Source organism: Phaseolus vulgaris, chromosome 1, assembly GCF_000499845.2.
Source record: "Phaseolus vulgaris cultivar G19833 chromosome 1, P. vulgaris v2.0, whole genome shotgun sequence".
Taxonomy (NCBI): Eukaryota; Viridiplantae; Streptophyta; class Magnoliopsida; order Fabales; family Fabaceae; genus Phaseolus; species Phaseolus vulgaris.
The window spans coordinates 47,048,344-47,191,365 of record NC_023759.2 but is presented as its reverse complement, the minus strand read 5'-3'; the positions used below and the strand labels follow the sequence as shown (position 1 = coordinate 47,191,365).

At 31.2% G+C, this 143,022-nt stretch overlaps 15 protein-coding genes and 2 non-coding genes across 26 annotated transcripts; 8 read left to right on the top strand and 9 right to left on the bottom strand.

Annotated features, from left to right (window-relative positions):
* Positions 1-8,105: 8,105 nt before the first annotated feature.
* LOC137814814 (uncharacterized) lies at positions 8,106-9,110 on the bottom strand. 2 transcript variants are annotated; one of them, XM_068617732.1, is made up of 3 exons: positions 8,952-9,110; positions 8,738-8,812; positions 8,106-8,436 (listed from the first exon to the last, which is right to left on the bottom strand). In XM_068617732.1, exons 1-3 carry the CDS (start codon positions 9,075-9,077, stop codon positions 8,275-8,277), a joined length of 363 nt encoding a protein of 120 aa, XP_068473833.1. In that variant the 5' UTR covers positions 9,078-9,110; the 3' UTR covers positions 8,106-8,274. The 2 variants fall into 2 exon arrangements, with proteins under 2 accessions (XP_068473833.1, XP_068473832.1); XM_068617731.1 differs by having other exon boundaries at positions 8,738-8,824; positions 8,952-9,084.
* Positions 9,111-9,241: 131 nt separating this feature from the next.
* LOC137814812 (nitrogen regulatory protein P-II homolog) lies at positions 9,242-12,597 on the top strand. The gene is made up of 8 exons (XM_068617725.1): positions 9,242-9,495; positions 9,576-9,621; positions 9,756-9,783; positions 10,310-10,397; positions 10,831-10,898; positions 11,523-11,592; positions 12,249-12,284; positions 12,366-12,597. The coding sequence occupies exons 1-8, from the start codon at positions 9,309-9,311 to the stop codon at positions 12,428-12,430; spliced, it is 588 nt and encodes a 195-aa protein (XP_068473826.1). The 5' UTR covers positions 9,242-9,308; the 3' UTR covers positions 12,431-12,597.
* Positions 12,598-13,205: 608 nt separating this feature from the next.
* Positions 13,206-15,318, top strand: LOC137814813 (ADP-ribosylation factor-like). Of its 4 annotated transcripts, none has more exons than XM_068617729.1 (7): positions 13,206-13,355; positions 13,579-13,737; positions 13,906-13,976; positions 14,518-14,637; positions 14,752-14,870; positions 14,958-15,039; positions 15,131-15,318. In XM_068617729.1, the coding sequence occupies exons 2-7, from the start codon at positions 13,590-13,592 to the stop codon at positions 15,134-15,136; spliced, it is 546 nt and encodes a 181-aa protein (XP_068473830.1). In that variant the 5' UTR covers positions 13,206-13,355; positions 13,579-13,589; the 3' UTR covers positions 15,137-15,318. The 4 variants fall into 4 exon arrangements, with proteins under 4 accessions (XP_068473830.1, XP_068473828.1, XP_068473831.1 ...); XM_068617730.1 differs by having other exon boundaries at positions 13,237-13,460; XM_068617727.1 differs by lacking the exon at positions 15,131-15,318 and having other exon boundaries at positions 13,216-13,355; positions 14,958-15,054.
* A 7,367-nt stretch (positions 15,319-22,685) lies between these two features.
* On the bottom strand, positions 22,686-24,447 carry LOC137814810 (galactinol synthase 1). 3 transcript variants are annotated; one of them, XM_068617723.1, is made up of 4 exons: positions 24,026-24,447; positions 23,483-23,938; positions 23,100-23,330; positions 22,686-22,949 (listed from the first exon to the last, which is right to left on the bottom strand). In XM_068617723.1, exons 1-3 carry the CDS (start codon positions 24,356-24,358, stop codon positions 23,100-23,102), a joined length of 1,020 nt encoding a protein of 339 aa, XP_068473824.1. In that variant the 5' UTR covers positions 24,359-24,447; the 3' UTR covers positions 22,686-22,949. The 3 variants fall into 3 exon arrangements, with proteins under 3 accessions (XP_068473824.1, XP_068473825.1, XP_068473823.1); XM_068617724.1 differs by having other exon boundaries at positions 23,142-23,330; XM_068617722.1 differs by having other exon boundaries at positions 22,856-23,330.
* A 13,774-nt stretch (positions 24,448-38,221) lies between these two features.
* LOC137816098 (uncharacterized) lies at positions 38,222-39,247 on the bottom strand. The gene has a single exon (XM_068619192.1). It carries the CDS (start codon positions 39,245-39,247, stop codon positions 38,222-38,224), a length of 1,026 nt encoding a protein of 341 aa, XP_068475293.1.
* Positions 39,248-43,774: 4,527 nt separating this feature from the next.
* LOC137816245 (transcription factor MYB2-like) lies at positions 43,775-45,347 on the top strand. The gene is made up of 3 exons (XM_068619320.1): positions 43,775-44,089; positions 44,221-44,350; positions 44,491-45,347. The coding sequence occupies exons 1-3, from the start codon at positions 43,933-43,935 to the stop codon at positions 45,005-45,007; spliced, it is 804 nt and encodes a 267-aa protein (XP_068475421.1). The 5' UTR covers positions 43,775-43,932; the 3' UTR covers positions 45,008-45,347.
* A 25,049-nt stretch (positions 45,348-70,396) lies between these two features.
* On the top strand, positions 70,397-70,506 carry LOC137816754 (small nucleolar RNA Z107/R87). The gene has a single exon (XR_011081868.1). It is a non-coding gene; the product is annotated as a small nucleolar RNA Z107/R87 (small nucleolar RNA).
* A 129-nt stretch (positions 70,507-70,635) lies between these two features.
* On the top strand, positions 70,636-70,737 carry LOC137816782 (small nucleolar RNA R30/Z108). The gene has a single exon (XR_011081891.1). It is a non-coding gene; the product is annotated as a small nucleolar RNA R30/Z108 (small nucleolar RNA).
* A 1,973-nt stretch (positions 70,738-72,710) lies between these two features.
* LOC137814806 (transcription factor MYB108-like) lies at positions 72,711-74,231 on the top strand. The gene is made up of 3 exons (XM_068617717.1): positions 72,711-73,093; positions 73,182-73,311; positions 73,425-74,231. Exons 1-3 carry the CDS (start codon positions 72,928-72,930, stop codon positions 73,888-73,890), a joined length of 762 nt encoding a protein of 253 aa, XP_068473818.1. The 5' UTR covers positions 72,711-72,927; the 3' UTR covers positions 73,891-74,231.
* A 2,610-nt stretch (positions 74,232-76,841) lies between these two features.
* Positions 76,842-79,818, bottom strand: LOC137816244 (gibberellin 2-beta-dioxygenase 2-like). The gene is made up of 3 exons (XM_068619319.1): positions 79,354-79,818; positions 77,531-77,876; positions 76,842-77,413 (listed from the first exon to the last, which is right to left on the bottom strand). The coding sequence occupies exons 1-3, from the start codon at positions 79,719-79,721 to the stop codon at positions 77,123-77,125; spliced, it is 1,005 nt and encodes a 334-aa protein (XP_068475420.1). The 5' UTR covers positions 79,722-79,818; the 3' UTR covers positions 76,842-77,122.
* Positions 79,819-84,095: 4,277 nt separating this feature from the next.
* Positions 84,096-91,548, top strand: LOC137814805 (SWR1-complex protein 4). Its single transcript, XM_068617716.1, is given in 17 exon segments — positions 84,096-84,355; positions 84,449-84,535; positions 84,628-84,693; positions 85,048-85,107; positions 85,194-85,250; positions 87,267-87,396; positions 87,514-87,581; positions 87,658-87,750; positions 87,846-87,893; positions 88,603-88,764; positions 89,017-89,127; positions 90,027-90,122; positions 90,284-90,367; positions 90,369-90,523; positions 90,623-90,657; positions 90,771-90,838; positions 91,061-91,548. Coding segments are annotated over 16 exon segments (1,389 nt in total). The 5' UTR covers positions 84,096-84,244; the 3' UTR covers positions 90,797-90,838; positions 91,061-91,548.
* A 1,160-nt stretch (positions 91,549-92,708) lies between these two features.
* LOC137814809 (nifU-like protein 1, chloroplastic) lies at positions 92,709-94,672 on the bottom strand. Its single transcript, XM_068617721.1, has 2 exons — positions 93,975-94,672; positions 92,709-93,147 (listed from the first exon to the last, which is right to left on the bottom strand). The coding sequence occupies exons 1-2, from the start codon at positions 94,440-94,442 to the stop codon at positions 92,959-92,961; spliced, it is 657 nt and encodes a 218-aa protein (XP_068473822.1). The 5' UTR covers positions 94,443-94,672; the 3' UTR covers positions 92,709-92,958.
* Positions 94,673-95,697: 1,025 nt separating this feature from the next.
* LOC137814804 (probable pre-mRNA-splicing factor ATP-dependent RNA helicase DEAH2) lies at positions 95,698-100,072 on the bottom strand. 3 transcript variants are annotated; one of them, XR_011081681.1, is made up of 7 exons: positions 99,645-100,072; positions 99,242-99,444; positions 97,617-98,701; positions 97,091-97,322; positions 96,757-96,995; positions 96,515-96,633; positions 95,698-96,205 (listed from the first exon to the last, which is right to left on the bottom strand). XR_011081681.1 is itself a non-coding variant. In XM_068617714.1 (7 exons), the coding sequence occupies exons 1-7, from the start codon at positions 99,918-99,920 to the stop codon at positions 96,079-96,081; spliced, it is 2,175 nt and encodes a 724-aa protein (XP_068473815.1). In that variant the 5' UTR covers positions 99,921-100,072; the 3' UTR covers positions 95,698-96,078. The 3 variants fall into 3 exon arrangements, 1 of the variants encoding a protein (XP_068473815.1); XR_011081682.1 differs by having other exon boundaries at positions 97,091-97,316; XM_068617714.1 differs by having other exon boundaries at positions 97,091-97,216.
* A 3,473-nt stretch (positions 100,073-103,545) lies between these two features.
* Positions 103,546-107,878, bottom strand: LOC137814803 (uncharacterized). Of its 2 annotated transcripts, XM_068617713.1 has the most exons (7): positions 107,759-107,842; positions 107,324-107,376; positions 106,882-107,216; positions 105,894-106,338; positions 105,201-105,499; positions 104,366-104,728; positions 103,546-103,821 (listed from the first exon to the last, which is right to left on the bottom strand). In XM_068617713.1, the coding sequence occupies exons 3-6, from the start codon at positions 107,182-107,184 to the stop codon at positions 104,390-104,392; spliced, it is 1,386 nt and encodes a 461-aa protein (XP_068473814.1). In that variant the 5' UTR covers positions 107,185-107,216; positions 107,324-107,376; positions 107,759-107,842; the 3' UTR covers positions 103,546-103,821; positions 104,366-104,389. The 2 variants fall into 2 exon arrangements, with proteins under 2 accessions (XP_068473814.1, XP_068473813.1); XM_068617712.1 differs by lacking the exon at positions 107,324-107,376 and having other exon boundaries at positions 107,759-107,878.
* A 3,930-nt stretch (positions 107,879-111,808) lies between these two features.
* LOC137814800 (flowering time control protein FCA) lies at positions 111,809-120,709 on the top strand. Its single transcript, XM_068617710.1, has 15 exons — positions 111,809-112,139; positions 112,245-112,315; positions 112,912-112,990; positions 113,159-113,241; positions 113,341-113,392; positions 115,355-115,402; positions 115,539-115,603; positions 116,105-116,156; positions 116,865-116,944; positions 117,028-117,092; positions 117,855-117,914; positions 118,004-118,289; positions 119,910-120,074; positions 120,161-120,289; positions 120,418-120,709. The coding sequence occupies exons 1-15, from the start codon at positions 111,947-111,949 to the stop codon at positions 120,466-120,468; spliced, it is 1,479 nt and encodes a 492-aa protein (XP_068473811.1). The 5' UTR covers positions 111,809-111,946; the 3' UTR covers positions 120,469-120,709.
* Positions 120,710-122,442: 1,733 nt separating this feature from the next.
* On the bottom strand, positions 122,443-124,202 carry LOC137814801 (WRKY transcription factor 23-like). The gene is made up of 3 exons (XM_068617711.1): positions 123,533-124,202; positions 123,039-123,182; positions 122,443-122,925 (listed from the first exon to the last, which is right to left on the bottom strand). The coding sequence occupies exons 1-3, from the start codon at positions 123,925-123,927 to the stop codon at positions 122,583-122,585; spliced, it is 882 nt and encodes a 293-aa protein (XP_068473812.1). The 5' UTR covers positions 123,928-124,202; the 3' UTR covers positions 122,443-122,582.
* A 14,648-nt stretch (positions 124,203-138,850) lies between these two features.
* On the bottom strand, positions 138,851-142,759 carry LOC137814798 (stachyose synthase). The gene is made up of 5 exons (XM_068617708.1): positions 142,579-142,759; positions 140,448-141,969; positions 140,142-140,319; positions 139,674-140,041; positions 138,851-139,587 (listed from the first exon to the last, which is right to left on the bottom strand). Exons 1-5 carry the CDS (start codon positions 142,626-142,628, stop codon positions 139,024-139,026), a joined length of 2,682 nt encoding a protein of 893 aa, XP_068473809.1. The 5' UTR covers positions 142,629-142,759; the 3' UTR covers positions 138,851-139,023.
* Positions 142,760-143,022: the final 263 nt, after the last annotated feature.

Sequence of the window (143,022 nt, the reverse complement as noted above, 5' to 3'; positions counted from 1 at the left end):
GTTGGGCATTATGGATCAGAATCTAAGAATTTTATTATCAATTATTACAAGTCGAACTAATATTAGAGACATTGCAATAATGAACCTGGTAATAAAGCATTCCGGAACAATTTTTATCATGGTTTATATATTATGTGCAAAGGGGAATATTTTCCTCCACAAATTGTTTCTCTTAAACTATTCACACTTTGAAGGTCATCACAATGATTAAAAGAAAATAAATCACATGCCATTATTGATCACAGTCGCATACCTAACAAAACAATTTGGGGAAGGTTCATATGAAAACAAAACTTGCCCTCCAAAGTAGTTTTCCTCCATTATAATTGCTGCTAGCATTGAAATGATTTTGTCGAGCACAAAACTTTATTGTGGTCTTAGACATGATTGAATATGTTAATGGCAAATAAGGATCAATAAACCTCCCAATAAAGGCGAAAGCAGCCTACTAATGTGAAGTTCAACACCATTGCCAAAGTGGTAGGTCCATTCTATTTCTCTGAAAGTCACTTCACTAAATTTTTTACGTCAGAAGTTTCATAAAACATGAAAAGAGTTACATAACAGTGTTTCTATCTGTGTTGCTATATATTTTTATTCTTCATAAAATTAATTATATATTTCGCGCAGATAGATAGTAACCTATAAGGCTCATACACTTATTTTAAATGACGTATCCGTGTCGGACACACGTATCAGTATCGACACTCGTACGACACTTATAGGTGAAGTGTTCAATTCAAGAAATATTTGTTGGAATTTTGAAAATTCTAATACGGTTCTAACCCAATTTTAAAAGGTATAAATACAATAATTTGCTAAAAACTCAAATTTATTGTATAAATTTTTATTATGATTATAAAAATAAGGAACAAATTCTTTTGAACCAGTCATGGAAATATTTTCCTGCTCCAAAAAGAATCTGAAACATAGTTTTGCATATAAATTTTTATTTTCAATTTATATAATTTAAAATTATATAATATATATATCCGTGTCCCCGTGTCCTACATTTTAGAGATTATACGTATCTCCGTATCCGTATTCGTGTCGTGTCAGTATCCATATCTGTGCTACATAGATAGTAAACAAGAAACTTTTTATGTGGAGTTGAAATATAACTAAAATATTGCAGAAGCTTTTTAAATTTAAAATAAAATATATAAAGAAATATGTTAGAAATTTTAGATTGATTAGATCAAATTACAATTTGAGAATAAATTTCTTCTTAAAAGTTTGTTTTACGAGAATAAATTAGGTTTAAACTTATTTTGTTATTTAAAATATCACTTTACAAACCAGTTTTAATATATTTAATTTATTAAAAACCAATTAGTTAATAAAATTTATAAGTAAAAAAACAAGTTTTTTTTTCTTTTTATTTTCTTGTATTTCTATCATTATCTTTCTCAAGTAGACATTTTATATATAGCCTAATTTGATATTCGTTTTATCCATTTTTTTAGTTACCTTCAATATTCAAAATATAATTTAACCATCGAAACTTTTGGAAAAATGCAATATCACTTTTCAATCTCCCTTTCCTTTTTAGCTAAAAATACTGGTAAAAAATATTCTTTCTATAACATGCTTCCTAAAAGGAGAAATCCACCAAAAATTGCTTTCAAATATTTCTCTCAAATCACTATAAGAAAATGCAAATATAGTTTCTAAATTTAGTGTCAACAAATATGCGACATTATTTAGGGGGACACAAAATATTTTATATTTTTTTAACTGCATAAAATTATTAAATTTTGTAATGTTAATGAAAAATCATACGTTAGTTAAGCGGACACCAACATATAAATAATATTTAAAAATAAATAGAATTAGCTTAGTCCACTATAATAATATTAAAATATGTTTTATTCAATAAATTAACATTAGTTTGGAAAATACTACGGTATTATTATATTATTTAATTTGACACGTTTTTAAGCGTCATCATAACTAATGGTATAATATTGTCATTGTTTTTAATTTTTGTAAACTAATGGTAATATTGCATCATTGTTTTAATTTTTGTAAAAAATGTGTGTTACCGTTGGTTAAGCGGAGACTATCACATTTTGATCTCTAAAAGATTAATTAATAAAAATATTTATATGTTATAAATATGAGTCTTTATAATAATGAATCGAAATTTTAAATTATTTTTAATATAAAAATCTAGATTTTAAATCTTCTCATTTATAATTTTTTCTCTCATTTTTTATATAAATTTTTTCTTTCAATTTTTATATAATTTTTTTACACTTATCTTTTTTTTTTTTTTTTCCGTTTACAATCTTCTCCTTTATTCATACTCTTTTCATTTTTTTCATTCATACTCATCTCCTTATCAACATCTATATCCTTCACTCACTTTCATCTTCTTCATCCACACTTTCATCTTCTTCATCCACACTTATCTCTTTTATGGACACACATCTCCTTCATTCACACTCTTATATTTTATTCACACTTTTCTCCCTATCTCTTTCATTCATATTTATTTTTTTTCATCCACACTCATTTCCTTTATCCATTACAATTTTATTTTTTCGTATTTCATTTTATTGAAAATTAAAGTGTTGTACGGTCAAGTTGACGCAAATTAAATTAATATTAAAAATATTTTATTTAACATTAATCAAATTATAATTAAATTTTATAACCTTTGAGTCGACCAAGTCGACCTTAGATTTTTCATAAATAATTAATATAATATATAGTGTCTATCTTGACATAGGTATAAACAATACTAGTAGTGTCTCTCTTGACATGAGTATAATTAAACACTAGTAATGAAAAAAAATCATAGTTTTTTTTTACCGATATAAAACATACACTATAATCAAAAGTTAGCATTGTCTATTTTTTATTTTCGTCGGTTTTTGGCCAATCCTAAATTCAGATTTTCTTTTAGTAAATTCTTTACCCTGCAAGTGAATAGTGTGGACTTATATTAACAAAAGGATATTCGAATATGTGTAGATGTGTATTTCCTTTCTACGTGTTTGGTGATGAGTGATTAGATTGGCTAAGGTTTCAAACCAAAATCTCTATTTGCGTGGATCCATTTCCTCCTCAAAATTTATGGTAAAACCAGTTTAATGCGTAATTAATCATTACGACTTGAACACTTTAGCAACACTGTGTGGCTTAAATTGCACGTAAAAGTAAAAAAGCAAAGGGAAGGGACCACGTGAAATAGTCGAAAGCGAAATTACATTTACAATTAGCCAACCAATATTCCAACCTTCGTCAAAGGGATGCCTATAAGGGAAAGCTATAATAACAGTACACTGCTTGGATTTGAATGAACCATCCGAAATTGGTCTTGGGCGTTGTTGTGGATTCAACTCCACTTGGAACATCAAGACAAAAGAAGAATTCCCACCATTGACCAAATTCAGCTTCTTCCCAATATTGATTTCCATATCTCTTTTGTTGTACCCCAACCTCAACCTCACAAACAAAGATATTGATTTTATTCATACCATGTTATCCATTTCGTAGTAGGCAGGTGAAAATGTTCGTACACCAATAAACACCAATAGATTCAGATTACCAAATTTATATAATCCTAAATATATTTGGAGGCATATTCTCACCTTAGCAATTTCTAATGCTATATTCCTAAATATATTAGGACACATTAATGATTGAATCATTCAACATACAAAACTAACTGGGTAGGTATAGATATAGTCTAGTGTCTTATTTACACCTACTTATATATTATAAAATATTTTTATTTTTAGTCCAAGAACTTCACTGCACACTCTTACGCTAAAAATCGTCAACTTATGCGTGACACTATATAATGGTTGATCCGATAATAATATTTGGTAGTTGGTGTTCTAATAAGGTCAACAAATTCTTGTTATATAGACTCTAAATGACAGTCTGATAATGAATGACCTGATAAGGTCAACAAACTTTTACATTATAGACTCTAAATAACTCCGATACCATATAAAGAAGTGTTTAACTCGATCTTATAAAAGATATTTTAATCTCTAATCTCATGAGATTTAAAAAAAAGTCTTAATTACATTTTAATATTTAAGATTCCATTGAAATCAATGAACTAGACTAACTAGAGTGCAATCACGCTCATCACCGTAACCAGGAGAGGTGTAAAATGTATGCCTCACAGAATTTGGAATTTTTTTATTGTGGCTACAATTGAATGAGTACCCTAACCTCCTCACCGAATAAACATAGAAAAAGCTGATTAATGATTGTGCTATGTTGGAAGTTCCTACATTGCTGGTCGCGTCGTTGTAGTATCTGAAGGATTCTCAATTCCATTCTATAGCCACAACAAGCCATTAATGAATCTTCAAAACCTGTCGGTAATAATAAAAACTGGTATACCAGAACAATGACAACCCAAACTAATGAAAAATCTCACCAAAATAAAATTAATGAAAAAAATATTATACATCAATTTTGTTACATCTTTTTTACAAAGAAGAGCGAAAAAAGAAAAAAAAGAAGAGCGAGATAAAATAAATTATGCAATGAGAAAGTTTTGGGAAAAATGATAATGTAAAAAAAATATAAAAATAGATTATCTAATATTTTTTTGTCCAGGTCATTTAACTATCGTGTCCCTATTTTATTATGCTAAATGATTTTGATAAATCAAAATTTAATATTATAATAATTTTACTATTATATATTTATTTGAATAATATATGCATTTTATTTTTTATATTTAACCAATATTAATAAATTATAGATTTGTATTGAAGAAAAGATAGAGAAAAAAAAGTGTATTGTGATTAGTACTGTATCTAATATTTTTAGTAAACAAGTAGTTTATTTTGAAACCCTAAACCCGGTAGTTGGCGCACAATACCACATATTCGTTCGTAAGTGTTTCTATTCACAACAAAACTCTTTCGTGGATAAAATAATGGAGACACCCTTCTTAGCAAAATGAAAAAGTCTCACCATAGATAAATATGATGGTACCACAATACCACATATTCGTTCCTAAGTGTCTCTATTTACATCAACACTCTTTCATGGATGAAATAATGGAGACACCCCTCTAAGCAAAATGAAAAAGTCTCAACACGTTATTGCATAATTTGGAATGCAATTTACAACTAATCGATCCATATCACCTAACATCAATCAGGCCGGCAGATACAAGTGATACTGATGGAAAAAGAAGAAATTATTATGTAGTCATAGTGTGATGTATTAACTCTGAATCATTATTGTTTATTGTATAATAAAGAACACAATAGACTTCTTCACGAATTCAGATTTGAGGGGTCCAACACAAATTCACACTTATGATGGAAGGTCTTATTTTCCCTCTATCATAAACGATTACTCTTAGGGGTGTGAAATTTGTATATTGAAAAGTAAGAGCAAGACTTTTCACATATTTAAGGAGTGACACACCATGAATCCATGATCCATAATAAAAAAAAAACAAACTTAAAATGTTTAGAATTGACAATGAATTGGAATTTCTATCAAAATAATTTAATGAGTTTTGCAAGGAAGAAGTATAAGGAGACATAAGATATTGTAGATACACCTCAACAAAATTGTCTTGCTGAAGTGATGAACATAACCATTTTAGAGCGGGTAAGGTGTATGTTATTGGGAGTTGGTTTTCCTAAATCCTTCTAGGGAAAAGTCGCAAACAGTGCGATCTATCTGATAAACAAGACTCCATAGTATATTATGAAGTTTAAGACTCTCGTGGAGGTATGAAGTGAAAACAACAAATTATGATAATTTAAAAGTGTTTGGTGGTTTGACATTTGCACATGTCAAGAAGGATAAACTGAAAGCACGAGCAGAGAGATGTATCTTCATTGATAGACTCAACGGTGCTAGCTAGAATAGGATGTCTAGCTTATGCAGCAAACATTATCTTTCTATTGCTTCTGGAGTGTTTGTTCATCTCTTTATTCTTGGAGATTCTTAATGTGGTTTGGTTTATGTAAAAGGGTTGGGATATCCCTTTTGTATCTCTCTTAATTTAATTTCATTCTTTGCTGATAAAAAATAAAAATAAAAAATTGATAGACTCAACGGGTAAAGGGGTATAGGCTCTAAAGATTGAAACTTGGGAAAACTAGATGTTTCGTAAGTAGGGACATCACATTCAACGAGACTCGAAGGGCTATGATATGCATACATCCAAATAAAAGCAAGAAGAAAGCTCACGTTGAGGCAGAGTTTTTTTGTTGTTGGAACTACAAGGGTTAGACAGTGAAGCATAAAATGACGAGAATCAACCTTCTACTTCTCACTCTAGAAGGTCAGGATGGGTAAATTTGAACTCCAACTATCAACTTATGCATGATAAAGTGGAGGACAATCAAACCAACACAATGATTTGGATACATTGATCTTATCTGCTACACTTTTACTACAAATGAAGTGATAGAAGGTTTAGAGCCTAGAAGCTTAAGAGAGGCAATAGGAAGTGTAAGAGGTCAGTAGTGGCAGTGTGCCATGGAAGAGGAAACTGAATCTTTGAAGAAGAACCACACATAAAGTGGTTGGATGCGAGTGGTTATTTAAAAAGAAGGCATATTAGGCATGGAGAAAGATATCAACTTGAGACTGATGACGAAAGATTTTACACAAGTTTGAGGGGATAAACTATAATGAAATCTTCTCACCTGTGGTAAAAAAAACTATTGATGAGGATTTTGATGTCAACTGTTAACGACTACAATCTAGTATTGGAACAACTAGACCCTAAAACAACTATTCTACATGAAAACTTGGAGGAGACCATCTATATCTAATAGCTTGAGGGGTTTGTTGAAGATCACACAAAGGTGTCTCTTGTAAAAATCAATATATGGCTTGAAACAAAGTCCCAACAATAGTAGGAGATTTGATGTTCTCCTTAGGCAAATGAGGTTCCAAAGGAACAATTATAATAGTTACATTTACATCCTAAAAAGAAAAGAAATGAGTGCGTTATTCTTGCTCTTGTATATAAATGATATGTTATAGCCAACCAATATAAAAATAAGATAAAAAAGCTCAAAGGAAAATTAAGCACATAATTTGAGATGAAAATTTAGTCCCAAAAGTTACTTGGAGATATATATATATATATATATATATATATATATATATATATATATATATATATATATATATATATGGATCAAACGGTTGAAATGTTATTCCTATCTCATCAAGGATATTTGAAGAAGGTTGTTAAGAGATTTAAGATACATAAACCAAAACTTGTGGATACACCTTCGGGTCATCACCACAAACATATATATTACCTAAGCCCTTAGTTTTGAGGAAGGTTAGAGGGAGATAAAGACTATTGTATATGCTAATGGAGTAAGGAGTATCATGTACGAATAATGTGTAGTAGACCCAATTTGGTGCTTGCTATTAGTGTGGTTAACAAGTTCATGATAGATCTTAGACATGCTTGTTGGGAGACTTTGAATTCGGTGCTCGTCTAGATTGGTGTATAAATGGTCCATCAATAGTAGAGAAACTATAAAAATGTTTGTAGATGCAAACTACGCAAGGAATATTGACACTAGAAAGTCAATTTCTATGTTTCTCTACAATTTGGTAATGCAGATTGTTCGAAAGCTAGCTTCCAATTAGTGGTGATTTTCTCTACTATTTAGGAAGAGTATATTACACTTATAGGAGGGATGAGACTATGTGGTTAAAAGAGATGATAAAAGAATTAGCTATTGTGTTGGACTATCTTGATATTCATTGTGATAGTCAAATTATCATACATCTAGTTGATCAACAAATATATAGTGAAAAAACCAAATACATTGATGTTTACATTTCATTAAAGACAATATTGAATTTGAAGAGATCAAGAATATGAAGGTAGTTTTGGAGGAGAATCTTACATATATATTTACGAACTCTATTATATGATGTTATGGTTTAACTATTTAAGGAATTTTCTGTTATTTATTTCCTTAATTCTACAGCTGTTCTCTTTCATTCTCATTTTGTGTTATTCTTGTTATTATTTAGCCAACACAAGACATCAATTACCATCTCATGAGAATAGAGTAGAATGTTCATTGAGATATGTAAAAATAAAATAATGACCATAAAACCACATAGGATTCTAGCAGTAATATCACAGCATCCATTTTCTCCATTAAGAAAGGATTAAAGTTCGATTTATCAATTACAGAGATAGTGAGATAGACAGGCAGCAAGCATTCCCGCTACACCCTCACACAACACAGAAGAATGAGACAACAAGAAGATGACATATGATCAGCAGAGTACTTAATCAAGCAAACTACAACTGAATCCACCATCTGAGAGAGTCAGCTTCTCAGCCTTTGTTACTGCATCTAGAGGGAGAGGAATAAAGCTTCGAGATGGTCCATAGAAATGAGGGAAGCTATTTGAACCATCCACAATTTCATAAATCAAACCATCACCAAGCTGAGGGATATCACAGAGGGAAAGTATTACATTAGAGCATTACACGCAAGCATAATTTGTGCCTGCAGGTGAGCCTCTTAATCCAAGGGCTTGCTTGGCACTTTTTATTACTGTTAAATATATATATAACTTCGAAAAAGCCATAATCCAGTTGTATATTTATTTCACTCTGTTTCATTGAATTAATGAAAGTAATTTGCAGAACAAAAATGTTATGTTCATCTTACAAAAAGCCATAATTTCCAAGAATGAGAATAAATTCCTAGGCCATTGAAAAGTATAGCGAAGAAGTACATGTAACCTTTTTAGCATCAATTTGAAGCAGGTAAAGTTCCAACTTGCTGTTGAAGAAAAATTTCTGGAGTGTTGGCCGAACCTGCAATAATATCTAATCGTAACTTCGTAAAACACTGAATCAATTGGAACTGCAACGTAAGCTTGCATCTGATTCCTATTACTAAAAAAAAAAAAAAAAAAAGTTGAACCGGAAAAATTACAAAAGCTCGAAAATTAACCTGGTCGAGCTTGCTGAAATGGATGAAACGGGAAGACTTGTCAAGCTCCCCACCGAAAGTGGATCCATTTTTCTGCAACTCCTCCCACTCCTGCGCGATACTGATTCTGTACACGAAATTACTCATCTTAACTTCAACTAACACAATCAGTTTTTCTTCGTTTTACAAATCCGTAACCGTCAGTGTCGTTTCGTTACACATAAATCCAAATGGGCCGGCCCATTTTACATTGGGTTGGGCTTCCTCTTTAAAACGACTCTTATTTCTTGTTATTACCTCTCATTTCTTGTAATTTCTTGTTTGCGTTGAAACTTGAGAAAGACCAGTGGTTGCTCCGAGTGCTTCAGAGGAGAAGTAATGGCTGCGATCGCGGGAACACACGTTTTTGGTGTTGTTAGTTTTCATCTAAGAGAAGGCGAAATGCCTTTTGCATCTTCTAGCTTAAGCCGCAAGCGTATTGGTGATTGTTCTCAGCGCAATGTGGTTCTAAGACGTAGAGGAAATACTGCGATTCTTCCCATAATCAGTGCCCAGAATATTCCAGGTACAAATGCACGTCTTCTTTATGACTCTTTCCATTACTACTGTTACTTAATTTGTTGCTTGAACTGTTCTCTTTCCCAGACTATGTTCCAGAATCCAAGTTCTATAAAGTTGAAGCCATTCTCAGGTTACAAAAACCGTTCTCTTTTGTGTGGCTTGGAGAGGGAGAGGTTTACTGTGTGATTAATTAGTTAAAGTGGATTTTTCTAGCTACCTGTTTATTTATTCGCTGATTTATTTTGTTGAATTTCTTGTTTCCAGGGCCTGGCGAGTCCCTCAGGTTTCTTCGGTATGATATTTATTTTTTTAGGGTTTAATTTATACACACTTTGGTTATAAACATTAAATATATTGTTGCACTTGCACGACATCCCTGCACTTTGTTTGGTACCCGTGTTTTGTTCAATTGGAGCCAAGAAGTTGGCAAAGAAGTTGGCAATTGGTGCAAGTTAAAAGGTGAATAATACTTGATTAATACTGATTATCTATGAAATGGGGCGTCCTCCTCGGAATGAGAGTGGTGCCTTTTTTTAGTTAACAGAGTGGTTGTTTGGATAACTGTTCTGAAAGTACTTTTGGGTGCTGATTGTACATTTTGGGAAGATTAGTCTTTGTATCTTTTATTCTGAATGTAGTTTTAGAAATGGTGCAACTGCTTTCCAAAAATGCTCTCTCAAATAGTTATTGGTTTGGTTGGCAAATATAAATATAGCACGTAGTTTTTGTTTTAAGTTTAGGGTTTAGGGTTTAAGTTATATTTACCAAGTTTATTTGTGTATATGCTGGTGCTAAATTTTAGTTTTCTTGATTGGAAGGGTTTGCTGAAAATGGGAATTCGCGGTGTCACTGTATCTGATGTCAGGGGCTTTGGTGCTCAGGGTGGTGCGAAAGAGAGGCAGGGAGGTAAGTAAGATGTAGCTTGTCTACAGGTACTTAAAAGCTGAATATTTCCCTCCCCATAAAGAAGACTCTTCTATATTAGGCTTCTGTGTAAAGTAAATACTGTGTATATCCAGTTCACCTTAAATTTAACTTAAAAGGCATTGTGATCCTGCATTGAGTAAATACTAAATACACCTTTATTCTTACTTCACAAATAAATTTGCTGTAGAGGATTTATTTTCTTTTGTCCTACATGTCTTTATTCCATTTTTTCATGTTGAAACTAAAAATCAGTAATCTTTTTTTAAGTTTGTAAACACAGTCCATAACTTATTTTAATCATCTGTAGTTCAAGAAATACATTCTTTTCCTTTCACTTGGTGTTATATACATGCTGTTATGCATATGGATCACATTACACCAGTGTCTTTAACTGATATGGTATTCTTCACAGGCTCTGAATTTTCTGAAGGCAATTTTGTTGCCAAAGTTAAAATGGAAGTAGTGGTGGAGAAGAACCAGGTATGCAGACACTTTGTACTAACTTTACTGCTTTCAAGACTATAGTTGACTTCCTTTTCTTATTAGTGCAATAATGCAAGGTGGAAAAAGAGTCATTTCGTAGTTACTGCTGGAACGCCCTCTAAATGACAATTTTCTCTGCAAAATATTCATATTAAAATGCTTACTTACTATTATCGTTAGTGAATGTGATTATGTCCATAACCATTGGATTTGATGCGCTAAATATTTCATCGGTTCTAAATCTGTTTGTCTATAGATTTGAATCTTATCCGGTTTCACGACCAGAACCATTGGGAAGAGATAAGCGCGAAATTTTTTTTTTTTCAATGGATATATGATAATTCCATTACCACTGGTCCGCGTTGTTCTGTCTCTCTTAATTTCTAGCTTCAGTAACTGGAGTGATCATTATCGTGTTTATGGATTTTAAAGAGATTAAAGAAAAACAGAATATTGTTTTTGTAACCTGAAAAAAATTGGCTCGAGAAGTTACAACAAGCACTTTCAATGTTCTTTTGATTTTCTTTTTCACATAAATAAGTTAGGAGACATTTCCAGAATGAAACTTAACCATACTTAAGGACCAACAAAAATGTTCAATTCCCGGATACATGTCTGTAGGTTGAGGCAGTGATTGACAAAATTATCGAGGAGGCAAGGACTGGGGAGATTGGTGATGGCAAAATTTTCTGTAAGACCTCGAAATCTATCTAATGGTGAATTATACATTGTGGTCCATTAGCATTTTTTTTATCTATTTGGATCATTGCCCATCTAGGGATATTAATGTGTCTATTTTAGTCAGTTAGGCTCATTTCTCGTACAAATATCACTCTTGTGTCCTCTGGGCAAACAGGTTATCCAGTGTTGAAATGTAGAATAGCATTTCCATTTTCAATGATTTGTTTTTTCTTCTCGCAACTGGGGGGCAAGAATAATAGTTTTATCAACGAAAATGAATTATGCTGTCTGAGACAACAAATTATGATTCTGTTTTCAAGCTAAAAATCTTTTCTTTTCCTTTTTTTGTATATTATGTATATGCCCTTGTCAGTTCTCACAGTTTAAGAACACAACCGGATGTGTTCTGGATATCAATAGTATAGAAAAGCGACCTTTTGACTTTTGGCTTTCACTTGTTCCTCTCGTGCCCTTTGTATTAATATATTAAATATTAGATTCCCTAGATTCGTGAATGATTAGATTTATAAGTATATAAGCATCTTGCCAAGTTCTGAATAGAAGATTTTGAGGCAATATGAATTGAACTCTAATTTCTAAATTCAACAAGTAAATGTAATGGCCTCAATATGAAATCACATATCTAATAGAACTTTGATTGTGCAGTGATCCCCGTCTCAGATGTTATAAGAATTCGGACAGGTAACCATTTTCTTCCAGGAGTTGTCAAAAAAAAAATCTTGGTCAGCATTTCTGATCAAGTTTTGAGTATAAAATTTTCAGGTGAACGTGGGGAGCGGGCAGAGAGGATGACTGGTGGGAGAAATGACATGTTATCTGCTCTATGACTAGTTGGAACGAAAGATCAACATTTGTAGTCATATTTTTCTCTTACCCTTTCCTTTTCCCTTGTAGAATAAGGAATGCATTGTGTGATGTTGTATGCTTTAATATAGTTTGCACTCGATTGTCTGAAGATGTGAAAAAATAATAAACAAATGCCGAGTTACTTCAATTGTCATATGACCCCAACTTGTATTAAGAAATATAGTTTAGATACATAGTAAATGATTTGCATTTTATTTTTATAAGTTTAAGTTGTTTAGGGTTTTATAAGACTGGAATTTGAAATAACTTAAAATAAAATGTTTCTTGTTAAATTAGACTGAAACATAATTTAATAAAGATTCAATTTTAGCTGTATAGAATTGAAACAACTTGATTTTAAGACATAATATTACAAATTTAATATTATTTATAATTAAATTATAAAATCAAACGTTTTATTGTATATATTAAAATTAATAACATTAATATAAATATAACATTATATTACGTAAAATATTATTGTTCATTCAATAAAAGGGCATAATTATTTAAAAGAATTTGATTCTCATAATATTTTAACATAAAAAAACATATTTATATTAATAAACACGAAAAATAACTCGTATAATCTTTATATTTATATTTATATTTATATTTAATTGTAATGTGAAAAATACAATAAATATTATAAAGCATAATTTCTAATATTATACAAATATTTGTATAATTTGATTAACAAATTTAAAAAATAATTAGAAGAAAGGATGATAAGCAAAGTAATGAATTTTTTTTATTAGAGAATTTGAGACCATCCAAACGCCAAAACACAACAACAACATCAGATCATTTACTAAACGCTGCCCCGAAACATCAACACAACAACAACCACCACCTCAGATCTCATCTCAATTTCCTCAACACAACTTTCTTTGTCATATCTCCAAGGCAAGTCCTTCTTTTCTCTCTCACATTTTTCATTATCGTTTTAATTCTCAAACGGTCACCTTCTCGATCCGTGTAGCAATTAACGGTTCCGCCTCCATCTGCGACGTATATTCTCTCATAACTTTTCAATCTTTCATCTTTTTTTTTTTCCAATTCCAATTTGCAGCTTTAATTAGGGTACCGATGTTGTTTTAAGGTTTGTGTTTGGGATTTTTTTTTTCAGAATAGTTGAAAATGGGGCTCTCATTCACCAAGCTTTTCAGTCGGTTGTTTGCGAAGAAGGAGATGCGTATACTTATGGTCGGTCTCGACGCCGCCGGTAAGACCACCATTCTCTACAAACTCAAGCTCGGAGAGATCGTCACCACCATTCCCACCATTGGTATATCTCTCTCTTTCTTTTACTTTCTTTTTTTCTTCCAATTTCTTTCCCTCAATTAAATCAAATTTAAATTACGCACTCATCAATAAACGTGACAATAAAATAAAATGCAAAAGAATGGAAAAAAGAAAGGATGCGGTTTTTGTTAATGTGTAACGTTTGGTGTAGGGTTTAATGTGGAAACTGTGGAATATAAGAACATCAGCTTCACTGTCTGGGATGTTGGTGGCCAGGACAAGGTATTTCTTTTTCATTTTACTTTCGTTACCTTTGTCTATAATATACTGATGTCATGTCGTGATGGAATGCTTGTTAACGATTTAGAACGGTTTCATTCCTTACCTTTGAGAGAGAAAGCATTAATTCTAATGCTAGTAATTTTGTGGGGAATAATAATTTGATGCTACCAGGCTTACAATCTCTCCATTACAAGACAGACGTGATTCAAAATCTATATTTTGTTTGCGGGTGCATTTGATTGGTTTTGTAATACTTTTTTTTTTTCATTTCTAATAGAGCTGGCAATACATTATTCTGTGAGTACATTTATTAATTCTGTCTCTCTTTTTTAGTGTATGTCATCTTTTGCTCGGATCCAGTGCTGTAGCAAGATCTGGCTACGGTGCTGAACATCTAGCTTGTTATGGAGTAGATTTCTATATATATATAGCTTAAATTGTCCAACATTTGCCCTCCTCTGTTATATATTTTTATCTCAGAATTATTAGGAAAAAAAATGTATCGATACAGTAGTGAACTTTGACACGTGTTTCCTGCTAGATCCGTCCTCTGTGGAGACATTACTTCCAAAATACCCAAGGTCTTATATTTGTGGTTGATAGCAATGACCGAGATCGTGTTGTGGAAGCGAGAGACGAGCTGCACAGGATGTTGAATGAGGTAACAAAATAGATAATACCCAATGATTGAATGTGAGAGTTTGGTTTATTTTAGAGGACTTACTTTGCTAGATTAATTTTGTGATTTCTCTTGTATGGCTTTAATTTTTATCAGGATGAGTTGAGAGATGCTGTGCTTCTTGTTTTTGCAAACAAGCAAGATCTTCCAAATGCTATGAATGCTGCCGAAATAACTGATAAACTTGGTCTTCATTCTCTCCGTCAGCGTCACTGGTAATATAAAATATTTCTGTCAGCGGTTTACTTGTCTATTGAAATCCCCTGTCTCCTTTCTCCACTGACCATGTTCTTCACGTGCAGGTATATCCAGAGCACATGTGCCACATCTGGTGAAGGACTTTACGAAGGACTTGACTGGCTCTCAAACAACATTGCCAACAAGGTTAATGCAGAATAATTCTAAATATAGATTCGCAGATTTCATATGAAGGCCTTAACTAATTGTTTTTCTTTTAATTGATTTGTGATTGCAGGCATAGTGATTTATCATTTGTGGATTGCTTCAAGTTTGGTTGAGTTTATAGCGATTGTGACTTCCGATGTTTGATGCGGTTACCTTGTTTAGAATCTTTCATCTGATCTAGCATGTATTAATTTGTCTTTGATAAAGAACAATATATTTACAACCTAATATCAAAATAATTTGCATTTTTTTCCAGTATATCCAAAAGACACTGTTCTTTTCTTACCCATTGTTTTTAGAAGTCAATTTTTCCTATGGTGCCTGGATACTACCACACGAATGACAATTTTTAAAATTTATGAATTAGTGAAAGTGTAGGTTATAATTTATGAAGGGTTTAAGATTTGAAATTTGTTTTTATGTATAAATTTTTAGATTATGTAAATATATCAATATTAATAAAATTATAGACTATATAATATATAAAAAAAATAGTATTACATGTATTTAAATTTAAATAAATGCATAAAATTAAAATGAATACCAATATTATTATATTTGAAAAATAGAAACCAAAATCACTATTCCTTCTTGTCCGATATTTTTGCACTAACAAATTATTTCAAGTATATTGGTTTCATGGTTTCTTTTGTGAGCTCAAACAACATATCTTTATTGATTGTGTTGTTTGTCTGTTTTTGGAACAACTTATGTTATTTGACTTACTAAAAACAATCTTTCATTTATTAAGAACTTTTCAACCATTTTGAATGAAATTAATATTTGTGTTTAATGATAATTGATGTGTGCTTCTTTTGCTCTTTTTTTTTCTAGATAATTAGACTTGTCACTACAAGAAAATAATCATGAAATAAAAACCAATCATGAAATAGAAACCAATTTTAGAGACAAAAAATAATTAGTTGTTATAATGACTAAATTAGAGACAATTTTAGAGATTAAATAAAATTTTAGTTTCTAAATTAGTTTATATTATTGTTAAATAATTTTTAAATTGGTATCTAATTAACTACCAAAGTTTTAACTACCAATTATCTAATTAAATTGCCACGCTATTTTTTGGCAACTCCAAATCTATCACTATCAAAGAACTCCTCCATCAAATATACACTAAATCAAGTTCCCACAAAAAAATTTGGATCAAAAATTAATTTCTATCTATTTTTAATGAATTTTACAATATTGTTTGTTTGTCTCAATCATGCAAACCAAACACCTTGCTTTGTTTTTAGTGATGATAACTTACCTTGTTCGTCTATCTTGTGTCTCAAGACCTATTGTATGCCTATTACATTACTATTAACTAATCAACACAAACATTCAAATATTTATTAAAAAATTTAAAATTATGTTGGAGATGTTGGCGATGTGTGGACGTGCAGAGGTGAAGGGTTGGCACGCATTCTCAGCATCAACGCATATATTATCAAATTAAAAACTTTCTAAATAAAAATTGCACAGGACTCAGAACCAACCAAGACGTTGTAATCACAAATTCATTAAAAACAATAAAGAGTATTTAAACCCTAACCTAGCGGGAAAAAGTTGTGCGAATGAGCGGTGGTAAAACGGAACAGAACTAGCAACAACGTTCTCCTTCAGTAGTAGCGAGCTGTTGCAGGAGGAAGGGAGGCAGGCCGCACAACCTTAGGGTTCGTCATGCGGTGCAAGCGCAAGAGGGGTGGTGAGTTTGAGGACGGTTGATGAAGCAATGCCTAGTGCATCGCAGGGGCGGCGGATTTAAGGGCGGGTGGTACGGTCAAACGTGCAATGAAGGTGAAGGGAGAAGATAAGTGAGAGTGAGGAAGGTGAAGGTGAAGGGAGTGAGAGGAAAAAGATGAAGTGAGTGGAGAGAGTGAGAGTGAAGGGAGCCCACGTGGAAAAAAGCGCTCCATAGCCATATATAACGATGGTTCAATAAGGATTTGTCGTTAAAAACACCGAAAACACATATAACGACGGTTTAGCAAGGAACTGTCGTTAAAAACACTGAAATTTTGTCAAAAACTACAAAAATGTCACCGCCTCTTTTATAACGACTGTTCTTTACGAAACGTTTTTATAGAGAGTCGTAGAATTCATATTTTGTAGTTGTAACATTTCATTATATGAGAATATTTGTAGCTTTTAAGTCCATAAGAGTGTATACTTTAGTACCATGTTTTAAACTATAAAAACCCACAAATGAAGTAACTGAAGTAACTGTGTGTATTCAACAGGAGACATATTTAGAAAATGAGTTAATTATCTATTGATTAAGTGTACTATGAGAATGTATCATTTTGTATATGTTTTAAATCCAATAGCTCACTTTTTGGATTAGGATCCAACTTTTTACAATTGATTTCACTTATCCTATATAGTGTCTAAACCCAATAACATATTTACTTCTGATGTGAATCTAACTCCCTCATAAGGTTTGGCATAAAGTGAGGTTGTTAGTGGTAGTATAGGCTCATTCTTTAGACATATATAAAAGATGTATTAAACCCTATTATCTTTTCATATTTCTTAAGGACAAATGGGTGCAAGGGAGTTGAAGGAACATTTGGTGCACTTCTAAAGGTCCTTGTTATTTTGGGTTCTTGTAACACTATTCTAGATGGGGTAAGTGGTATCACATATGTAATGTACATAGATTACTTACAACCTTTTGGTTATCAAGAAAGGAATTAGGTACTACACTTATTTTTGTGGGTGTTGTGACAGGTTTTTGAGTTTTTTTGTGTTCGAATTTTATTTGTAATCATCTTTTTTTTTCTGTTTTTGTTTTTTTACATTGTACATAGGTTGAAACACCATTAATGTTTCTATATTCAATATATTTTTTATTTAATATTATTTTTGTTATTGATATAAAAAAAACACTCATAATTTCTAATAATGATATAAAATAATTGTCACATAAAATTTGATATTAAAATGATTGTTTTATGTATTTGTGATAAATCATTAGTATCACTACTATATAGAATACACTAGTGACAATTAAATTATCACTGTCGTTTATATATGTGACATTTTATTATTATCACTATTATATAGAATTATTAGTGATAATTATTTTTGTCACAATAAAACTTAGTAGTACAATAATAACATGAGTACTAGTGACAATTTCATTATTGTCATAATGATATTAATAGTGACATATTTATAACATTTAATAATAAATATTTATATCATTAAAACTATTTTTTTTTTAGTAATTATTAACACAATAAGAATTTTTTTCAATAAAACAAGTTTACTAAGGCTTCATTACATAAACTCCTCTGTAACTTCAACTACACCAATCATTGTTAATCTGATAAAGTGTTTCTTTTATAATTAATTTGCAAGAAATCAAGTCGACAAATTTAGAAATAGAAATCAGAATAAAAATTGAAAGGAAGGTATATAAGACAGCATTGATTTATGTTGAGTAAATTGCATACCTTAACCTTTTAGTGTCATGGAGGATTGATTTATGTGGAGTAAAAGATTGTTGCAATAGCTTATTGTTACTCAGGACTAAAAGTCAGATTTAACTGTATTTAAAATCCTTTTCAGTAGTGTAATTGAATCTGACATAAAAATTGACAAAATTAGTTGTTCATATTGGTCAAGATTGCAATATAATAATTATTTGAGATTAGAATTTAACAAGAATCATGAACTCCTCAATAGTTTCGTTTTTTCTCATCGTGAACTCCTCAGTAGTTTCATTTTCTGCTCATCATGAACTCCTCGTCTAGAAAAACTATTGTCTTTTTGGTTTTTTTTCAACTAAGAAACTCAACTCAGTAATATGAGAGTTTTGTCATCTTGATTTTCTTTAAAACATCAATTCCTATTTCATGACACTAAGGTGTGAGCTGCGGAACAAAATGATGTTTTTGTCTACATATGATATTCAGCATAACCACATTATGTGTGATAACCGTATGGTTGTTATTCCTAGAATTCAAATTATCACATTAAAAATTTTATTAGATAAAATCTCAATTAGGATGAATATGGTAAGATGAGAAATAACTTTAAATACTACAATCTACCATCATGTAAGGCTTATGAGAAATTTGTCCAACATTTATTCCTTGGATGTAAACTTGCAGGAAGTGTATGGAATAAATGTTAGAACTGACTCGTACAACATGATGATCTTAAATGTCACTTTGAACAATTTGGTATGAAAGGGGTTATGGATTGCAATAATCTGGAGTATATGGATCATAGAAATAGACTCATTTTTAAACATAGGAAGGTGGATGCGGAGAAAGCTTTTTATTTGGTCCAACTAAAGACTTGGACTTGGTTGTCATCTAAAATATCTCTTTTAGTTATTCTTACTTTGATTGGTTGTTGAATCCTTACATCTGCTTAAAAATCTTAAGGTTATTTGTTTGGCTTTGTTGATTCAAGCTTATTGGAATACATTTTTATGTTATGTATTTGACTTGCAATGTTTAAATGAGTTTTTCTCTACTGATGGCTGAAAAAAGAATTTATAGACGATGTAGAGACAGGATAATCTGTAACTTTTAGTTTCTATCGCCAACAATACATCCTTAGAACATTGCTATTTTTTGGAAGTTCAAAGCTGTTATTCTAGTTGGATTATGATAAACTAATTAGAAGTTTTAGAGTTCTTCTGGTTTATTTTTTGGTTTAATTTTGCATAATTTTGACAACTAAAATCATGTCAATACTTAAGTTGTAAAGGTAAGGATTTGTTTTTTGGTTTGATTTTTATAATTCTGGCAACTAAGGTCATGTAAATATTTAAGTTGTAAAGATGAAGAATTAATGTAATCAGATATTGATAGGCTAAGTTTTGATGTATGCATATCTTGATATATTCTGATTTTTATTTTTTTAGAGTTATACATATACCTAATCTGTTTCATTATAATAGGATTCTGCTTCATTATATAATAGGGACTCTGCTTCGTTATAATACATATATAGATAATCCGTTTCATTATAATAGGGATTCTGCTTCCTTATATAATAGGATAGGGACTCTGTTTCATTATAATACATATATAGATAATTTGTTTCATTATAATAGGGATTCTGCTTCATTATATAATAGGGACTCTGCTTCGTTATATAATAGGGTAGGGACTTTGCTTCGTTATATAATACATACATACATAATCATATTTCTTCTGAGTTGTTATGCTTATATTTCAGAATTGGGGTCGGTCAACCCTTATACATACCTAAAAAAATATGAGACAAATTCACTGGTCTCCTAAACCAACAAATAGAGAGACAAACAAATCTACCACTATAAAAACCCGTACAATTTCAAAACTAGTACAAATACTGCTTCATTATATAATAGGACTCTACTTCATTCATTATGTTTCATTATAATAGGGATTCTGCTTCATTATATAATAGGACTCTAGGAACTCTGTTTCGTTATAATACATATGTACATAATCTGTTTCATTATAATAGGAACTCTACTTCATTATAATAGGAACTCTACTTCATTATATATTAGGACTCTACTTCATTCATTATGTTTCATTATAATAGGGATTCTGCTTCATTATATAATAGGGATTCTGCTTCGTTATAATACATATATACATAATCTGCTTCATTATAATAAGAATTCTGCTTCCTTAGGACTCTAGAAACTCTGCTTGGTTATAATACATATATAAATAATTTGTTTCTGGAATTGGACTGTTATAATACATATATAAATAATCATATTTCTTTTGAGTTATTATGCTTATATTCTAGAATTGGGGTCGGTCAACCTTATACATACCTAACAAAATATGAGACAAATTCACTAGTCTCCCAAACCAACAAATAGAGAGACAAACAAATCTACCACTATAAAAACCCGTACAATTTCAAAACTAGTACAAATACAAATCTAACTCGTATAAACTCAAAACCAACACAATACAATCTCTTTGCAACCACAACAAGGGGCAAAAAAAACAACAGAAGCTTAGAACAACAAACAACCCAACCGAAAGAATAACTCTTATAAAAGCTCACTTTATTGAAAACATACAAACCCTAGGATCAATGCACCACTCAGGGTAAGTAAAACTAGCAGAAACAGTTTTAGAAGTTACCCAAGACCAAGCTTTTAATTGTGCCAAAGTGAACACTTCCGAAGGATTGATCACCCCTCCTTAGAAAATATGTTTATTCATGTGCTTCCATAATTCACTAACTACAACCATTCAAACACAATTCCAAACTACATTAACATGGACAGGAGCATTTAGCAGATTTAAATGCAAGAAGTGAGTTGTTGGGACAACATGGTCAACCGACGCAATCCCTAACCATGTATAGCACTGATTCCAGACTAACCAAGCAATCCTGCAATAAAAAAACATGTGTTTTGTCGACTCCACAACCATCCTGCAAAAACTACATAGATTGGCATCCACCAAAACCCCACGCCTCTCCAAGTTAGCTTTTGTGGCAACTAACCAAGCAATTCTGCAATAAAAAAACATGTGTTTTGTCGACTCCACAACCATCCTGCAAAAACTACATAGATTGGTATCCACCAAAACTCCACGCCTCTCCAAGTTAGCTTTTGTGGCAATCGAATTAATCAACACCTTCCAAGCGATAATCTGTGCACACTTTTTCCCTCAACAGGGCCTCTTAAAAGAGCATAGGCAGATTTTACCGAGAAATCACTATCCTTACAGCCTTCGCAGAATTCAAGATAGTCGAAACTCGACTATATGAGCATAACAGAATACTCGACTAATTGCAGGAATTCAAGATAGTCGAAACTCGACTATATGAGCATAACAGAATATGACAAAGTTTTGATCATTTTTATCGGTAAATCTCATTCCTCTAGCATAACTCGACTAATTGCAGAATTCAAGATAGTCGAAACTTGACTATATGAGCATAACAGAATATGGCTAGGTTTTGATCATTTTTATCGGTAAATCTCATTCCTCTAGCATAAGAAAGTACTCCTATTTCTTAAATACTGATTAAAAAAAATACTCTTATTAAATTTTTTATTAAAAGAAATAATAATCTAATAGGAACTCTAATATAGAATTCTGCTTCATTATAATACATACGTAATTCTTCATTACATATACATGGGATTAGGGATAGAGAATATACGATGTTTATTTCATTTTATGTACATAATCTACTTCCTTATTGAGAAAAATTTATTTCATTCCATCTGAATAAAAAAGAAAAATCAACTCCCAAAAGCTACTAAATTTTGAAAAAGTTATATAGAGATTATATAATGTTTTTTTAACAGTTCTAACTTCATTGTAATTATTGTTAGGTACTCAGTAGAAGTAATATAATTCATTTGACATTTTAACATAGTTGAATATCTTGATCCAATACACATATGTTACAAGAGATTTGTATACCTTTTATCTTGCTTGTTCTACTAAACCCTTGCTTCAACACGGGGGACAGATGAAACGTGATGTCAGTTGCCCAAATCATTTCACTTTTGTTAAGAAGAAGGTTTCAAACCATTCCTCACCACAGATCTTATTGTACTTCATCAAGCAATGTATATTCCAAATAGAGTTATCACAAGAAAAAAAAATTATAATTTCACACTAAAGGGACAAGGGTTTCTGACCATTAAAATTGACATACATTTTGCCATCATCATTAAGCATTGCCCTAAAAGTATTACAATGGCAAAGTTCATACAAGAAAAGGTAGCAGCAAAACTATACATAATGAACACATTCCTGTAAACAAACACCAGATCCAGACAAAGACCTTTAACAGACCTAGATAAAAAATAAAAAAATAAAGATCTTTTAGAAAATAAAATACATATAGAAGTTGTCGAGGTTCTCTCAGAAGCAAGGCACGATCAGTCCCTGAATCTACAGGGAAAAGAAAAAAAAAGAAATTAGACCTTAAAGTCTTCCACATACTCCTTATCAAATTCTTTTTGAAATTCTTGTTTTGTTTTTCATTTTTTTAATTTGTTTTTTTTGTCCCCATTTGATCCTGAACAACGTATGTATTTCAACCTAAGCTGCTGAAGGTGCAGCGAGTACTCGTTGAACAACAACCTTTGATAGATGCCCCATCGGTTCCAATGGTTCCAGGTCAACATCATCCACTGGAGTTTCACTTGCACATAATGGTTTGTAGTCAAGAGAAACATCATTGTAGATGTCCCACCATTTATGCACCAGCATCTTTATATCCTCCCTCTGCATATTCTCTTCTTGTCCAGTATATCTCCAAGGTTTCGACCCCTACAAAAATTCCAAAAAATAACCATTTCAAAATGATTCATTAATTAAATTCTAATTATATGTTCATTAATTAACCTCTATGTTGCATAATTCTAATTATATGTTCATTAATTAACCTCTATGTTGCATTAGACCAAGATTTAGTGCCATACCGCTGCACAGTAGTGAACAACCTTGACTTCCTCAAGGTTAACATTTTCTGGGTGGCGCCAAAGCATGGCGAGGACAAGGTTGTAGGACACAGGAATTGGTTTGTAAATGTTCTTGAAATACATGTTCAAGAAGTCCTGTTCGGCAAAGGACGTGGGAGTAGTGACTTTCAGCGTTTTCAGTAGGTCATGATAAGTGACCATATTAGGTTCAAACAGGAACATGCCGGCGTTGAAGTAAAGAGCAGGAGGCTGGCCCAATTCGGTGGGCCACTGCACCTTCTCCGGACACTGCTGGCAGTACCCAGCCTTGTACTGAGGAGTGTGACTCCATGTCTTCTCACAGAAACAGTCCATCACAGCGTAAAAGTTACCATCTGGTAGGTCAAATAAGTGGTCTACGTTCTCAAATACCTGAATATCTCCGTCCAAATATATCATCTTACTGTATTCCACAAACTGTAATCACAGTAATACAATTTCAGTTAATTTTTACTTTAATTTGAAGTGTACAAGACTTTAATAGTCACAAAATTTGAAGTGTACCTCCCATATACGGAGCTTGGAGTAGTTGATGACGTAATAAGCCATTGCGAACTGTGTCTGATTTTCTGGCGGGTAAACAGGTTCAATCTCACGGACAATGCAGCCCTGCGACTTGAGGATCTCACGGTGCTCCTCCGGCACATCAGGGAGGACAGCCACCACCAATGGATACGCAGCTTTGACCTTTCGCAACCCTTTGATGAGACCAACCACTCCTTTGACGTAGTCACCATTCCCGGCAAGAAATGTGACGTAGGCACGCGGTGGCAGGATGGGAGGGCTGGTGAATGAGGCAGTAGATTTTGCAACGGTGGGGACAAGCTCTGGGGCCATGGTTGATGAAAGTAGTGGAGAGAGTGAGAGAATAGGAAAGAAGGTTATTGATGATGAGAGAGATGGTTTGATGGTGGTGGATGGAGAAGGTGAGGAGTGTATATATAAAGAGATGGAAGAGGTGGTGGGGATTTACAGTAGTGTCATTTCAGGAATTTGTGGCTACATTTCATCATGCATGTTAGGAGATCTAAACCTCTATGTTTGGCACGTGTCCAAGGGGGAATATCCAACGGTTAAAAATTGTTTGGGAAGGTTCTGGAAAGAGTAATGACCAAGCTGGTCATAGAAGACGCTGGAATAGGCTCGGATTCTAAAAGATTCTGGGGACTAGAGTGGTCATCTCTCTTTACATGCACAAAATTATATCACACCAAATAATTATAAATCACAAAATGCAAAAAAATAAAATAATATATATATATATATATTAACACGTGATAAAAAGTGTTCATCTAATAATGTTCTTACTATATAATGAGATAGAATGTTTAATAAATCTTTTTACCTTGTTAATAATATATATATATATATATATATATATATATATTCAATTTCTATGATTTAAGAAAGAATATACATAAAAATTGAAAGTTTTTTTAGTATGTAATAATATTTTTTACATAAAAGTTAAAATATTTTTTTATTTTGATAAAAATTTATAAGTATTTCTATTATATGGTTATAATATTATAAAAATTGTTGGAAAAATTATAATTATATTTTATGTACACAGTTTTTTTTAAATGTGCATGTATTTTCACTGATGAAAAAGTTTAAAATTATTTATTTCATAGATATAAATTTCCAATATATGTATGTATGAAAACATTTTATGCATATTTTATTTTAGTCTTTATCATACAATGTTCATGTATAGTTGAACATGATTTTTGTTTCACTCCCACAAGTCAAACAATATCTAATCCTCAATATGATTTTGATCAAAGCAGTTTTTCTCCGTTAAAGTCTGGTTCAGATTAGACAAAAGTAATTACAAACTAAATTTTCTTCTCATAGAATTCTCTTAGTTTATTCTGAACTAATTATTTCACTTCTCAAATCACCAATAATTTTGCAGACAAAACAATATCCAACTTGTGTATGCTTTAATACATATTTTTTGTCTGAATTGAGAGTAATATTATTTTTCTATTTTTTTTCTACATTAATTTTGTACTTATAAATTAAAAATATTATTTGAATTTGCAATAAGGAAGAGAAGCATAAAAACAAACAAAAAAATGTAACAAAATAACAAGCAACCAAGGATGGTAGGTCACATCAAGAAGGCAAAAAAAGATTAAACTCTAGTTAGTTGGACCTTTGCTATGCATATGTGATCCCAAAAGGATCCATGGCATCTAATTCAAAGTTCACATGTCACCAAGGTGTGTAAAGTCACACTCACAAAAACAAGTAAACCAACACAAAAGTTACAATATATGAATGAAAAAACTATTAAATTAAAGAAACATTCCATTAACAACAAAATAATACATATTAACTTGATATTTTTGTAAGTATAATATTCAGAACATCTTAAAAATGAGGATGCAAAATAAACCTTCCTTCCCTTCATTAGACAGCAAGAGTCTTATACCTACTTTTCTTTTTCTAACTTTTATAAGTTCTATGTCAGGAAGAAGAGGTGTGCACCTCAACACCTGTAGGACCTTCATTTCCACGCAATGATGATGCATGATGCATGCATGCCTTCTCCTAATAGTTATGGTGTATGCAAATTGAATTCTCATAAAAGACATAATGCACTTATACAGATATATAATGATACTATGAAAGAGTTACATAAGGTCAATAACTTAATCAAAAGTTAATATATTATATTGGAAAATGGATATATGATGATAGCAAATAAAACTCTATTAAAATAATTTAGGTGTGTAAAAATTAAAAGAAGATATAATAATAGACAAAATAACAAATAATGGGAAAAAAACATTTTACTTTAAAGAAATAAGATATTTCCGCGTTGAAAAAAAATATTTCGATATCGGAAAAGAATATTAATAATGTGTGTTTTGATAAATAATGTTAATAGACTTTTTTTTATCATTTTAAGAGGATAATGAGAATTTGAAATGTTTCGTATTGTGTTTGGATAACAAATTAAAATTTTATCAAAATAGAATAATTAAATTATTTAAAATTGAAGAATTTTAAAATTGACCTAAAATGTAAGAATTTTAAAAGAATTGTATTATCAAATTCATATATATTTTCTTAATACTTCTCTTGTTGGCTTATTTGAGATTGAGATATTGTTAGTTTGATGGATGTTTGATTATCTTAATCATGACATTATTTTTTATAAATGTTCACAAAGTTTCTTTTAGACTAAAGTTGATGGTGTTTAATTGTAGGCTGACATCATCATGTTATTTTATTGTTAATGTGAATTAAAATTATTTTCCACATAATGTTAGTTAAGGTTTTTTTTTTTCATGTCAACATTAACTGTGTTTTCAAACTGATGTCAAACATATTTTTTCAATTTATATTAACAAATGTTGTTTTCAATTGATGTAAATAAAGGTTTTTTTCAACAAATAATAATTAAAATTATTTACTGAATAAGGTATGTTAGAGTTGTTTCTTGATAAACATTATTTAGGATTTTCTTGGTTAATATTGGAAGGACTATTTTTTTTGTTGATATTGACTAGAGTTTCTTTATTGAAAGAAAACATTTGAAGTAACAACTTAAATCCAGATTAACTCAAATTAAATATATTTAAATATCTTATAAATTGTAAATTTCTCTATCTAAACAAAAATTATGTTATGTTTTTTTTATAACCAATCTTTGTCCATATATATTATGTCCCCGTGATTATTTCATCCCTAAAAACATCATCTACTTTAGTAAACTAGTCCCACATAATGCATCCATGCATGTCATATACTCAAATTTTATCGTAACAATATTACAATTAATCAATTTTTATTTTTTAACATAATAATATATAAACATGTTTCTATTGAGATGTAGAGGATTGATGGATGGGTCTTTAGAGTGTGATGAACATTTATACCGAGTAATAAACTTTGAGGATGAAGTTTGATAGATTATATTCGGACATTGAATAAAGTTCTACTTGTAGAAAATTATTTTATGCTTAGTAAGTTTAAGTGATAATAATAAACGATAGAAATAACCAAAAGATAAATGACACTTTCTTGAATGAAAGCATGTATATATAGGCCTTTGCAAACAAATATAACTAGTAAATAATGGGGGTTCATTGAGGTTAAATGTCGTCCTTCTTAGTACACCTCTAAAAAATCTATTGAATTTTTTTGTTCAAGTCTCATTTGTTATGAAAAAAAGAGTTGAACTTCTTAATTCCAATTGGTGTTCTAACATATAGGGTATATTAAAAAAATAAAGGCAATAGTGAATATTTCAACTATATACATAAATAGTTATTTTAAATAGTTACATATTTTATTTTCTTTGTTTTCTTTTGAAAGTAGGATATATTTGGACTTTCTTAAAAGTCTTTCAAATTGTAATTTCAAGAGCAAGTTTTTCAAAGTTAAGTACTCAAAAAATATACCAATAAAGCATGTTTTTATACTTTTATCAAACTTTTTTTTGTTTTCCTTTTACTTGAAAAATCTAACAAATCCAGGTCTAGGTTAAGTATTTTCTTTTTGATGACGAGAGGATATATATATAAAGATTATAAAAAAATAATAATAAAAAAATTTTCACTACATCCTTGGTTGAAGACCTCATAGCCTGATTCCTAGGTAAGAATATCTTTTGTTTGTTCATGTTTATTTGTATTACTTTAAGGCTTAACTATTAATCCTTTGTGAGATCATAAGGACATATTTTGACTACAAGTAAATGTGGAGCTAAGAGTGCCAACTTTAGAGAAAGATGTTTTTGGTCAATTTTTACATGTCATTGAAGAAGAACAACTTTCACTATGTAATTGAGCATCTCATGGTTGAGGACATTAGGTTGATCAACCCCACTCCTCAACTTAAACCATATGTGGAGTTCAACACAATTTTGAACTTGGCGCCAATCAAATCCTCCAAATTCTCTTAATGTAAACTCACTTACGCATGTCAGCATAACTTATAACTAAGTCAAAGGGACTAGAGAGAATTTTCCTTATTCTAAAATGTTCAAAAAAAATTAGATTGCTTAAGATACCAGGCCAAAGGTAGTTGTTTATAGAACTTCCTTCTCTTAACCTATTTGAATTTTTTTAACAAAAAAATCATGATATAACTACCAAATCCCAAAGCGAACAATACATAAGTTGCAATGATTACATAATAATATTTTTGTAGTGGACTTAAGCTTGAGACATTGATATCATTTTGTGAAAACAAACGGAAAATTCTAAAAGGAACATTTTTATCCCAAAGCCATCAACTAGGAATGTCAAAATGAGTTGAAATATTTAAGCTAACTTAGCTCCCCATAGGTTCAAACCAGGTTGGATTGGAAAAATAATTTTTTTTAAATATGAATCAAATTGAACAAAGTCCACTTAATCTACGAGTTTAAGCGGATTGAAGATGAGTTGATCCATAATCCACCAACAACAACACTTTATAATTTTTCTCATTTTTTTTACTATAAGTATTTACTACTTTTAGTTACGTAGATTTACAATTTGATTATTTTAAAACTAAATATTGTTCAATATTATTTAAATGATTAGTTTATTTGTTTGCTCAAGTATAAAAGGTAATACTTTGATTTTTATTTATTATATTTATACTTCATTTATTATTCCTTTATTATGATTAATGTTTAGTAAGATAGGTGAACACCCTCCTACTATAAATTGATATATTGATTAAGTTAATCCACTTTAATTACTATAATTAATATACAAAATAAATTAAAAAGCAAAATAAATATAAATGAATCAACCCATTTAACTCACTAACTCTATTCAATTTCAAAAAAAATCTTAATCACTAAAAAATAAACCAATTTGAATTTACCTCCATTTATAACTCAACCCATAATAAGTCAACTAATTAACTTACTTCAACATCCCCTAAATGAAATTTGGTCTAATTCACCTAAAATCATCACATATCATTAAGAGTAATTTATACTTATTCTCTTCTCATAATCAATTAAGATTCCTTTTAAAGATAAATTTATAACCGAACCACCAAAATTCAAGAGAGATAATATCTCAAATATAATAATTCACTTTAATAATATTATTGTAAGGACTTTCACCCTAGAATAAGACGAGTTCATCACCTCCGCAATAAACTAGTGTCATTAGGAAATAACACACTATTTTGGAAAACTGAATAAACGTTTTAATCACTATTATACCGTTTAATAGTTTCCTGTTATTATACCATATAATAACAATCTTCAATTTGACAGTAATTTTTCAAATTCTAATTAGACAGAAAGTTGTTTTGACGTAATTAATTTGTAAAAAAAAAGTTCTGTTATCTAAATCTATTTAATACATTATTTGGAAATTATGATCTAGACACTTTTAGAGTTGTACTATATACAGAGATTGAATTCGAAAACACAGTGGTATACATATTCATCAGAAGAGTTGTTTGTTTCTGTCACATAAACCAGAAAACAAGATGCAATGCAATATAATACGATGAGAGTCCACGCGTAAGAGACCAAGCAACTCAATAATCCACGTGGTATAAGCATGTCGCAATGAAACAAGAACACTCTGCTACAACAAAATTCGTCAGCACACGTTGTTTTATTGTATTCCTTTTATTACCATAAATGTCAGTCACTATGTTTGAGATGTGTGCCTCTTGTCCTTTTAACCAAATTTTTAGCTAAAATTTTAATGTTGTATCAATATTTATTATAAATAAAATAACTTGTGATTTTATCGTTTTTAATAAATTTAAATAAATAGGGGGACCATTCTATGGTATCTAATTCATGGTATACATGCAACGCATGTGTTTAGAGCCACCGTCACACAGTGTCAACGTCAGGTTTTAAACTTTCAGAATCTCTTCCTTTCCTTATCAATGCAAATTTTTTGTGTTGCATATGAACTCAAGTAGTGCTTGCCCTTCAACCACAATCTTCACTCTACAAAGGTTTTTTTTATTATTCTTATTACACGCAAAATGTTATATTTATTATAATTTTGATAAACTTGATGAGATAAAGATGATCCCTTTTAATAATAACTAAATTAGTCAATATATAAATTATTTTTATTAAAAATAAGTATCATGATTAATTTGATTATTGTTTTAAAGAAGAGTAATTTGCATCGTTATGAAATATTTACTTTGTATGTCAGGTGACTTTCTCAAAGTTAAGTTAGAAGTGTCTTGTATAGCTATACATGAAAATATGTTTATTGGGTATGATTAAGGTTGTCACTATGTATAAGGGTTAAACTACGCTTAAAGTGGTTCATATTTATTTATTTTTTATTATCGATAAAAAAAATTGTTATTAATTTCATATTAATTAACAACAATTTCTATCAAAAGTTACCCAATTATGATTAGAATGGTAATAGTTTATACGTATTTAATTACCTTTTCAATTTAAAATACTGTTTATATCATAATTATATAAACTAATATTCAAAGGAAAATCATATTTTGTTTAATTTTATTTTTATAGCAATACTAGTTTATTTTATAATTAAACTGATTACTATTAAACGATAATTCCTTAAAAATAATGTGTACATAGAATTAACTACAGATCTATTTTAAACTTCTAAAAACAGTAATTAAAAAGAAAAACATATTTCTAAAGTGTATAATACACAATGAATTTCATTGTGTATTGTAAAGAAGCAAGTTTTCATTAGTACTAGCTATAACGGCACTGTGTTTTGCTTGAGTACTTTTCCAAAAATAATAATAGGATATGGACTTGTGTGTGAATATCAAATCTCGCAGTGTATGGGTACTTGGCCCAGCATAATATCTTGGTTATCTGAGCCCAAAAATTTGGCTTAGAATTATGCTGTATTGGGGCAGGTAGCCAGAAGCTGGGCCTCTCGGTGGAATTAGAATAGCCCTAAAAGCCAGGTTGATATACAAATATAGATTGACTGTTTCTTCCTGCACCTTCATAAATTTTTGTATTTCTAAAAATATCTCTCTGTAATATTTTGGATTATGTAATTCATAAGTCTTTTTTAAAATTCGTAATTAGCTTTCAGATTACATAATTTGAAAGCCTTTTTTTATATACATGATTGGTTTTCAGATTATAAAATCCGGAAGTCTTTTTTCAAATACGTATCTGGATTACATAATCCGAAAGTTACTCTATGGGAGTGGCACAAGAAGGATAAAAATATATTTTTCACGTTTTGTATGGGATTCCAGTAAAACCTATGGAGGTGCAGTAAGAAACAACCATATAGATTTTATTAGTTTTCAACAATGCTTGATTTACTCTATAATGTGTATTTTGTCCAAAGGTTTCTGCAAGTCCATCCTATGGTTCCTTCTTCTTACACCTCCGTAGTTTCTTCTAACACCTCTTCATACTTTCTAAAATATCAAAAATACCGTTTATTTTATTCATATTTTTTATTTCAAAATAAGTGATAAAAAATTTCAATTATGGAATCTGAAAGATATTTTCATAGATTTTATAAATGTTTATTTAAAAAATTATATTTCAGATTCTAAATCCAAAAATATCTTTTAAATTTTATAATTTAAAATATATTTTTTTTAAAGTTGAATTGTAGAATCCGAAAAAATATTTCCATATCCAAAAATAACTTCAAGTTTTACAATATATTGTTTTCCCAACCAAATTATAAATCTAAATTAACTTTCTTTACCTTAAAATATATTGTTTTCTAAGTTATCTAACTATAGACATAAAAGATAAAAGATCAATGCTAAAAAATTCTAAAGTAATCAAACCTAACAAACAAACACATCATACATATATCAAACTCAATGCGTAAAAAAAGATGTGAGAAACTTGAAATCTAATAACAAGACAAAACTCATCACAATTTAAGTTTTCTTTAGTTATGTTAAGTCTCTTATCAACTATATTAGAACTTTATGAGTTTAGGGGAAAAAAACACATAAAGTTTGCTCCTATATATTAAGGAATAGATTTGTCCCATGAAGGAATGAAACAAATAGTATTGCTTTATTATCCAACAGTAAATTGTTTAGGGTTTACCACAGTCAAAAGTAAATATATATATATATATATATATATTATAGTGAAATGTGAGTTCATGTAAAGATATGAAATCTTTTAAAAAAATTATAAACTAATATTTTTTAATATATAACTTTCAAAGTAATATTTTTTTGTATTGACGAATAGTATTATACAGTGTTTATAGGAACAAATGCGACCAAATGTCCCTACCATAGTTAACTGTGTCACGAATTGGGGAGCTCAAAATTTTGACGCGTGCTTCACCTTTTCATCTACAATTTTGTGAACTGTTTCTCTACAACACCTTCATACACACGTCTCAATTTTGTTGAAGGGAGAAGTGTACGCATTCAGCATTCAAATCACCAAGATTCTCAACTGATATTACTACGTCCTTTTTTCCATCGTCACGCACCTCTTTCATCACCACAAACACAACACTACGGAATATTAACCAATCATAGTACATAGGGTAATCAAAAGCTATACATAAACAATTTTTGGTTCAACGCATGTAGATCCAAACACCTACTTCACTTGTTTTTATCATGTATAATGTATCAAATCCATTATCGTTCACTTGTTTTCGATGCTGCTTTTGAAAGAATCCTAAGACCATTGCCATTTGCACGAAACACAGTGAAACCATAATGGGAGATCACAATAAGGAAGGAGAATATATACTCGTGTATTAATTAGGGACACCACACCACATCAAATTTGGCAACACACACCAATGAATTAATAGTACTGCTCTCCTTTCTTTCATACGGATTTTCCAAATAGTACGGTTTCGTACCTTTGTTGTCTACGGAAGGAATGGAATAAAAATACACAATTAATCTCCACACCTGTTTTGCCAGAGAATTGGAATACTGTAACAATTTAATTTTATTACGTATAAAAGGCACTCTAATATTCAAGGAAGATCTCGATACATTTTTTTTCAAAATTCGTGACTATTTATATGATTATCATAGTCACATTATTATTGGTTCAGATTAACTTTTTGGATCATAATTAAGAATGTATTATTTAATGCTTAATTATTGTCTGACTCATGAAGTGGTGTCTCCTATCACTAATTTGGTTAGGGATAATGATCCAAGAAAATCATTCCGACATAGAAAACGAAGATTGAATTATCGATAAAAATTTTGATGAGTCAACTAAGTATCATGTTAAATAAAAAGGGATAACAGTGACAAAATATATATAAAAAAAACTAAAAATTTATTAAATTTTGGTATTGAAGATGATATTATAATTTTTTTTATATGTATTTGTTTGTGATTTATGTGGAAAATATTTTTCTGATCCTTCAAATAACCTAAGTTTTGTAATATTAATTACCAATCAGATATAGTTTGTTTTTATTATAGTTATAAAAATTATATTTGATAAGAGAATACATGAAATAATAGAAAAGAATAAGACGACAATTAGGAGTTATTTCATTCCTAAAATTGAGAGCTTAATATATATGTTGGGTCTAAATTGTTGTATAAAAATACCTCCATACATATAACGGTATGTATTTTGGGGTCATTTACCCTACTCAAAAATGAGTATCTCCGTTTCACTGTGCAAGTATGTCTAGTCAATGCCGAATGAGTAGCTGAATAAATATAAGATCCACACAAAAGTTTTTTGACCAGAACAGAATAATTGGACTACCACAATATCCACCATTTGTGTTAATTCTTGTTTTGTTTTGGTCATGGCATTTATTCTCACTCAACTTGGTCCTCAATGCTTATCCTTCTGCTGCTGGATTTGCAAAAAAAAATTAACTCAGACTTTTTGACCATTATCCTCAGCTCCCAAATTCCAGTTTCTAATAATATATAAAACATTTGCAAGAAACAGTTATACATAAAAGTATGAAATGGTTGAGACAAAATAAAGATAATATGTTTAAATAATAAAAAGTGTTATAAACAAATTTCTTTTGAGAGGAAACAAATTAATGATAAGAATAAAGAGTTATTTGAGTACTTTACCAGGAATAGAGGAGTCTTGCATGAAGGTGGAAGTTTGAAAATTTGATGACCATCTCACTATATGTATTAATTAAACAATGTAATCATGCCAAAAGCAGTCAATGGATCTATTCTTTTTTTCTCGCTTTCTACTTAATTAATGCTTGTCTTTTGCCAAAGGAAACATGCTTAAACTTTACCAAACGATCTGAAAGTGAGATATCCAATAATTCAATTTTTTTAGTGTTCTAACCCTGGACTGCAATAATTCAATGTCCAATTTGTCAACAAAAATTATTTGTGTATTTCGATATTGATATTGATATTAATTGTGGATATAATTTTTGTTATAATTAAACACAAAATTTAATATTATTAAAATCATTATAATTAATTGCTTAACTCCGTTTCTCAAATATAATTTTGATTTGCTATTATTGTTTACCTACAACTAAAAGAGAATGCACACATACCTTACCTTGTATGGTCTTATTCAACATTCTATCTAATGGTTTAAATTTTTTTGGATTTTTTAACAAAAGAAAAAAAAAAAAAAATATATATATATATATATATATATATATATATATATATATATTATAATTATAATTACTAGTGAGAATATAGACACACAAATACTCAAATGTCTATGTATTCGTTTTTTTTTTATTATTATCATGTATTAAATAATAAATTTATCTTACATATATTTATAACATTTAAATAATATTTTTTATAATTTATATTATCTTAGTATTTTATATTTTTATTATTATTATATACTAAATAGTAAATATATAAATTTATGATAAAAATAAAAATATATAAATAAACATGAATTACAAATTATAGTTATTTTTTACATAAAATCTTGTTACTCAAACTCAGCATAACACTAATTTCGTATTTAATTTTATGATAAACCTAATGGAAAGAGTTGAATAAAAGAAAATATTTATTTTAAAAACAAATTGGTTATTCGAAATTATTTACAATATTTAAGGTACACTTTTCCAGATTTTTAATGTTTATATATATATATATATATATATTAAATATAAATTATTATTTTTAAAGTTAAATAAATAATTATAAGATTATTTTTGTTAAAGTAATTTTTAATTTTTTTTATCTTTCTTTTGGAAACATGCTTACAATTATATTAATTACAATATTTTATTATTTAAGTATTATAATTTAAAATTCACTTTAAAAATAAAAAATCAAATGATAAGAAGGGATAACAACTAGTGAAAAAAAAACTAAATTTTTTTCATGACTAATAAACTGTTTTCACCTTTAATAAACTGTCTATTTGTTTTACATTTGATAAACTACTCCATATTTAAAATTTAAAATTGATAATTACTTTTCATATTATTTTTAAAAAAGTAGTTATTTATTAGTTATAAAAATAATTAGCTATTTAGTAAATACTAAAAGGTAAAAAATGACTGAAATAACAGTTGTAATAGGAAATCTTCATTTATATAGAGATATAAATAAAAATATATATATTGGTGTTGATTTTTTAATTATATTCATTTCGTAAAAAAAGTAGTTTATTAAAGGTGGAAGAGTTTTTATAAGGCGAACCAATTCTTTCTATATATCTTCACCTCTCATAAAAATTATAATTTTTATTTTTTCTTATCTTTTGATTTAGTTGTTATTATTTTTTATCATTTGATTTAGTGGTTATCCTTTCTTATAATTTTGATTTTATTTTATTTTTAAAAAATATGAATTTAAATATTAAATATAAAAAAATGCAGATGGCGAGAACGCATGTGTTACCTACTATTATTTTTTAGAAGGGATTAGGAGAAAAAAGTGCAAGACTATAACTGCTCTAAACTACAATTAACCCACCATTATGTATTAAGTTGTATGGTATTGCCATTTATTCTCAATGAACTTGTAGCTCATTCGTTCACAGGTTAATTAATTGTTTTATTTTACTTTCTTCTCAAACTTTTGACCATTATTTCTAGATCCCAGTTTTTTATATACTACTATTATTTTAAAATACAGGGAGTATATAATATACAACAAATATGAGGAGTAATATCACTGAGGCTAAAAAAGCTAAAACGCAAATTTATTTTTAATTCAAAATTTTCAACTACTTTATTAAATTTGTAATATTTAGTCAAATTAACTACTAAAGTAACTAGTAAATATTACATTATATAAATTAGCATTTTTATATAAACCCTGATTTATTTATAGATAAAAGTATATGCTTATACGATTAAATATAGTTTGCATTTTATTAATTGATTTTGAAATTATATCATTTTAACTTTAAGGATTTTTTCATCAAAAATAAAAAATAGTGTAAATAGCATAGTAATAAAATAAAAAGTGTATTAAAAGAGGTAGTAAGTGTGATAATTCATTCTTCAAGAACATGAAAAAGACAAAAATGATGAGAGATTTTGTTATTCTTTAATTTCTTTCTTCTTTTGAAAAATAAATTAAATAATAAATTGTCCTCCCTTAACTAACCACTGTGTAACTGCTAATTACCGTTTTATGTACGCAATTACTTTGAGTAAAAAACTGGAAATGCATGTCTAAGGTTTTGGAGTAGCATGACACATGGCTATTCATATATATGAATGTACTCCATCGAGGTATTTCTAAATAGAGATTTTTTACTAAGAACTTTTTAAAACATTCTTTTTAGTTTCTACGTTTCTTATAAGAAAAGTATGTAAGATAAAAACATTGGGTGTGTCACATATAATCTTTTTAATAAGATTTTTTTTTAAGAATTTATTTTTTTAACTTAAATAACTCCTTAAAAATTATCATTAGAGATATTCTTAGCGTCATTTGCATTTTGGTGTGTACATACGTATAGCATAAAATATATAACGGCTATATATATTACTCTTTGTAGAGCATATTTTCCAAGTTAATTACAAATAAGAAATAATATATTTTTTATTTGATGACTAAAATAATCTTTTTAATGTTAAGATAGTGTCAAATGTTTTAAAGAGTTAGGTTGAAACGATCATTAATGGTGGAGATAGAAGATCTAAAATATGATTAAAAAGTTATGGGTAATTAAGATTTTTATTTTATAAATATTATATTTATATTTTATAATAAATGGGTAATTTGTAAAAACATTCTTAAATCCTGAATCACCTATAGACTTTCAAATGGATAAATTATCACAATATTTATAATCATTTCATTTCAATAGTTTACGTTAAAGTATTTTACTTTTTTTTATACCTCATTTGCGTCAATAATTTGCTTTTGACATTAATTGATCTACTTCAACCAGTCCATTTTCAATTACATATTTTACCCATTTTCTTTTGATACCATTTAAAAATATTTGTATTTTAAGGAATATCTTTATTTGTAAAAGTAATTGCCAATATTTAATTTATCAAAATTTATTTAACTTAAAACATGAAGAGATTTTTCAATTATCAAACTGAATATACATATACATACATTATATTATATATACACATTATATATATATATATATATATATATATATATATAATGTCATGCTATAGGAAGTTGAAGAAAAAAAAACGAACATATGAATGCGCTTTAAATGTTTGTATGAAATTATGGCTGGTGATTGAACGAATATTATTTGAAATACAAAAGTGTTTCAATTCAGTAACGAAATTTCAATGTAGAAATTTGATCTTGATCTTGATCTCGATCTGCTCAATAAGGTTCGTAACGTCGTAAAGACTTCTTGGTTATATTTTTTCTAATTTTTGGGGGTTGATGTCGCTTCCTTTCAAGTCGCATGAGTTCTTCCTCTTTAATATACGAAGTTGCTCTAATTTGGACGTCGACCATAGAATCAGGCTTATCTCGAATCAGTGATTCAAAGAAGGAACTAGCCTGAAGGCCTTTCACAAAGGCGTCAACAAATAGATTTTCATGTGAAAATATCTTAATCGAAACTCCGCAGAAGCGACTAAGATAACTTTTCAGGGACTCACCTTCTCCCTGTCTAATGTCAACTAGGTCGGCTATTGTAGGGAATTCTACCTTATTCACCGCGAATTTTTCTATAAATTTTTTAGAAAGGACATGGAATGAGGGGATTGAATGATCTGGTATATTGTTGAACCACCGTAGGGCAATTCCGGTGAAGGTTCCGGCGAACATCTTGCATCGCACTGCGTCTGAACCACCTGAGATAAGCATTTGTACACGAAAAGCCATGAGATGAAGCTCCGGATCACCTGTTCCTGAAAATGGAGTAATTTTTGGCACCATGAAACTAGGTGGAACTTGTTCATCAATAATGTTTTGCGTGAATGGTTGCGGTTCGTCTTGTGGATGCATTTGGAGAGATCCATGGTTTCCTTGTTGCACCATATTTTTTGGTTTTGAGGTTCGGAATTCCTCGGTAATCCTTTGAAGCTCCCTGTATACCTTTAGTAGGTCTTGCTTCTCTCTTGCTTTCTCTGACCTTCTCTTTGCTTCCTCTTGCAATTGTTGAATTGTTTGTAATTGCAATTCATGGTTAATCTTATGTAGCTCCTTGTGTGCCTTTAAGGCTTCCTCCATTGACATCTTCACTTCTTCCCTTAGTCGCTCTTGCTCCTCTCTTGCTTCCTCTGCACTTCTCCTTACTTCCTCTTGCAATTGCTGAATAGTATGTAATATATGTTGCATTGTGGGATTCTGAACGTCCTCTTCCTCTCTCTGCTTTGTTGTTTGTCTAGTGTTTCTCATCTTATTGTTGTAAGGTGAAATCCACTAAACACTTTTTAGCTACTCTCGTGGAAGTGAAAAAAATTCTACAGACCCCAAGGTGCCCAATTGATCTTGTTTGAGTATTTTAGAACTTTAGACCACTAATTTATAAATAGTGTATTCCCTCATGTTACAGTTCAAAGTTCACAGCTCTCCAATCTTAAGCTAAGAAGCACAAAAGGGCTTCATTACTCTTTCAGTTATAACAGATATCAGTTATAATAGCTATTAATTTTAATAGATATTAATTATAACGTTTATAACTAATCTATCTGTTATATAACTTAATCAGTTATAATTATCAGTTGTAACGGTTCTATTTTTTTATCTTTTCATGTATTATATAAACAGTACATTGTAATGTAAAAATTGATGAATGATATATGTATTGATTTGAAAAATAATCCATGGCATGGGTCTATTAAAAATATCAATTAAAAAAATTGATCGATGGCATGCGATGATTTAAAAAAAAAATTGTCTTGTATGATTTTGTTAAGAAAGAAAATCCGAATCAAAATTGTAAATTGGTCGAAGTTAGAATCTACAGTACTACTTTTGACTGTGGCTTAAAGTCATTAAAAGTCAATGAAAAAACACCTACTTAAAAGAAAGTGTGCTTACCGAAAGATTGAAATCAAAATGGTTGCAAAGAAGATTATTTTTTTATTACTATTTTCAATGAAAAACTTGTTATGGCATATAAGAGAGGAATGGTTTTGTCATTAGAAATTACCAACCGAAGAATAGTGTCGTTTCCTATTCAAAGGAGCAATTGTTTAAAATCAATAATCATTTTCCTGAAAAATATGAATAATCGTTTTTTTACTTTTGATACTTAAATTTTTTAACTAAATAAAACTCAGTCCTAAAATTATTTTGTTAATTTTTTTTCTACTTTTTCACACTTTTTATACAATCACTACAAGAAAATTATGAAATAAAAACCAATTTTAGAAACTGTTCTCACCGGTTCAAAGTCGATCGGAATATGGATGAACTCTACTCAAATTCCCTTTTGGTGGTCGGTCGGCCGGTGGATGAGGTGCTTAGCAAGGGCCTCCAAACCGATCTTCTGTGGATGAGGGGGCTCACCTGAGATTACACTCTCAAGTCAACGAGAGCACAAAATATAAATATAATGAGTAAGGTAAAAATATGTTGCAAAGATGCAAGTTGAGATACTTCCTATGGATGGTTTTCTATTTATAAGCATCCATGGGCTTGGATTTCTAATCATGGAGGTCTTTCCAGGCATTAATGTGTGATTTTTATCGTAACTTCCTGTAAAATCTGGATATAAAGAATATAATTTGAATAGTTAAATCGCGTAATCAGGATACTGAGGATAATATTTATTAAGCTATCGGGAATATATGTGTGCAGGAAAAAACGTTATACTTCCTTCAGTGGAATTTGCCCTTGTTGGCGTTGCGTGATACTGGACCAAGGCCAAAACAGGTCGTGTTATTGGGCCTATGCTAAGCTCTCACGTTGTTGCCTTCTCTAGATGGACCCTTAGTGAGCTCGGCCAAATGCCTACCCGGGACAATACAAAAACCAAAATATTTATATGCTATAGTGACTAAATTAGAAATCATGAAAAAAAATTGTTTCTAAATTATTTTCTATTATTGTTAAATGGTTTCTAAATTGGTATGTAATTAACAACCAAGGTTTTTGCTACAAAATAGTTAAAACTTTTGTAGCTAATTAGATACCAATTTAGAAACTATTTAACAATAATATAAACTAATTTAGAAATAAAAAAAAAGTTTCTAAAATGATCTATAATTTAGTCATTGTAGCAACTAATTTTTTTTTTAAATTAGTTTCTATTTCATGATTTTCTTGTAGTGAATTTTAAATAAATTTTATTTTAAATAGTATCTTTATTTTAAAATTATTTATAAATATTTAATTTATAAAAAGATTCATAAAAAAATATCTATTGGATGAAAATTTGTTGAATTAATATTATTGTTTTAAAATATTTACAGAATTCACGTGTACAACTTATTGAATTTTGAGCAAGATTTAGATTTGAATTCATTTCTCTTTTGTTACCAAGTCACCTCCGACTAATTACACAAAAAGAGAACAATATGTGTTAATATTTTGATCAAGTCAATAACAGATATAATTTTCACGTTAAAATACTAATTTTATAATATTCAACTTTGATACTTATAACATACATAAATTACTTATGGTATACTTTTATACTAACTAATTAGTATACGTTGAATACTGTTTTTGTATTATTTTATCTTATTTTAATGAACAAAATTATAACACGATACAAAAATAAAAATAATATATACAAGTCATAATTAGTGTACTTAATTTAAATTTCTAAGTTATTTTAATTTTAAATAATATTAATTAATTAGCATATTTGAAACATATACATAATTATCACGGTTATCTTAATTCTTTTATGTATTGTCTAGACCGAAAGGTTGGACTGAAAGACTGAGTGAAAGGTAAAAAAACAAGTAAATAATATCAAATTAACTACAGTAGCAAAGTCCACAAAATAGGCCTAAATGTGTAGATGTGTGTTTAATAAATATTATGTACAAAATAAAACTCAAACAGGTTTTGAGCCCAATAAGAAAGTATTATAAATATATGACCAACCCAAGAGGTAAGTAGACTAAATTTATCTAATAATTAACTAAAATCAATTCTGACTTTGGCATTGGACCACCTTGCAGGTACACACCCGTGAGAGGAGATCAAGACTAAGAATCGAGAGATCTCGTTGACCTAGTCCAGAAGAAGCGAGAGTCCTCAAGTCATATCCAAATCCAAATCCAAAATAGAAGAGTATCAAACCTAAAGCCGAAAGTCTAGACCGAGAGCTCACACCGAGAAGGAAGATTGAGAAGTCAATCAAAGAATAAGAAGTTTGTTTCTAGACCCTTGAACAAAACCAAAATATATAATTTCTAATATGTAGACAAAAAAGTTAAAATAAAATGTTGGTCCTAATTATTCTAATTAATTTTAAATAATATAATTGTTTTAATTAAAAATAATCTCAATTATCACTTTGAAAGTACATATGACTACCAAAAGTATCTTAATTATTATTTTGAAAATATGTATTTAACAATATAATCATGAATTAAAAATAAAATATCTTTAAGTATTAGTATACTATATTTTTTTTTTATATCAAATTGCATTTGTTTTCACCAATGACAAATAAAATTGAAACTTTTAATGTCATATCATGTTATATTATCTTTTATTAATATCAAATGAATGTATTTTATTTTTTAGGGGTATAAAATCATCACTCTTTTATTTGTCATCTTCAAAAGGTTTGGTATACTCTCCTTTTGCAGGAGATGTTACTAAAGAGATTATGACACTTAAATCATTAAAAAAAACAGTAGAATGGGAAAATAATTATTTTTTTTCAAAATGTGAACCTTAACTTGATGAGAGTAGCTTGCAGAATTTATATAATTGAAACACAAATAAGTAAAAATATAAATAATTGAGAGGAAAAGACGTTTACGAAAATATATATAACCAAATTGCTTTAATTAGTTGTTAATAATAAAATGATTTGATATGTTGAAATTACTATTTGTTAATTTTAAGGTCATATTGTGATAATTTTGGGTAATATAAAAGTTGAGTTGGATTATTGTTGGGGCGAGTCGTGATTGAGATGAGATTGGTCGATATTATTCTAAAATAATTTTATTATTTTATTTCAATTTAGTCACATTTGATATTTTCGTCATTTTATATTGTAAAAAATAAACTGTAATCTTTATTTTTTGTCATACTTATCTGAGTCATACCAAAATGAAGATTTCATATAATACAAAAACAAAAACAAAAGAGACTTTTCCCACAGTTAAAATAATATCATACAGACCTCATTAAATAAAGATGAAAAAAAAACTATAGTTTAGAATTTAGGGTTTATCAATAATAAATTTGTATTACGAACAATTTATTTATCTACTATTTTAGTACGAGTAACCATGATTTTCTCCCTCTTCAGTATCTGTTTCGTTTAAGGATTTTAGAATTTCATATTAATTATAATTTTAAAATCTTATATAAATTTTTATAATATAAAAAGTAGTTAAATAAATAAAGTTTCCACGATTTATTAAAAAAATATAACTTATAAATAATTTTAATAAAAACTAACATTTAAATATAATATTATTATTTATCGTATTATTTGATGTATATCAATCACTAAATAAACCTATAGCTTACGGTGATATTAATCTATCATCTTATTCTTTTTTTTCGTATCCTCTTTTCTTATACTATCGTATCATATTATTAGAGTCTTAATCTCTCAAAATATTGAAATTAATATTAAATTTATTATTACGTATACTTGGTCAGACTAGAGAACACGTGAGTGGAAAAAATAAAGTTAATTTTATGTTAAATAACAGATTAAAAAAATGTGAAAAACCAGACACTGGTAGCTATTTATAGCTGTTGACGCTGGAAGAACAAGACCAAAAACCCATCTCCTTCATTCCTATTTTGTCTTGTCTCATCCCCACACTATATCGCTCACTTACACTCATCTCCCAAAGTATATGAATGTCTCATTCCCAAACACTCTGCTCTCACTGTGTTAAGAATTTTCGTTCCTATAAATAAGAGACATAATGGATGTTAACATGAAGAAATCACGGTCCACAGAAGAGGTGCAGAATAGTGAGGACACTAGAAAAGGTCCATGGAGCGTTGAAGAGGACACTCTTCTCCAAAACTACGTTGCCACCCACGGCGACGGTCGCTGGAACTCCGTCGCACGCTGTGCAGGCACTTATTATACTCTCTTCATACGCTATCAAACTAAACACTCTCAGCATTGTCGATTCTAAAAATGATAAACTTATCTTGTTGTTACCTTTTTTCTACAATTTTAATGATGTAAAATTAAACGTGTGCAGGCCTCAAGAGATCGGGCAAAAGTTGCAGGCTAAGATGGTTAAACTACTTGTGCCCCGATGTTCGTCGTGGAAATATAACACTCCAGGAACAGATAACCATTCTGGATCTTCATTCTCGGTGGGGCAATAGGTAAAACATGTTCCCTGTTAATATATTCTTGTTCGTTCTTCTTCTTTTTTTTTATTTGCAAGGTAGTGGATAACATGGAATAAAAAAACTGAGAAATCCACTTGAACACGTTAATTAGTGCGCTAAATAATATTCCGCAGGTGGTCGAAAATTGCTCGGCATCTTCCCGGTAGAACGGACAACGAAATAAAGAATTATTGGAGGACTCGTGTGATTAAGCAAGCAAGAAATCTGAAGTGTGACGTGGACAGTAAACAGTTCAAAGATGCCTTGCGTTACGTGTGGATGCCCCGTTTGATTGAGCGAATTCAACCGTCATCGGAAACTCACGACCCGCTCCATGTGTCATCCCCTTCCAAACTTTACCCGAACCCAACTCCTCTGCTCCATCACCAAAACGGGTTGCACGGTTCGTGTTCAGGTTCCAGTAATGGCTTGGACTCATCAAGTGCCAAGTTGGAGAGTCCTTTAGAGTGTGAAGGTTTGGGCCATAATGTTTCAGTTTCGGGCGTATGTGAGCGAGAGTTGGAACAGGGGAATATCACGCTACCTTTAGGTGGTGGGGACTCAATGGAGAGTTTGTGGGATGATCAGAATCTGTGGCTTATGCATCAACTTTGTGATGATCTGGAAATTCAAGACAATTTCCTTGCGTGACGGAAGTTAAAGACAGAAAAAGCAGACAAGTGTGTGTGCTAATTTGGTGACTTTTATGTACAAATATCGCAGGTGAAACTGCGTAAGGGTCAGTTCCATGAGTTTGTCCTAGAGTTGAAAAATGCATGCACTTTGCCTTTTCATTTACTTTTCGCTGATAAAAGTAAGCTTCTTTCTCATTGTTATTCGGTCTCTGCTCTTTTGTAGTTAGAGAGGTCGTGAAAGAGAAGGGAGCTGGAATTGCTTTTACATTTCTGTTTTTACTTTGCTTTAATGCATGGACACAGTGCTTGTGCTTCACATTTGCTTCACTCAATCAATAAACATTTTTTTTACTGTCCGTTTGAATTCCATGAAATGGATGTTGTGAAGAAAAAAAGCAAAAATAAAGAGAGGGAGAGGTTGAGTTTGGTTTGATAGAAGGTAGTTCAAAGTTGAAAAAATGCTGAAAGATTTTCTCGTTCAAATGTGAATGAAAAACTTAAAAAGTGAAAATATAGCCTAACGTAATAATTATTTGACATAAGTGATTATGTTGAGCTTTTTTTTATCACAACTCACTCTAAAAATAACTCCATAATTAATTAAAGGGGTTACATAATTTATTATGAGACTTTTTTATTTTAAATATGATAAATGAATAAAGTAATTATAGTAAACAAATAATAAATAAATAAATAACATAATATCTATACCTCTAATTAATATATTTCATTTTATTACTCATTTCATATTAATTACTTAAAAATAAAATTATTTTTTAATTTTTTAAATTAATATTAATGTACAATTTCTATAAGTAAACTAACTTCTCACTCTCCTTCTTCGCACACCAAATCTCACATATCAAATAAAATAACATCTTTTTGTCTTCACTCCATTTCCAATTACTCTCTTTGTCAAAACTATCAATGGAAGAAGAGAAAAACTTAAAGAAAAAGAAGAGACTCAAACCAGAAAAGAAAAAAAAAAGTTGTTTAATCAATTCATCATTTTTCTTTTACATGTTAATTTTTGTTTTTCAATTTTAACTTATCCATATATATATATATATTAAATTTATATTATTGTGAAAGTTGAAAAAAATAAAAAAATAAACACGGAAAGACCGGCACAAGTCTTTCCGTTGGTTTTAGTAAAACTATTTATTCGTTTGATGATATTAATGAAGAGCGGAGAGAATGGAAAAAAAAAAGGGAAATGAGAAAAAAAAGAGAGGTAAAAACTAGAAAGAATGATTCAAACGTTTTTTTCACACAAATGAGTTAAAGAAATGGAAAATGAGAGTGAGACACATCACGATAGAGGGTTTAATTGTTTATTTTTAACTTCTCAAATCTTTTTTATATTATAAAAGAATAAAATAATGATAATAATAAAATAAATAGTTCAATAAAAAACATTTTATTATTATTTCTCTTCTCCACGAAACAATCGTCTTTCTCATTTACTTTCTTTGTTTTTCTTAAATCTTTGTAGAGTTATTCATTCTGCTTAAATTCTAAGGATATATCTTAATGTGATGATATATTGTGAATCCCGCACTAAATTATAAATAAAATAAATAAGAATTCAACTTAGAAAATAAAATAATATAAAAGTTTTATTGTGTTGCATCATTTGTACCATTATCAAAAGTAACATTTCCTTGTGTTTTTGGTTGAAGGTGGATGATGGCTTTCTGAGCATACATAGATATATAACGTTCTCTTTTCACGGTGCCATGGATATGAAGTTTAATCATCTCACCAACAAATTTCATGGTGACACACTCGCATAAAAAGCATTAATTTTAGTCTTCTGCAATTTTAATTCACTAACTTGAGCTCTTGTCATTTTCAAGTCCATTGTGAGGCACAAAGGTGGTGTAGAGGACATAAAATATTGATTAATGTTTCAATATTGCATCATTTCTCGTCTTGACCATGCCGATGAGACACTGTTCAAGAAGTTTACCAAATCCCACCCTTTTCTTATTAGTAGCAACTATATTTTTTTTCTGTAAAAATAACATTCTAGATTTTTAGTAGTAGAGTCCTTCCATATTATTAATTAGAATTAAAAAAATGTTTTAACTATTCTTATATGCATAAGTAAAAGTAATAAACACAATATAATATAACCTACATTGGAAGGAGAGTATGGTTGAAAAAATTATAGAAGTACTTTTAGCTACATTTGAATGTAATTTAATGTTTCATAAGGGTACAGATTTTTGAAAAATAAAATAAAATGAAGAGAGTATTAATAAACACAAAAAGGATATGAATATATATTGACAAAATCAGTTAATAAATTAAATAGTAATTGATAAACTAGTTTTATTTCATAAATTACACTACAAGAAAATAATTAAATATAAATCAATTTTAGAGATAAAAAAATAATTAAAAAATTAGATCTTATTTTAGATATTAAAAAAATTTATTAGTATGTAAAATAATTTTTATTATTAATAAAATTTATAAGCTAATTAGCTACCAATTCTAATTTTTTTTTCTAAAATTATTTTTTATCTAATGATTTTATTATAGTGTGAGTTATTAATTGATATGTTTTGAACCTTTAAATTTTAAGATGAAAAACTAAATTATTGGAAATATTTGATAAATTAAGTGATTAACTAATTCGTAAAAAATATATTTATTTAAAATATATTATATCAATGAAATTTGTGTTTTTGGATAACAATATGTTTTTTTCTACATATATAAACGTTAATTTTTAGTTTGACTCAATATTTTTACAATTTAAAAGTTAATGTTATGTTTGGATAATTATTATTTTTCATACTAGTATTAATATATTTTAAATATATGAAATGTGAAATTAAATAAATATGTATTAGGGTATAATTTAGCAAAATGAGATTTAAAATATAGAGTAGCATTCTTGTGTTTGGGCGCATTGATTGAGAGGTGTGAAAGCAATGAATTGGAATAGTGTTTTGATGTTTTGGCGACCAAATGTCCCTACAATGGATCACCCTGTCTCCAGCACCTGCGCGTGCTTCACCTTTTCATTACACACACATTTTCTCAACACTCAACTGTTTTCTATACATGCATTGCATATAGAAGTGATGTGTACATTCACTTGCATTGAACATTCAAATCACTGCGATTCTCAAGCTGATCTTACTTTTTGTCACACATTTCTCTGCTCGGCACAAACACAAACACTAGGTAGGGCATATTACAATCCATCCATATACTCAACCAATCATATGAAAAATGAGTGTTATTTAATATTATATATGGAAGACCTAAGTTATATTATTATACCTGTCTTATTTAATTATATTTACCTTAACAGACTTGCTTTTCCGTACATAGTGGAAGAAAAGTAGGAGTTAGAAATTAGAGAACAGATAATGAAGATGATGCTAAATAAAACACAGGCCAAGTTAGCGCTCTCTTTTGAAACTGAAATCAAAGAAAGAAAATGATGGGAAATTCTGCACAGGCACATAATATGTAGTGTATTTAGATTAACTATATCCATTTAAGACTATTGGGGATATATTCTAATGACATTGATTATATACTCATTGCATTCTAAATTTCCTCTTTTGGATATGGTAGATAACAACAAGAACTTTCTTCAATTCTCTTTGGTAAAATACTAAATGGATTATAATTATGAAGTATATAGATTATGTATTTTACATTTAATAATAAGATTTCATATTGACTTATCTATTGTATTATTGATCGACTGGACCAAGTCATTTCATTCTACTGTATTATTGATCGACTGGACCAAATCATTTCATTCATGTACTGTATCATTGAATAATTTTTTTTATAGATTGTCAAATGTACCAAGTTAGTTGGTATTAAAAATCGACAGATTGAATAGATTCAATACATTAAAACAAAATAGAGAGATACGTAATAAATCAAGTAATATAAGTAATATGTTATAAATTCGATAACACGCAATAAATCAAATAATGTTGTTTTAGTAAAGATATGTATTAAATACGGTTTATAAACGAAATAGTTCATTATGAGTACTATAAATAAGCATTGTCATACAAGATTAAGATACACTTTTTTCAATATATCATTAATTCTAATACAAAACACTTACTAAATTGTCAGATATCCTTTTGTAGATTTATTCATGACCGAAAACGAGTATGAGAAGGTAGACAAAGGAAGAACGATCGAATATAAGAAAGTGAGTACGAGAAAAAAATGAAGAAGGAACAACTGAAAAATGATCAACGATTGTTCAAGTCAATAACAGATATTTTTTTGTCTTTAACAAAACAATTTGATAATAACTATTTTATTTTAAGCTTTAGGTAAAAAGTAAATAAAATTTTAATATATCTATCTATACATAGATATAACGACGTAATTATCAAATATTTTTTTTTAAATTATAAAGTTCTATTTGTAGGTTAGTTAACCATGAAATTTATAAAAAAAATATTAATAATTTTTTATGATAACTTTTTCTATAATTGATGAATAATATTAAAATACTAAAATAATAAAAATGGATTAGATGATCAAGAAGAATCTTATTCTTTTTTTAAGGAATTTTTAGAGAATCTTATACCTTCACCACTGCAAGAAAAATGATTTTTAACCTGGTTTTTATTTCCATCTCCTTTCTATATACTTGAGCGGACACACGAGCCTTCTAGCGGTTTTATATCCAATTTTTTTAATTTAAGTAATACAGTTTAAAAATAATATAATTCTAAAAAAATAATTAAAAAATAAAAAATATGGCTTGATTATTTTAAGTGAGAAAATTAAACAATTATATTTAGAAAAAGTAAATATGCAGTTTTTAAATAAAAATAATAATTTTATTTATTAAAAGATAAAATTATCTAATTAAAAAATTATTAAAATGGTAAGATAAAAAAATATTTCCTTTTATTAAAGGATAAAAAACATTAAAAATGATTAAAAAAATGTATTCTTTTATATAATGGTATAGATACTAGCAAAAGTAATACGTATATATCAATTAATTATTTGTGTCATGATTATGTATATGAAGTTAAATTTTTTTTTTATAAGCAAAGAATTAATTTAAATTAAGGGGATATAAGAGGGGTATCCCAACCCTTTACAAAACCCAAACCCTATTTTTTACGCACGCTCAGAGATCACCACTTCATTTCTAAGACGACAATGATGCACAACTTCGGCGATCCCCGACTACACACGCACGGAGACCGCCTCTTCGGCGATCATGTTGGTCACGGTGATGATGCATACCTTCGGCGACCACCGACTACGCACGCATGGAGGCCGCCGCTTTATCGACTGGCGATCAAATTGGTCTTCCACGTGTCCTCATCCACATCGCCCCTCACTTCCAATGACCTTCTGTTCTTCAAGGACGGCGATGATGCACAACTTCGGCGACCACCGACTATGTACGCACAGAGATCGCCGCTTTATCGACTGGCGATCATATTGGTCTTCCACGTGTCCTCATCCACATCGCCCCTCACTTCCAATGACCTTCTGTTCTTCAAGGACGGCGATGATGCACAACTTTGGCGACCACCGACTACGTACGAACGGAGATCGCCGCTTCATCGAAACTTCGGCGACAACCGACTACGTACACATAGAGATCGCCGCTTTATCGACTGGCGATCATATTGGCCTTCCACGTGTCCTCATCCACATCGCCCCTCACTTCCAATGACCTTCTGTTCTTCAAGGACGGCGATGATGCACAACTTAGGCGACCACCGACTACGTACGCACGGAGATTGCCGCTTCATCGAAACTTCGGCGACAACCGACTATGCGCGCATGGAGAACGCCTCTTTTATCGCGGCGATCATGTTGGCCTTCTTAAAAAACGGCGATGATGCATACCTTCAGCGACCACCGACTACTCACGCCTGGAGAGCGCCGCTTTATCGACCGGCGATCATATTGGCCTTCCACGTGTCCTCATCCACCTTAAGCACTACCAACCTCTCACACAATCGATTACTGAAGATCCTTCTTGAAATCATCTCGAGCCGCACAGGGCATGCTCGTTAGTCCATACAACAACGAACCGGTACCACCTATATAAGCACCAGAAACACAAACACCACAGACAGAACAAGCCAAATACTACCGTCCAGGATTATTATCAGTACCTGCTTCTACACACTGCTACAAAACTCGTCACAAAACTCCAAACTGGGGGTTACCTGCCTAGAGCACCCCACACGACAACTTATAGTACATCTCAGCGTTGACCTGAACCAGCAATAGTAACGCTTCTCAAGCATTTGTGGGAATGGTGTTATCAACGAATAACATGGAGGCCCTGATTTGGATTCAAGATCCAGTCAGATAGCCCATATGAGAAATTCGCTGCCTTGTGTTTTATCCACAACCAAGATTGCACTTGGGCATTTTGGAGGATTTCATCCGTATCCGGTACCCCATCCTTGAATACTATCAGATTCCTCTGCTCCCAAATGCACCTGACAATTGTCGTCCATACTCCTATCCACACTTGATTTTGCTTGCTAGAGAGATGAATTAAGTGAGAGTTTAGCATATGGTTCCCAATGTCGTTGTTATGGACCCCCAAAACTCCAATCCAGCAGTAGCAACAGGACCAAACTTGTTGTGCAAAAGCACAATCAAGGAAAAGGTGTTGGGATGATTCTTCTGATAGGCTGCAGAAAGGGCATAGAGGAGATATCACGGGCACTCCTCTCCTAGATAGGTTATCTCTGGTAGGGAGTCTGTCGTGAAGGACTCTCCACGCTGTTAAAAGTACTTTGGACGGGGCCTTTGCTTGCCATAATGTACTAAAAACTCCTTTCATTTCACCAATGTCTTGATGGTTAGCCAGGATAGAGTAAGCTGATTTCACTGAAAAAATACCAGCTGGATCCTTCCTCCAAACGAGGTGGTCATGAGAATCCTGACATGTAACTCCCGTATTCAAGCTTGAGAGCATATTTTCCTCCAGATTTGACTCCCATACATGCCTGTCTCTTCTCCAGTTTAGCCGCCACCGCCACCTACCGTCCTCCCATCCTCCTACCTCCCCCACCTTCTTGCCCTGATTGAGGGACAAAGAGTAGAGTCTGGGGTACAAGACTTTAAGGCTGTTATTTTGTACCCACGTATCCTCCCAAAATCTGACTAAGCCTCCATCGCCTACTTTCCACAAAATAGTCTTGTGAAACCATTCTTCTTCTTCTGTCCCTTCACCACAGACCTTGGCTAAGTCCTTCCACCAACATGATTGGTATCTCTGTCTCACCTTACCACCCTCTGTTTCTGTACCATATTTAGATAGGAGAATATCTTTCCATTTCCCTCCCTCGTCACTCATAATCCGCCATTTCCATTTCGCCAAGAGAGTCGTATTAAAACTCCTAATCTCTTTGATCCCCAACCCTCCTTCCTCCTGAGGCCTACAAACATTTTCCCAACTCACCCAGGAGATTGTTTTATTTTCCTTCTCCCATGCCCAGAGGAATTTCCTTTGTAAGCTACTGATTCTGTCATGTACTGCAGCAGGGGCCTTAAAAACAGATAAGTAAAACATGTAAGTTAAAACATGAATAAACGTAAATTGAACACATACAATAATGTGTTCACATATAGATCTTATCATATCATGATTCTCACACAAAACATAAAGTGAAGAAGTAGGCACTTACCTTGATCCATGAGTGATCCTAATTGAGCAGTTACTTTATCTCCTTTATCCCAATCTCCATCAGATGTAGGTTTTCATTAGGTATATCATCAGATATATATTTCTCACATTAACCAATGGGCCTTTAATTCTATTATTATTATTAAATCATATTTGGGCCAAAGCCCAAACTCTAAGTCATGTGAGTCACTTTATAGAAATTAATTTACATAATTTCTTACAAAACAAAGGTATGGTTGTGAAGACTGACTTGAGCAGACAAATCCGACCCGCCATAGATAAAAATCTCCCTTTCCATGAGCTTAGCCTGGTTTCTATTTTTTTAATTACCGGCTCCCAAAACTGTTTCTTCCTTGTATTTCTCCCCACTTCAACACCCAAATATTGGAAGGGTAATCGCATGGTGTTGCAGTTTAGGGTCTTCGCATAGGTGCTCAGGGCATATCTATCAACACTAATGCCTACCAACTTCGATTTGTGAAAGTTGACTTTCAAGCCAGACAGGATTTCATAGCAACGAAGGATTGCCTTGATAGCAAAGATATTCGAGAAAGAGTCTTCACACATAAAAAGTGTATCATCTGCAAACTGAAGTAGACAACACTCAATATTGTTCCTTCCCACCTTTATACCCCTGAGAACGTTCGTTCTCAACGCTTGTCTCACCAATCCTGCTAATCCTTCAGCAACCACTAAGAACAAGAAGGGGGCTAGGGGATCCCCTTGTCTCAACCCCCTAGATGGTTTGAATTCCTCTGTAGGACTCTCGTTGATCAAAACAGACACAGTCGACGACACCATACATCCTTTAACCCACGAGATCCATTTGTCATGGAACCCCAATCTCCGAAGCATATCAAATAGGAAAGACCACCTGACGGAGTCATACGCCTTTTCAAAATCCACCTTAAAATAGACCACACTCCTCTTATTTATCCTGATCTCTTCTAGAATCTCATTAGCCATGACAACACTATCCGTTAGACCTCTGTCGCTTAGGAAGGCAGATTGGCAATCATCAATGATCAATGACATAACTTTCTTCATACGGCGTGACAAAATCTTGGTAATGATCTTGTAGATAGCACCTACAAGGGATATCGGTTGGAACTGATCAAGCGAGGAGGGATCCCTAACCTTAGGGACAAGGGCAATAAAGGACGCATTGCAACCTTTCGAAAAGGATCCCGTAGCGTGAAAAAAGTGCACAGCTGCCATAATATCAGATTTAATGACATCCCAACAAAATTTGATAAAATTGAAATTAAACCCATATGGACCCGGACTCTTAGACCCTCCACACTGCCACACAACATCCTTCACTTCTTCCTCAGAGAAGCTAGCTATCATATTCCTGCTAGCCTCAGAAGATAAGGATTTAAACTCCACCGAACCCAAGTTAACTCCATAGTCCTGTGTAGCCGTGAACCTCTTTTCAAACAGTGACTTTGCTTCCCTACGAACAGCTTCCGGTTCCTCACACCACTGAGTGCCAATCTCAACCCCTTTAACCTCATTCTTAAGTCTTCTCCATTTAATTGCATTGTGGAAGAACTTTGAGTTGATGTCCCCATATTTGATCCAGTTCACCCTTGCATTTTGTCTGTATATGGATTCTAGCTTTTTTTCAACCAACCCCAACTGACTGAAAAGTTCCATTCTTCTCAACTTACCATTCTCCTCCAGAGCATCATTACCATCTTTGTCATCTAGCTCCTCTATTTTCGCCACTATATTTTTCTTGTTAGATTCCATACAACCAAACACTTCTTTATTCCACACTCTTATATCAGCCTTCAGGAGCTTCAATTTATCTTTGAGTATGGACATACTATTACCTTGTACAAGATACGACCCCCATTTTTCCATTACCCACACCTTAAAACCCGGTTCCACAAGCCACACATCCATAGACCTGAACGGTTTAGGCCCCCAATCTTTAACACACGACTTCATCACAAGAGCACAGTGATCCGATACCACTCTCGGTTGTGCATACTGCTTAGATGCGGGCCATAGATGAAGCCACTCTTCGGACACTAAGATTCTATCTAGTCTACTCTTAGCCGTGCCATTAGATTTGAACCAAGTGTACTTTTTACCGACAAAGGGTAAATCCACCAAACCATTATCTTCAATAAAGCAATTAAAACCATCAATCTCCTTCCTTGGGCTTGAGCAACCTCTGATCCCTTTCCTTTCGTCTTCACTCCTAACAGCATTGAAATCTCCACAGAAACACCAAGCCAAGTTAACATATGATTGTTTGAGAGTCGTCAAGGCTTCCCACAGAACAACCTTATCCTTTAGGTTACATGTTGCGTAGACATTCACCACTACACACTGACTTTTGGTTTTGAGATGTTGGCCCACAATGGCGATAAAACCATTTCCAACCACATGACTACCATAGGAGAAAGCTTCTTTGTGCCACATTGTTACAATACTCCCTGCCCCCATTAACCCCTTCATAGTGGACCCACCCGATATTGCTAACGCCCCATAAAGAAAAGCACTTAGAGTCTGAAAAAGAAGAAATTTTAGCTTCCTGCAGACATAAGAACTCAGCTCCCTCCTTTGCCACAATGTGTCTCAAATACCGTGCTTTCGTCCCCCCTCCCAACCCTCTTATATTGAGATTAACAATAATCATGGACCCACTTTCGTTTTACCCGCCTGGGACTTGTTCTTAACTTCATTGTCCCTTTCCTCCAAACGGTCCAGTTCTCCGACCACTCCCCCCTCCTCCCCAGAGCATTGAATTCCCAAGTTTTGGCCCAAATTCCAAATTCTAGTATATTCAACAACTTTCTCTTCTGACTTAAAACGATTATTACACTGATTGATGTCATTAGTCGATTCCGCAAAGGAGCAGCGACTTAACCTAGATGAAGAACTTACCCCGTTATGGAGGGACCCGATACCACCATTGGATCTCCATTTCGGTTGGGCAATTCGCTCACCGTGCTCCCTCGGGTGACGAAGTCTACGAAATTCCGGCGAGGTTTTGCTTTCCGCTACTGTGTGGGTTAGTGCCTCACTCCCATTAATCTTCCCGGCTTCACACTCCTCCTGTCGTCGATTCGTACTTCCGCTTGATTGTTGATAAGTGTCTAATTTCAGTAATATTTCATATTAAAATATAGGCACTTATGAGGATTTATTGCTAATTTACATATAAAATAATCCCTAATTTATGAATTTATACCTTTTTACATTTTTTATGATCTTTATTTGAATAAGAGTATTTTATTCCCAAATTTGGTGTTAATTGCAGATTTCTAAGGAAGATTGGAGATTTGGATTAAAGATGAATGATTTGAGCTTAAAAGATAAAGATAGAAGGTCCCATAATGGAAAAGATGCAAAGAAAGATTGGGCCTTTTTTTATGTTTTATCATTTAGCCCATTAGCGCGACACAATAAACAACTTAACCCTAGAAAACTAGGATAAATAGAGGGCTAGAGGCTCAACCTTAGGTGCCAGATTGAGAGGAAAACACCATAGAGTGAATTGTAACCCAATTGGGAGAATGGAAGGTGATAGAAGTATGCGTGGCTAATTCTACCATTTGGGATTGGGAGTAATCTGCTCAAACTCTTATGTATTGAGGTGATATTTTATATATTAATATTCAGTTCTTGATTGATTATTGGTATTGTTGTTTTACTTTTAATTTTCCGTGACAAATTGAGAATCTTAAATCTGACCGGGAGGTATTTTTAGGGTTCGGACCTAAACAACAATACTTAACATATTTGAGTGCTAGGAATAGACTTGAAATGTTAATTGTTATTAAACGTCTGAGCTTCGTTCTAAGTTGTTCTTATAATTATGCGAGGGATCGATAGTTAGGGGACATTCTTAAGGATTTTATATGCGAGGAATCGATATAAATGATTTTTATACGGGCATCAATTTCAATTAAAGAACTTAATATTAACATGCTAATCAAAATACATGAGAGTGAGAGAGATGAAACTTAATCCCAATTTTTCCAATTGAAGCAACTAATTCTTTGTTTGTTTTCTTATTGATCAGTGCCAACATAATCACTTCAAACTCTTTTTTATTGTTCTGTTGTTATATTTAGCGAATATTGTACTCGATAATTCACTGTTCTTTGTGGGATCGATATCCGTCCTTAGGGACAATTATTACTTCTGACAAACGCGGTGCACTTGCCGTAAAAAGTCATCAAGTTTTTGGCGCCGTTGCCGGGGACAGGTTTGATTTGTTGAGTATAATTTCCTAAATATTGTGAATATACTAACTATTTTATTTTTTTTATGTGAATAATTTTTTTTAGTTTTTATTTTTTTTAATTTGAATATTTTTGTAAATATTTTGTTTTTCTTTTTAGATGTGAATAATTTTGTTTTTTTGTTTTCTAGATTTTTTTATTATTTTGTAAAGATTTTGTTTTTTTCTCTAGTTTTGAATACGTACAAAGTTTTTTTTAATATGAATATGTTTGTTTTTTTTTAAAACTGTTATTTTTATGTTAATATTTTTTCTTTTAAGTTTTTTTTATTTGTTTACTTTATTTATTTTATTTGTATTTTGTTTTGTTATATTTTATTTTATTCTTTACTTTTTTTGTTTTTATATTGTTTACGTAGTAAAAGTTTTTTTACTGTAATTATTTTATTTTGTTTTGATTTTTGTTTTTATTATATTTTTATTTTATTTTGATTTGGATTTTGTTTGATCATATTTTATTTTTACGTTTAGCTTAAGTTATTTATTTAGAGTTTACGTAGTTTTTATTTATTTATTATTTATTACTATTAGTTTCTGTTTTATTTTTGTTTATTTTTTTTAATAGTTATTTATTTTATTTTTATTTTTAGTTTTATTATTTTCTTTGATTTCATTCTTAGTTTTTATTTCACGCAAGTTGTTTTTCTATCTATATATTTTGTTTTAGTTTTCTTAGTTAGTTATTTAATTTTGTTTATTTTGTATATTTTTAGTTTTTATATATTATTCTTGTTTTTATTTTTTATTTTTTTTTTGTTAAAAATTATAGTTTTATTATATTATTTATTTTTTAGTTTTTATTTAAGTAAGTTTTTGTTTTTTTTTTTGTTCTGTTTTTTATTTACTATTTATTTCTCTTTCTCTTGTTATTTTAAATTTTCTGTTTTCTTTATTTCATTTTTTTTTTTAAAAAAAAAACTATTTACTTGTTATACTAATCTTTGCTTGAGTTGTCTTATGATATTAAGAAAACAAGTTTTTATACAATTGAGAAGACAACCCAGAAGAATAGAAGTTAAAAATAAAGAAAAAAGAAGCAAGGAGAGAAGTTAGAAAAGACTGAGAGATGATGATGACGGTACCTATCACCAGTTGAGGGAGAACATATGGTTTTAATAATGAAGTGGCTAGGAAATTCTGTCTAGCCAATCACTTCTATCAAATAAGCCCAACTGGTAAACCATGGAGAATTTCAAGGGAAACCCAACCTATGTTATGTATTTTGACCTGGGGACAGGTTTTATTATTTAGGGGGCAGATCCAGCAAATGAAGCAAAGATCGTAGATAAAGATCTTAACAAAAAGCTGGATGATTTCTTAAGAAGAGAGGATTGAGCAAAAATATGGTTTTATTTTTCTAATTCTCTTTTCTTTTCAGTTATTTGAATTTTGTCTTATTTTATCTATTTTATTTTTCGGTTATTTTGTTTTCTGTTTATTTTCTTATTTGTTTAGTTTGTTTATATTGCTTATTTTGAATAAATTTCTTATTAGTTTGGTAATTTTAAGTCTTGAATTATCTTTCTTGACTAAATTTCAGTTTTAATTTGTTTGTTTTCTAGTTTTTTTTTTCAAATAAAAAAAGAACTAGAATATTAATTTTGAATTGTGGAAAAAAGAATTTGTGTTTAAATATTAAATAGTGAGATGAATTAGACACAGGTTAGAAAAGAAAATATGATTGAATCCCTATTCAAATGTAGTTAAAATATAATACATGAAAAGTTAACAGGATGATTGATTATGACAGATAATGACAAGACAAAAAAGAATGAGACCATTTAAACCAAGTGAGTGTGTGAACCTGAAACAGTTTTTGAGAGTTTTACTGATGAATTGACAGTTGTGGTTGCTTAATTTTTATTTTTGTTGCATCATAAAAGAGCATGAAGATGATTGAGGCAATTGTTTGTGTTAATTAGGAGCCAGGGCCAAAAAGCCAACCTTTATATTAGAATTCCATTTTTTTTTATATCCCCTTTGGGCTAAGAAATTTTTTGTTAATATTGTACCTTAACCTTTATTGATATAATTTTCTACCCTTTAGCATGTCTAAGGAAGGAGAATATAAATGCAATACATATAGAAAAGGGAATGGTTGGTTCTGATTTTGAAAGTTCAAAAAGTTGAAAATAGGAAGAATCTTTTCCTATTATTGAAAAAAAAAAAGAAACAGAAGAAGAAAAAGAAATAATAAAAAAAGAAAGATAGAATTTTTTTATCATGAAAAGAAAGAAAATGAGGAAAAATGTGACATCGAAAGAAAGTGGTAATTAGATAACATATATGTTCTCTATAATTGAATTGTAGATATGTTCTTCTTTAAGATGTGCATTTTGTTATCTAAGAAAAACCAATATTTTTTGGAAGCCCAGCCTCATTACAACCCTGGAAAAGACCTCAAGATTCATGTTTCTAATATGTTTGTGATTTGAAGATGAAATGAAAAGCAACTGTGATTTGTTATGATTCAGTGAAAATATAGAGAAACACTTACCCGTGAGCATATGAGAAGATATTCCTTGATGAATTGTCATTTATTTGTTTTGATTTGATCCTGGAAATTGATTGTGTCTATAATTTTCTATATTTGAATTTGAAAGCATCATAAGTTTCTAATTTGATCTGTTGTTTAGTGAATTAAGCTGTTTGATATTTAAATTCAAATATATTCATTTACTTTGCTTGAGGACAAGCAAGATTCTAAGTTGGGGAGAGTGATAAGTGTCTAATTTCAGTAATATTTCATATTAAAATATAGGCACTTATGAGGATTTATTGCTAATTTACATATAAAATAATCCCTAATTTATGAATTTATACCTTTTTACATTTTTTATGATCTTTATTTGAATAAGAGTATTTTATTCCCAAATTTGGTGTTAATTGCAGATTTCTAAGGAAGATTGGAGATTTGGATTAAAGATGAATGATTTGAGCTTAAAAGATAAAGATAGAAGGTCCCATAATGGAAAAGATGCAAAGAAAGATTGGGCCTTTTTTTATGTTTTATCATTTAGCCCATTAGCGCGACACAATAAACAACTTAACCCTAGAAAACTAGGATAAATAGAGGGCTAGAGGCTCAACCTTAGGTGCCAGATTGAGAGGAAAACACCATAGAGTGAATTGTAACCCAATTGGGAGAATGGAAGGTGATAGAAGTATGCGTGGCTAATTCTACCATTTGGGATTGGGAGTAATCTGCTCAAACTCTTATGTATTGAGGTGATATTTTATATATTAATATTCAGTTCTTGATTGATTATTGGTATTGTTGTTTTACTTTTAATTTTCCGTGACAAATTGAGAATCTTAAATCTGACCGGGAGGTATTTTTAGGGTTCGGACCTAAACAACAATACTTAACATATTTGAGTGCTAGGAATAGACTTGAAATGTTAATTGTTATTAAACGTCTGAGCTTCGTTCTAAGTTGTTCTTATAATTATGCGAGGGATCGATAGTTAGGGGACATTCTTAAGGATTTTATATGCGAGGAATCGATATAAATGATTTTTATACGGGCATCAATTTCAATTAAAGAACTTAATATTAACATGCTAATCAAAATACATGAGAGTGAGAGAGATGAAACTTAATCCCAATTTTTCCAATTGAAGCAACTAATTCTTTGTTTGTTTTCTTATTGATCAGTGCCAACATAATCACTTCAAACTCTTTTTTATTGTTCTGTTGTTATATTTAGCGAATATTGTACTCGATAATTCACTGTTCTTTGTGGGATCGATATCCGTCCTTAGGGACAATTATTACTTCTGACAAACGCGGTGCACTTGCCGTAAAAAGTCATCAAGTTTTTGGCGCCGTTGCCGGGGACAGGTTTGATTTGTTGAGTATAATTTCCTAAATATTGTGAATATACTAACTATTTTATTTTTTTTATGTGAATAATTTTTTTTAGTTTTTATTTTTTTTAATTTGAATATTTTTGTAAATATTTTGTTTTTCTTTTTAGATGTGAATAATTTTGTTTTTTTGTTTTCTAGATTTTTTTATTATTTTGTAAAGATTTTGTTTTTTTCTCTAGTTTTGAATACGTACAAAGTTTTTTTTAATATGAATATGTTTGTTTTTTTTTAAAACTGTTATTTTTATGTTAATATTTTTTCTTTTAAGTTTTTTTATTTGTTTACTTTATTTATTTTATTTGTATTTTGTTTTGTTATATTTTATTTTATTCTTTACTTTTTTTGTTTTTATATTGTTTACGTAGTAAAAGTTTTTTTACTGTAATTATTTTATTTTGTTTTGATTTTTGTTTTTATTATATTTTTATTTTATTTTGATTTGGATTTTGTTTGATCATATTTTATTTTTACGTTTAGCTTAAGTTATTTATTTAGAGTTTACGTAGTTTTTATTTATTTATTATTTATTACTATTAGTTTCTGTTTTATTTTTGTTTATTTTTTTTAATAGTTATTTATTTTATTTTTATTTTTAGTTTTATTATTTTCTTTGATTTCATTCTTAGTTTTTATTTCACGCAAGTTGTTTTTCTATCTATATATTTTGTTTTAGTTTTCTTAGTTAGTTATTTAATTTTGTTTATTTTGTATATTTTTAGTTTTTATATATTATTCTTGTTTTTATTTTTTATTTTTTTTTGTTAAAAATTATAGTTTTATTATATTATTTATTTTTTAGTTTTTATTTAAGTAAGTTTTTGTTTTTTTTTTGTTCTGTTTTTTATTTACTATTTATTTCTCTTTCTCTTGTTATTTTAAATTTTCTGTTTTCTTTATTTCATTTTTTTTTTTAAAAAAAAAACTATTTACTTGTTATACTAATCTTTGCTTGAGTTGTCTTATGATATTAAGAAAACAAGTTTTTATACAATTGAGAAGACAACCCAGAAGAATAGAAGTTAAAAATAAAGAAAAAAGAAGCAAGGAGAGAAGTTAGAAAAGACTGAGAGATGATGATGACGGTACCTATCACCAGTTGAGGGAGAACATATGGTTTTAATAATGAAGTGGCTAGGAAATTCTGTCTAGCCAATCACTTCTATCAAATAAGCCCAACTGGTAAACCATGGAGAATTTCAAGGGAAACCCAACCTATGTTATGTATTTTGACCTGGGGACAGGTTTTATTATTTAGGGGGCAGATCCAGCAAATGAAGCAAAGATCGTAGATAAAGATCTTAACAAAAAGCTGGATGATTTCTTAAGAAGAGAGGATTGAGCAAAAATATGGTTTTATTTTTCTAATTCTCTTTTCTTTTCAGTTATTTGAATTTTGTCTTATTTTATCTATTTTATTTTTCGGTTATTTTGTTTTCTGTTTATTTTCTTATTTGTTTAGTTTGTTTATATTGCTTATTTTGAATAAATTTCTTATTAGTTTGGTAATTTTAAGTCTTGAATTATCTTTCTTGACTAAATTTCAGTTTTAATTTGTTTGTTTTCTAGTTTTTTTTTTCAAATAAAAAAAGAACTAGAATATTAATTTTGAATTGTGGAAAAAAGAATTTGTGTTTAAATATTAAATAGTGAGATGAATTAGACACAGGTTAGAAAAGAAAATATGATTGAATCCCTATTCAAATGTAGTTAAAATATAATACATGAAAAGTTAACAGGATGATTGATTATGACAGATAATGACAAGACAAAAAAGAATGAGACCATTTAAACCAAGTGAGTGTGTGAACCTGAAACAGTTTTTGAGAGTTTTACTGATGAATTGACAGTTGTGGTTGCTTAATTTTTATTTTTGTTGCATCATAAAAGAGCATGAAGATGATTGAGGCAATTGTTTGTGTTAATTAGGAGCCAGGGCCAAAAAGCCAACCTTTATATTAGAATTCCATTTTTTTTTATATCCCCTTTGGGCTAAGAAATTTTTTGTTAATATTGTACCTTAACCTTTATTGATATAATTTTCTACCCTTTAGCATGTCTAAGGAAGGAGAATATAAATGCAATACATATAGAAAAGGGAATGGTTGGTTCTGATTTTGAAAGTTCAAAAAGTTGAAAATAGGAAGAATCTTTTCCTATTATTGAAAAAAAAAAGAAACAGAAGAAGAAAAAGAAATAATAAAAAAAGAAAGATAGAATTTTTTTTATCATGAAAAGAAAGAAAATGAGGAAAAATGTGACATCGAAAGAAAGTGGTAATTAGATAACATATATGTTCTCTATAATTGAATTGTAGATATGTTCTTCTTTAAGATGTGCATTTTGTTATCTAAGAAAAACCAATATTTTTTGGAAGCCCAGCCTCATTACAACCCTGGAAAAGACCTCAAGATTCATGTTTCTAATATGTTTGTGATTTGAAGATGAAATGAAAAGCAACTGTGATTTGTTATGATTCAGTGAAAATATAGAGAAACACTTACCCGTGAGCATATGAGAAGATATTCCTTGATGAATTGTCATTTATTTGTTTTGATTTGATCCTGGAAATTGATTGTGTCTATAATTTTCTATATTTGAATTTGAAAGCATCATAAGTTTCTAATTTGATCTGTTGTTTAGTGAATTAAGCTGTTTGATATTTAAATTCAAATATATTCATTTACTTTGCTTGAGGACAAGCAAGATTCTAAGTTGGGGAGAGTGATAAGTGTCTAATTTCAGTAATATTTCATATTAAAATATAGGCACTTATGAGGATTTATTGCTAATTTACATATAAAATAATCCCTAATTTATGAATTTATACCTTTTTACATTTTTTATGATCTTTATTTGAATAAGAGTATTTTATTCCCAAATTTGGTGTTAATTGCAGATTTCTAAGGAAGATTGGAGATTTGGATTAAAGATGAATGATTTGAGCTTAAAAGATAAAGATAGAAGGTCCCATAATGGAAAAGATGCAAAGAAAGATTGGGCCTTTTTTTATGTTTTATCATTTAGCCCATTAGCGCGACACAATAAACAACTTAACCCTAGAAAACTAGGATAAATAGAGGGCTAGAGGCTCAACCTTAGGTGCCAGATTGAGAGGAAAACACCATAGAGTGAATTGTAACCCAATTGGGAGAATGGAAGGTGATAGAAGTATGCGTGGCTAATTCTACCATTTGGGATTGGGAGTAATCTGCTCAAACTCTTATGTATTGAGGTGATATTTTATATATTAATATTCAGTTCTTGATTGATTATTGGTATTGTTGTTTTACTTTTAATTTTCCGTGACAAATTGAGAATCTTAAATCTGACCGGGAGGTATTTTTAGGGTTCGGACCTAAACAACAATACTTAACATATTTGAGTGCTAGGAATAGACTTGAAATGTTAATTGCTATTAAACGTCTGAGCTTCGTTCTAAGTTGTTCTTATAATTATGCGAGGGATCGATAGTTAGGGGACATTCTTAAGGATTTTATATGCGAGGAATCGATATAAATGATTTTTATACGGGCATCAATTTCAATTAAAGAACTTAATATTAACATGCTAATCAAAATACATGAGAGTGAGAGAGATGAAACTTAATCCCAATTTTTCCAATTGAAGCAACTAATTCTTTGTTTGTTTTCTTATTGATCAGTGCCAACATAATCACTTCAAACTCTTTTTTATTGTTCTGTTGTTATATTTAGCGAATATTGTACTCGATAATTCACTGTTCTTTGTGGGATCGATATCCGTCCTTAGGGACAATTATTACTTCTGACAAACGCGGTGCACTTGCCGTAAAAAGTCATCAATATTGGGTCGGAACTTCCCGTCGATGAGTTTTGTCCCTCGCTGTATTGTTGAGTTGCGTGGCAAGGGAGGATGCCCGAATCCTTTTCCTGCTGTTGCACCACTGCTGATTGAGCAGCCCTACCGCACGCCCTCGAAGAAAAGCAAGGGTGTGGAGATGGAAATGGAGACATAGTCGCAGTTCCAACCCCTTCCGCGTCACCATCTTTTCCTTCAATTTCCTCTTCGCATTCAGGGCCACCCATACCTTCAGCTTTACTAAGCACACCTTTGTTCTCTATATGGGCCTCACCTTGTTTAGGCCCGAGAGAGAGTGCTCTAAACGTCCGAACCCCTTCAATTAGGTTAACCAGGGAGTGTTTAATTTCTGCGCAGGCTACGTTGACTAGGCTAGTAGCAGATAAAGCTGTCCCTCCCTCAGACTCCCCTCGCACACGTTTTCCTTCATTTAGAAGCGAAAAACCACTTTTATTCTGACATCCCATATCACTCTGCGCCTTATTCTCAAACCGCTTCCAATTTGTCTCCAGCTTCGATTGGGATTGCCCTGCCTCCTCGGGGACCACACCCCATCGCATAATGCCATGGTCGGCGCCTTCTTCGCCGGAGTTTTCATCAAGAAAAGTTTCCTCCACTACAGTTTCCGACAATAAAATACTGTCCGATGAGGCAAGGTGATATTCAAGACAGGAACACTCTCCTCTCCCTTGACTGAAGACCTCCTCAACAAGGGAGATGTTGTAAACTTGGCCATTAATCCTAAAACCCTTCGTCATTTCTAGTTTCCAGGACCTAGGTAGCCGAACCTGCAGCAGTGCATACTCCATATTTTCCTAAGACAGAGTATTTTCATCAATATCTACCAACGATGCTACTTCACCGACCACCTTAAAGAAACAATTTTTATTCCACAAGGTTACCGGTATACCGTAACACCTCACCCAGGCTATTTTATGGCCAGCTTCAAATTTCACGGACCAAGGTTCAATATTAACAAACAGAGAGACGAACCATTCTTTGTTAAGCTTAATAATTTCCTCCATCCGTTCTCCTTCTTTAAGAGTTAAGAGAACTAGATTATCACCCATAAACCTCAGTTTTACCCTGCTCATACCCCCTTTGACGAACTCTTCATTCAAAGAGTCAAAAGCAAGGTCAGGGGACATCCATCCAACCGCACTACGAGCCAGCCATGCTGGGGTGTTTGATTTTGTTTCAAAAGTAGGGCCTTTCCAGTCACCTCGCGAAGTTTTGCGAACAACATCAGCATAAGACTGTTTTGGGGAGAGACCTCTTCGATCTACTTTACCTGTTTTCACTGTTCTCTCACGCCAGATCTCCTTCTCCTTCATCCTACCACCTGAGACATTGACTTGGCTTTTATTTCTTCCATACACGTTTGGCTTGTCCTTTCTATATACAACCTCTGCTCTCCTATACTTTGGGAGATTTACATATAGTTTGAGGTTGCCAATATAGATTTGATCCAGCTGCTTTTCCAACCTCACCTCATTTGGTACAGGGAAAAACGCACTAACCCAAATCTTCTTCCCCATCTATTTGGGCGCTTAGATATGAACACTTCTTTCACTCTAGCCCATTTTTGAAAAATTCTAAACATGTCTTGCTCCCCATAGCTGACTGGGAAATTAGAGAAGAAGAACGTAGATGAGTTTCTAGTTGATGAGTACTTTGACAATGTACCTGCCTTATATTCTGCCTCTCTTCTCCGATGGTCTTCCCTCTCCCACCTCCTCCGGTCCATCGCTTTTTTGTTTCTGGTATAGTTGGATCCTGTTTAACTTTGACTCAGTAAGGCACAGCTTGGATGAAGTTAAATATATTTAAAAATTATTTCTATAATCTTGATAAAAATATTTAATTTTTATATATTTTTTTTAATACAATTATCTTTTTATGGTAGATAAAATATTTTAGAATTGATTATTTTTAATATTTTTTTGCTTTTATAATTTAATGTTATTTTTTAAAAAGCATATTTACTATCAAATAATTTATTAAATTTTTTATATTTATTTTGACAATGTATATTTGTAGTATTTGACAAATTTAGAGACTTTATAATTAGTCTTCAGTCAATTTTTTCTTCACTTTTATCCATGAAATATTTTAAAATTTTATATTTGGTCATTAAAAAATATTTATTATATTTTATTTCATTATTATGTTTATTTTTTAAAGCGATATCTAAAATATTTTGATTTATTTTATTTTATCTGCGTTTATCATACTATGTACCATGTTAATATAGGTAATATTGAGTTCGTAAAGAAATACTTAATGTTTTAGTTCAAAACTAGAGGAAAAAATAGAATTAAAAAGAAAGACCTTACTAAAATTAGCAAATATGAACACCTTTTTCCTTCTGTCTTGGAGTAACATCTTACGTTTTTTCGTACCAAAAAGAAGAAAGAACCAATAATTTCCCCCCTCAGAAACATTAAAGGTACAAGAACTAGAGTATGAGGAAAATTATTGAGTTTGTAAATATTTTATGAATATATGTATGGTAAAAATGAAAAGATTTATGGAAATGACTATACATTAAAGTGGTGGTAGCATAATTTTGATTCAATGGATGTAGATACAAAAACATACTTCACTTATTTTTACTGCGTCAGTGGGAGCATATCTTTTGCCTAGAATGTGTCAAATCCATTATTCATTTATTTGTGCAAATGCTGCGAAATAATTCAAATAGACAAGTGCAAATGCTTAATATTTATCACTTATTTTTGTTCTCATTTTATCAATTATAAAAGTAGAAGAAAAAAATATGAAAATGAAAATAGAATATCAAAAAAGTACTTCAACTTTTTTATTCTTATAATTAATTACTTATTAAATTAACTACTTTTCAGAATTACTCTTTTTTACCTTTTTTCTAAACTTATTTATCTTACTAAATTAACTTTTATTAGTTTTTACTCTTTACGTTTTTTTCGAATTAAATTATAACTTTATGTTATTACATTCCTCTTTTTTTAAAATAACCAGCATGTTGTACAATTTTATTAGAAAAACATTCTCAATTTAATTAATTTCAAATCATTAATATTTTTTCATATTTTTTCCTCCATTCATTTTTTAAACAAGAAAGCAAAAATAAATTACAAAACGCATTTTAAAATTCGATTTTCTGATAATTGAATTTTAATACTGAATATGTTTTTTTTTCTAATTATTTTTTTATTTGTTTGTGTTGGGTCTTAAATATATTATATGCCTTTTTTATAAGTAGAGATTTTGTAAATGTGTGTACAATTTTATAGTTTTCTCTAGAAATATCTAAGAATTCGTTTTTGTTATTAGGTGATATTTCCAATTCCCAAACTCACTTTATGTAGATTTGATAAAAGGTGGAGTGAGAAGACATTGATTAATGAGCATGATAACAGTGGGAATGAGTTATTCCTTAGTATTTAATTATTGTTGCAATTACTAATTTTGAAACATGTTTGTACTAGTACGTCTTATGCATGTTTTAAGTTTCGTTGTAAGGAATGTGTGTTTATAAATCTTGTAGTGTTGTTGGGAATAATACTTCAAATTGTTATCTTTGTGAACAAGGAAATTAGTTTAATGGTGTTTTTAGGCCATTTTTTTTTAATGTTTAATTTTTTGTTCGAACAATGATATCATTGTTTTCTGTTTCTTTCTTCGTGCACCTTGGTACGTGCTTGTAGCACCCCTAACTATTAAGTAATAAATATATTAGTCTGTTTTAGTGGGTCTGTTATATATATTGTTTTATCTTCTTTTTGTAATTTTTTTTTTCTTTTTCAATAATAGTATTTTCCTTTCTTTTCTTTGAATGTGCACTCAATCTCACATCCTACACTAACTTTTAAAAATTCAAAAATATTCTTCTATTAAAATGTTTGAAGTTATGGTCATGGGGTTTGTGTTTGTAGAAATGTTGGTGCGTGAAGAAATTGATGAAGACACTCCTAGTGTTGTTGTTGAGTTGTTCCTAGTGTTGTTGTTGAGTCGTTTTCTTGATGATGCGTGGTGATAGAAGGTGAATGCATACAATGTTTTTTTTTTGTCTTTACATCTAAATTTGTTTATGCTCGTTTTTTTTTTCTGTGATTGATGTCTTGTTCGTGACTTATTTATTTAGTTTTTATTAGTTTGAGTAAGTTGGTTTTTTGATGATTCTATTTTAGTTATCCATGTTGGTTTGTGTTGGCAGCTTTTGATAAGTTTATATTGAAGAAGTTTGTAAAAAGGTTGGATCACCCTGAAATAATTCATATTTATTTATTCATTTATTCATATTAATAAACAAAAACAATGATTTTATTGAAGGGCAAAATCGTATTTTCATATTTATTATGGGATTCCATCCATCATATGGTGGTGCAGGAAGAAGCCCTTTAGTGTGTTTTAGCCCATCCTTTGGGTCACAAAGTGAGTCTCGTGATATCGTTTTCAGCTTGTTGGTAAGATTTTTTTTGTTTTAACCCTTTCTTGGGACGTGTTGCTTAATTTTGTTGGTTCCGACAAAGGTCTCGTTGTTTATGTTAGCATTTTAACCATGTATAATAGGGGCTTGTTTTTTCCTGTATCCTACATTTTTCTTCCTACACCCCTATATTCTTTGAAATACCTAAAGTATTCTTCTTGATAGTTTTGGATGATTCCAAAATAAAAAGTATTCTGTAAGCAAAAGGTATTTTCAGAATAGTAAATTTAGAAGACAAAAAACTTTCATTTTGAAACACATTTTTTTTTACTTACATAATGGTAAATCCAAAATTCATAAAATATGTTCCGAAAAATATGTTCTAAAAATATTATAGAAAAATTAATTCGATTTTTTTTTAAAATGGTAAAATAATCTTTTCAAAAAGGATGGAGTGCAGGGAGAAATTTGTTGGGGTGCAGGAAGAATCACCCACAATAGGGTTGGGAAAGATCCATTAGCGTGTTTTAGCCCATCGTTCGAGGGACAATGTGAGTCCCATTATAGGATTTTGGATTTCATGGTAAGGTTTTTGGATTTTTCACTTATTCTTTAAACGTCTTACTTAATATTTTTGTTCCAACAATACTACCATTGTTTTCATTAACATTTTTACTGTGTAGAATATTGTTGGTGAAGGTCCATTATATGTTTTAGCGATCCTTTGGTGCCACAAAGTAAGTCACATTATAAGGTTTTGGACTTTCTGGTAAGGATTTTTTTGGATTTTTGACCTACTTTTTGGATGTGTTACCTTTTCTTTTATTTTAACAATAGTTTTTAATATACATTTCACATATTTTTTATTTCTATTGTATTAAAATAATTTTACGTTCATATTTACGTCTCTCGTGTCTATTGAACATATTTAAGTGATCTCATATAGTTTTCATCTTAAAAAGTGTTTGTTAAGTTAAAAAAAAGAATTGAAAGAGAATTGGGTGCAGATAGATGATAATTGATAAGGTGTAGGAATAATTTGCCAACAAATAACCGCGGATTCGAGCCCGGCCCACTCATCTTCGAAACAAGGTTTTAATGGTTGAAACGACGGCGTATGGTCTGTTGTCCAGAAACCCTAATATGCTTCCTATAAATTCAGAACGCGCTATCCAACACCCAGAGCTTCCAACACTCGTGCATCTTTGAATTCGGCGACGCCTTATCGGAGTAATTGTTCATTTGATTCTATTTTTAATTCGCATATTTTTTGCATTTATGTTCATCATACAATTCTCGGTTTACGTTTTATTTTGCGATGATTTTTGACATGAATCGTATAAGATCACCGTGATGACTCTATAAAATTCAAGCTCAACAGACCGGAATGCAGAGCATTCTCTCTTCCGAGAGATAGCGTTGCGTGTCGACAACCCCGCTGAACTGAGTGATCTTCTGTTTTTGTTTTGGATTATTATCACAGTTTTTCATATTCCTATTTTCTGTTGAAAGTTTTTATTCGTTTGTTTTCGTTCAACAATACTGCTATTATTGTGAACTTTGTTTATTTGTGTGGGGAAAGTGTCATCGCAATGAAGATGCTAAAGCTCCCTCTTCTGAGATTTGGAATTGAGGAAAATTGCTGGCAGAATCGAACCATAATATCTTAGCCATCACTGAGTGATGTCTTTCCCCTATAATATTTTGTGTATTTCGGGTTCTATGTAATCCCAAATTTTATTTTATTTAATTTAATTATATTGTCTAAACACAATTTTTGAATCACAATGAGGTCAATGATGATTTTATTTTGCCTACATTGGATGATTATCTGGTTTGTTATCGGATGTGATGTTTCCTAACATCTGAGACCTCCTTCATGTTTTTTTCAGTTTCAAACTTAATTGAAATCTCAATTTTCTGTAAGATTTGATTTTTTTAGGTTAGTTTTATTTCACGTTTCAATGTATTATAATTTAGATTATAATTTAAATAATATGTCAAAGTTTATTAATTATTATCAATTTATAAATGTAGAAAGAAAATACAGAATAATCTCTGTATATTTTTTTTGGCTAAGGTTGCTCTTAAAAATATTACATTGAAATGAAAAATGTAAATTCTAGTAAATATTAAAAAAATTAAAATAATTAAATCTTGAATAAATATAGATAAAAGTAAAGAAATATTCAATTCAACATTAAATACAACTTCATAATTTTGTTTCTTTAAAAATTATAATTTTTGACCCAACTAGTGTAAAAGTATCATATAGTAACAGAATATCTACTAAGTTAGATGACAACAAGCCTCGGTCATTATACCGACAACATTAACTATTAATGTTTGCTCAAATGGGAGAATTTGGAAGAACGACAACCGGAAAGAGCGAAACTGTTTATGATAGGAATGAGGAACTTAAAATGAGTAAAAACAGAAAGGACTTTACAACGGTTTAAATAAATAGTTAATTATCCTTAATTAAATCATTTAAAAATTATTTTATTAGCTTTATAAAAATTTAAGGTTAAATACTTTATATTTGTTGGTTAAACGTACTCTAATACTATCAGAATCACAATCTCTTAAGCTCCAACTTTTTTTCTTTCTAAAAAACCAACCTTTACATAAACACGTTAAGTCAAATAAATTTATTATTAACAGCAAATCTTTTTCTTATTTAGTACAGTTGTTAATTATATGCTAAAATTCAAGCTATAAATAATCACTTATTATTATAATGACTTTATTGACACTGATTAAGGAGAAAATAAAGTATTTGTTGTAAAAAAAAAAAATCTTTAATAAAACATTTCACACTGATACTGATGCATGCATGTGTTAGTAAACCCTGATATTTTGGTCGAGAAAACGAATTTTGACATGGGTGTTGATATATTAATATTCTTAACAGTAAAAATACACTAGAAGAAAAAAAAATAGAAACCAACAAAAATTAATTACTAAATTAGTTTCTATTAATATTAAATAGTTTTTAAATTAGTATCTAATTTGTAATAAGATTTTAACTATCAATAAGAAAAAACTTTTTTTTAATTAAATATTAATTTAGAAACATTTAACAATAATAGAAACTAATTGAGAAACCAAATTTTTTTTAATTTTTAAAATGATTTTTAAGATATTATAGTAAATAATTATTTTTTGTCATTATAAATTTGTTTTTATTTGATGATTTTTTTTAATAACATCTTAATAAATTAATTTTTATTTTATTTTTTAATTTAATAATATTATTATTAATATAAACAGTGTTAATTTAATGTTTACAGTGTCAACAAAATTTTTCTCTTTTGACATAGGCAACGTTTTTACAAAATCGCGTAGAACGTGTCAACTCGAATTTAGTGAAACAGATGTATAAAATTTGTTGAGCAAGAAAGTTGGCTAGATACAAGTCCCCTCCATTTTTCTCCATCTGGGACTCAGAATGCTGACCAAAACCCACTCTCTATTTGACTCGCTATCTTCAAAATCTCATATTTTAAGGTCCACTTCTCCTATAAACGTGTCCATGAGTCAAAGAGTCAACGCTATATTCCAAGTCAAATTTTATAAAAACTACTTTCATATCTATTCATCAATTAACAATTCCTAGTTGCTTACTATTTAGCAGCCCACTGAAAGGGTTTTGCTATAGAAAATTACTTCATCCCAAAAGTGCAGATCCTCCTAAATTCAACCAAACTTTCCTCTCAAATCTCTTTATATAATCACCCTCACTTCCATTCTTAACTGAATTACCCAAACCATATTTTCAACACAAAACTACTCTTTCTCTCTCTCTATCTCTCACCATAACACTAACACAGAAAACAAAGATCACACCACAATTAAGCTTCTAGTTTGTGAGATGGAGAGGAGTTTATCAGAAAATGGGTCCTCGGGAACATATGGAAGCAGTGAAGAGGAGATGTCAATAACGAAAGGTCCATGGACAGAGGAAGAGGATTCAGTTCTCTCCGATTACATCACACTCCACGGAGAAGGTCACTGGAACTCTGTTGCTCGCTACACAGGCATGCAAACATTCATGTCTTTTATATGTATAACCACTCATGATTACATATCTTAATCTTAATCTCACACCCACGTTTTCAACTTCAGGTCTAAAACGAACGGGCAAAGGCTGCAGACTACGATGGTTGAACTACTTGCGTCCTAACGTTCGACGTGGGAACATAACCCTCCAAGAACAGCTCATGATTCTCGACCTCCATTCCCGATGGGGCAACAGGTACTATATATCATCACTTGTGTTTATTTAAACATGATAAAGTAGATAATTAAACCAAGTTTTCATGTGCTTGGGATAGAACACGTTAAAGGGGTGTTGTGGTATTTGTTTAGGTGGTCGAAAATAGCTGAACATTTGCCGGGGAGAACAGACAACGAGATTAAGAACTACTGGAGAACGAGAGTGGTAAAGCAGGCTAAGCAACTGAAATGTGATGTGAACAGCAAACAATTCAGAGACACGCTGCGTTTTGTGTGGATGCCACGCATGCTTGAGCGGATTCAGGCTCAGGCTTCGTCATCAGGCCAAGCCCAAACCACCTTAACCTCCAAGGTTCAAGCCCAAAGCGACCCTTGCGGAGGAGCCACCGCCACCGCCAGTAACCCGGGTTTGCTGTCAGAGGCTTCATCGGCGGTGGATGTCCACGAGGCGTCTCTCTCTGATTCCGGCGCGTCGTACAGTTTAATGGGTTGTGGAAGTTGGTCATCATATGGTGCAGAAGAAGGTTATGGCGGTGTTGACTTGTGGACGGACGAGAATATTTGGTTCTTGCAACAGCAGCTCGCTGATGATTTCTGACGCATTAACAGTTTACAGTTTAACGTGTTATTCCATAACTCACGTCACCTTGTTCCTAAGTTGAAATTGCAAAGCTCCTCATAATTCATCAACTGTAATAACCGTGAAACATGTTTTTTTAAAGTTGCCTTACATTAGTTTTAATCTGTCATATATATATATATATATATATATATATATATATATATATATATATATATATATATATTAATTATTGAAAGAGGTTTCAAAACAATTTATTTAAGGAATGTACACAAGGGATTGTAATTTATAGCTTTTTCTCAGGTTTGTGGTTTGGTGTAATTGGAATAAAGTACACAAAACATTTGAGTTGTGGGAAACCTTCATATGTCTCTCATCGGTATTCCCAGGCGTGAACAAGTGGTAATGAATGAAGATGTAAATTTTTAACTGAAATACTGAAAAAAAAGGAGATAATAAATATAAAAAGTTGATCAATCATAATGAATGTATCTCCGTTTGGTGCAGTTCATGTTCGTGTAGTTTAGCATTTTGTTAATTTTTATCACAATTTTTACGGTACAATATATGTACTAGGCCAATACGAGTCCCGGTTCCATACTCGTGCCAATCCGTGTGTCCACTCTCATCTAATTAAGTAATACATCTCTAAGTACAATTCACTTCATTAATCCAGCTCAACAAGGTAAGTCGATTAAAATAATATAAATAGTACACATTCCAAAAAGTAGATACATCATTAATGACAGCACTCTTACATCTGAATGTCGTGCTTCTTTACTGACTTAAGCGTCGGAATGCCTTCTACATATACCTCATTCGATATTCCTCAAAAGACCAAGTGATTGAGTAACCTTGACTCAAAGGAGTTCCAGAAAGTATGGAAGTAGAAGCTGAAGCACAAATCGATCGCACTTTAAGAAGATGGATAACCAAGCTTCTGAATAGTTTTCTATGTTTATTTCCTTGTATTTTAGTTTCTAGAACTAATGATAAATGGATGGTAGTAGAAGATATAAGTTGTTATAATTTTGAGAGTAAAAGTTGGTTTTGATTATTAGGGAAAGGAATGGAAAATTAATCTGGAAACTAAGAGTAACTTTGAAGTTACGGTGTTGTACACGTGTTATCTAGAAGAAGTGAGGTTTGTTTGACATTAAATGATTTTAGGATGTTGATTATAATATGATTTAAATTCGATGACTTTGTCGTTGGTGCTGTGGCACTCACGGCCGCAACCTTTGAAACTAACTTCTAAATTCTTTCCTTTTTTTGAGTTCTTCACACTTAACTCCACTCGTCAACTCTCTTCGCTTTTCTTTTATTCTTGTCCCATGCGTGGTCACACCACAGCTCAGCCAAAATCCTGATTTCTGTTCCTATAATTTTTTTACTTATTACTATTTTATTCATTGTTGCAGATCTTAAAATTAGACGAAAAATAAAGATTAAATTATAAAATATATATATTTTTGTTTTATATAATATTTTTTTTATAAGATTAAGTTAAATTTAAAGTTTAGTGGTTTAACGAGATTTGTTGATCATTGTTCAATTATCTATAAATATATATTGATATTTTATTTTATGCGTGAGTAATGTACGGTTGAATATTGTAATAGAATGGTATATGATATACACTGCTCTGTTTTTAGTGAAAAGAATATATGCATGATTATTTTTTATTATTAACGTGAATGAAAAGCATATGAAGGAAGAAAAACTATATAAGAAGTATAACGAAGTCCGAGACAGAAGAAAAAGAAGCGGTTCATTGCATGCAAAAAAGTGAACAGCTGAAACACAAGTACTATAGTCCTTGTAAATGGAAAACAGAACATGACTCTTACAAGTGCTTAAGCGTAAAACAAAGGGGCTTAAGCATAAAACAAAGGGGCTTATCGCAGACACAACTAAGAAAAGGTAAAAGTCATCAATGGGAATACCTTTGAAAACAATGAGAGAAAAATGCTTGGTTAATATATGTGTTGTTTGAAGAGACAAAGAGATTCGAAGAAGTTTGATCATCTCACTATTAAACTTATCACATATGACGTGGTAATTAATTTAGATGTATTTTCTTCTCTTATGAAAAATCTTATACAATGTAATTTGTGTCACAGACTCATTATCGCAGAAAAAAAAATGTTGGTTTGATGTGTTGAGCACGCAAGTCTCTAAGGAGATACAGAAAATAAAAATATCTAATAACATCTAGAAATATTTAACAAAAATTATACAAGAAACATAACAAAGCAAGAGAGAGAAGAAGAAAAAAATACATTTCATGCAAAAAGCTAATAGCTGAAACTCAAATACTACGGTATTTATAAGCCAAAAAATATAGAGCATGATAAAACACAGAGGAGGAACCAAAAAATGGTAAAAGCTGTACATTGTGAGATTAAATTAGTGGAGGAATATGAGAGTTCCATCTGAAGCACTCACGTGACTGATATGAAAATAAGTATTTTCTTACCAACCTTTGAACAACTAAGAAATTCAGAGTATCTGATACAGATTTTTACGCGAGTGAAATTGTGTTTGATCAATAATATAATTTGAAATCGGTTTGGGAATAATTTAAATTGAGATTCAATATTTAATTAATTTTAATAAATAATCTATGTAAGGCACAGTTTGTGCATAATAAAAATAGTCTTTTAAAAAAGTTAGAGAAAAGCTAGTGATTCTTCCAACCAAAAGAGCCTATTTTTACTGTTATGCCAGAAAATGCTAGCATAGGTTCATCTTTATTCTACATTTAGCAAATAAAGTTTTAATTTTAAAAAAATAATATATATATATATATATATAAACATGTGTACAGCCGAGTACCATGTATACTATCCAGCACCGAGTACCAGAAACACATTCATACTTTGTCCAACAACAATCTCTCTAGTACTTTCTCCATATCTGGTTTAAACAAAATATTATTAAGGCTTAATAGCAGAATTAGATAAATGTTTAACTCAAATAGGCTTCTTTAATCACTAATAAAGTCCTTCCTTGTAACAACAGTATAACATTTTACACTGAAAATTCAGAAAGTATGATGATTAGCATCATATCAGAAATAGCGTGAATTAAAAATTGGATTCAGTGGTGTCATATTCTTCACAGCAGTACCACTTCAACGGACATTTCTAAATTATGTCAATGAAGAAATCCCTATCTTGAGCTTTTTAAAGAATATAAAAATGCTCCAAACCAAAAAAACTAGCCATAGCCATATTCTTCAGTGATATCAACATTGAAAGTGTGATGGAGAGGAAGAGAGAAGATGGGTATCTAGCTGGGCCTTGAAGAGATCAAGTCGGGAATCTCCAAGGCGTGAAGAATATGCTGCTTGCTTGTACTGGGCCCATGTGAAGGGCTTATATAAACTTCGATTCTGTGGCGGTGACAGCATCTCGGGTAGAGGAGCAATCCACCAATCAAGTGGTGGTGCTGCAAAGTACATCATTGACATCCTTGCCTCCAACGTGTTGGTCAATGCCCTGTGCCTCACGCTCATGAACTTTCCATTTGTCATAACCTTCATTCATGTCAAACAAAATTTATCAGTGTTTGATGCACTTTGGAATGTTAAAGTGGTGTAGATTGTGTTAGATAACAAGTTACTAGTAAAAGTGAAAGTGAGAAAGGGAGGAACCTGCAAGACATCGCCAACCATGACAAAGAAATTTGTGGGGTCAGGAGGAACAGGAAGCCACAGCCCCTCACGGGTGTAAATCTGGAGGCCACCCACATCGTTGGACCGCATGATGGTCAACATCTGAGGGTCAGAATGCGCCCCGAAACCAATGCTGTTCTTGTTACCCTTCGTCTTCACCTTCAATGGAGGGTAGTGATTAATCCTCAGAACAGAATCGCTGTGAAAATCTCTGATGAGACTGCTAAGAGCTAACTTGTCTGGGACCCCCAACCCCTCAACCACCAGATCTAGAATATCGCACGTTACTTCTTTCACTACTTCCACATATTCCTTCACAACAACACTACCAAACACACAAACAGAGTAACATGGTTTAGGACTAACAATAACAACATCTTATTTGGTATACAAGAAAAATGGTTTTGAAAATGATATATTTGTTTGGGTTTTGTCAGTTACTAACTTGTTAGTGATCTAAGATTTGGTCTATTATGGGGAAACAAAAGGACAACATGGTCACGCTCGCAAGATTGTACGAAGAGAAACCGATGCAAGTTATGGTAGCACAAATAACTTGAATTTGTTGTCCTTTCTACGGAAGGTTCATGAACTGTGAACGAGTAACATGGTTGTCGTACAATTTACTTTTCTTTAATGTGATGGGCCATTGGGCCCATCCTTACTCTCCAAGTTAGCCCTATTCAATCAAAATCATTTTCAATTTTTATTTTGCCTACTGCCAGTTATCTCTGTCACATGTTAGACTAATTACATATACAATGTACAATCCTTTGCTTATATTTCTATTTGGTCTACATTGGTTAATATAACAAATTATCTGTTAGTAATATAAAAGTTTTAATAAATAAATTAATTTAAAGAGCTAATATGATTGTTTCCTTATCCAAGAATGAATTTTGTTTATTAAGCAAAGATTGCAAATTCTGGTATAGACTAAAATTAATCTCACTTACTAAAAACTATATGCATTTAAGTTTAACTTGTAGTAAATTGGATTAGCTAACCAACCTATGATAAAGAAACAAAAACAAACTCTAATACAATAATAATAATAATAATAATAATAATAAACTACATTGTTCACGCTTCTTCTTCTTCTTTTCCACTCTTCTTTTTTCTTATTTACTTTTTTTGAAAATGAAAATCTATTAATTCACGCTCTTTTTTCCTACTATACTGTTTTCGATTTTTTACCCTCAGCCGCCACACACACCACTTTATAACTATTTGTGTATGATATACATATTAATATAATATCTATAATTATAATTTATAAGTATTATTTTATATATATATATATATATATATATATTAATATATTATACACATATTAATACAATAATTTTAAATTTAATTTCAGTTAGGAAAAAAACATAAAACTAAAAGTTTTTTTTTTTTTTAAATTAAGTTAGTTAGTTGGTTTAAGTGAATGAACTTTCTAAACTTAGCGATAAGGGAATTGAACTAAGTTGACTGCCATTTAACGAAAGGTATATTAAAAAAGACACAAAACTTAAAAGTTATATTTTTTTAATTAAGTTGTTTGTTTAATCCACTGTAGATAGAATCAAGTTTTTTTTTTTTTGTTAAACTATTGGTAAGTAGAGTTGTTAAAAATAGTGATAGCGATTAATAGCTAATATATAAGAAAAACGTCATACATACCAATTGAAAAACAGGTGTAATTAACATTTTTTTACTATCCTCTATTATAACTATTTGATGAGATTTGAGTTGTTATATGAAAAAAAATAATTAATGAAGGAATGAGAAAGAAAGGTGAATGAAGTGGAAGGAACCTGAACTTGGTGGAGTCGTTAGCGATGGTTTTGGATCTCTGGGCTATGGAGAGAGGGTTAGCATGAAGTAGAAGATACTCGAGGTCACCCATATCTCCATTGGGCCCAATGTTGGTGAAGCCGTAACCGAAAGGGCTTGCGGGCCCAGCCCGACGCTTCTGGTGGCTGGGTTTTGAGAAAAACTCTCCACCTTCTTCTTCCAATCTTGCAATAACCTCCTTCGGCACACTGTGGTTAACCACTCTGAAGAAACCGTATTCCTCGCAGGCTTTCACCACACTTTGCGATAACTGTGACCTTTCCATGGATAGGTCAATGGTAGGGATTCTCATTGCCTTTGTGGCTGTTGGAGAAGAAGGAACAACCATTCCTCTCACTCTATATAAGAGAAAATATCTCCTTTTATTTGATCGATGCACAACACCTATCTTTGCAGGGTATAGACTATAGTGTACCTCTTGTTTACACAAAACCTCCTCTTATGTGTCTCTATATATATTTTATCCAACCACACTCATCATCAAACTTTAATTAAATCAATTCTAATTTCAATAACTAAATTACGCGTACGGAACACATTTATGTCAAATAATTAAGATACGTCACATTTATGTGAATAAACCAACCTTCTTCAACTCTTTTATGGATTTTCTCTTCATTTTCTTTTCTAAATACCCAAGGAAGAACATAACTCAGCGTCATATGTTTTATATATATATATATATATATATATATATATATATATATATATATATATATATATATATATATATATATATATATATATATATATCATGCCTTTTGGATTCTACCATTGTTTTTTTATAACTGATAACTCTACTAACAGAAATCATAATGTTAAAATTAATTGTAGGGGCAAAGCCGAGACCTAGACAATCTGAGTGAGACCTGGTCAAACTGACTCAGATCAAAAGAGAACCGGCTGAAATCAGAAAATCCGCCCGAGATGACCGAAATCAGGGAAATCTAGTCGATGGTCGACTCATACTTGAGGATCTGGCTGACGGCCAACCCTGATTATCATTAATACTCAAATCAAGGTCATCGAAGTTAATTCATCATTAAGAATTAGATAATGCAACCATAAGCGGTATCTACCTCGATAAACGGGTCCAACAAGATAGACACATTAGAATAATATAAATAATACGCATCCCAATGAACGATATCCCTGCTCACTTAACCGACTGAAGGAAATAGAAAAAGACTTCAATAGTTCTTTAAGTCTCATCTTATAAGTTTTTTAATTATGATATAATTGACATTATATATTATTATTTATTTTATTTATCTTTTATTTTGTGTTTGTGTGTATGGTTTTGAAAATGAATCGGAATAATAAAAGCTGATTCACTTTTTACGGGAATAATAAAACATTTTTCTTTTTCATATTTTTGCGACACTTTTGGTTGATAACGTACCACAGCATTCGTAGCGGTGGACGATGCTTTTGGACAGCCTTTGGTTGTCGAAATCTTGAAACATGAGAAAAGTGGATGATGATAGGTGATTTGACATATGAGGGAAGAGAAAAATATTAACATTCTTATATTTAACATTTTTTTATTTTTTTTTTATGAGATGAGCGTTGTGTTTATTATATTTGAAATTGATTTGTTCTGTTGTTTGTGTCACTGTCGACCCAGAGGGAAAGGACGTTGATAATTTATGAAGAATGAGTTGTTGAAAATAGTTGGGAGGGAAACTGAAATAATGGAGTGAGTGAACTGGAAACATTGAACACGATCCATTGCCTTCGCTTCCATCGTCCTCATCAAACACAGGTAAAAAAAAGTTGCAGATATTGTGGACCTTCTTAGATTCAAACATTCACTGAAAAAGAAATAAATAAATATAAGGACCCATATTTTTGGTTTACTTTTTTAGTATGCAATACCCATATCTTGATGGGGAGGGCTAACGAATTTTTATTTTTTTTTTAAATTAAATTCATATAGGGTTTAAGATATAACATGTTGGAAATTTCAATGAAAACTAATTTCTCAACATCAAAAACTCTCGTATCTTGTGGTGGAAAATTATTCAAATTCAACTTTCAAAAAATTTAAATTCTAAATTATTTTTTCATTGATTTTAGGGGGGGAATCTAGTAATTACATTTCACGATACATTGGAGTTTTTATTTTTTTATCGTTTTTAAATAAGTCATGCTAAAAGTTTTGAAGCTTTATTCTAATTAATAGTTTTCATAAGCATCTACATTTTTATGAACTTTTATTAACACTTTCTCTTATTTTTCTTATTAAACACTCTTCATTATAAAAGTAAAGTTACTAAGATTTTAAAAACTGTTGTTGTGAGTTGATCGATTTTATTATTGTTACTTGTTGGATACTATTAAGCTATAAGTTAAGCACTCTACACCAATAGTATCAAATTCAATCAATTACAACAAAAATGTGAACAGGACTTTCCTTTAATATCTCAACATCCATGTTATTAAAGTTTTATAAATTTCAACATTTAATCAATTCTAATTCTAAACTTCCTCAAATTATCATGATTTATGCTACCCAACTTAGGGATTAATCAATCATAGTACTAAACTTTCTCAAACTATCATGATTTATGTTACCCAACTTAGGGATACTCTTGTACTATCTGTAATGTACATAAAGAGTGTCGACAACTCCTCCTCTATTTGTCTTCTCAACCATTTATGTCAATGGTCACCTTCTCGCAATCATGTGCTCCACTCCCAAGCCTCCGACAACCAAACTTAGCTACCATTATGGTTAGTGATAAATTTTGTTTTAGGAAAAGTTGAAACGTATTAAGGTGATTGACAAAAAACCTAAGATGGTGTGAGACCTTTGAAATGTCACATTTGTGGAGGAAGATGATTAGGATTGAGATAGAAATGAGAGATAAGGTTTGATTGCGAGTGATGACGAGACTCTGACGTTAAAACATGTGTGCACAAGAGTGTCACGCACACTTGTCATATTATCATCAATTAATGTCGTTCATGCGAGTTTAACATAAATGACCAAATTATACCTTTAAAATACTTTGGGACCAATTTTTTTTTTTAAAAAAAACCACTATAATAAATTGAACATTACAAAAAATGTATGTATTCCTAATATCTACTAGTGATAATTAAAATTAGTTGAGAAGATACAAACTTTAAAAATTAAATAATATTAGTTAAGATTCAAATGATAAGAGACACTAACCACTTATAAAATACATATCTCGTGGTGAAAAAAAAAAGCTCAACTTTAATGCTCTAAATTCAATTCATTCAAACTTTTATAGTAGAATAATAATCTCATCTACAATTTTCTAAGTGGTAAACATTTTCTTAGCCTTGAATTATAAGATAAAAATACTTAAATATCATGTCGGTAGATTGTTAACCATATGAAAATTCCCAATAATGAATTATAATATAAAAATACTTTGATATTCAACTGGTAAATTTCCAATATTATACAATCAACCAATATTGAATCTTAAGATGAAAAGGTTTAAATAACATGCTGTCAGAAAAGATAGATAAGCATTAAAAACTAATTGATGACAATGTAGTATGCATTTTAGTCTTAAATATACACGTCTTTGATTTTTTTACCATTGTAGTACAATCTTGTTATGATATTGTTAAAGACAAATTTAAAGATGATAAGACATAAAATTTAATCTTATATTATTTTAACTAACACTCGCGGATTAATAATAGCAAACAAAACAATTTTGGTTCGTTTATTAAAAGCTACCTAGTGTGAAGGAGGTAGGCGTAGGAGATAATATAACATTTTAACAAAATTTATTAATAAATGAAATATATCCACTTAAAGATGATGAAATTGTAAATTTAATATTTTTTATTAAAACATATAAAGAATAATTGTGTCGTAAAGACAAGAAAAAACCGATTCATGATTATGAAACAGTGAATAACAATAACTAAATGTTGAGTTCAATAATTTCTTCTCAGAATTTGTGACGAGTAGATAAAAACCATTTTATTTTTCATAATTTCATAGTAGGTATATCATTGTTTTATTTATATGTTCAATAATTTACGATACTTATACTCTATATAACATAGATACGGATATGGACACTGACGCGAACACGGATACGGACACAAAGATACGTATAATCTTTAAAATGTAGTATATGTGGACACAAATCTATATATTATATAATTTTAAATTATATAAATTGAAAATAAATATTTATGTGCAAAAGTATGTTTCAGATTCTGTTGGGAGCAGAAAGATATCATGACTAGTTCAAAAAAATTTGTTCATTATTTTTATAATTATAATAAAAATTTATACAATAAATTCGAGTTTTTAAAATATTATTGTATTTATATATTTTAAAATTGTGTTAGAACCATGTTAGAATTTTCAAAAATCCAACAAATATTTTTTGAATTGAACACTTCACTGATAAGTGTCTTACGAGTGTCGTATAAATGTTGACACTAATACGTATGTTCGAGACATGGATACTCCATTTCAGAAAAGTGTCTTAAGTCTCATATATATGCTTTACTTTTCAAATTTTTTATCACATAAATTATTTCAAAGTTGTTGAATTAATAATTAATAGATGTATATTTTTTACTCCCAGGAATTATAGTAATATAACATAACATGCTTGGTGAAGAAAAAATGGCATAGTATTTTTCATTGGAAAATGGAGAAACCTAGTAAGGACAAGGAAAGTAATACGACGTCGTTGCCATGTCCATTCTAAAATTTTAATATGACAGTGAAGAAAGTGAGAGGGAAAACTGAAACGGGAAGAACAAAGCTGTTTAATTCCCCCAAATTCCATACTTGATCCTGAAACCCTAACTAGTCCATAACTGTGTGTATAATTGTGAATTATGGATGCCAAAGATATTCTGGGATTGCCCAAAAATTCATTTCCCCCTCTCGAGAAGAAGTCTCGGCCTCCCAAAGAGTCTCAAAGAAAACCAGATGGCATTTCGCGCGAGGTACCTATCTTTCTCAATTTCAACAATAAAAATGTTATGTTAAAGATTTTGTTTATGGTCACTGCATTCAATTCAATTGATTTTTATCTGTAGGTGTACGCGCTTACTGGTGGATTGGCCCCTCTTATGCCTGCAATTGAAGCTTCTCAATTGAAGAAAAAGACTCCTCCTCTCGAAAAGGTTGTTTCTTCTTTTTATTTTGTTTTGGCAATGCTCAATTACTTCAGTGATTTAATTTATTGAGTATTTTCATATTTTTCTTGCTTCTTCAGATCACCTGGCAGTGGCTTCCTTTCACCAACTCTGCTCGTAAAGATAATCTCCAACTTTACCACTGGGTCAGAAATAGTCTTAGTATAATTTTATATATTCTGTGGGTTAAAATGTTGAATTATTTCCTATAGTTGTTTCCATTTTAAGTTTTAGTTCCTGAATGGCACACATGCATAAAAGTTGAGCTATGTTACTGGTGTTAACACTGGAGAAATCTTTTAGGTGGTATAATACTGTTACAAAAAATCTTTCGTGGTGGTGATAATCTGCTACAAAAGTTTGTCTAGGAACTAGGCATCTAGTTATCTTGTATATGGATTAACACATAAAATTGAGACAAGTACACGGGCCAAACAAAAAACTCAACCCTATTCGTGATTATGAGCATACGAGTAATTGCAATTTGTCTTATAAATCAGGTACGAGTTGTCAATGGTGTTCCTCCTACGGGCGACTATTCTTTTGCCAAGTATAATAAGGTAAATGCTTTGCGCTGCTTTGCTTTTGAATTTGGTTTTGGTCAATATTTGTATAATTGAATGTTAGTTTACATGCTGTGGTACAGGCAGTTGATGTGATCAAATACACAGATGAGGAGTATGACAAGTTTTTGACAAATCCTGTAGGTATCATGTCTAAATATATATTTTTATAGAAATTTATGAATGATTTTCTCAAACTATAATGTTTTACCCTTTAAATTTATTTGTGTTAACACCATGGTAGTATCACACAGGACATAATGCAATACTACCACTTTGATATGATTTGGAAGTCTGGTGATGCAAATTGTTTAGTTGGTTGGGTGGGGGTTTAGGGTTCACATATGAACCAAAAAAAAAATGACAAGGAAGGTAAGTTTGCTGGTGGTGGGCCATTATTACCCGGAGATGTTAAAATATCCTAACCCTTAAAATCTCACTGTTGTCGTTAAAAATTCTTACGGGACTATTTAAATAGAAGACTTAAGAGTATATGTGCTGTCTCGTTATATATTTTTATTCTATCTAGATTTTCACTTTTCACTGACTGACTTGATTTTCTTACTTTTAAAATAAGTCCACATTATCCTTTTATATCAATGTTATACAACCTTCAAGTATCACTTGATGTCATCCCTCTCCACTATTCTATATCTGGGTTGACATTTTAAACGGAAAAGCGCAATAGATAGGTTAGAGTTATGATATTTGTTTTTATTTCTCATTTGTTTCTTTATACCCATACATAAACACATGGTTTTGTTATTGATCATGAATCTTACGATCCCCTAGATAATATTCAAAAAATAGGCTTTCCAATTCACACTTTGTATCCCAATTCAACTACCTTGGTTAACACCATTAGGTGTTACTTGCTTTTTACATATGTTGGTATTTATAAATCATAGTATTGCATATTTTTTTTTCCTGGAAGAGAAGGATATCATGTTATTTCTCTGTGGTTTCTTCAGTCATTAGTTTAACAAAATTTTGTCTTACAATATTGATGGATTGGTAGACAACTTTTAATGGTGAGATAAGCAAGCGTGCCTAGGACCTGGAGGATTTATGGTAGGAGAAACATAAAAGAAAAACAGCAATATTTAGTTTGGTTTGTTATGTTTTCTGTTTTGGCTTGTGAGACCACCAATAGTGGGAGATAGGGAAGGAGTGAGCTGCATGTATTCATGGATTTCTTTTTCTGTAATTACTCTGGGATTCTAGCTTGGGCAGGGATGATTTTTCTAGTGGAGCACTTACGCTGTTGGCGGAGGTCATAGTTATCTTATTTATCTGTATTCAATTATGCAACTACACATATCTGTTCCCGGGTTTCCATTTCAAATCCTTGAACCTCAAGTTTAGTGTGAAATTGGATGAATTAGTGTGCCTTTTTTTTTTCTATGGATAACAACAGTAAGATTATATTAATTTGATCATCAGAATTCTGAACCATACATAACGGTACTTTGTTTAGTTTTGGCAACTGAGTCTTGGCCAAATTTCTCATTTACTTTTTCTGAGGGTGTCTCTTGTGAGAAATACCTTTTGGTTTGATGTGACAAAATTTGTTTGACTCTTGGTCTTGCCTGAGCTTATCTATACATTAATGTAAGAGGATTTAGGAAGATTTATTTCCACATCAATAGTTCGCGATGGAGTTGGTGGTTTTGGTAGAATGATACAGTAAAATGTTGGATATTTTTTGAAGCCTTTGAATTGGATAATGCTAGTAAGAGTAGGGTCAGAATTTGAATCATTGTTACCCTTAGGTTTTTTCAATCAAAAGAACCTGTCTTTTGAATTTGATAGCTAACTATACGGATGGGTATTTGGGTTCATATATTTTTCCTTACACTTTATCACGATGGTTGGTTCCAAGAACATAAAATGATTATTGGTTCCAAGGGACATATTTGTGATCAATTTGGAAGGATCTGTATCTATGAGCCTAGTTTAACTTCACATATGCTTTGTTAGTACACACTAAATTGTGCTTTTCATCTGTAAGATTGCTTACCCTTAACTGCACCTGTGCTGTGTGCTTTTCATAATTTAAAGTCAACACATGTAATATTTCATGTTAATGTTTTTTAGATCAATCTTGATCATATCTTAAGTGCATTGCTCTATTCCATTGTACTTTACATATGTAGATGTGGACCAAAGAGGAGACGGATCAACTATTTGACTTGTGCGAGAGATTTGATCTCCGATTTGTTGTAATAGCTGATAGGTTTCCATCATCCCGGACTGTAGAGGAATTAAAGGATAGATATTATAGTGGTATGTATTTGTTCAACAAATTATTATATTTTTCATGTTTCTTTTTATTATACTTTATTTTGATTTTAGGGTAATATGTTTAACGTGATTTTTCATCTCATGCCTCTTGTCATATAGTTTCGCGGGCTATATTGGTTGCTAGAGCTCCATCTTCTGGGGATGTTGCAGCACATCCTCTTGTTAAGGTGCATTTTAAAAACATGAATCTGCCTTGGGACATTGCACCTTATCATAGTAGTAACTTGTCCTTCCCCATTGTAGGAATTGTATAATGTTTCACAAGAAATGGAGCGAAAGAGAGCACTGTCCATGGTCCTCTCCCAAACAAGGCAACAAGAACGAAGAGATGAAGAGGTTTTGAATTGTTTTTTAGATTATAGTCATCAGTTTCTGCAATCTGTGTACCTTCATAGAAAATAAGGTATATTACCTACTTCTGTTTTATGCAGGTTCTTGTTGAAGCAAAAAGAATAGCTGAATCTCGCATTCCTCCCAAGGTAATTTTTTTTAAAGAATGCTTTTCTATAATGTCATTAATTACTTGTGGAGGGGGGAATTGTTATCAAGAATCAATTTCAGATGATCTAATTCTTATTTCTTGGTTACTTGTGATACAACCTTTTGACTAGTATGGTGTTCTTATTTATTTTTGTTTCACACAAAATTTTCCTGCTGTTTATCATTTCTTTTGCGCTTGGAGGTAACTAGAGCTGTGTACTCATAACCTCATTAGTTTTTAGTTTTACTGACATTAATATACATGTTGAAAGGCTGTCCTTGAATTGCTTGTTCCCAGTTCACAATTACCAATTTGAGACAGCAATATTCATGGAATTTATAAAACGTTTTCACTTTAAGATGCACAAGCACCTGTGTGTGTATGTCATTATGAATCAATCTAGTTGCTAGCTCCAGCCGAGAATATTTATTGTGCACCAAGCTCCACCTCTGGTTGTGACCCAATTCATTTATAAGGGATTTCTTTTGGTGCTATTAATGAAATGGGACCAAAACCACCATAACCCACATTGCCCTATATTGAACCATGTACTGAATGATGCCTTTGTAGATACGAGCATGTCCCCACGCCAGTGTAGGATACACTTCACTCTTTGTTTACTCATGGAATACTCTAGAAATAGACTTTAACTGAGGCCAAGTTTGGATTGTGTATTCAGATGACATGCGTTTTATCTTGTGTTTTAGGTTGCTGAAGAGTCTCAGTTGGCTGCTTCTAATGCTGGTGCAGAAGCTACAGAGAGGGCTGTCCCTGGTGAAACTGTATCTCCATCGAATGTGCAACTTCCATCAATGGTTGCGCCTTCCATATTATCAGATAATGCATCTACAGTAGCTTCTCTTCGTATGGTAAGTTCTATAGTAGGTTCCCGGTGATGCAGCCTATACCTTCTCTTCATTGACACTTCTGCTCTAAACACCTCCCATTTCCCAAAGCTCATTCTCTGCCATGCTCATCGGGAATGTTAAGACTGATATAATAATTAAAAAATTTGATCTTAGCTGATCGTACTATTTCAAATGACTATTTTGTAGAGACCATTTTCATAAATTTTTAATGCTAATATATTAAACACAGTCTAATAACTAGAAATATTTCAGCTACGTGTATATTTGAGAACATATGCACTTGAGCAAATGGTGCAAGCTGCAAACTCATCTGCTGGACTTCGGACTATCAAACGTGTTGAGCAAACCTTGCAAGACCTTGGGGTTTGTCTTTACTCACTTGAACTTTTAATACAGTTAAGATATTTCATTTGTTTGTTTGTCCCTGATATTCATATAGTATTCACTGATATGTATTTGTAACAATATATAAAGGCAAATGTGAATGAGCGAGACACCTGTTAAGGATTAAAAAATGAAAATTATTTAATGAAAATAATCGCTTTTAAGTCCTTTGTATTAATTGTTGTACTTTTCATTAAATACTTTTTTATTCCTTAACAAGTACCCTTTGGGCACTAATTAGTTCTCCCTTTGTTTTTCTCTAGGAATCTATCAGAATTGATTAACATAATTGAATGGGTTAACTTGTTAGAATAGGTATAGGTTCACATATGCATTGTATTACCTATGTGTAGGTTGATCATTACTTTTCATATATCTTTGATGTAAGGGTTCCTATAAATGAATGAATTAGCTAAGAGATGAAATAACCTCTTAGCACTTTTTCCATATTTTCTCTCTCAAGTGAACCGTTTAGGATGCTAAAGGCCCCTTCCAAACTATTTTACTGAATTAACGGTTTTTTTTTCAAAAAATGCCCTATTACTCAGCAATTTTATCTAGTCAATAGATAATAAATGCAGTAAATTAATTTCTTACACTCATCACGAAAGAGTATATCACTAGTCAGAGCTGCCTCTTTCATTCCCTTTACCTTTGTATAGGATGCAAATATTCATTACTTAAGTGGAATTTAGAGACTAAGAGAATGTGATCCCAATAATTTTAAGGGTATTCTGAAAAATAATGCAAATTGTCGACGAATTTAATGACTAACTAAATGAAATAAATTTCTTAATTGTTGTGAAGTGAGCTGTGCACAGCACACATACACACATGCTCACTTCCTTTTTAATTAGTTAGTTCTACTTTGATTGCAGGTCAATTTGAAACCAAGAGTTCCAACAAAAGCTGTTTGTGCGGAGCATCTTGAATTAAGAAAAGAAATACTAACTTGGCTTAATCTCCAGAAACAGGTATACTTGCTACTGTGGTTTTGGGGATTACACTAGTTAGAATGTCCATATGCTTGTATGCCTTTCTTAGCTTTATTTTTCTATCGGAGTTGCAACATCAATATTGGCTTGCTTTTCCCCAAATTGTTTAATTTAATTACTTGCTAAAATATTTGTTTCAGGTTCAATATAAAGAGGCAGAAGGTTCCTCTTTTCGTGATGGGTCATATGGTGAAACACCTGGCACACCTAAGGTTAGAAATCTGGCTTTTTATTTTTCTATTTCCCCCTCTATTTCTTTCCTTATTTTTGGCCTGTCCTAGCATTAACCATGAATCTGTGATTTGGAAACTACTGACAGCATTTACATCGTGCTGGGGATCAGGATCGGACGTTCGTTCCAGATGCAATGAATTTCGGAGGTAATATATTTTGTCTGCACCTGCTCTACCTAATTTCCTGTAATTGATGGCATTTTTGTTTATTTATTATTAAAACTGTGCTTATAACTGTGGCTTCAGTGGAAAGGGTTGGCAAAAAGGACCAAAAGCGCAAGGTACACTACAAAATTTGTCTATTTATTTTCTTCTTCAGTGCTTGATTCTCACTTACCTGTGGACTATTTTCCTAGCGTATTATTATTGATCTTGAAAATTATAATTTTTGCAGGCACCTGGAGCTCCATCGGCTCATAAAAGACCTAGAAAACTAAAGGCCACAGATCTCTAGTTCCTCTGGTGAGAGCTTATATTTTTCACAGATGATTCACACTGGTAGTTTGGCATCGTTCTTTTATAATTTAGTATTCATCTTAACCATTGTGTGCTTCTGTAATTAATATTTTTGCTTCAATCTTATGGTACTTGTTTCTTCAATTTTCTCTTCTACAATTGACTAGCACAACAAAGCTTGTTGATGCATTGTATTTACTGAAAAATGTTTTGTATGTTATTCACCAGGTGGCAACCGAGAAAAAAAGGTGTTTAAATTCCGAGAATTGTTTCAAACAAAATTATGAATGTGGAAACTGGCTATTAACTCAACACCTGGAAATTCTGATTGTGGTATATTTAGTCTAACTGAAGCTCTGTTTACTTCGGCCTGCAATTTTAGACTAATGCCACTCTTGGTCTTCAATGTAAAGAGAAAAGTGAGATCCCTGGATGAGTGAGATCTCCCATCTTTTGCATGTTCTCAGAAGCTGGACTTTATTTCTCATGCTGATAATGCTTTGTAGGGATACCAGGTACAAAAGTGGCTTCTTATTTAGATATGCATGTATATAAGTTTAGGAATGGGAATTCCGGATGTTCTTGAAGGCTTCTGAATGCTGAAATTGGGAGCGAATGTAACGACTGCTTCGCTTCATAAATGTTTCTAATCGTTTGCACACCAAATGAAAAAGCTGTTGTGATAATTCAAACTAAATGAAAATAGTTTATTCAAATTTATTGTTGTCTTGGAAAATTCGTGGAATAGCACAGGAACTAAGGCCAGGAGTAACTTATTGATGAATTTTTCTCTTTAATGATTTTCTTAGTTCTATATATATGCTCGACGCCTTTTCTCCGCAGACAACTCTTATCGAAGCTGCCAAAATATGAAGAGAAATACAAATTTTATGACAAGCGATAATTAAAATACGCAGACAAATAAATAAGTGATTGCCTCATAATTGGTGGGTATTCTTCAGTTTAGGAAAAGATTATTCCGTAGGTATTTCCTGCAAGCCTGTTGGTGGGTTAACAACTTAACCAGTGTAGTAATGTTTCGTTTGCTTGCATCATTGAGCTGGAAGATTTCTTTTTATACCTTCATAAATTTTTTCTGCACTTTTCCATAAATATAAAAATTCTCATTTCCTCTTCTGGTTTATGGAAAAATAATTTTCAGAATGTACAATATGAAAGTAATTTTTTGCATGATTTTTTTTTTTAATTGTATATTTTAGAAGTAAAAAATGGCTTCCAGGTTGTGTAATTTGAATTTTTATTATGCAATTGCAAACGAAACTGCATTTTAAATAATCGCTTTCTGAATGTAAGTTAATTTTTTTGAGTTCGCATACCCGGATTCGAGGGAATTAGTACTAATGCTAGAATGTCAGGAAGTAAAATAAGGAAAGCGGAGACAATTGTTTTTATAATGAATATTTACTTATTTAATATTTAAAAAAAAATATGGGATCTACTAAAGTGTGTAACAATTGTTTATTGGGAACAAAATAAACATCAAACCTCGTTAGTGATTCTTGAAGAGTGGGCACTGTGCTTCACAGTACCGGAGTGAGAAAGAAGAAATACATAAAAAAAGGCCATTTTTTTAATAATTCAATATATTTTGATTTAAAACAGGACCTCTTTTTATCTGTAATTTTATAAGATAGATTTTAGAAAAATAATAAGATTTAAGGCCCAATTTAGTTCTTAAAGGACATAAATCACTTAAGAAACTCTGAAGATTATAAACATGGAATTCTTTAGTCTTTCAATTATTTTTATCACATAATTTATCCCTTAAAAATTAACATCTATCAAATTAATTGCTTTACCCAAGACCCAGCTGCAATAAGCAGCTGATCCTCATCCAACTATATTCATACAAAAATAAAAACTAATCACAATTCAATTAAAATTTAGTATTCCAAAGAAAAGAAGAGACAATGGCATACATTAGAAGTCTAGTACATTAACCACAGAAGAAGTTTCCACCCTAAACTTTAAGATACAAACAATAAAAAGAACTGCTACATTCCCTCCATTATTGGTAACTCTACATTTTTTTTGAGGAGGATCGTTTATAAGTGGAAGACAGATTAAGGCATGGTTGAAGAGAAGGTAATGAATGAGATTGGTAGCTAGGCAGAGAAGGTAACATTGAGAATGTCTGGAAACCTCTCCTTGATGGCTGCTTTGATTCCGGATCCAATGGAGTCAGGTCCAACATACTTAACGTGGCACTCCTCACCTTCAACGGATAACACTTCTACGCTGCCTCCATAATTCTTTATGGCCGGTCTCAATATATCAAGATGACTATTCACAGCCTATTCAAACGCAATGCAAACCACAAAGGCAACAACCTTCAAACTCATTTCAACTTAATTTAATGCAAACACACTTTGGTTCCTCATGATTGCAATTGTGTATTTCAGTCAATTATGTCAATTTGGTCTCATACAATGCAAAGATGTTAAGTAAATTTCCAAGTTTCAACAGTACAACCCACCTGAGTATCAAGTATATTATAATTGTGTAAAGTTTACTCAATGCCATGTCAAAGTGCTTTCATTTCCAAGGACTAAAGTTGTCCAGTTGCTATGAACACCCAGTTGGTATAACTCAAATCTAGAGATTTTAGGATTAAGTATATTTATTTTAATAAAATAAACAAAAATACGTATTCTAATTTTTTTCAGCCATGATAATTGTGAAAAGAGTTGTAATGTAATTGACTGAAATACAGGAATTGCAATCCCATTCATAACCCACTGTCACTTTGGTTTCAAGATCCAGTAATCAAGTTTAGCAAGTCTTCTCCATTACAAGAAATTTTTTACTTATTTGATTTGGGTTGGAGGGCAATACGTAATAAAATAGTACTAGACTTACTCGAGTATCCAAAAAAAAAATCCCACGAATACTGTATGATTTTAGGAATAGGCACACTTCATAGCTTAAAAATGCAATTCTGACTACCACATGTTTGAATAAATTCTGATACACACTACGCTGAAGTAAACTCGTAAACTAAAATAATCCACATAAGTTAATTGGTAGAAATTATGTCGTATAAGGCTTTTGAAAATCAGATTATGAATCTTAATTTTTCTATTATATGCTTCGTTTCACGGTGCAAATGAATAAAACGGACCTCAACGGTTGTATACTCGGGTGGCTGATCGTAGACTTGGCGAATGTCCTTAACGGCATCTCCGAATTTTTCCTTAAGAACGCGCTCGATCCCCATCGTCATGGTTGTGGTGGAGCTGGGGCAGCTCTCGCACGCTCCTTGAAGACGGAGAGATACGACGCCGTCTTCCACGGAGACGACGTCGACGTTTCCACCGTCTGCGATGAGGTAAGGGCGAACATCTTCGAGAACGAGGTCGACGTTGGATACGGTGAGCTCGAATTTCTTTGCGGAGTATAATCCGGGAGAGGACTGATTCTGGTTGTGATTGGGGGAAGATGTTAATCGGATTGGAACGCTCCTTCTTCTATTTTGGTTTGGAGGGTTGAAAGTGGAAACTGAGAATTTTAGTTGAAGGCCATGGATTTGATGATTCAAGGTTGTTGTTGTTGAACGAATTGGAGTTAGAGTTGGAGCTGCCATAGCCATAAATGCAGAATGAGAAACAATCACAGGAAAGATAGAAGTGCCCCCCTATTAGCCCAACTGAGTTTGGGTTTGGGCTTTTGGTCTTTCGGGCTCCTTCCAACCGGCCTGCTCCCATATACTAAAAGCCCATTGAGATTGGTCTCACAGTGAAAGACAAAAATACCCCTGAGCCACTATAAATTTATCACCTAGAATATAGAGAAAACATGTCTCTTTAAATTAATCACCTCTCTTAATATATAAATTTATCACCTATAATATAGAGAAAGCATGCCATTGTGGTCCATTGCTGAATAATAATTCAATCCAATACAAAGTAATCAATATGTGGATATGGTGTCATGATTCCCATTGAACGGAACTCTTCATTTCCAGCCACTGAACCTACAACGGACCCTGATACTTTACTGCACACAGTAAAAAACGCACTCTTAACATACAAATAAAATAATATTTTACCTATTTTCATTTTAATTTTTAATTAAAAATATTATAATATTATTATAATAGGATTGTTGAATAGTATTATTTACTGTATGCATGCAGTGTTAACAAAACTTTTTCTACCTACAATTCTCTTCACCATACAACATAGTCGAGCAATGATTCAAAAAACTTTTAGATTCTGCATTTTGAATGATCTGAATGAGTTTAGGGGTTTATAATCTTTACTTCCTAATAACATCCTGTTTATAAATTCAAATATGCATGCCACACGAAAAAAATGCCAAGATGAAGGGCAGTCAGGTTCATCGTTGTGTCCGTGAAGTGTCAATCTAACATTATTTTGAAAGTAACTGTTTAGTAAATCACATTTTACCTTCTAATCGTAAGAAGAAGAAAACTCTTCAACCAAACTGCTAAAAGCAGCTGCAATAGCTTTCCTAAACAGGTTCTTAAAAGACCAAGCTCTGAAAAGAACCTGTTCTAATGTCATTGGAGTTCGCTTTGGCATTCAATAATTCTTAAAATTAAAAACCAACACTTATACAAGACCAAGCTCTTAACTAGTAAAAAAAACGATATAATAACTAAATTGCTATTTTAAGTTGTCAAAAAGTAAAGTTCAAACAAAAAATATTGAAATGTTGTCTATTCATAAAATCCTTGCGATAGAACAAAACTTATAGAAAAATGACAAGTAACTTGTGGAGCATAAAGAAATTAAGAATCTTGTGTAGTTGCTTATAAGAATCCCATTGTATATGCTCTAAGTAACAATATAAGAAATAATAAAGAACAACAGCCAAAAAGATAAATTAGAGTGATAATAAACACTCCCGGCTAAGTATTATATGATACTATCAGTGAAATAATGAACGCAGGATCCAAGCATTTATGATGGGCATCTATCCTTTAACGACACTAAAATCCAGAAACAAATATGGACTTACGGTACAACAGAAGACGGACGGTGATCAAAAAAATGTTCACTATTACTCTAGCAATGGTACAAGAAACTTATAGCTCATTTTTAACTAAACTACTACTGACAATCAGTATTCCTTTCAGAATTAATAATAAAGGGTGGGTGGTAAAAGGCAAGAGCTACGAGGAATCATGATCTCAGACTCAGAGACAGACGAGGAAATAATATCCAATCCAAATCCAAAAATAGTGTGGATGGCTACGACTTTTATCTGCGGCTCCTGGTTTGCTCCTTCTCCTTTTCTCGGCTCTTGTAAAGTTTCTCTAGAACACGCTTTGCCTCACATTGGGGGAAATTAGACAAATCATAGTAATGTGGTGCTATATCAACCAACCTGTTTAAATGAGAGTTGCATGTCAGGAATGGGAAAAAACTACACAACCCAAAATCATTTTAAGAAAAAACACTACGCTATACAAATCCAACTGCCTCCCCTATAAATTCTGATGATGTACTTGAGTCACAAATTGCATCTGTCTGAATACTATATTTAAATGTTCACATCGTGCAGTTTCCATTTTAATTGAACACAATTTCCCATTTTCATCAGAATTTCACTTAACATCACAAAACACCACAAGCATTAAAGAATTTGCATCTATGATGGTACAACGATCAACAACCCATAAACAAAGAATCTTACCATTCCCCTCGTATGTCTGTAACAGTCCGAATAAAGTTCCGACTGGTAAGAACATATTCATTATAAATTACCCATTCAGGCTTGTGGTCCAGGCAATTTGATGGATGCAAATGCACCACCTACGAACAGAACATAAACATTAGAAACCATAAAAGTACAATACTACAGCTGACAGTCTAGCTCCAATGATAATAAATGAAAAGACATATGACGAAGACAAAAAGCAGTTCATCTTAACAAACCTGGTTGTCTTTCACCGTCAAGTAGTGACCTGTACGCTCCAAATGAGCTACCTGCATGAAATACCCAGCCAGCATAGCTTTTCTTATGTTGACATAGTAGTCGCGGCTATTAAAGTCAGTGCTGCATTGCTTCAGATTAAACCGGGCCATGATACGAACTAATTGTTGTCTAACATTATCAGCTGATTTTAATGCCCTATGATTTACAAAGTTATCATAGCACCAAGAGGGATCCTCATCTGAGAAAACATTTACAATTAACAGAGTTAGTACAAAAAAATCTATAATTTAACCTCTTGAATAAAAATAAGAGTTACCAAAAATAACTACTTACTATTTTGCTTGTATGCGTGATAGACATTCAACAGCGTGAGGTGATCTCCATCAATGTGCCCGAACCTAGCTTTAGCTTCATCCGCAGCTTTTTGTGCCTCCCTAGGCCGGACAAAGCAATTGGGTACTAAAGAAAGAAATTGATTATCACAGAAGGAGGTCCAAGGTAGGTCAGCAGATGCATAGAGGCGAGACCACACCATTTGCTTCATGAGAATACTGAGAAACTGCAACTAATGCATCAGCACTTACTTAGAATCCTATGGTGCATGCCAACCGGGGGCATGGAACCCAGAGAAGACAGTTGCTGATGACAACCTAAAAAGGACACTAAACTGACCACATACAAGTGCAACTAAGCACGTGTGTAAGCAGTCAAACATCCCCCAACATATTCACAAGATTATCCTCTTGCACAAGCACAACAGTAGGGAGTCCATTTCAAAATGGATCCCAGCATAACTACATTGCCTTAGCATTATGGGGGATACTGGACAGACTAAAAAAGTAATTAAATAAAAGAATACCTGAAAGCATGGCAGAAACTGACAGAATCTCATTTGAACAGTTGAATTCAGGACTGACAACGAGCATCTTTGACATCTGTGGATCCAAAGGAAATTCACTCATAATTTCACCTAGCTTAGTTAAGTTACCATCATCATCCAGTGCACCCAAGTAATTCAACACCTCCAATGCACGCATTAAGGTCTCAGGAGCAGGCGGGTCCATGAAATCAAAATGCACTAAATCATCTATGCCCAGTTTTTTCAAAGTAAGAACTGTATTGGCAAGATTTGATCTTAAAATTTCTGGATAGGTCTGTGGCTGAAGATCGTTATTGAAACTTCTCTCTGTGTAAAGTCTAAAGCATTTCCCTGGTTGAGTTCTTCCAGCACGCCCAGATCTCTGATGTGCACTGGCTTTCGATATTGGTGATACTAATAAAGACTCCACACGAACTCGGGGGTTATAAACCTTCTGCTTAGCAAAACCAGGGTCAATGACATAAACAATACCATCAATTGTCAAGGAAGTTTCTGCTATGTTTGTTGAGACCACAATCTTCCTTCCAGGAGGTCCACCCTCCTTCAGTGGAGGTGGTGGTGGCTCAAAAATCCTCTGCTGCATAGCTGGAGGAAGGGTAGAATACAGGGGTACCACTTTGACAGGGCCCACCTGATCTCCCAGATTAGAAATTTCTTTTGTTATTTTGCGGCAAGCATCTTCTATCTCTTCCTCTCCAGTCAGAAATACAAGTATATCTCCAGGTGGTTCACACATGTGTATCTGTACCACTGTCCTAATGCCAGCCTCCAAGTAATCCCTTTCAGGATCCTGAGTATAGAAAATTTCAACAGGATGTAGCCTTCCAGGAACTTTCATGAGAGGGGCACCAAAAAAATAGCCCTGAAACTTTTCAGCTTCAAGAGTAGCACTCATAACAACCAACTTCAAGTCAGGTCTATTTTTAAGCACTTCTTTCAGAAGGCCAAATAACACATCAGTGGCCAATGTCCTCTCGTGAGCTTCGTCAAGAATAATAACCTTGTACCGCTCCAAAAGCGGATCAGTCATTGCTTCCCTTAAGAGCATACCATCGGTTAGATACCTGCAAAACAAAACACCTCCACTTGTGAGACTAGATGAAACAATGCAGAAAGAAAACAAAAATATAGACAAGGCATATAGAATTAATAAAAAATATTGTGCCCTTCATATTTCCAGAACAAGAGCAAAAGACCAATCCAATACATAGTTTTGGTAGGAGGAAAATGATGGGGAAGGGCTGCCCCCCCCACAATATTCTTGTGGGGGATATGGAAGGGGAAAAGTATTAAAGTAAATTCATTTTTAAAATATCCCACCCTTCAAAATTAAAACCTTTCCTCTCCCTCCTCTCAATCAAACATAATATCCAATTAAAATCCCTCGCGTCCTCAGTGTCGAACCAAACAGACCCTTAAGACATGGATATCTTTTAAGTGGCTAATATGTTTTTCAGACACAAGGAGCTAGTGTGTTCTTGTTCACGGGGGCGAGTTAATAATAGAAAACAATATAATAGCAAGCTAAAGAGCTAGGATCCTTGACCACGGGGCGTGTTAATAATAGAATAATAAAAAACAATATAATAGCAAGCTAAACATACTTCAAAACTGTCCTCGCACTACTGCAGTCTTCAAATCTGATGCTGTAACCAACCTCTTCCCCAATGGTTACATCCATCTCTTCAGCCACACGACGCGAAACTGACATCGCAGCCACTCTCCGAGGCTGAGTGCACGCAATCATCATCTTCCTACGCTTATCTGGTGTCTCTAACTGGACAGCCTCCAAAACAAACTGAGGAATCTGCAACCCCAAGAAACAAAAAAATAAAACTTCCACAAATTAACGACATACACACATAGGAAAACCTAGATAAGACAATTATCGTCCTAACATTTGTCTATCAAAAACTTACATTAAAAAATGCCCTAAAACACACTACAAAACATTATGACACCATGTATAACCAATCTTCAAAAATATATAAGTTGAACGAAACAAACCTGTGTGGTTTTTCCACTACCAGTTTCACCGACAAGAATCAAAGTCTGGTTATCTTTGAGAACCTTTAAGAACTCTTCTTTCTGGTGCCAAACGGGAAGGGTTTTTCTCTTCTCCAAAATCTCGAAGTACCTTTGCGTGTAAGGCCTCGCGTTCCAGTGATTGATGAGAGCATTGGCGACGCTGTTATTAGCGCCGCCATTGTATTTCGCAATCTTCGCCACTGAATCGTCTACAACGTCAAACAAGCTCACCTTCCTCTTTCTTTCCATACCCATGAAATTGAAAACCCTAATTTCCCAACCTCGATCCGTCCAAAATGGAGTTGGAACGAAGGTGCGATTGCTAGGGCTTAGCTTTTGTGTGCAATTATAAAACGATCAGACCTAATGGTAATGGCTAGCGAGGAAGATGAAATCTCTGTAATTACAATTCAGCCCAAGGTTTTTCATTATTTTATTATCACTCGGCCCAATAGACGTCTAATTCTTTCCTACACAGGCCCAACCATTTTTGGATCAAATAGTCCTCTTTAGCAGATATATCTTTTCGCACTCCCGTAATTTCTTTATGCATCTCCATATATATAAAATTTCAATTTTACCTTATGAAAAAATGACTTTTAGATTTTATAATTTGCAAGTTAATTTTTTTTATAAATTTTTTTATGTATCGTATATTCCAAAAGTCACTTTTACTTCTAGATATATACTTTGAAAGCTTTTTTTACCGTAATTTTTATATTTAGATAGTACCATCCTCTGAAATCTTTTTTATTATCAGATTGTGCAATTTAAAGTTTTTTTTTCATGAAAAAAATCAAATTATGTAATTCAAGAATCTTTTGGACTGTATAATTTGAAAGTTATTTCTGAAAATTGTGTAATTTAAAAGTTTCTTCTAAATTAGGGGATGAAACTGACAAAGAGTGCTTTGGAAAGTGATGCGGAAAAAAATTACCTCTCTACCTTATGAGACTCTACATAACAAATAGCAGACCAAACAAAATGGGATTGTTGTCTTTTGCATTTGAAAAGTACAAACTTAATGCAAAATTCAAAGCGAATTCCATCTAATATATTAAAAAATCTCCATTAACCGCACTTATTTTTGTAAAAAACATGGATATAAATATAAAAATTATATTGGTAGCTAGTATAATGTAATTTATATAAAGTTGGTTGTAAATTCTATTAATTATTAAGAGAACGATTCAATAAATCATCTAATCTTATTCAATAGTAAATAGATATCTACTTGTTGTGTTTTAAATTAGAAATATACAAACTTTAAAAATTAGATAATATTAGTTAAAATTTAGAAGATTACAGACAACTAATTAAGACTTGTAAAATATATATCTCGGAATGAGTATAGTTATTGATTTGATATTATTTAAACTTTGAACTAGAAAAATAATGTTCACATTGGAATTAGGTAAAACTTGTTTTACTTTCACAAGATAAAACGTTATTTCTACGAAAAGTACAACTAGATCAAATGGAGAATAAGTTATCACCCAAATGGATTGGACATTATAAGATTCACCAAATGCTCGACAACTATGCCTACCAGTTTAAAATGTTGAACTAAGGGTTGATTCCATAGACATGGAATGTCACAAATCTGGACTTTTATTTCAGTTCAAATATTGAAATGGTGTGGAACTTTTTATTTTTTGTTTACATCAATTTTAATTTTGGAGAATGACTTTAATTTTAAAGAATGACTGTTTCAGTAAAACTTGTTGTTATTCTTTGATTGTCATTAGGTTTGATATTATTTAAACTTTGAACTAGAACAATAATGTTCACATTGGAATTAGGTAAAACTTGTTTTACTTTCACAAGATACAACGTTATTTCTACGAAAAGTACAACTAGATCAAATGGAGAATAAGTTATCACCCGAATGGATTGAACATTATAAGATTCACCAAGTGCTCGACAATTGTGCCTACCAGTTTAAAATGTTGGACTAAGGGTTGATTCCATAGACATGGAATGTCACAAATCTGGACTTTTATTTCAGTTCAAATATTGAAATGGTGTAGAACTTTTTATTTTTTGTTTACATCAACTTTAATTTTGGAGAATGACTGTTTCAGTAAAACTTGTCGTTATTCTTTGATTGTCATTATTATCGCTTGATTGAAATTTTGTTGACCAATCACACTCCTAACTTGGTTGGTTGGATTTTGCTGGTCAATCACACCGCATATCGACTAGATGATTTTTTTGTTTTGTTGATGACCCGCACCCTAGGTCAATTGGTTTAATTTTTTGTTGATCAATCCAATTGGTTGAATTTTATTAAAATTATTGAAATACAAAGTTTTAAAAATAGATAATATTAATTAAGACTCGAAAAATAAAAAAATAATAGAATAACTTTTTATTAACATGTGACTCAACTTATGGACCATTTAAACTTCAAACTATAATGAAAATAAAACAAATAACTTATTATTATCTGTTAAAGGATTTTTTTTTATATAATATATAAATCCCATAAAGTTATGTATCAAGTATTATGTTCATTGAGAGGTTTTTTTTTTCTTTACACAATTTGGGAGTGTTTAATAGTCCATTTGTGATTCTACAATAGTCCATTAATTTGTCATTGATTCGAACGTCCCAATTTTTTTTATTTTTTAAGAACATTTGAAATTATATAATCCATAAAATATTTCGAGATCCATAAGTGTTTTCATGATTTGAAAAATTCAAAAACAATTTAAAAAATATAGTTTACATTATTTAATCCAAAAATTTATCATTCTCATAAATCTAAAAATAACTTTCTTATTATATAATATGAAATATTTTTTTTAAAATAATATTTTAAATTATATAATCCATACGTTTTTTCCAAATTCGATCTAAAAATTAATTCTGGATCCAAAAAGGATTTTCAGAAAGATACCCACATTTCATACATTTTAAAATTTTTACAAAAGAAATTTTTGGAATAAAAACCTATGGAATCCCGCAATAATGTATAGAGGTGCTTGAACAAGCAACCTCTTTATTAACTTCTTTTCCCTCACAATTTAAAAAATACTTCAAAAATCAATATCTTTGCATAAGAACCGAAATTGGATAGATTAATGTGGATAACACATGCATCGTGCAAATAGACGATAGAAAAAATACGAAAAATCCTAGTAAAAATTGCTAAAACGAACTTTATTTTGAAATGTTTAAAGGTATCTATAGTCCTTATAAATGTAGCTCAATCCTTAGTCCAAATTTATCCTTTGTTTAGCAGTTAAATTTGATAAGAATCAGCTTTAATATATTCTTTTCAGAATATACTAAACTTGAACAAAAGAAGACGCAATAAAATAAAGACTAATGTTTGAAACTGATTTTCAAAGGAAAAAAAAATGCAGCGTGATTTTAGAAATCTTTACAATATAAAATCTCGGAGAATTTACCACTGCATGAACAATTAACTAAATCCCAATCATGCAAGACTATTTGCAGATGGCAATGATCTAACTTCAAGATTTAATCGCAGTTACAACACTTTTGTTTTTCCAAATGAACTATAATAAACTCAAATCTAAATCACCTCATACTCGTGAAGTAATCATTTATGGCCAGAATTTGAATATTAAGTCGGCAACGACCCCTGAGGCAATTGAACGTTCTACACCATTTTTTTTTCTATTCATTCACGTTCTTCGAAAATACTTGCCTTAAATTGTAATTACAAAATTCACGACTTTAATGCCAAGCTTGCGACTAAAAATAAGCACGTCTCGATACCAATTATTATAGAAAACCATTTTGTTGTGGGTAAAATCATTCGATACTAAGAAATTTATGAACAAACAAACCTAGAGTTCAATATCCCAGCACACCATAAGTACCCTATAGGGTACACCAAATACCTGCGTGGTAACAAAACGTAAATTCCATTCTACTAAAATCAATCAATCAATCTTTCAAAGGATCTTTCGTAACACAATCCAAGCTGCAGTAGCACGTAACCAGTTAAGGATAATAACCCAACGCATCACAGCTAACAGCAAAGTTCTTAACAAGACTGAGCAACTATATTTCAAACGAAAACTGGATTCGTAACCGAAACGAATGTCCTAAGATTAACCAACATGCTTACCTACCTTATGTCCTCCAGTGCATTAAACTGCCTACTCGAGCAATCTGGACCCTGAAATTTTTTTCAAGTAAAATTAAAGCTTATGACGGAAAAACAAAAAAAAATCTGCAATTTCCACTTTAACAAACTGCAATGACATCTTTGCCAACTAAAATCTATGGTCTTTACAAAATTAGCCCCTTCTGTGTGACAATATCACACAGCGGGTCCTTAACACAACCATATACTACTAAATGAAATTAAACAGAATAGCAATCCAACCCTGAGCCAAGATCCATATGACCAAATCTGATTAGTGGTGTTTAGACAACAAGTTTTACTGTACAGTTGAGAGGGACCAAATGATCTAGACTAAAATATTAGATTCTATTTTTAGGTAGGTTTGACAGACTAAGTAGAATAACTCACTACTAAATGAATTAAACAGAATAGCAGTGCAACCCTGAGCCAAGATCCATATGACCAAATCTGATTAGTGGTGTTTACTAAAATGAGAATAAATTTTACTGTACAGTTGAGAGAAACCAAAAGATCTAGACTAAAATATTAAATTCTATTTTTAGGTAGGTTTGACAGACTAAGTAGAATAACTCACCACTTGATTGATATCTAGAGAATTTTAATATCTGTTGTAAGCTTTTCCAAAATCTCCACGCCTATGAAATTCACCAAAATTATCATGAGGCCTAGTAGTATAAGTTTCCATATTGTCTGAGAACCTGTTCCTTGAATCCAATGGTAAATTGGCCCCAGCATAGGGAGGAGGATTGACAGAGGACCCATCATATTCAGGAAAGCTCTGCTGTTTAAAACCTCGATAACCAGATGACATCTGTTGAACTGCCTGTTGTTGACGCCTCTGCGCATCATGCTGAAGAAAATCTTCCCACTGTTTTGCATGTGTTGCCCTTACCAAGCCAACTTTGCTCATGTACTTCTCCCTCAAATCTCTAATAGCCTTCCAGCGATAAAATCAACATTAAAAATCATGAATTGGTAGTATTAAACGAGCAAAAGAATAATATTTAGTGAAAATTAAAATCACTGAACTAAGGAAATAGCATATCTTCCAATTTTACCTTTCCTCACTTGCAAAACCAACGTATAAAGATAATAAAAATTTGCTATACAAGCTAATTGGCAAGAAATCACAGAACCCAAGTTCAACTTAGTTACAACCAGTAGCCTTTTACCAAATATTAGTCTCATAATCAAAGCACAAATACTAGCAAAAGCACTGAAGATGATTATTTATGACTCCACTAACATAACTGAAATAAAAATATCATCACACAAAATACGCAGTTGGTTAACCTAATTCCCAATAATACCAACGGTTTCAATCGTTTTCAGTAACATGGCACGTGCAAGAATGAAGGATTGTTAATTATTATTAAGATGTCCAAATTACACGCATCAAGTAACCATACCTCACGATGCTTGAAATTTTCTTCATCTTCTTCTCTGTCTCGAATTTTCATTAGCTCTGCTGCCTCATTCTTATACTCCAACTCTAATTCTTCCAAAGTCTGTGGAGAGGCATTGAAATCAAACTGATGACCAGGCTGGATACCAGATTCTCTTCTATGAGAATCCCACCCATCATTCCTATAAGCACCCATGTTTTGATTGCGACCATCAAAAGAACTATATGAGTTTCCTGTAAAAGGGGCATGTCTTGGAGATCTTGACTGGCTTGATCGACCTCTAGCTCCACTATTTCCATAAGCTTCATGAAATGAAGAGTATGTTAAGCACTTGAGTCAAGATGCCAACATAGATGATTTGCTTTAATTCAACAAATTGCACTTGATTCAAGATGCTAACATAGCTTTAATTCAAAAACAATCTCTATATTCTCATACTGAAACCATGGGAGCCAATCCTTTCAGTAAATATGTTCGTAATGGAGGAAACGCTTCAGGACGGAGATAATGCTTGAAGGCTAAGAACTTACCTCTTGCTGCAAGTAAATGACAACCAAGAGCAAAATGAATACAGTGCGGGCCCTTCCAGGATAAATTATACTATAAAAGTAGTACTATACAGAATTCTATCAAGCTCTGAACATGAGATTACCAGCTTTCTAAGGATGCTGTAAACATATCCTATGCTGTCCCTACCTTGTGGAGAACCTCTAGCAAACTTTTGAACATCCTCCCGGATTCGGTCTTCAACAGCCCTCTCCTGCCTACCAAACCTTTGTTGAAACTGAGATGTATTTCGTGGTCCAGAATGAGACCTTTGGGGCTCAGAGCGTTGAAACCTTGCATTAACTGGACTTCTCTCAGGTGATCTTGATCGGGTCATTTGAGAACTAGATGATCCCCTTTGATCACCCTCCTCTCGAATCTTGTGTACCGCATCAACACCTTTTGCCATAACTAATCTATCCTTACCACTGACAATAATAAACTTTTCATCCATCTTAATTTTGCAACCAATATCCCTTTCAATCTTGCTTAAAACTTTCTCTGTGAAAAGTGCCCGTACATTTTTGTCTCTGGCAGGTATCCTTTCAAAGAAATCTTGAGACTTGCGATTTGCTCCAAGGGTAGACGGGCAGCCCTACATTGTGAAGTACAATATCATTTAACCAAATAATGAAAGTTGTGATAATAGTTTTTTCAAATTAACTAAAAATTCTATATACGAATCATGAATCATGTTCAAATACCGCGAGGCCCTAAAAAAATGATAAATAAAGTCAATCATGCAAAAATAGGAAGAGATGGCCTCCCCATTCTCTTCAAAACAATAAATAGTTAGCATGTGATTTAGTTTCTACAGCATCAACAGGAAATAAAAGAAACCGTGAATGCGAATACTAGTCCCCACTAAAAATCATAGACAATTTCTTTCCCGGGAGGTGGAAGTGGGATATTGAAAAGAAAAGAAAAAATAGGGACAACTAATATCTCTTATCCCCTCCACTCTACTGAAATACTCTTGGAACTTGTAATTGTAACAATATATAAATATCTAAAAAGTAACCACGTTAGCACTGGGCAGGTTCTGAAGTGTAATATACATTTAAGTACTTATAAAAATAGAAATGGTTGGCAGCAGAGGGTAGAATCGATAATGAAGATGTAGAGGAACTTGTCATACCTGAGTGAAATGCCCTGATTCTCCACAAAGCTTGCATATCATTTCCTCCTCTTTCCTTTTCTTCCAATTCCTTTCAGTAGCCTTCGACTTAGCCTCCCAAACCTTGGCTTCTCGGCTGGTGAAATCGGTCGGAACAGCATTAGGGTCCCGAGCTTCATCCTCCTCATCAGACCCTGCATTAGACCTCTTATTTGGTTTTGCCCTCTCTTGCGTGTTCGTAGTACCAGAACCTGGGGGGCCAGTGTACTCCTTATAAAGCTCACGAAAGTCATCATCAATATCTGGATCCGGTCTATTTGCCATTAAAAAATATAAATGCTAGCTGAATTGAACTCCTGCATTTCAAAAAATGAAGCAGAAACACTCAAATCCACTAAAATAAAGAGAAAAGCAAACAAGAAAACTAAAAGAAAAAGGTCCTCGTAACATGAATAAATTTTACCGTAAATTTCAATGAATTATGCACCGTTGTGGATCAATTTCAACTAAGTGCGACTGTAATAGAACAGATAGGTTTTAACAAACTCTATCCATAAATTAGCACACATGAAACTAACTATTAGAGCATAACAAATCAACACGGATTATGGTAAAGGAATGAGTTCGATAAACAAGCCGCGACAAACATAAATTCATGAAGAAGTGCGTAAACCAGTATTAGCAGTCCCTCGATGAACTATTGATTCGAATACACGCTCAATCGCAGAATATGAAAAACAAAATTGAGGGGGGAAATAATAAGCGTTTAAACAGCAACAACGAATGAGATTGAGAAGCGAGCATTGAAATAAAATGCACAAAAGGAGAAAAGCTATGAAGTTAATAAGATGAAGTGATATTGTTGAGATATTTGATTTGAGGAGAGAAGAAGACTTACGGTGTGGGATGAAGAAGACGATCCTCCACGCTGCAAAATGTTGATTACGTTTCCACAAATCACTGAAATGACCACATATCTACATTTTCTTTTTCTACCTAGGGTTGCATACCCAAACCCGACCCGATTTCATTTCTACAACTATAAATAAAATATTTGGAATTTAAAAAAAAATGTATAATAATTATAAACAGAAAATGTAACTCAAAAAATACACTGTAAAAAATAAAAACTCCGGATCAAACACAACAAATTTTAAAAAATAAATATATAATATAGACCAATTAATTTAGCATATATAATAATTTTTTATTAAATGATCCTACAGAATTATTTTATTCCCACTGGTATAAATTTTCTTTTAAAAATAAGTTTTATTATTATTTATAAACTAGTTAGTAGTTTTCCATTACATACACATATATGACTTAACTAGCTATACGTATTTATTAAATTACTATAAATAATGTGATATTTGATTAGAAGAATATTTATCAGTTGAAAACATATCAATAATGATATTAATTAAATATTAAAAAATAACATTTATGATTATTTTTTACATGATTAAAAATAAAACATACGTTTTTATTATCATCAATATAGTATAGGGGTATATTGTTCTTCAACCTTTTTCTCGATATATGTTAAAATTTAGTAGCATAATTTTTCTTTTTGAATTTCTTACAAATTTGTTAATAATATGTCGATATGTATCCAAATTTTATTGGAGCATTTTTCAAAAAATTTCAGTACTATAAAAAATTATAAATATTTTTGGTGTATTTTTCAACTTAATTACAAAGTATTGGGCAATCTGAGCTTCAACTGAAAAATTTAAATTAAGAATACTTAATATCATATAACAGTATTATATTTTTTAGGTAAATATTTGAATGATTGAACTATATGGATTAATAATAAAATGATAAATATATTACTTTTGGAAAAAATAAAGTAATATCAATAAACAAATTTTAAATCATTGTTTTAAGATGTTTCTAACATACTAACACTTTAGATCAATAAAGTAATATCAATTTTATGTCGATAACTTTAATACATTAATTATCTTAAGAAATTCTCTCATATTATCTATGTTTTTAATAAAGTCCAATTTATATCTTATTGTAAAAAACTGCCACAAATTTTAAAAAGGCTTAAATTACCATTTATACCAAACAAACTATCCTAACTATATGTTGAAATTTCCTCCTAAAAATCTAACATTTTTCAAATCAACTTAACTAGTTGTATGAAGAATAAAAAAACTCAACTAGTACTCTAACTAAATACAAATTTGAAGTTGTTTTCTAACACTATAATATTTTTTCAAAACCAAACATTTGGAATGCAATTGAAATATTAAAAGAATGATATATTATCTAGCTTTAAAAATCCAATGTATAATATATAATAATTCCCGAACAGATTATAAATTGAACTACCAAACGATATATTAACATTATTTTGATGTCCATTATCACACCATATATGTTTCTTGCATCAGTATATTAACCTTAAACTCTTGAATAAGTTATTGTATTTTTTTTATCATATGTGAAATTTTCAATTTTTTACTAATTATTTTTATACTTTTAAGTTAACTTGTCCAATGCAATAAATATTAGATTAAAGTTCAATGATTATGGTTAATCATAAAAGTATAAAACATGATTTTGACATTGACTAATGACAAATGTAATTATTTTGTTTAGTTAAATAAATATAAATATTTTATTTATATACTTTTTTTTAGTGTGTTTTTTTTTCCAGACTGACAATAAGTATATGTTGCCTGATAAACTTTTGTTTGAACAAATAAAGTTAATGTGTAGTTTGATCATCTATCCTACACATCAAAGACTTATAAATGTCTATTATATGTTTATAAAGATCCTTTAGTGTATTGCATGAATATCTCACAAATAAGCGTATATGTTTATATATCTTGTCTAAAGTTTTTTCATGCAAATAACTTTTATTAAAAAGGTGGAATGATAGTCTTTAGAAGGTAGTATGTGTCAAGTCCTGTATTTACATAAAAGACAAGAAAAAACCTATACGTCTAAGATTGATAATTCGTGTCATGTATAAGATGAGTTGCATAAAGAAAGTCAAACACATTGCTACATGAGAGACTTTGAGGTGCTAGCTTTAACTTGGAAAAGATGGGAATCCCAAACTTAACATGTTTTACTCTCGATTTTGTTAACAGTCGAACATTATCGCGTAATGGATAATTAACCTATTGTCACACAACATGATCAATTCTCACACTCTTTATTGTATGCACCATACTATTTTTAACATGCACCCAACAACACCATGTGAAAAGTCTTTTGTACTCTTAACGAGGAACCTTTATCTTTTGGATATTAATATCCGTAAGCTTAATCAAACAAATTCGGATATGAAAATATGAAACTCATAACTAATTTATGGATATGAAAATTCAGAACTAAAAAAACACTTCCAGATATGAATATCCACTTTTGAATAACTCATAAACTCACTTTTGGATATGTACACTTGGAAGCTTAAATGAAAAATAAAAACCACTTTCTTTTTATATTCGGAAGCCGTGATATTGACTTCCAAATTTTTGCATTTGTAGCTATAGATGCAGGTTTTCAAATATTGGATTCGAGTGACATCTAAGCTAAAAAAAATGTAAAAAACACAAACATGGTGACTGTTTTTTAATCTGAAAACAATTTGTACCGCAATTAAAAGTGAAAACTTCCTCTATCACCGGAGCAACCCACTCCACCACCACCAACTTCGTTCAAAACGCACAAACACTCTTTACAACTTTTTTTTCAAAACAAACAAAACAAAAAAACAATGTTGGAATTAAAAATTTATGTAGGGTGTATATAAAAAATATATGGTGCAGGAGAAAGTTCCTATTATACAGTATCAATAATGACAAAAAAAATATGTATATATCCACACACAAAAATGTATATAATAATTTCTAACAACTATTTTAGTTTGTTTTAAGATTTTTTTAAATAAGGAACGTGCCTTATTATTTTTGTAACATTCCAAAGTACATGTGATGATTTTTTTAGCATAAAGTCTCACAGTACCTAATATACTTCATTCGTGTGCAAAATTAACTTTTTGAACTTAAACCACAAACGTTTTTCAACAATATAAACTTTCACCTTATATGTTAATTTTACTTGTCATGTATAACAAACCTAGAACAAAAAACACACCACAATATGCTATTTTTTTTTTCCATGGAACTGGATTATAAAATATTGAAAATAAGAATAATCTTGTGAAATGCGATTTCTGACAAAATTATTTTTTTAATGTTATGAAAATTGATCCTGAAATTACCGGATCGATCTTCCCTATTTTTAGATATATAACTACAAGAACAAGAGATTATGAAAATTAAAGTATTCTCAATAATAGAAAAGTAAAGTATTATACTCTCTCTCACACATACATATATATATATATATATGTATTTATTTATATATTTATATATTGTATTTGTTAGTAACTAAAAATGTTTTGTCATAAGAAACTATTTTTCTTCAAGATTTGAAGGAAAAACCCTAAATTAACCTCGAATTTCACAATAAAATATAATTAAACCATAAAATAATACTAACATTAATAATTAATAATAATAATTTGTCCTTTTTTTCCAATACCTTATCTACAATAAATTATTATTCCAATTAACCCTAAACCCTAAAATAAGTATCTTTATTTATTCTATAAATACATATATTAATTTATTGCAGATAAGGTATTGGGAAAAAGGGACAAATTATTATTATTAATTATTAATCTTGGTATTATTTTATGGTTTAATTATATTTTTATTTTGAAATTGGAGGTTAATTTAGGGTGGTTCCTTCAAATTTTGAAGAAAATTAGTTTCTTGTGACAAAACATTTTTAGTTACTAACAAATACAAATTTTTAAATTAATAATTTATTTATTTTTAAATAAATACAAAACAAGAGTAATCCTGAACAAAATAAAAGTAATTTAAATTTTCTTTATTAAAAAAAATGCTAAACCCTGATCATTGATTATCTGAGAATTGCTTGGAAAGGAGAACAAAGCACATAACGTTAAGCAGAAGAAGAGGAAGCAAAGAAAAAGGGCATAGAAGGCCTGCTACTTCTTCTTCAATCTGGAGTTAATTGTGCGAAGATGGAGATTCCGAAGGAGCAGATGGAGCAGAGGCTCAATTTCAACGGAGACCCTCCAAACCCTCATTCTCACGACAATGGCAACGGCTTCAACCACTCCCAACCCCTCGATTCTGGATACGCTCTCAACCATCCCGTTCCTCGCCCTCTCCGCAAACGCCCCTGGCACCACTCCAACCAAGGAACTTCTCCAGGTACTACGATTTTTCTCACAACTCCTTTAATTACACGCTCAATAGCGTTTCCATTTTAGTTTATTAGGCGTTAGCTTCCTTAGTTACGCTATTTCGTTCTCGCAGATCGAGTGGACAGTCCGAGTAATGTAAAACTTTATGTTGCTCCTGTTCCGAGAACTGCCACGGAGGCTGAGGTAAGTCTATTTCACATGAAACGTTAATCCTCTCACCCTCGTGTTGGGTTTTAATTTGTGGATATAATAGAAGAGTATGCATGTAGTACATTAGTAGTTAATTCACACTACTTAGTAATGGAAATGGTCATTTTATCCCTGTATCTATTTTCTGAAATCGGTGAATAAACTGATTTTGTTTCATCACCTTATTTATCTTCAGCTTGTTACAGTTGTAATCCATTTCATGCTCTAAGCATAATAGTAATTTGAAATTATAACAAATGTCATTGAAAATCCATTTTCTACACCAAATTTGCTGTAATTGTTAGTGTAATCCACGTTCCAAGAGTAAGCAACAGTGATACTCTTGGTGGGTAATTAGGATGTCAGTTGGTAAGAGATATTGTGATGTTTAAGGTGGTTCTCCTTGTATTCCATCTCCTCATCAAAAGAGATGGTTTTATTTATTGAGTTATCTTTAGACATTTTTATCATGCATATTTTAGCAGAATGTGTGATGTTATATTTGTTTAATATTTTTTCTTCTTTTTCTTTTTGTTTTTATTGTAGCTCTTACTCTTCTATCACTTCTCATTTTTGTAATCCCATTCCAGATCCGTCCTGTATTTGAAGAACATGGAACTATTGTTGAGGTTGTTCTTTTAAAAGACAAGAGAACAGGTGTACGCCAAGGTATCTGTAGTAACTGTTATTTGTATCATACACAGTTTGTGCGGTTTGGCCTTCCAAGGACTGTGAAGAGTAGTGAATTTAATTTGAGTCTTGCATTCGTATATATAATATGTTCGATATTATATCTACAAGTATTAACACTAGTCTAAATATGTTAAACCTATGCAGGAAGTTGTTTTGTGAAATATTCAACATTTGATGATGCTGACAGGGCTATCAAGGCTTTAAACAATCAATATACATTTGTTGGGGTAAGAACAACCTATGATGGTTGGGTTAAACCTCCTCTTTGCTATTCATTTCATCAATCTAAACTTGTCTTTATTATTTAACATATTTACATTTCCTAGGAATCATATCCCGTTGTTGTCAAATTTGCTGATCGAGAACTTGAACGACTTGGTAATTTTTGTCCTTTTGAACCTGTTTATTAAGTTCTGTACTGCTATGTCTTAGTCAGGTTCCTTAGCTGATTATGAATCTAGCTGTTTGCATACCCTAAATCCTAATTAAATTTTTGAAATTTTGAAAATTAGTAATCAGGACAGTTTGACAGTTTATTATGTTATGGATTCTGTATGTGCGCCATGATGTAGTTGTCAACTCCCGGTCTTGAAAAGATTATTAAAATCATGATAAAATTATCTAAATTAAAGCTGCTAAATCCTCAGTGACCAATAAAAAGTGATATTAAGCTGCTATACTTATTGCTGCCTGCCAATACGTGCTGATTGATGTGGAAGTGTGTATTGTTTTCTTGGTTGTTCCTGCCAGTTTCCTTTCAAAGAGTAAGTTTGAAAGGCGAAATTTTGAATACTAGAATACATAGTATTCTTACTCTCGAAGTTGAACACTGTCTTTTGGATTGATTAATTTAGGATGAGGTTGAGAAATGAGAGAGACTGTGTAGCTTTAACTTGTTTGGTTAGAGGAGAAATAGGGAAGAGAAGTTACTAAATTCTATGGACCCCACCATTTAAGAAATCTTTCTAGTTATTAGAATCTTACTATTCAACATTCAAATCTTACAATTCAATATGTTTTGACTATCTATCGATTTGTATCACAAAATGAATCTTAAATGACTTTGCATGCTATGATACATTAATAAATTTATGTAATTTCAAATCGATTCAACAATTCATATGCTTTTTTTTTCACCAATTTTCATGAAAAAAATTAAGAAGTTAGTGAGTTTAATTTTTTATAAGAAAAGGAATTTGAAAGAAAGAGCCTGTGGGATACTCATTCAATGAATATACTTTATTTGGCTATTTAATTGTTTCATTTCCATTATTCTAAAATAAAGACTTCACAGACTTAGATATAATATAACTAATGGTTATGTTTTGTAGGACTTCTGCTTAAGTTATTTTAACTATTTGTAAATTAAATGGTTTTCATTGAGCACATGATATTTTCAAAGTAATTTTTCATTGTACCTAAATATTTGATACATAATTATGATTCTTGTTGCAAAGTTGCTCAAACAATTAGCAACTGAAATCTCAATTTGATAACCTTGATTCTTTCCCTATTTGCCATGATTTGGAGATGATTTATGGTACATCCTGCTCTATTTTAATATACATATGTGTGTGTGTGTGTGTGTGTAGTAATACGCAATTTTGTTTCAAGAAAAATTAATTGGGTAGAAGTTTGTTCCTTTTATTGTATAATATATTTTTTATATATTTTATTTATTTCCACCCATCCAAACAAGTGGATAGATTTTTGTGTGTTTCTTTTCTTTGTATTTCTGCCCTTTCAAACAATGCATATTTATACTTTATTTCTTCTCGGTTTGTATCTTCCTGTATCTTTCCTACCTACACTACACATATATACTATGTATACTATGCAATGCTCTCACCTTCTTTGAATTTCTTGATTTTCCCACAAGTTTCCCTGACGTGTGCTATGTTTGGCGAAGTTTCTGCAGCTTTTCAAAATAGAGGGAAGTTTTGAGAAATAATGACAAAAAATTCAAGGAAGTTGGGAGCAGTGTACTCTATCTCTTCCAATCATATCTTTAGTTTAAGAAGAAAAATTCTTTGCTGGGGTTATTTGAGAGAATAAACTACTTTGCCATTTTTTGTATTTGTGGTGTGAGCAGCTTTAAAGATGAGGTTTAAATATTATGCAGAAATTAATTTGGATGCTTTAGATAAGCCCTTCTTATTAGTATGTGATTTTTAATTTAATATTTCTAAGAGTTCATTCTATTATGTTAATATTTTAAGTTTGGTTGGTGAGAACGTGGCACAGAACATGGTTTGCTTTCTCCAGCAAGTAATGAGTAGTTTAAAGAATTACACTCTTTTGTGTTTAATTTATGTGAACCTTTTTATTTTCTTTTTCTAGGGGTTCGAGGGTTCTCCCGTAACGTGGAAAAGAAAGATCCTTTAGAAGGCAAACCTCTGAGCTTTTTTACAGGATATCCATGGCCTACTACTTCAATATATGATTGTCTAATATAATATTTTATTCTTTAGTGCCCAACTGACTACTTCCTGTTGTATTTTTTGTTTCGTTTCTATGTTTTCAGTTGTGGCAGATAAAGTTTTTGTTAGTTGCTTCAACAAAGAGGCTACAAAAAAGGATATTGAAGAAGTATGTTTCGCCATTCATATTCTTTTCATCCATATATATTTTAGCATCTGCCGAAAATTACTTTTTACATTTTTTCATGCCAATGATTGCATCCATGGGTTTGTATTTTGCTGAAGGATAAGCTAATTGTAGTTTGTTTGTAGAAATGTATCTAGATCCACTCCCTAGGTTGGCTGGATGGAAATATTGCCCTAGTGGCTCCTATTAAATTTGAACAGATCTAGATATTAGATACAAAAAAATATTGGTTATCATGTGGACACTTCTCATGATGCTGGTATGTGGCAAATGGCTAGCAAAAACTGTTAGTTACCAACAGGTACATTATGTAACTGTTTGCAGCCTAATTTAGTTTAAATGGGTTGGTATGATAATTTTTATTTATTTATTATGGTAGCCTTGCATTTTGCTATGGTATAGTATTGTGGAATATTCTTTATAATCTGCAGGCTATTATATTCATGTTGTGTTTCTGAGTCTTGCATATTTTATTCTGTGCAGATATTTTCCCCTTATGGATATGTAGAAGATATCTTCATTGCGACCAGTCGTGGTTGGTCCATGCTCTTGTCATGGAGTGTATTTCTTACAATATATTTTGAGGAATGACATGTATTTGATTGTCTTTTATTTCTTAGCCAACAAAAGAAGTTGTAGACTGACCTAGAATAAAAACTAAGAGAGAGTGAGAGGCAGTGGGTGAAATTGAACTCTTCCTATCTTTGTCAAATCTCACCGAACCAGGATTTGCTTCAAGAAGCGTACAATTAAAATCTTAAATGTTAGGAGATACGAGTTAATTGCTTCGTAAGAGAAAATTAGTTAGAGAGGAATAGAAAAATGTTAATAATAGGAGGGAAAGAAAAGAGCAATCCTTGGATTTTGGAGTGCAATTTTTTTTTTGGGGGGGGGGGGGGGGGGGGTAGAGTCCAGGTGTCTCAACTATATGAAGACTGGGGATGCGGAGAATACCATTGTGTCTTTCTTGGTCTTTGTTTTGTATGTCCTTGATACTGAGCAGAGACTATCTGTTGCCATAAATATTTTTTATTCATATTTCTAGACCAGTTCTATCATAAAATTACTCAATATTTGGATATCTATACATATAGAGAGAGGACCATGTCAATCCCCAATGGACCATTTGGATTTTTAGCTATGATTGCTTTTAGCACCCAGTCTTGTATTTAATTTATGTCACCAATTTATTATTCATGGTTTTCATTTTCACCTAACTTGTCTTGTGGTTGCATTTTTCTAGGATATGCTTTTGTCAAGTTTTCTAATAGAGAAATGGCATTAGCTGCAATCAAAGGACTGAATAGAACCTTCACGATGAGAGTAAAGCTAATTTATTTATTTAATTTATACATACTCTGTCCACTTTCAATTGTTAACTAAAGTCTTATTTTTTAATCACCTAGGGTTGTGATCATCCATTAATTGTTCGTTTTGCGGATCCTAAGAAACCTAGGACAGGAGAGTCAAGGTTTTACTTTCTCACCCATTTATCTTTTATATAAGTATGTTTATTACAATATTTATTATTAATAAATTAATAATGCATCTCAAGTTAGCAAGTAGATTGACATGGTACGATTTTTCATTTTTATTTATATATTTTTTTTTCTAGAGGGAAGGGGACTTTTCAGTTCAGCAAATTTATTTTCTTGGCTAAGTGGCAATGAGTCTTTACTTAGTATTTGAATTGAAAATAAAATGTTGCATTCATGCGTTGTCCTAACTGTTTAAGGATGCATATTGTCTTGTGCAAGCCAGGCTAGATTAGACTGGTAAAGTGGCCAAGATGAACTGTAAACTGGTTAATATCTTATAACAAGTCAATAACAATCTGAATTGGTTGGTTTTGTCTAAACTGGTCAAATTAAAACATGTTTGATGGCTTAATCAATTCTTAACTGGTTTGAAACTGGTCTCGAGGGTTTTTTGGACACTATCTAGAATCCCATAATACATAGAACGTGGGATTCAAATTTCAACCACATACCTTGCAATTGGATTCTAACAGTGTTCTTATGTGCAAACCTTACTAAGTGGTATTGAAGTGTTATGCTTTTAATATATTATTCATATTTATGAAAAGAAGTTCTTTTATAAAAGTGGTTTTGAACTCTATTGTTGTTCAACCCAAGTCAGATCATTCAACTATGAATTGGTTTCCCTTTGTTGTTCAACCAGGAGAAAATTTTAGGAATTGTATTCATGTCCTTTCCTGTGCATATTTCTTCAGGAGCAACTTTTCATCTGTGAATGCGAATTTTGGACCCTGTTCTCAAGAACCAGCAGTATGGTTTGTTTCGCTTCATTTGCCCTCTTCATCTATATTAATTACAAACACATGACATGCTAAATAAATTGCAAATTATTGTATTTTCACAGGCCACTACCAAATTTTGGTGATTCCAATTACGGAGGAAATATTTTGCCTATTGCCCCGCATCATTCCTCAATTGCACACCCACAAGTTACTACTCATATGCAAAACTGGGAAGCTGGTGCTGTGGTACAACATGCATTCCCCCCCCAACAATTGCATTCACAGTTGCCTTTCGGGTCAATTCAAGCTCCAAAATTGCCTTCTCAGCCATTTATTACTGAGGGGCAGAGACAATCACATCCCGCAGATTCATCAGTTCAAAATATAGAGCAGCACCTTAGTTCACAGGTTAGTTACTAGCAGGTAATAATGCATTGATCATTATAAGTCTCTTTTTTAGGGAAATTTTGGTTGTGACGTAAGTAAATTTCTGTTATTGTAGAGGTGGATTGGTGTTGTTGAATTGATATTATTATCTATTGTACTCTTGGGTATATGTTTGTACTTAACCATAACTACCTTTCATCTTCAAATTATATTTTTAGTTCTCCCAGAAACATTTGCAATCTTTTGCTGTTATAAATTTAATACTTTGAGAAGTCATGAATTTCTTGGGTGCTTCTCTGTCCTCCTATTTGAAGTATTTAAATTGTTAACTTTTTTGTTTGTGTCTTTCAATTGAATTATGCATTGTTATAATTTAGGATGATTTTAGTCTTGTAAAAAGGTCAAGAGGGAAACTAAGGATATAAGAGAAAATTTTACTCTTGGGTGTATGTTTGTACTTAACCATAACTGCCTTTCATCTTCAAATTGTATTTTTAGTTCTCCCAGAAACATTTGCAATCTTTTTCTGTTATAAATTTAATACTTTGAGAAGTCATGAATTTCTTGGGTGCTTCTCTGTCCTCCTATTTGAAGTATTTAAATTGTTAACTTTTTTGTTTGTGTCTTTCAATTGAATTATGCATTGTTATAATTTAGGATGGTTTTAGTCTTGTAAAAAGGTCAAGAGGGAAACTAAGGATATAAGAGAAAATTTTACTCTTGGGTGTATGTTTGTACTTAACCATAACTGCCTTTCATCTTCAAATTGTATTTTTAGTTCTTCCAGAAACATTTGCAATCTTTTTCTGTTATAAATTTAATACTTTGAGAAGTCATGAATTTCTTGGGTACCTCTCTGTCCTCCTATTTGAAGTATTTAAATTATTAACTTTTTTGTTTGTGTCTTTCAATTGAATTATGCATTGTTATAATTTAGGATGATTCTAGTCTTGTAAAAAGGTCAAGAGGGAAACTAAGGATATAAGAGAAAATTTTCAAGAGGGATCACATGATCAATAATATCTCTGAAAATTTTATCTGTAGTTGAACCCAATTATGTCGTGCAATCTATGTTACCAACCTCACCTAGGAAGATAAGTCTTAGAAAGTAAATTTTAATCCTAATTCAACATTACAAAATCGGCTTGTTAGGTGAAGATTACATTCACTTATATATTATAATTTGATTAATATCTTCAGTATATTTGAGATCTCCTACACAACCCTTCACACTGAGGACTTAGCAGGTGGCATGATTGGTCCAACCAATGACCAATCTTGTTAGATTAGACTTTGATACTATCTTTGAAAAGGAACTTTAAGTCTAATTCAAATTCATTAAACAGGCTTGTAAGGTGGATTTGCATCCACTTCTATATTATAATTTGATCATATTTCTAGTAAATTTGGGATCCCCATATAAGAATTATGTTGTTATTTATATATTAGAAGAATGGTATTAGGAGAGTCTGTTTCTTTGTTATAAGTAATGGCAAAATACAGATCATGCCATTCATTTTTTTATGTACGGCATTTTTATGAACCTCTGACCATTAAATACATTATTTAATGTGGCAAATTACTGTTGAAGCACCTTTATTGGAAGACTGCAATAGTTTTCTCACTTTATTGTTCTCCCAGCTGGCTAGTCAGACTGGAAGCAACCCTAGTACAGCTGCTGGCAATACCCCACCTGATATGCCTTCAAGTCCCCAAGATGAAGATTTTCCCGAGTATGACTGGAGTGAGCACTACTGCCCCGATGGTGTTAAGTACTACTACAACTGTGTCACTTGTGAAAGCAGAGTAATGTTTCAACTGTTTGATCTTTGTTCATACAATCTGTTTTGGATTTCTGTTACTTTGGTGTGTGATGGTTACTCTTGAAGCAGTGGGAGAAGCCTGAAGAGTATGTCTTGGACGAGAAAGAATCTCAGAAGCTTCCGGAGCAGGAAGATAATTGCTGCAGTCTCTCACAATTATCGTCATGTTCCTCTCAACAAGTTGCTGAAAAACAAAAGGTGCATTCTCAGATGTATTTATCCTATAACAAGTTCAGCAAAATAAAATAAAATCCTGACCAATAAACATGGTTAAATTTCAACCCCTAATTGTTTGTAAAGTAATCTAACATTCTGTAGTTTTGCAGGAAACAAATCATGACCACAGACAGTCAGATACAAGTCCTGTTGTTGCATAAATTTCATCTTATTGTTCTTAGGCAACTGAAATCACATATTGTTCACAATTATTATATAATGACCTTCAAATTGCTTTAAAAGCAGCCTAACGTTTAATCATGAGGTTACGTATTCGTATTGCCTCATTTATTTATTTCAATGGCTATTGCTAGTCTGTAAATGGGAAATTTGCTAATTTCCTAACCGCTCATTATAGAGTGAGTCTGAAAGGTATACAATCTAGGTAAGTACTTCTAAGTATATATCTAGATTATAGAATGTCTTTGGTTTTGTTGAGAGGCAAAGTAGGTTGAAATTTTAACTTTTGGGAGCTAGGAAAATCTCATGACTGTAAAACGCGCTACCAGAACGAGAAATCCACAGTTTGAAATGTTAATGATACCCGCCAGACTTTTGTGATTTGGGGATGCCATGGAGTCTCATTTTCGGAGTTTTATGTCCCTATATTTCCTGTGAGTGAGAGGAACGGGAGATTGATTAAAGCCTAGTAGGGAGCTTGATAAGAAATGTGGCTCCACAGCCACTGTATGGACTGCAAAATTCAGAACGGGTACCACATAGTTTACTTGTAAGTTTTCAACGCGTCCTAATAATTATTGTTGGATATTGTAATTGAACATGAATATGATGGCCTTTTCTGCTGCAGTGGTGCCATGTGCTAAATGGTGTACCCAATTGCCCGTCTCATTCACTTCGTGTTACCTTTCATCGTTGTCCTGGATTCTGGTGACTGTAGAGGTTCCCGTGGAGTCCCAGAAATAATGACATTTAAGTCAAATGGATAACTCTTGAAATTGTGTTTTTATCAAAGTTTGATATGGTTCTGAAGCCGGCAGGATCGTTTTCCAGTAATTTATTTGTCTGGGAGTAAAGTAATAGAAGATAGGTAAATTAAAAGGCCATCTTGGCACAATAAGTGGCTGAGCAATTCAATGTGGGTTGGTAAATTATTCCCTGTTCTTTCTGAATTGAAGAGTTCTAATTCGATGCAATGTATTGGTCAGATAATGGAGAGGGAGCGTATAATGGGAAGGAATAGCGGGGGCCCAGTGGCTCTTTGATGGTGGCGTATCATATGCATCCTCTTAGTGCGCGTTGGTCTATGCCTATATTAACTTACAATTATTCTCTTAGACCAGTGCCTCACCTGCTCTACTCAACCAAACTTATGAAAGAATACGACACCAGTTATTATGGTGCCCTCACAGATTAAGCTAAAACTAGTCATTATGAAAATCTATTCCATCGTAGAAAGCAGATCCCGCTTTTAATGTAATCCTTGTTCAATTTTTTTCTTTGCTTTACTTCTCGTGCTTTTAATTTCACCCTCTTTTACATCTGCAAGGAATCAAATCCATGAATGGATTACATGGCAAGCAGAACTTACTCAATGAGGTTAAATCGAATTCTCAATGGTTGAACTACTCTTCCTATTTATTACCTCGTCACATATTGGGTCAGACCTCTCACCACTGTATCCTTCAAGATACAAGAAAATTTCCCTACAATTTCCTTTTCCGTGGACTACAGGGCCAAACATGGCAAGCAAACTTGCACCCCAATTATTCCCTATCGAAAACCTAAGCCTAATAAATCTACAATGTGGTGCCAGTGATACGAACGCACATTCCCTCAACAAAAAGAAACAAAAACACAAGACAAACGATGGGTCAGAATCTCACGATTAAAAGGAGGATAGAGACCTATTTGCCTTCTTTTTATTTTGTTTTGTTATCATTTTCACCCACAGTCCAATCCACCAACGGATCCTCTTATTTGTCCTTGTATTTATTTTCTATCTATTAAATATAAGATATTGGATGGAAACAGGAAACTATATCCCAAGACACGTCAACGAGATAGCAGTCCCTGCACCGGATCAAAATCCATCATGTTACGCTCATATATCATGCCAAGGCCCTATCTATATATCATATACGTGAATAAAGATATAGTGGGTTTTACAAGCATGATTGATCCCAGCCATCAAGGAAAACTAAAACTTAAATAAATATATATAATATATATTCCAGTGTAGCAATGGAGTCCTCATCTATATTCTCCTACAAAAAGTAATACAAGAAATCACATAGTAACAGCATGGAATTGTCATCTAGTCTTGTTTAAACATATGTGAAGGAACAGCATCTTGAAGACGCCCATAGTCACTCAACAACGCAGTCTCTTGAGGAAAAGTGACATTCTTTGGAGAGAGGAAACCCAAAGAAGACAATGCATCGACATGGAGTTGCTGTTGATGGTGCTGCTGATAATACTGGGACATGTAGTTCTCAGATCCAGACATTAGCGAACCAAAGTTGTTAGAGCGACCCAAAACTGGGCTTGGATGAGTGTGTTGGCCTTCGTAGGTTGTCACCACAATGCTTGGGTCGGTAAAAGATCGCTCCACGCGTTTCTTCACATTGCACGAAACACTGGTGCAACGATAGTAGCTCCTGTTCCAATGTTAAGAGCGTTTAATTCACTTTTAAAATTGAACCGAAAGTGAAAAGGTGAAGGAAGGAAGGAAGCAAAGCGTGTATTGCAGAATGAGTTAAAGTGTTGTTACCTGGGAAAGGGGCTGTTTTTCACAGCTTTTTGACCGTACTTTCTCCATCTGTACCCATCTTCCAGATGATCCACCTCGCTTTTCGTCATGAACGCGAATCTCGGTTCTCTCTGTCTCTTCTGATTTGTCTTCTTAGCCTTCAACCTAAACCCATCCCAGAAAAACACCATCAAATCTTCTTAGAATCTTCCAAACATTAAATAAATCAAACGTACCACTATTTCTCGCTTAACAAACGATCACAAAATATTATAAAAAACAAATACTCATCACCCCGTCTTATTCATTCCCTACCCCTAATTGGATTATCAAATACGTATTTTACACTCAACCGCCCCAAGGTTTTTGTTCCTCCGATGTCCCATCAGCCATTCAAACACCAAAGATGAAAAAATAAAAACATCAATCCCAGGCTTAAATAACCAAATAACTACACCAAATGGAGTAAAAAACAAAATTTAAAAAGTGAGAGAAAATTAGAGAAAGAAACCTACTGTTCCTTTGTCTTTTGGTGTTCATCATGTGTTTGGTCTACAGTTCTATTCTGTTGCTCATCGTTGAGAGCCTCACTGGACAAGGAGGAAATGGATGAAGAGTTCGGAGTCGCAGGTTGCTGGTTGGTTACCTCGGACCAATCTTTCTTAGTCTGAGGTGGTTCCTTAAGATCGGAGGTTTGAGGCACTGCCATGTTGGACCCTAAAGGCAAATCAAGCAGAGGACTATATTCTTGCACACCCAACAACTCCATAAACCCTAAAGAGCTCTTTTCCTCAGAGAAATCAAGGAATGGATAATTACAATGGAAGGACGAAGACCCTATGGCATGATCCTCCTTCTTCTTCACACCCATCATCATCGTCATCATCATCGTCTCCTTATTATTATCCATATATATTTATCTCTCAAATGCCCAATTCCAAATCCTTCATTCAAACAGCTGCGAGAGTAGTGAGATAGATTTGATGAATATACGATGGGGTTGATCGATCTGGTTAGGTGGATGAAAGAAGAAAGAAAGATAGATAGATAGATAGATAGCGCGGCTCTGTGGGTTGCAAGAAAGTGAAAGGTGATTGTGGAAATGAGTTGGAAGTGAAAGAAGCAAGTATAGTAATGAATGAATGAATACAAACATACATATGTTACATGGTTAAAGCCAAAAACAGTGACACAAAAGAGGCCACCGGCAATTGTAGGTTAGTGGGTGGTACGGACAACGTGGCAGCCGGTGGCATTCAATGCATGGTCGACGCTTTCATACGTAGCCTTTCATTGATTCATTGTGGGCGTGTTTATGTTTCTCTGTGTGAACGGGGTTACGCTATGGCCTTCCCTTACGGAAGAAAACACGTTATGGATTCTAATCCATTTTACGGGAAAGGACGTAACTCAAAATTTCGGTGCAAAATACTCAAAAAAATTTATTTTTTTGGTTTTGCTCTTCGAGAATAACAAAAGTATGTTTTTGCATAATGTTTATACTAATTAATATCGAATTTTATTACGTTAGTTAAGATAAATTTTAATTCTAATTCAATAACACTAAAAAATTCACACAACTTTTTTTCCGAAAATGCTTGTTGTTACTCTTGTATTCCCTCACGCCTCCCCTTGCCAAAAATAGAGTATATGAGCCTTAGATAATTTTTGCAAGTTATAGAGAAAGTATTCTTCTTTTGTCTTTTAAACTATAAAAATACCATTTACATGTATATAAAGAACATTATTTTATATTTGGGTTATATGGTGAGATTAAGATATTAGTGTTGAGATGAAGTTAATTAAATTGGATAATACGAAGTATAGTAAAGAATGTACACACGCACACGTATCTGACGGTGATGATGCTTTCACACCATCCTTCTTGTATTCAAATTACAACTCCTAAATTATTATTTTATTATAATATTTTTTAAATAGTTACTATTATAATAATAATTGTTATTTTAATAAATATTTTATTGTGAAAAGTAAATGAATTTACGTAAACAGTGGGTGTGAAACAAAAAATTTCCATGTTATGGCCTAGTGTGTATATAAAGTGAACTAGTTCCTATTTCTTTAGAATTCTTTTTTCCTTTTGAGCTTTACGATCTTTAAAGGAAGAAATGAGTGTACAAAATTAATGGACGGGAAAAAGAAAGGTGCACGTGCGTTATGATAGTTAAAATATTGCAATGACGTGACAAAAAAAACACTTACAAATTCATGATTTGTGGTTAGTGTATACATCTTGAAAATAATAACGAAAACACAATATCTAAATGGGTGATCTCAACCCTATCATGCTCTTGAAAAATCGAAATTTCAAATTTAAAAATGAATAAAATGCATATTTACACGTAAACATTTTAAAAATAATTTTGAAAAAAATTGTGAAAAAGAAGAATTTAAACCAAGTCTTGGAACGATATGCATAGAAGGAATACGACAATCACATAAAACTTAGTGATTCGTTTTTGGTTAAACCGAGAATTTATACCAAAGCGAGGGTTCACACGTAAATGAGATTATACCTTTTTACCGATCTAGAAGCAAGAGAATAAATTGAAAGTCTTTGGTTTTCTGGTTTTCTGCTTTTTAATGTGTCTGCAAATATGTTTCTATTATCGTAACAGGGATTCACGTTTTTAAACTTCAAATTTAGAATTTTGAGAAGTACATTTTTTATGATTAATATAATTGGTAATCAAACACACACTTATTTGAGATGTTAATTTTGAATAAGGGGTCCTCTGTTATTTTGAAACCGACCAAATCCGAGGTAGGTTACAATGTTTTGGAAGTTTTTTCGGTTTGGAAAAGTTTTCCCACTCAGATAAATAAGGAATCAATCAATCTCTTAAAGTGTGTTGGAATGTTGAAAGTAAGATAAATTCTAGAATTACATGCTATGAGAGTAGTGAAGGATAGAATAAAACATACACTTAGTTTGGCTTTCTTAACAGATCCTAATTCAGTGAAGAGATGAAGATTGTTTTGAATCAAATTTACCCAATTAAGGCTTAAGAAATAATGGTTTGCTAATACTTTCTTCTTTATCACAATATATACAGTGTTTGCTTTGTGCTGATAAAAGAAAATGGATCCAATACTTAATGGTAAACTTTCATAAACTGAAAACCAAATTCCAATGTGATATCAAACCTTTGTTTTTGTAATGTTTTTATGAAGCTAATATATAATGAATGGTAAAAGGAGTAATATTCTTGCTGAATAAAATCATGTGAATTTGTTTTTGGAAGTTTTGCCACATACAGTGTTCTGGTTTTGAGGATAATCCTTCAATTCTTTTGAAAAAGAAAAATTGGAAGAAACGGGTTTCGGTTTTCATGATTGTTTAAGTGAAGTTTAATTAAGGAAGTGTAATTTTTTAAAATATTTATTTATGGGTGTTTTGATATCTCAAACTCATTAGTTTGTATTGAGTTATATATTGTGAGATGTTAATCGATATGTAATATTCAATATATCTAATTTTTTTTTTTTAAAAGTATGACTTTTAGATTATATTTTTTTTAAAAAAAAAATTGAATTTTGAATGAAATAAATGAACTAGAACTTTTATATAAGTATAGTCAAGGTAAACAGTTACAAATCAAAAGTTTTAAAATAGATATACTAATTTAAAATGATGAATTAATTTAGATTATAATCCTCAACTTTTTAAATTATTTTTTTATTATTTAAGAGTTTTTTTTAATCCTTATATGTAATAGATAAATAACTCACTACAAAAAATCATAAAATAAAAATCAATTTTAAAGATAAAATAATTAATTGTTATAATAACTAAATTAAAAATTATTTTAGAGATAATTTTTTTTAATTTTTAAATTAGTTTTTATTATTGTTCAATAGTTTTAAAATTATTATAATTTATTTATTGTTTCAATTTTAATATATATTTGAATTAATTTATATATATATATATATATAAACTTTACAATAAAAACATAAAATGTATAAATTAAATTGAGTGTGAGATCTGTTAAATTGATTTTTGCTATTAAAGTAAAAACTATTCTTAAAATTATACACACTATAGATGAAAATGGGTTTTACTAAAAAGGGGCTTTAGAAGTGACAGTTGGACAAAAAAATTGTATTGAAGCAGCCAGTATTGTTATTATTGAAAAGTTACGTCATCCACATCTTAGATTCATTGCTCAGGGATGCATTTTTACTAACACATTTTTCTTATTTCTTCTTTCATTTCACATGTTAAATTCACACCGAATACTGTGTAATTCCAATTCCAAATTTAGTTAATCATTCATTCAACATGCTTTCATTTCATGTTATTATTTTAATCAATCATAGCTTTCAAATAAACAGGGCCACAATGTGAGAAGGATTTGTTTAATACATTTTGATCAGTGTTTTTCTAAATATAAGTTTGTAAATAAATTTATCAGTTTAAAATATTTAGTATAATATTTATATAAAATATAATATAATTTATTTTATTAAAACATATAATAATTTATAAATTTGAAACAACAGTAATAGCAGTATAAAAAGTTATTTTATAAACCGTGAATTACACACCAAATCTAACACAATCTGAGTCGGTGAATGAGTCTGCTTTTCTAATCACTTCTCTGTCAGATTACATTCCTAGATACGTACGTTTCTTCGCCAATTCCACCCACCAAACAAAACATCACAACAGTGAAATCACTATGTAATTAAAACCTTTAACACTGCAAAAAAACACAACAATAAAAGAGAGAAAACAACATACAATGTTAGTGTTCTGTTCTCTGCTACTCTTTCCGCAATTTGATGGAAAAGAAATGACACATTCATGCACGTGTGGCTTTTAGCGAGCCACGTGATGCATGCTGACATATGTAGTTCCGTGCAAAACTTGATCTGGTACTTTGCTACTGGCTACTACCCTACAATAATTTACTTTCTAATTTATTATTCTGCACTGCTCACTATACCCTTTCAGGATACATGTATAAATACACAAGTAATACGTATCTAATTTCGTAACAAAAAAAATCATGATGGAATACTATATTTCATTTCTCATATGTACATGCAAAATGAAAAAAAATAAAAAAGAATCTCAAAACCCGAGGAGTATTTTATTTTCTCTCTCTTTATTGTACTTTTTAGGCTATCTAACTTCTCTTTTCCATCAAACACTTTTTTTTTTTTAGCAGTCGGTGGAAGTTTCATGTAGTTTGAAATATGATTATGGTGGTTCAATAAGTCATACAAATTCAATTAGGTTATGTTAAAAAAGGAATTCACTTTAAATTTAATCTAATATTATAAAATTGGTTTTAAAATAAGTTTTGTACATTTATATATAATGAAAAACTGTTACGTATAGTGAATGTGAGAGTTTTAACAAATTAATTTTAACATTTCATAGAATTATTCACTTATAAATAAGTGTTGAATTACGATATAAAATTACGTATGTTATAAATTGTGGTATTATAATCGGATTCGAATATTTTTAAAATTTTTATCAATAACAATAAATTAAAAATAAATTTAAATAATAATAAACATTCAAATTTTATTATTTTCTAGTCATATTACATTACAGGAAAATCATGAAATAAAAGATTTTAAAGATTAAAAATAATTAATTCTTATATAACAACTAAATTGGTTTCTAAATTAATTTTTATTATTATTAAATAATTTTTAAAATAATATTTAATTAACTACTTTAACTATCAGTTATTTAGATTTTAAATTTGGTAAAAAAATCTTGATAGTTAACTAAATAACAAATTTAAAAACTATTTAACAGTATAAACTAAATTTTTTTTTTAATTTTTAAAACGATCTTTAATTTAGTTAATATAATAATTAATTATTTTTATTTTATAAAATTAGTTTTTATTTAATAATTTTTTTATGTTATTATAATAGTTGAAATAGTTAAAATTAACTTATATATAATTTAAAAATAATAATATTGGTTGATATAATAAGAAAGTAATCTCACATAGCACCAAGAGTGGTACCTGGGCTTTGTAGAAGCCCGGAAAAATAGGCACACCCTCTGCTTCCGTGTTTCGAATTCATTAACCTCATGGGTCCCCCTCTGGTCATGCACGTTCACACCTACAAACATTTTTTAAAAATATTTGAAAATGATATTGACAGCTGAAAGAGAAAAGAAAAAGAAAAAGGAAAAACAATTATGCTATTAAAGGTGCCTTCATCATCCTGCATCAAAATTTATTGCATATTTTAACCCACCATAAATATCACATTTAGGATATCATATTTATTTATTATAATTTACAAGAAATTTCCTCAACTGTAGTAAATAGGATTTGGTTGCCTAACTTCTTTTAAATCATATTAATTACTCTTTTCATTTTATTGGAAGAACAATCAAATACCAATATTATTATAATTATATATAATATATAGCTCCAATAAGTTAATGTGTTCTTTTTTTTTCCTTCGAAAAAACTAACTACTTATTATTTTTCATAAAAAAAAGTTGGACAAATCCTGTCAGATGAAAGGAATGCCAAGTGTCTTGTTTCATCTAACGCAATTAATATTTATGGAGTAAATAATTCCAACTGGTCAACTTGTTCTAGAAGTGTACGACATGGTAAAAAAAACATTGAAAGAGTAAAATGACTGAACTTGATAATTAAGTATGAGAACATTAAAATTACTGTAATTAACTTGCCTTCATTATATTAATTAGGGTTGACTTATCTAGTTAAACTTCAATTCATACCAAATGAAAATCTCCTTAATTATGATTTGAACTCAGATTTTAAAATTCTTTACTTATATATGTCAGTTATAAATACTTTCTTTGAGTTTGAAATTAAGAATCTTGCATGCTGTAATCGTAATTAAATCTGTTAAACAAGAGTTATTCTCGTTGTTTTATTAGTTTATTTAACATGAATGAGATAAGCCTGGGCATTAATTATGCACATCATGTAGCAACTTTTTGACAAAACTAAAAGCAGTGAGATCTTCCCAACTTTATTTGGGTTTTGGGACTAACTGGTCCAATCAAACTACAATTATATATATAAAAGATCTAATAATTTTCTTAAAACTACAATTAACAATTGTTTTAAAATCTTGTGACTAGTTCATTTAACTTAATTCCACTTGAATTTCAGTTGCGTTAGATTAAATCTAATAAAAGTAGTATAGGAATAAACTCAATTCAATATAAGATTTTTTTTATTGAATATGGTGATGAGTTTTTCAAACTTGACCTGTACACGATCATAACTTTTTGAATAGTTGGAACTTTAATTTTGCTCTATTTCTTAAAGCATACGCTGAAAGTTTCATTGATGATTTAAAATAAATTACTAGTATAATTAATTTTACACGGGTAATGCATCAGTTTTTATTTTTTTGCATTAGTATTCATCTTTACTGTTGGTGCTAAATATTAAATTTTTAAATTCTATTAAAAAATAAATGTTTGTTATGCCTTTACATTTGAATACAATACGTTTTTAAATAAAAATATTTTCGTTTTAATTGTTAAAATTGTGTAATAAAAGTGCTCACTTAAAAATATAACAGTTTCAGGCAAGGCTTCTCCCTTAAAAAATGGAAAAGTTGTGTTTGTTTTGTCTTGCTATGAAACGTCGTCGTCATGTCTATTCAAATCCCGCGCCCCAAGAATTGACCTGCCTCGAGTCCACTCTCCTTATCCGTTATTCTGCCTCTTACGATAGGTCAATTTTTATTTATTTTTATTTATTTTTAAAGAAGCATCGTTTGTGATCAAGTAATAATATGAAAAAGGAAGAAAAAGTGTAAAGTAAATACAAAACTAATATTTAAAAAATATGAGTTGCTTTATTTTATCCCACACTTCCTCTCTTTTGAATTTTTTTATAAATAATTTATATTTAGAAAAAGTACACAAATAAACTTTTTAAAATTTCATTTATATAAATAGACCTGTTTACTATAAATTAGGTTTTGAAGAACTGAACATTGATATATGAATAATAGTCACTTTAATTTTTTCGATATAGATTGTCACTATTACAAGTTAAAATATCGGCTTTCCAGAAACTAAATCTTGACTTATAAATAACAAATGAATCTATTTATATAAATAAAGTTAAAGAAAATATGTTTTTGTGTAATTTTAAAAAATATATTTATTTAGGAAAAAAAATTCTTGCTCCATTTATTTATTCATTGTCTCTCTTAATAGTATTGTTCGATGGCATACCCGTATATTAAAACACTATAGCATGGAGGGTTTAAAATATATTTCCTTTCTTCTACTTAATTGTGCTTCTATTTATTCTTTTTAAAGACCTACTTAATCATGAAACAAAGCATCACATGTATTGGTATTCAGTAATTAAGAAGGTTAAATATAGTTTTTAAGTGATAATTTTGTCTTATTCTAAATAATATTTGTTGGAAGAAAACTATAAAAATAAGTTTTTAATAATTCTTCTAGATGAGTTCTTAATAATTCTTCTTGATGAGTTCTTGACAATTTATTTTAGACGATAAATAATTTTTAGTATAAATTATAATATTAAAATATTTCATATTAATTAAATAAATATTATAATATAGTGTAAGTTAAAAATTTGTTTCTTACATTAAAAATTAAAATACAACTATTTATTTTAATAGTTTTTTCATTATAATAAACTTAAATATTTATAATTTGAATTAAAAAATATTTTTTGTTATAATAAAAAATATATTTAAATCTGAAAAAAACTAATAAGTGTAAAGTATTCTAATAAATTCAACAAATTATCGTTAGAACAGATTAAAAATAATTATGATGTAAATATAATTTATAAGATTAGATTTGTGTTCATTAATAAAATATTAACATGAATAAGCAAATATTTTGAATCCTCTCTTCCGTGGTGTTCTCTGTGGGAAGACATTCTAGAAGATTGGCACAAATTAAGGGACCAAAAACCACGGCACTTAGCGTAAATCAAAGTCGTGGTTGTGTAGAGTGAGAGAAAGCTGGAATTTTGAAATTTTTTCTTTTTTTTTAGGGTTTCTTGTGAATAATGATTAGGTCACCCCATTGGCCATTGAATTAATTAATATTCAAAAGTTAATTATAAAGTTGAAATGAGGACGCTAACTGCACATGGAGATGACAGCAAAAACATACATAGAAAAGCATTTTTGGTTGAATTTGTTTGGTGTGTGTACGTGTTCAAATTTCTACCTACAAACACATACCTCAAAAATACTATATATTTCTTTTTGTAAACGGTGAGTCCTTTGTGAGAGTCAAATACAATAAAACAAACATCCCAACATTATATATTATTTCTCCCTAATAATCATTTTTTAATTTCCTATTAAATATTTGAAATGGAATCATCACACGCCACCACCACCATTCCTATCTTCCGCGTGGCTTCCAAAATCTTACTAAAACCAAATTCGAATAAGCCACAACATCATCATATCCACTCTCCTATACCAACCTTCTAGTGGAAAACCAAACTCATTCTATAAGAAAATTATATATAAGAATATGTTAAGAAAAATTGAAATTTTTTATTTTATTCATCATGTATAAAAAATATAATATATCTAATAAAATCTTATTATTATTAAATTAATTGTATATAATTACGTATAATTTAATAATAATTATTTTTTTAATATTTTTATTTATTTAATTTCTATCTTCATAGATAACAATATATAAATAAAAAAATTTCATTTAATAATATCACACATTTTAAAGGAACCACTTTTTTTTCAGGATAATATGGGTAATTGTAGTGTGAAAATAAAGAAACACCATAGTTTCTAGTATTGCGGAATATATACAAAGACTCAATTAAATTTATGTGACAAATATTAGATATACATTTTTATAATATCATCAATTTTTAATGACATTATCAAATCCTAAAAATAAAGGTGACATTTTGTAAAAGTAAAAAAATATTAAAGATAAAAAGTTAGAAGAAGACAAAGGAAGCAATTTAAATAGACGAAAACATTTTTTTTTTTAAATACTATGTATTATAAATTCTCTAGTCCAAAAGGAACTTTGAAATTAAAATAAGTATTTTTTATTCGAAACTTTTATATTGAATATTAGTTATAATATAATTTTCAAGAGAAATGATATAGACCACACACTATTTGACTAATAATAGGAAGGTACAATTGGTATTTCATTGGTTTTCTTTTCTAAAAAAGAGGCTGCAAGCTCATATAGACTATAGAATGAAAAAAAGAGCAATATAAAACCTATTAGGAAATACACATATTTTTACCAAATTTGTCTTAGTGAATATAAAAAGACGACAACGTTTTTATCATTTCTTAATTATCATCCTCGATTTTAATAAACTATAGGTATGTACTTAACATTTTTTATTTTTCTAAATATAGTAATTTTATATAATTTTTATTTGCTATCAATATGCCAGTACAACCAAATAACATTATATTATGTACCAATTAATTAAATTTTTAGTTTTTAATAGTTTTTCTCTCTTAACTAATCTTTTAATTATTGACTAACTTCTGAATGAATATGCGAACCCCAAAACTGTATAATTATATGTAATGTTGTTATTTGTTATTTGATAAAAAAAAAATGTAATTTATAGATGGTTACTTGATTCAGGTGATTGGTTTGACTTGTGATTGAATCATGCGGTACATATGAAATGGCGTTGGAAATGTTCCGTATCTATGGCTTTTAGTGACAGATTAGACAATTCTAACAGTCTAACACTCATCATGGAGATCGACACAAATTCATGTGACATTGTCACCCCCTCTCTCTCTTGCTTTCATTTATTTATTTTATTAAAAAAATAATACTTATTTTTTTTATTACACTTATTTTGAAAGAAAATAATATTTATTGTTTAATTATATTTTATGATAGATGAAAGTAATAAATATCGTTTAATAAAGTGTAAATTGTTATAGGATTTTAATGAATTAACGATTCTATAACTATAGGTGGATAGGTTACGAAGCTAATTTTAATATTAAAATAAAATTTTATATTTTTGATGAAGTTAATTATATCGTATAAAATATTAGTTATTTCTTAACAATCAAATTCGATCATATTATTTACGCGGTATTCAATCTTTTAACTTATAAAACATTCAACCATGTTGTCATGTTATATCATGCGATGATATTTGACCATTGATACCTCTCTCTCTATATATATATTATAGTTAGATATTTAAGTTTAGAAGAATTCAATTGTTTAAAAAAAAGAGTGATAAGTTTTAAGTAAATTGGAGTTTAAAGTTTTGAACTCTATATGTAAAAAAAGTGTCAAATTTATTAATAATGTTAATAAAAATGAAAAATAGTTTAAATGTTTAGTGAAAACCAAACACTATTGTATTACTCATATATGAATATTATGAACTTTAGTATAAAGCAATTACAGCATATGTCAACAAAATAAAACATGTCCGATATGAATTAAAAAATTACTAATATAAAGTGTCCACGTAAACAATGTGAATTCGATAAAAAGAAACTTAAAGACACATGTTATGCATGAGAAAATAAAATAGTTTTTAATGATGAACTTGATTTGGTTTCAAAAAGATTTGAACATAAATAAATAAAGTATATGTAATAAGAAATGCCATAGATAATACAATATTCATATCTCAAAGAGAAACACAACTAAAATAGTATTCGCAGAAATGAATTAATATTTTATTCCATCGATAAATGTTCATTTTTACATTTTGTGTGGAATGTTTTTTAAAAAAAAAATGTTTCTTAAATAATAGTAGTATTGGTCACCGAGGTAAAGATAAAAATATTAGGGTCCGCAAAAACATTTTTTTTTTTAAGTTGTTGGATACTTTTCTTAAATAATGTGTCCGAACATATATATTGTGTCGAGTCATAGAACATTTATCAATCAAGTGTTTAGTTCTAAAAATATTTATTAAATTTTTAAATTTTTTTAAAAATTTTAACATAATTTTAAAAAGGATAAATATAATAATTTTCTAAAAACTTAAATTTATTGTATAAATTTTTATTATAATTATAAAAATAAAGAGTAAATTCTTTTGAACTAGTCATGAAAAACATCTTTCTGCTCCAAACAAAATCTGAAACATATTTGTACACATAAATATTTATTGTCAATTTATATAACTCATAATATAATATATAGATCCTTATTTCCGTGTTTTTACATTTTAAAGATTATACGTATCTTCGTGTATGTATAACCTTAAATTTTGAAAAAAAAAATACATATTATTAAAAAATGATTTTTTAAATTTGATTTAATTTTTAAAATAAAAAATAAAATTTTAAATTTAAGTCAATCTTATACACTTTTAATTAAAATTTGTACCTCATTTATTTTTTTTTAAGTCGATTTAAATATCCAACCAATATTTTTGACAATTGAAATATTTAAGTAGATAATTTAATCATCTATTGATTCGGTCCCACTTCTTCTTCTTTCTTTTGATGCGAGTCCCATTTTTTCTTCTTCTTCTTCTTCTTCTTCTTTCTTTTGATGTGCCATAGAATCGAACACAATCTATGAATAAAAAAAGGAATACACGAATACAAAAAATTGCACAGAATGACCTTTATTTTTTCAGCCCCACTATCACTTTGGCTTATTTTGTGCAATCTAAAAGGCGTAACAAGGGGTAACAACCAAAACAACACACGGAAAAAGAAATAAAAAGAATAACATGTTTTACAACTTTTTCAAACTTTGACCACACACCAGTTTTATGCAGTCATATAGGGGACAGTGAGAAAGTTTTAATTAATTTTTTCGTAACATTTTATTTATTTTCTATTTTCTTTGTACAGTGGCAAATATGGAGTATATTTTATACTTGTAAGATATTAATATATTTTACATTTGTTTAATAGTTTTTTTATAAAAAAAAGTAGGAGAATTCGTGGAAACATATAACATTATTCTAAACATAATGGTCCGACATATACTTAAACGTAATTTTTATATAATATTAAATTTAAATCAACATTTCATTGTAATGTACGTACAGTGTCAGCAAAAACTTTTCCAACAAGAAACTCATCGAACTTAATATCTTCTGACATTAGTTGAGGCGAATGGTCTTTGTTTCCATCTTTTTCCAGGTTTTAACAAGCATGCACGTGCACTTGTAGTATCCTGCTTCCTTTCTCCCATTCAACATGTAAATTTTAGTTATTTCTTTTATAAAATTATATTCATGTCGTTACATCTTAGTTTATAATAAATTATTAAATTGTGATATAAATTATTTTTAAAATTAAAATCTAAGAATAGCATAGGTTCCTGAAAATATTATAGTGTGTATCTATTTTATCTGGGAGAGGTAAGACTTTCAACACGAGTAAAGCCCAAATTCCCCAACTTTTTGTCACCTGAAAATCAAGGTCCAGGCCTCTTATATCAGGCCCAATCCGTATTCGACAGGCTCAAGTTTTTTTGTTGTTCCACCTCCTTTTTTTATCGAAGCTCACGCCTATATACAGTACATATAAAAAATATACCTTAATAGAAATAGATTTTTGTTGTTTACGATACACAACAGAATCATAATTTTAAGTTTTTTCGTATTACTCAATTAAAACACGTTTCTAATAAAAACAAAAATATTTTTTATAATATGTGTTGTGATACAACACACATTATTACAACAAAGACATATAATCTATTGTTTAGTGTATAATTTTGTATGTAGTATCTAATCTATTGTTGTGTATAATAGGAAGTAAAGAAATATCATTATTTAAATAAAAATACTGAACAATTTGTTATAAAAAAAAAATTGTAATAGAAGAATTCAACTTATAATAACATATTTACTATTGGATTATCGAGTTCAGCGTATATCGACATTTTGACAACTCAACACATTCCATACTAGATACTGCAAACAATCTAAAAATGTCATCAACTAGTACTGCAACAAATTATCCATAAAATATCATTAAAATGCAGTTGGGTTCCTCTTGGGTCTAACATGCATGTTTATATCTTTAAGGGTTTAAAATAATTGTATAAATAGAGAAACACTCCAAAGTCAAACGATAAGTATAATCTAATCTAATATTTTTTAGAAATTGTATTCAAACTAATTTAAGTATCAGAACATATTTGTAGCTATTCCACCAACACTTAACAGAGATCGAAGAATCGAAAGATCAAATAGCAGAAGAATCGAAGATGAAGACAAAAAAAAAAATCAATGTAAGAACCCAATATAATATTATTACTAAGTTCAATAACAATAAATTAATAACATGAAAAAAGATGGTACTCAACCCCCAAAAGAAAACTATGTAAAGCTTTTGTACTTTTGATAAATGAACCAACATGACACTATAATAAGTATGAGAAACGTAACTCATGTTTGAATGATCACCTACTTATTATAATTTGCTTATTATAATTTTCTTATTGTCAACAAACAAACAAATATTTAATTAAATAATTATTTGTTAAATGTTAAATATTTGACCATATTCAATGCATTACCACTGAAATTCCCTATTCAAATAATCACGTATTAGAGCTCAACATTCTTTACCATTGTTTAGTATTGTAAAAAAATAGAGTAACAAATTTGTTTAAACATAATGAATATGAAGAAATGTAGTTGTGGAAACTTGGAATTCCTCAACCAGATGACACATTTTATGTATTTATGTTTGTAGAATACTTTACGAGACACCTGGTAGAGGTGGTGGCGTATAGCAAAATTTACGTAGAATTTTTTCCGTTAATATTTTAAAAAATCGATTTGAAAATTATTTAGATGTCATACCAAATATTTTAAAAAATCGAAACAAACTGATGACCAAGAATAACATCCATATCAAGAATAAAAATAATCATTATAAACATTAAAAAAATCATGACACAAATCAATAAAAATAAAATTTACGTAGATATATTATTTTATATTTATCATTTAATTTGTTACTTTATTAAATACAATAAATTAAATTTATAATTTTATTTTATTAAACAAACATGTTAACTATTTTAAATTATTTTGGCATGTTTTCTAAATAAAAATTTGAAAACCCACTTACTTTTTTCTCCCATAAAAAAGTGATTTGTCACAATTTTAAAATGTAAAATTATTAAAAATACATAAATCCAAATAAATGTGCATACAAAATTTAAATTATTTATAGGCATAATATGTTAATAAAATAACGTTTAAAGGATATAAATTAACGGATAGACATATGTCTGAAGGCACTGATAATACTACATGTTCTTGTTCCATTTACAAACACAGAAAGAAAAATTTAGTTTGGGATTAGTCTATTGTATTTGATCAAATCAATTGGTTATTTTTATATTCAGTAGTTGGTGGTAGGAGTTGGGAATGGAAATCATAGTAACATAACACCGACAAGGAAACAGATATTTTTATAACATAATTTTGCAACTTTTGAACACCTCTGATATCACTTTGGTTGTATTAGCAGCATTTGAGACACATGCACCGACAAATATAAAACTTGTGTCCTCATCACTACTTAAGTCACAGCTGTTGCTTGCTTCAAATATCAAATTGCGTGAACTACAAGAAACTACACAGTTAGAAGAAATTTCCTCTCTCTAACTTGCGGGCCACTTCTAAGTGTATCTCAGGGCAACACGTGTTACCAATCACCACGACACTTGGCAACAAAATCAATGAAACTGTCTCATATGTGCTGCTACTCTTCTTTGCTATATCAATCGATTTTGTTTCCTACAAATATAAATCACAAGTTTATTTTCTTGGTAGGTAACATTATTAATGTACACAGTGAAGAGATTTCAATTCAAGTTTGTAGTTTATAATGATATGAACAACAGAATTATTATTACATTAAGACAAACTTGTTCATTCTTGGTAAACAAAACGAGCTAAGTTTCCAACATATTAAGAGCAACCGGTTTATGTTACACAGCATTGAAGCCTATGAACTAAGAACTACAAGATAAAAGCTAGAAGAAAATTGCCAGATCAGAAACCCCGCCATTCTCTTCAATCCAAGGAAGGTTGAGAGTGAGTTTGCCATCAGGCAGCCACTCAAAAGCAGCATCAGAACCATTGAGTTGGAACTTCTTTGGAGATTGAGTTGAGTAAGCAAGGAGTCTCCCACCACCCTTAACCTTAATCTTAACACCCTTCTCAAAATACTTCAATTCTTGAATTGTCCCTCCACTGTTGAACATGTTTGTGAGCCCAATGGGTACAAATTTTATGTTGCCATCTAGCTTTTGGACTGGGGCAAAGTTGCAGATTTCAAAAGTGGAAGGTTGAATAGTTAATTGCAGTGGTTCAGAGTTGGGGGTCATGAAATGCAGTACCTCCGCCTGATTGAGGTACACAACATACTCCTCTGCCTTACCCATATGGGCTGCTTCTTTCTTTTGGTCCCATTCAACCTCAGTTACATGAACAGTGCATGATATTGGTTTGTAGCACTCTGGGAAGCCCCTGAATTTCTTCTCCTTTGGGTCCCAACCAGCCCCTTGACAGTTGAAAGCACCAATTACTCCTCCATACTATTAAATGAACAAAATTCTTGTTAGATTGATACCAATTGTGTGGTGTTTAAATTTATGTAAAAAACGTATAATGACATTAATACCTTATTGAAGTTCCAAATTTTGAGAACGGTTTTTTGGTCAAAGAGAGGGTTCCTAAAAAGGCAGTCTCTTGTTGGAAGGGGAAAATATATACATTTGGGCACGGTACCATCAGGGAAGACAAGCTTCTTAATGAGATCAAAATCATGAGAGCCAACACTATCACTCACATAGACAGGACCACCACAAATAGCCCTTGAACCAGCATGAAATTTGGCACACTCATGATCCGATTGAAACATGTCCCAATCGGGTTGAATTATCTGTCCCATCCACAAGCTGTTGTAGGAACAGTGAATCATGTGCACCCCCTGTAGCCAGAACACTCCCATTGGGTCCCCATTGGGATCTTGGAACCAAAAATCATCCCCTGTAATCATTTTTTTTAAAACTTGGTTAATTTCATTTTCCTTGCATATCTTTTGAATAGCACAATAAAATTCCTCAGAAGTGAATAGAATAGTACTTACCAACTCTTCCCAAGGCAATTTGCTTGGTTCCAAGGAAGAAGAAATCGTTGCACTGCTGCATGCTAGCGATGATTCCACTTCCATTGAAATTCTTGTAAATGGAGTTTGACAACCCATCGTAATAAGCCTTGGCAATCTCCACTCTGCCCCCATATTCCTCGCATACGTATTCAAGACTCTGCATGTTGAGTCAAAGTTAATGAGTAACTGCTTAATAAGCCAAAGCTAAAGAGTGAAACTTAAAATAGACACCAAAGCTAAAATATACTAAAAATAGAAAAAAAAACAAAGCAAAATAAAGATCACATGAATGACGTCAATTTTGACTCCAGTAACACCGGCTTGGGCAAGATAAGAGTGCATGGAATCGTAGAGGTCATTAGCTTGGTGAGGATGAACAAGCCCTATGGAACCTTCCACTATTTTAAGTACTGCTAGATCTTGCATGGTTCCATCAAGGGAAGGAGAGAGTTTGCATGGTGTTATTTTCGAATCCAGATGTGTAGCTCCTGGCCTCACACCACCCCATCCGCCACAGAGCGCATGCCACACATAAACATCATCCAAACCTTTGAATTCAGTCCTCAAGTCCCTTGTGAAATCCTTCATCCCACCACACTCCGGTGCTTTGCAACAACACCCTCCACTTTCGTTGCTCTGCTTTCCCTTCCCCCCAAAAAGATCATCAATTTCCTTTCTCACCTTCACAATCATCAACTCTATCTCGGCCAAATCCGAACCCCCAGCTGAAACAGCCGCATCACGTTGCTTCCCCAAATGCTCAGCTTCAATCCCCTTCGAAATCAACTCCTTAATCGTCTCCGGGTTGAAAGAAGGAGCATCAGGACCCAAGAGAAGTCCCTTTTGGTATTTTCTAAACTTGTCGCCTTCTTCAAACCTATGAAGCCTGGTAGTCATCTGTTCCCCACCAAGAACAAGATTCTTAGCATCCTCGTTGGGGTCACCATCATCAAAATTCACACTTTGCCAACCATCATCGATGACAACAAACCTCGGAGCCACGCCACCCTCACTAAAATCCTTTAGTCCATGCCAAACCCCAACAGGGTTCACGGTTAAGTAAAAGGCATCCCAAGTGCACCACCCGAATTTATCAACAATTCTTGGCACCGTTTTCTCCTCCAACAACCTAAACGAGTTAAGGTGAACCCTGAGAGCACTATAGGCCTCTCTCATCAAGTTGTAAGGGTTTTCAGCCACGTGGACATATGCAATTGCACCGAAACTCGATGCTCTCACCTGAGTAGAACCACTCTCCGCGCAAATCATGACATGGTCATCAGAGCCAGGGTGAAGAGCAGACCTGAAACTTTTTTCTATAATGGGAATGATCACGACATAGGATTCTGTTTCGGGGACTTCCATTAGAACCCACTGAGTTTCCATTTGTATGTCTAAACCGGAATTTCCGACCCACTGGGTAGACCACCATGTTTTGAACCTGAAGATGCTAACGAAGTTTCTGCCACTGAAACTTCCCAAGGAGTTTATCAATCTGTCGGAGGGTGAAACATGGGAGAATCCGAGGAAGCCACCTTTGCGTGACTCGGCAATGACACGTTGAAGGATGGAAGGTGGGGCGTCACGAGGTTCACAGATTGAGGAGAAGGAGCTGAAAGTGACGTTCTCGGGTACGTGAGAGAGTAACGGCACACCTCTCACGGCGAATTTCCCGTCAGATAAGTCGAAAACCTTTTCCAGTGACTCCGGTCGTAACGTGGCATTCTCTGGATCGTTCGGAGCAGCCATGGAGAATGAAGAACGAACAACAAGAACAAAGAACAACAGAGGACAAAAAGATTCAAAACTACAAAGACAAAGACAACAAACCTTACTTTGAGAATTAGTGACGAAAGCTAGCTAACTAGTGGGATATATATACCAATCTGGTTAAATGATTCTACTCTCAAAGGAATGAAAAAGAGAAAAATTCTCAGTACTTCAATAATAAATGATGGTTGGGAGATTACAAGCATTCATTCATTTGATCGGTTATATTTATGGCACGACAGAAAGAAGAACATAAGTGTGGAAGATTTGAAAAGAAGAGAAAGATAGTTTTAGCGTTTAGATTAAACTGTGGAAGAAGTATATAAAGCTCAGAGATTGAATAAGATATGAAGAAGATGAGAGTAATTATGGAAAGTTGGTGAATGTAGAGTGTCACACACATATGATTTGTACACAGTGCAGTAAGAAACGTTTGATTTGAAGTGTGGCACCGAAAGAGGGTTATGATTATATAGGCCAAAAATGGGAATGAATTAAGCAATAAAAGGTAGATGCAGAGAATAATAGGTGTAAGTGGAGTGGTTTGAGTTTGAGTTCAAAGTGCTTATCTCTCTTTCATTCATAGCATTATTTATGTTCACCGCTATAAAAAAGAGAAAAGTTTCAGATAAAACATGTATCTTACCTGATAACAGGATTTTTTAGTAGAGTTGCAGATAGTTCTGATGAAGTCATGGAATATATTTTAGTAGCACTTTTCTTTTGCAGGGAATATATTTTGCAGTGTCTCAAACTCAATAATACTGGAATGTGTGGATTATCGGTTTTCTTTATTTTTCTCCCTTATCCTTTTCCACTTAGACATGGGGCCATTTATTTTCTCGAAGATATCACTCTTTTGTATTTTCATTTAACAACCTTAAGGACCGAACCAGAAAAATACTTTATAGTAAAATTGATATAATTAAAATGATATTTAAATATTTTATTATTAAATTTAAAAGAGTATATAAATATAAATTTAGTTATTTAGGTTTTATTTTAAAAGAATCATCGTGTCTTTAAAATTTTTTTTTTTTTTGTTTTCTTTCTAAGATTCTGACATCCTCGCTCATCAGTCTAACGATCG

Excerpts from the sequence above, each read along its gene's own strand:
- LOC137814814 (XM_068617731.1), bottom strand. The coding sequence starts at position 9,077 with ATGAGTAATTTCGTGTACAGAATCAGTATCGCGCAGGAGTGGGAGGAG. Across the intron at positions 8,825-8,951 it reads ATTTCAGCAAGCTCGACCAG|ATATTATTGCAGGTTCGGCC; the intron begins GTTAATTTTCGA and ends AGTTACGATTAG. Across the intron at positions 8,437-8,737 it reads TTCAAATTGATGCTAAAAAG|CTTGGTGATGGTTTGATTTA; the intron begins GTTACATGTACT and ends GATATCCCTCAG.
- LOC137814812 (XM_068617725.1), top strand. The coding sequence starts at position 9,309 with ATGGCTGCGATCGCGGGAACACACGTTTTTGGTGTTGTTAGTTTTCAT. Across the intron at positions 11,593-12,248 it reads TGGTGATGGCAAAATTTTCT|TGATCCCCGTCTCAGATGTT; the intron begins GTAAGACCTCGA and ends TTGATTGTGCAG. Across the intron at positions 12,285-12,365 it reads TGTTATAAGAATTCGGACAG|GTGAACGTGGGGAGCGGGCA; the intron begins GTAACCATTTTC and ends TAAAATTTTCAG.
- LOC137814813 (XM_068617727.1), top strand. The coding sequence starts at position 13,590 with ATGGGGCTCTCATTCACCAAGCTTTTCAGTCGGTTGTTTGCGAAGAAG. Across the intron at positions 14,638-14,751 it reads TGCACAGGATGTTGAATGAG|GATGAGTTGAGAGATGCTGT; the intron begins GTAACAAAATAG and ends AATTTTTATCAG. Across the intron at positions 14,871-14,957 it reads TCTCTCCGTCAGCGTCACTG|GTATATCCAGAGCACATGTG; the intron begins GTAATATAAAAT and ends CTTCACGTGCAG.
- LOC137814810 (XM_068617723.1), bottom strand. The coding sequence starts at position 24,358 with ATGGCCCCAGAGCTTGTCCCCACCGTTGCAAAATCTACTGCCTCATTC. Across the intron at positions 23,939-24,025 it reads CCAAGCTCCGTATATGGGAG|TTTGTGGAATACAGTAAGAT; the intron begins GTACACTTCAAA and ends CTGTGATTACAG. Across the intron at positions 23,331-23,482 it reads TTGTTCACTACTGTGCAGCG|GGGTCGAAACCTTGGAGATA; the intron begins GTATGGCACTAA and ends GAATTTTTGTAG.
- LOC137816098 (XM_068619192.1), bottom strand. The coding sequence starts at position 39,247 with ATGAGAAACACTAGACAAACAACAAAGCAGAGAGAGGAAGAGGACGTT.
- LOC137816245 (XM_068619320.1), top strand. The coding sequence starts at position 43,933 with ATGGATGTTAACATGAAGAAATCACGGTCCACAGAAGAGGTGCAGAAT. Across the intron at positions 44,090-44,220 it reads CTCCGTCGCACGCTGTGCAG|GCCTCAAGAGATCGGGCAAA; the intron begins GCACTTATTATA and ends AAACGTGTGCAG. Across the intron at positions 44,351-44,490 it reads CATTCTCGGTGGGGCAATAG|GTGGTCGAAAATTGCTCGGC; the intron begins GTAAAACATGTT and ends AATATTCCGCAG.
- LOC137814806 (XM_068617717.1), top strand. The coding sequence starts at position 72,928 with ATGGAGAGGAGTTTATCAGAAAATGGGTCCTCGGGAACATATGGAAGC. Across the intron at positions 73,094-73,181 it reads CTCTGTTGCTCGCTACACAG|GTCTAAAACGAACGGGCAAA; the intron begins GCATGCAAACAT and ends TTTCAACTTCAG. Across the intron at positions 73,312-73,424 it reads CATTCCCGATGGGGCAACAG|GTGGTCGAAAATAGCTGAAC; the intron begins GTACTATATATC and ends GTATTTGTTTAG.
- LOC137816244 (XM_068619319.1), bottom strand. The coding sequence starts at position 79,721 with ATGGTTGTTCCTTCTTCTCCAACAGCCACAAAGGCAATGAGAATCCCT. Across the intron at positions 77,877-79,353 it reads AACGACTCCACCAAGTTCAG|TGTTGTTGTGAAGGAATATG; the intron begins GTTCCTTCCACT and ends TGTGTTTGGTAG. Across the intron at positions 77,414-77,530 it reads TGGTTGGCGATGTCTTGCAG|GTTATGACAAATGGAAAGTT; the intron begins GTTCCTCCCTTT and ends ACATGAATGAAG.
- LOC137814809 (XM_068617721.1), bottom strand. The coding sequence starts at position 94,442 with ATGGCTATGGCAGCTCCAACTCTAACTCCAATTCGTTCAACAACAACA. Across the intron at positions 93,148-93,974 it reads CCGAGTATACAACCGTTGAG|GCTGTGAATAGTCATCTTGA; the intron begins GTCCGTTTTATT and ends GCGTTTGAATAG.
- LOC137814804 (XM_068617714.1), bottom strand. The coding sequence starts at position 99,920 with ATGGGTATGGAAAGAAAGAGGAAGGTGAGCTTGTTTGACGTTGTAGAC. Across the intron at positions 98,702-99,241 it reads AGTGCGAGGACAGTTTTGAA|GTATCTAACCGATGGTATGC; the intron begins GTATGTTTAGCT and ends TTTGTTTTGCAG. Across the intron at positions 96,634-96,756 it reads TGACGGTGAAAGACAACCAG|GTGGTGCATTTGCATCCATC; the intron begins GTTTGTTAAGAT and ends TTCTGTTCGTAG.
- LOC137814803 (XM_068617712.1), bottom strand. The coding sequence starts at position 107,184 with ATGGCAAATAGACCGGATCCAGATATTGATGATGACTTTCGTGAGCTT. Across the intron at positions 106,339-106,881 it reads AATCAGGGCATTTCACTCAG|GGCTGCCCGTCTACCCTTGG; the intron begins GTATGACAAGTT and ends TTCACAATGTAG. Across the intron at positions 105,500-105,893 it reads TGCTAGAGGTTCTCCACAAG|CTTATGGAAATAGTGGAGCT; the intron begins GTAGGGACAGCA and ends CATTTCATGAAG.
- LOC137814800 (XM_068617710.1), top strand. The coding sequence starts at position 111,947 with ATGGAGATTCCGAAGGAGCAGATGGAGCAGAGGCTCAATTTCAACGGA. Across the intron at positions 112,991-113,158 it reads GAGAACAGGTGTACGCCAAG|GAAGTTGTTTTGTGAAATAT; the intron begins GTATCTGTAGTA and ends AAACCTATGCAG. Across the intron at positions 116,945-117,027 it reads ATAGAACCTTCACGATGAGA|GGTTGTGATCATCCATTAAT; the intron begins GTAAAGCTAATT and ends TTAATCACCTAG.
- LOC137814801 (XM_068617711.1), bottom strand. The coding sequence starts at position 123,927 with ATGGATAATAATAAGGAGACGATGATGATGACGATGATGATGGGTGTG. Across the intron at positions 123,183-123,532 it reads CACCAAAAGACAAAGGAACA|GTTGAAGGCTAAGAAGACAA; the intron begins GTAGGTTTCTTT and ends GGATGGGTTTAG. Across the intron at positions 122,926-123,038 it reads AAAAACAGCCCCTTTCCCAG|GAGCTACTATCGTTGCACCA; the intron begins GTAACAACACTT and ends ACATTGGAACAG.
- LOC137814798 (XM_068617708.1), bottom strand. The coding sequence starts at position 142,628 with ATGACTTCATCAGAACTATCTGCAACTCTACTAAAAAATCCTGTTATC. Across the intron at positions 140,042-140,141 it reads AATTGCCTTGGGAAGAGTTG|GGGATGATTTTTGGTTCCAA; the intron begins GTAAGTACTATT and ends AAATGATTACAG. Across the intron at positions 139,588-139,673 it reads AAATTTGGAACTTCAATAAG|TATGGAGGAGTAATTGGTGC; the intron begins GTATTAATGTCA and ends TTCATTTAATAG.